At 43.8% G+C, this 144,179-nt stretch overlaps 1 pseudogene; it reads left to right on the top strand.

Annotated features, from left to right (window-relative positions):
- The first annotated feature begins 3,526 nt into the window (after positions 1-3,526).
- Positions 3,527-113,911, top strand: LOC120764971 (choline/ethanolaminephosphotransferase 1-like; annotated as a pseudogene).
- The last annotated feature ends 30,268 nt before the right edge of the window (positions 113,912-144,179 follow it).

Below are 144,179 nucleotides of genomic sequence, written 5' to 3' on the forward strand. Positions count from 1 at the left end.
TGTTGAAAAGCACCTTAACAGCTGTATTGCAGTAATGGGTGTACCTCAGAACATTAAAACAGATAATGGGTCAGCATGCTGTAGCCAGCGCATACAACAATACATGCAGTTTTGGAATATTAAGCACACACGGGGAATCCCGCATGTATCCACGGGCCAGGCCATAGTGGAGAGGGCTAACGGGACTTTGAAACGCTATTTGCTCAAATTCTCAGACATTACAGATCCAAAAGAGAAGTTATTGAGATGCTTATTTGTGTTAAACCATTTGTGTCTTTTTGGAGATAGGACAGTCCCTCCTGTTATTACCCACTTCCAGACAGCGTCCCCTCCCACATCGCCTATTTTTGTCCAGTATAGGGACCCAAAAACAGGAATATGGCAGGGCCCCGCACAAGTGCTTTACTGGGGCCGAGGATATGTTTGTGTTTCGTCCCCAACAGGTCCCGCCTGGATTCCTGCTAGATGGACGCGAGCCGCAATAAATGAACAGCCCCGAAGGGAGGAGGCTTCATCGCTTAAGAAAGACGCTCCAACCACTGCTGATACAGGCTGACAGCCTGCCGGGACTGACTGGGACTCAGTTCGTGATTAACTCTGGAAAGGACGTGCAGTTTGGACTTCTTCCAGCTTTAAATGCTTGTTTGCGCTGTTTGCCACGGTGCTGTTTGATGTAAAAATGTCGATGTTTGCCATAAAAGAAAACGGGGGAAGTGTTGAGAGCTTATCAGAGCAGTGGCTCGCAGAAAAGGGACATGACATGATTAAACTAGTAAGAATTTAGGCCTCAAGGATATGCTGTCCTTGAAGGAAGGCTTATGTGAAGAACAGGATGTAAGCCGGATGTGAAATTAGTCAAGTATGAGGAAAACTAAAGACATGATGTACTGACTTTAGCTGTTTTGCAATTATTGAGGTCGTCGCTAAGTAATGCTTGCGTTAATTAGTTATGTCCAATGATGAGCTTGGCTTTTGCAATATGTATGAGCTAATTATGAAAAGTATAAAAATGTAATGCAACCTTAATAAAGTGAGATCTGCTGACCATGACAGCATGAGGCATTTCTCCCGCGGCTCCAGTAACCCGACCCCGACAGTAGAAGCTCTCTCGAGCTCTCGGGCAACAGCTCGAACAGTATCAAAATTTCTACTCGAAGAGATCATTCCCCAATATGGGTTGATAAAATGCATAGACTCGGATCAAGGCACACACTTCACTTCAAAAATTATTAAGCAACTGGCTGATTCTCTAGGGATTCGATAGGAGTACCACACTCCATAGCATCCCCAGAGCTCCGGACAAGTTGAGATGATGAACCAAACATTAAAGGCTCAATTGGCAAAATTAATTTTAGAAACAAAGGTGTCCTGGCTAAGGTGTCTCCCTTTAGCCTTATTAAATATTCGGACCATGCCTCACTCTGAGACTGGGCTGTCACCTTTCAAAATGCTGTATGGGATGCCATATGAACATGGTATGCCAATAGGGCATCCAAGGATAGAAGATGGGCAAATACAACCATACCTCATATCCATAAGTAAAAATTTACAGGAATTGCAGAAACAGGGAATCCTGACACAAAATACCCCTTTAGGCTTTCCCATACACAGAATACAACCTGGAGACAAGGTGCTCATAAAAGCATGGAAAGAAGTCCCATTAACACCTCACTGGGAAGGCCCTTTTCTTGTCCTCTTAACCACAGATACAGCAATACGAACAGCAGAAAAGGGGTGGACCCACACATCCCGAGTAAAGAAGGTCGAGCCCCGGGAAGAGACAGCAGAGTGGAAAGTCACCTCTCCACCTGGGGACCTGAAACTAACTTTGCGTCGACCAAGTAAATGACTGAAGGGGATCCGATAAGGTGCACTAAGCCCGATTGTGAATGTTACCCATTTGTACACTTCAAATGTGAGTATTGTAATGAGGTTTGGGTTACACACTGTATAAGGGGATATTGGCCAAGGGGTTTCTGTGATAAGTGCCTAGAAGAAGAAAGGTGCCTGACTAGCCGTATTTTAGAGCTTGCCACAAGATTGGGGATAATCGAAGTAGATTCTGAAATTTAGTTTCGTATGTTCCAAACCGGGATAAGGGGAAAATTGAGATCAAAAGCTAACATTCTTGCTATTGAGTGCCAAAGGTTAAATAAAGTACCCTGCAGTGCGGACACAGTTAAGCTATCGAGGTGGGGCGTCTTTAAACTGAGGTACACATCTCGGTCCAGGTATGACACCACAGAAGACTATTCTTGCTGCCAAGAAGATGGTTTACCCTGCCACTGGTGGCACCCCAGTGGGCATAGGCGGAGGCAGAGGAATAATAATGTTAGGAAAATTAATCCACGAACACCAGAGGTTTATGTCCAAAAAGGAGACAGAGGAGTCCTTTTACTTTATTCAAATAAAGGGAGAGGCCATGGGGTGTGGCTGTGCCTTTCCGCGCTGGGCGGACGCGGGTCCCTGGCTGGCTCAGATCTGCACAGCGGCCAAAGCGTTTTCAGTCCGGGTATGCAAACAGGTTATCTTTACCTGCTGGACTCAGCTTCTCAGCAGCAGCTGGTCCAAATAGTGTTGTGACTGTGGCAGTAGATAAAGGATGGCTCTTGGCTAAGCAGGTTTAAAGATGGTTTATTGAAGCCAAGCTGCGGGAGATCCGCAGCTCGTCCAAACTGCCAGCCAGAAAGCGTTTGAATTTCCCTCTCTGAACTTATAAGCGGGGGAGGATTCAGGGGAGGTTACAACGGGATAGCAAATCAGGGAATTCAGGGGGCAACAGGGGGTGTCCACTTCTAAGCCTCTGACCACTGACACAAAGGGCAAAGGAATTCCCCCGGGGCTGACCTATCACTCGACGCCCTCCCTGGGAATTTCCCAATCCAGGGAGGGGTCCTAAAGTGATAGACAGGATGCCCCAGAGCAGGGGGGGAGAGGGGATTGACAATGATAGGTGGGGGGTAGGATGATTGACATAAAACACCTTGTTATACAGAAAACTCAAAAGGGGATGGACTGTTACAGAACTGGGGGCACAGTGAACTGAACCATAACATAAAACTTCTTATAAAAGCTTAATAAAACAATTCTTGCACCGCCACAATGGGGCATTTCCCCTGGGGTCTCTCAGTTTTTCGGAGGATGCAGCCTCCTTTTGATCCTAATTTCCCGGCTGCATTTCCCTCTCTCTTTCCCCATTGGCTGAGGTACTTGAGAGGTACAGACTTCCTGAAATGCCTAAGATTCCCCTTTTAATGTATAACCCTGCTGCTAATTTTTAATTTTTATGGGATTTATGGGTTTTCCCCATTGTTGCTTTCATCTTTCAATATTCAATTTCATTTACAAACAAACTTATGGTTAAGTATCTTCTTTTCCATTCATCAATCAGTAGAATCCTTCCCATTGTTTCTCTTATCTCTCAGTGCTAGTTTTATCTACTAGCAGACTCAGGGCTTCTTTGTAAAGACAAATCTCATTCCTCTCAATAATAATCGTGGGGATCCTGATCTACCTGAATCTAGTAATGTGCCTCAAGACCAGTACGCATTTGAATAACTCGCCCAGCACAGAGATGGAAGGCCCCGGCAACGAGTGCAGGGACTGCGTACAGACTGCCCAGAAAGAACACGGGGAATTGGAGGTTCCGATATCCTCAGTCCCAAAGAACTGCAGCAAGGGTAAGATAAAGGGGCACTGCCCCAGAGACAGCACTCAGAAGGGAAATTACAGGCTAAAAGAAAAAATAAGGTGGTATACACAAAGGGCAACCTCTAAGGACGGGCAGTCAAAGCACGAGATGCATAAAAGAAATGTTGAACAAGTATCTATCCCAATCTGTGATAAATGCAACAGACCCAGAATGTGCTAGGGAAAAACTAATCAGGTGTGAAAAACACCAATCACTTGTTTTTAAATTTTTGAAAGTTTAATAGTAAATAAGATGGCTATAAAAATAAAATTAAAGTAAAAAAAATTGAACAATTAGGGTTAGGACAATATGAGACAATAAAAACAAAGTTACAGACGTCTGGGTGCCTCCCTGAGCAAAAAAAGCTCTGAAGAAGGACCCCCGTTAACAAAGGATTATCTCTTAAAAGCAATAGCCTGTTGAATATTCATACATTTCATACATGATGCATAAATTCCATTCAAACAAAGAATTGTCTCTGGTTAGTGTCACTTTTTTCCTTTAATCTCTATGGCATCTTCAGGGCTGAGCAAGGCAGGAGAAGTTGGTCTCTTCTGATAAGGAAGTAGTAAATTCTTTTTCTCTGAAAGATTTACGTTTTCCTGTGGTGGTGTCCTAGGGTAACTCTATGATGCTTGTATCCCCAATCGTCTGTTCTGTTTGTGCTGTATATTGAGTCCTGTGCCTTTAAGACTGGTTCTAAGAGCAAGGAGAAGCGCGGAGTTTGTTTTGAGAAAACTGCCTGACTCCTCCACATTCTTCTGTGGACGGGGGTGTTCGGCGGAGGCTTGGAGAGACGCCAGGACAGAGATTTTTTTTGCTTTTAGTTAGTTTCAGCTAGCTAGGGCAAAGAAGTTCCCTGGACTGTTTTTTTTTTTTCCTTTTTCTTGGAACTGTTTAAACATGCCCTGGACTGAAAACCCAGGGGAGCACTGGGGGCTGCACCTGCGGCCCACCGGGGCCTGGACCTCGGCATTTTCCAGCAGTGCCAGAGGGACTGGGACTGAGGAGAAACTGAGAGAGAGCCGAGCTACGCCCACGGCAAGAACTTTCTCAATTTGCCATCTCACTTCAGGAGAGGTTTTATTGTTTCATATTATTCATTCTTTATACTTGTATGCACTTCATTTGTTTAGTAAAATAGTTTTTTCCACTTTTCTCCAAAGAGGTTTTTTTTTTACTGGACCGGTTGGAGGGAGGGGCCACTTGGGTCTGCTTCCTTAGAGGGATCCTATACAGGGGTTTTCTCCCAAATTTGTCCCAAACCAGGACAGGTGGATATATAAAAACTACATTTTAACTACAAAACTACATTTACCATACTATCAAAATATTAATACAACATTAACAATCAATACAACACAATCCATACAGTAAATATCTTGTGTAGAGCCATATAATATGCACTTTTAACAATCCTCCCTCTTTCTTTTTATAATTAATTTGGCTCGAGCAATATTCATTGTTTTCTAGCCTTCATTATTTGCTCATTTTTTTCACAAATCAATCTCGCTTCTTTGAAGGGGTCTTCTATATTATTTTGTTTCTTTAACACCATAATCCTTTGTGGTGTTGTTGTTGTAGGCAACTTTTGGTCCATGTTCACTAATTGCATGCCTTGTACCACACTGATGATGAGCCGAATGAAACAGGGGATCAAACAAGGAAGAAATAGTAGACCAGCTGTAGCACATAAAAGGAAGAAGCCTAACTTTTTCTACTATTCTACTCTTAACACATTATCCCACCAGCTAGTATTTAGCATTGATTTCCACTTTTGAACCGGTACGTGGGCGATTTTTCTGATATCATTGACTATGTCCAGGACGGCATCTCCATTGTCATCTATTTTTAAACAACAATCTGATGTATTGAACTTTCCACAAACACCCCCTTCTTCAGCTAATAGATAGTCTAAAGCCAACCTATTCTGATACACAGCCGCTCTTGTTTGGGTTTGTTGCCTTGATATTAATTCCATTGCCTGACCAGATTTGTTCGTTATTATCTCTACAGCGGCTTGAAGTCTTATAATATGATTTAGCATATAAATTGGGGTTCGATATCCCCAACTCCCATCTTGTGCCCAGGTGGCTGGCCCATATGTTTCCAGTATGCATTCAGGGGGCCATTCCTCATCTCCCCATTTTTTGAATCCTCCAATCAATTCTCTTTTGTTTCTCTTTAGATCCTCATAAACTGGTATCCCTAATTGATCCCCATCAGGTCCTGGTAAAAGAAAATATCCTGGCTGTATAATTCCCAGAGTACAGCTCCCTTTCCACTGAGAGGGGAGTTTTGGGTATGCTCTTTTTCCACATATCTAAAATAAGCCATCTGGAGCTTTCTAATAGTTAAATTTTTGTTGATCTATATTCTCCCATGTGGTGGTGCAGAACTGTTTTATTAGATTTTTGTAAGAAGTTTATGTTATGGTTCGTTTCACTGTATCCCCAATTCTGTATCCCTTTTGTGTTGTCTGTATATTAAGGTGTTTTGTGTCAATCATCCCATACCTCACATGACGTGTAACATCCCCTCTGCCCCAACCCCCCTCTCTGGGGCAGCTTGTCAATCACTCCCGGGGTCCCTCCCGGATTGTGAAACCTCCGTGAGAGAGCTTCAGGTGATAGGTAGCCTGGGGGAAATTCCTTTGGCTCTGGATTTTAGTGGTCTGAAGCTTGGGGGTGGGCACACCTTGTTACCCCCTGAAACCCCTGATATGTTGTCTTTTTGTATCCTCCCTGGGACCCTCCCCTGCTTATAGGGGGTGGGAGGGAGGAGCAAACTCTCTCAGCCACTGGGTTCTCAGCCGCTCGCCTCGGAGCTTGGAGATCTCTGCTAATAAACATCCTTTAACCTGCTAAGCTGAGAGCCAGCCTTTTCTCTTCTGCTGCTGTTGACTGTCACCTTTGGGTCCAGCTGCCAAGCCGAGAAGCCAAAACGAACTGGAAACTTTGTGTCTGTGTTGACCCGAGCTAGCTGGGGGTCAGCTCCCACCCGGAGCGGGGACACAACCGGATGCACTCCCAAAATTTGGAAATTTCTGGGATGCCATAGTAAGGATTTTTACCTGTATCATTACATTGAAAAAGTTTGATTTTGTTATCCTACTTACAATTTACTTTTTTTGCTTTTTCTTGGGTCCAGTACACGGTTGGTTCTTCTGGGACCCACTATACAGAAGTTCCATTACTAACCTTATATCTTTTACAGGGTGTTTTTCCTACTTCATGAAGGAACCTTTTCCTAGTGCGCTAAAGACATTCTTCCCCTATTACTGTTGAGCTTAAAATCTACCCTTCTGGTCTGTTTTCTCCACTTGTACTTGCTTGGTTCTATTTTAGAAGCTCAATTGGGCCTAAGCTGCTGCCTTTCCATGGCCATTCTTCTGACATCAAAGCCCCTCCACAGACTCAACAATTGGTTATGTTAAGTTCCTTACTTATTCTTTCCCCCAATTCTACAAACTGATTTTTACCCATCCTTGAGATATCTATTTCTTTTTCTAATTGCTGTTCAAGTTTGGTATACAAATCGTTGCTTGAAATTGGCACAGGCTTAGATGGTTGTACTGACTTAGCCTTTTTGCTTATCAATTGCTCTTTTACTAAATCTTGTGCTTTGTGCCTAATAATGTAGGTAAAACAAAGCCATCTCTCCTCTTTTGGGCACTGACTTCCCATCCTGCTACTACTTGTTCCTAAGTTCTCTGCAATCCAGTACTTTTTCCCTTTATGTATGCAATTGCCTAATTTGGATGGGTTATAACAGTGACTGTTGACATGAGTGTGAGAAATGAAAAAAAGAACCTCAGTGTCTTTCCATGTACAGCTTTTGGTAACACCTATAGGATGGCCTCGTCAATATCCCAAAAGGGAGAAGACAAAAATTGAGTGACAGAAAAAGGAGTAACAGAGGTCCAGTATGGCTTATACTCCCACCTCCCATGCCTATGGGGTTGCAACCCACAGCAGGTGTATTTGATCTTCTTGGTGACGAATACAGAGGCCAATCTGGTCTTGCCCTCTATTTCCTTGTCACTTCCTCTTAGCTAATTTCCAGACAAATCATTTTTGACACTCCTTAACTGTCGTTTCCCACTGTTCTTCAGGTATCTCCCATTTAACAGGCACTAATAATTCCCATCCACAAAACAAAGTTATTATTTCAGTTTCTTCGAATTCTACCTGGATAGGAGATAGATTTGGCCCTTGATGCTTCCTGCAACGAGAGCGTCGATTGTGTGAACTACAATATCAATTTTTCCCACAATCTAAACATTTACATTTAACCTAGCTAGCATGTCTGGTATTTGGGTGGATCAAACAGGGTATTTGGTCTGGCACTGATGGAAGTTGCAACTCCTCTTCTTCTTTTCATAAATCACTGGCTAAGGCGTGAATACAAGAGTTCTCTGTCCAAAACAGTCCTGATCCTCCTGTTTGGAGTGGAAGTATTCCTCCCCAAGGAGGGTATCGGAGGCATCTCAAAGCTTGTCTAGGCGGTACTTGAAACCACTGATATAAGCTTGGCCTTATCTCCCAATTAGGTGTGATCCTGTGTATGTTTCTTGGACCATTTTGGTCTTCCCAGTTCATTACCACCCAGTCCCCGTTTAAGAGTCAGTTTTGTATCACCCGGTTCAGATGTAATCGTCCACTCTTTAGGTTCTTCCACAGGTCCTTTGATTCTGCTGGCATGGATCCACCCTCATTCCTTGGTCCGGATCGCAGCCTTGGTCGTCAGCAATACCTGAAAAGGACCTTCCCATTGAGGAATTAAAGGTTGTTCTTTCCAGTTTTTTACTAGCAGCCATTCCCCTGGATGAACATTATGGATTTTAAAATCTAAAGGTGTGGTTTGAGGGATTATTCCTTTCAACCGTGATGTCTAAAGGTGTGGTTTGAGGGATTATTCCTTTCAACCGTAAGTTTTCAAGAGTTTTCGCAATGGTGTTAACGTATCTTTTAACACTCATTTCCCCTACCTCATAGGTAGCATTTTCATGTTGGGTGGTTAAAAAGGGTAACCCAAACATCATTTCTTAGGGTGACACTCCCAGGTCTGACTTGGGTTGTGTTCGGATTCTCAATAAGGCCAAAGGTAGGCATTGTACCCATGAAATTTGGGTTTCAACTATTAACTTGGTCAAAGTTCTCTTTAAAGTCTGGTTCATCCTTTCTACATGACCAGAACTCTGTGGATGCCATGGGGTATGCAGCTCCCATTTTATCCCTAAAGACTGAATTATTTGTTGCAACACTTTTGACATAAAATGCGTTCCTCTGTCCGAGTCTATTCTATTAACCATTCCATATCTGGGAATAATCTGTTCTAAAAGGGTTTTACTTACCATGTTGGCTGAGGCCTTGGTAGTGGGAACTGCTTCTACCCAATGAGTTAGATGGTCTGTCATTACGAATAAATACTTCCATCTTTGAACTTGAGGAAGTTCAGTAAAATCTACTTGGATACTTTGAAATGGTCGAAGAGCTAACTCGCGACCTCCTAATGTTGTTTTTCTCATCACCTTCTTGTTTATCCTTTGGCAAATTATACATTTTTCAGTTACTTGCTTTGCTACTCCAAAAATCCTAATGTACCTATAGTTCCTTTAAAAATGATCACACAAAGCCCGAGTACCCCAGTGGGTTTTCTGATGCATGTCTTCTAATATTTTTCTAGCCAGTATTTTATTAAGTAATTGTCTTCCATCAGGAAGTTTCCATTTCCCTGATTCAGCCTGTTCTCCTCCTATCTTGTTTAATTCTTTTTTTCTCTGCTTCACTAAACTTTGGGATTTCCAATTTTTCCTCATTTGGAGTTAATATTAACATAACTCTTTCAGCTCCATTTTCTGCTGCATCCTTAGCTTCCTGATCTGCTAAATTATTTCCTCTTATTTCTGGGGTCACTCCTTTTGGTGTCCCTTAATGTGTACTATAGCTATTTCTTCAGGTAGTTTTAATGTCTCTAAAATCTGTAAAATGAGTCCTTCATGTACTAATCCTTTTCCTCTTGAGTTAAGTAATCCTCTTTCTTCTTAAATTTTTCCAAAAGAATGTACTACACCAAAAGCATACCTCGAATCAGTATATATAGTTCCTTTCTTGTGTGCTAAATATTCCGGTGCCTTTTTTAGAGCATATAATTCACAAGTTTGAGCTGACCAGTTTGAAGGTAATTTTCCTTTTTCAATAGTTTGCATGGTTTTTTCCATCAACTACTGCATACCCTGATATTCTTTTTCCTTGTAGACATCTGGAGGAACCATCCACACAGATTATTTCCCCTTCTGAAAGGGCTTGTTCTTCAAGATCCCCTCAAACTTTTGTTTGGTATTGGATAATTTCTAAACAATTATGTATTAGGTTATCTGCTGGTTCTCCATATAAGAATTGAGCTGGATTTAAACTTCTGTTTACTTCTAATGTCAGATCATCACTATCTATCAAGATTGCTTCATATTTTAACATTCTAGAGTCGGTCAACTATTTTTCAGCTTTGTGATTTAACACATTTCGAACCGCATGAGGTGTGCACACAATTAGTTTACCTCCAAAAGTAAGTTTACGACTTTCTTCTACCAGAATTGCAGTGGCTGCTATAGCTTGAATACACACTGGCCAGCTGTGGCTCACTGGGTCCAACATCTTTGATAAATAAGCTACTGGTCTCTTTACTCCTCCCCACTCCTGGACCAGAACTCCATGAGCTACCCCCTTTTCTACATTCACATACAGATGAAAGGGTTTTTCTAGTGAAGGTAAGCTTAAAGCTGGTATTGAGGCCAGTTTTAACTTCAATTTTTCTAATTCATCATCATCTTCCTTGGTCCATTTTATATTATCTCCCTCTGTCAACTTTTCATACAAAAATTTTACTGCCTGTGTGTACCCCTCAATCCATAATCTACAATATCCCAATAATCTGAGTAGTTTTCTAATTTCCCTCTTTGAAGAGGGAGGTGGAAGGGATAAAACTCCTGCAATTCTCTCTGGATTGAGCCTTCGACTACCCTTACTTATCAAGTGTCCAAGATATTTTACCTCTGGTTCTACAAATTGCAGCTTCCCTTTTGATACTCTTAATCCTTTTTCTCCAAGAAAATTTAAAAGTGTTATTTTAGCTTCTCCAACTTCATCTTCCCCAGATAGTAGAAGATCATCCACATATTGGATAATTTGTATTCCAAGAGGAGTGGAGAAGGCTTGCAGAATTTTTTCTAAAGCTTGTCCAAATAAGTTTCGAGACTCTGTGAACCCCTGCGATAATTTAGTCCATCTTAATTGCTGCTTTCTTCCAGTTTTTGGATCCTCCCATTCAAAGGCAAAGATATCTCGGCTCTCCTTGGCTAGTGGACAGGCCCAAAAAGCATCTTTAAGATCCACTACACTAAACCACTGATGCTGGGGTGGAACTTTACTTAGAAGTGTACAGGGATTGGGTACCACTGGGTAATGAGACCGAGTTCTTTTGTTAACCTCCCTTAAATCTTGTACTAGTCTATAACTCCCATCAGGCTTCTTTACTGGGAGAATAGGGGTATTATGGGGAGACATACAAGGTTCTAATGTCCCGTCCTTTATTAGTCCTTCTATTACTGGCTTCAAACCTTCCCGTCCTTCTAAAGATATGGGGTATTGACGTACACGTATGGGACAATCTTCTCTCTCTATTGTAACACTTATAGGGTCAATATTTAATCCTCCCCTATTTCCTTCCCCAGCCCAAACTTCCTTGTTAATTTTTTCTTCATCCTCTTGGCCTAATTTTAAAACTTTAGCTGTCATTTTCCCATCTTCTGGTATAACCCCTATTCCTAATTTCACTTGTAAGTCTCTCCCCAGTTAGTTGCTACCTGCCTTTGGGACCAATAAGACATCTCCCATCCAAATTTTAGTTTCCCCTTCAATTACTACATCTTTAATGACTGGAACTGTAAAAGTTTCTCCTTTTGCCCCTGTTACTTTTGCAGTATCTTTACTCACACTATAACCTTTTGGTACATTTAGCAGGCAGGTTCTTTCTGCCCCTGTATCTACCACAAAGTCTAATTCTTCTCCTTGGGGACCCACTTTTAGAGTTATCACAGGCTCTAGATGGTATTTGTCCCCTAGAAACAGAGCCTTTGACCTCTCTATTCCTCCTCTGTGCTCATCTCTTTGAAGATTTTTAGATCCATTACCTGCTTAGGACAATTTTTCCTATAATGTCCTTCGCCCCCACAGTAAAAATAAACATTCCTGGAATGCTCCTGAGACTTGGCTTGAATTGGTGTTCTACTCTTTTCCTTTGTCCTGTCTCTACAACCTTCATATCTAGAAGTAGTGCCTGTGTGGTTTTGATTTTTTTGGATATTGTTTTCTCGCATGGTGACTGCCATAAGTTTTGCTTTCAGTTTAGCTTTTTCTTCATCTCTTCGGACATAAACTTTCTGAGCCTCCTTTAATAAGTCATCTAATGATTTATTATGCCAATCCTCAATTTTTTCTAATTTTTTTCTAATATCTGGCCCGGCATTAGTAGTGTTAGGAAAATTAATCCACGAACACCAGAGGTTTATGTCCAAAAAGGAGACAGAGGAGACCTTTTACTTTATTCGAATAAAGGGAGAGGCCATGGGGCATTTCCCCTGGGGTCTCTCAGTTTTTCGGAGGATGCAGCCTCCTTTTTATCCTAATTTCCCGGCTGCATTTCCCTCTTTCTTTCCCCATTGGCTGAGGTACTTGAGAGGTACAGACTTCCCGAAATGCCTAAGATTCCCCTTTTAATGTATAACCCTGCTGCTAATTTTTAATTTTTATGGGATTTATGGGTTTTCCCCATTGTTGCTTTCATCTTTCAATATTCAATTTCATTTACAAACAAACTTATGGTTAAGTATCTTCTTTTCCATTCATCAATCAGTAGAATCCTTCCCATTGTTTCTCTTATCTCTTAGTGCTAGTTTTATCTACTAGCAGACTCAGGGCTTCTTTGTAAAGACAAATCTCATTCCTCTCAATCCCTCCTCTTTTATTTTTAATAATTGTCTTGACAAACTTTAGTTATCATTGACTTAGTTTTTTGTTCTTGGGTCTTTTTTGGTTTTGCAATTATTTGCAGTGACATCAATTTCTGTCTTTTTGTAGCTATCTCTGGATCATTAGGCATTGCTACTACCTGCATCCCTTCGATCACATGTTGAATAAGTTGTACTAAGCAAGGGATCATGCATGGTAAAAATATAAGAGTTGCTACTACACATAAGAGGAAGAAAAGCATTTGTTTAACTCATAGTCCACTAGGTAACCACGAAAACATGTCTTATTCTCATCCTTTCCATGTTTGGACTGGCACATGAGCCAACTTTCTTAAAGTTAAAGGGTTTTGCTACTTCTTCTCTTAAGGTTAAAAAATTATTTTCCTACTTTTGACCTCAACTTAACTGACAATATAAAGGTAAGATTATTAAGAGAAATATTCTAATGGTGTAATCTAATCTTCTAACTTAATTTTCATTTTTACATTGTTTGTTTCTGCCCACTCAGGGATGGCAATTGTTTCTGCCCACATAGAGATGGCAGTTGTTGGGGGCTCCTTTTCAGGAGTTTAAATTCCCCGGCATTCAGGTGGTTTTAGGGTCCTGGCTCTCTGCAAAGCTCTGTGCCAAATGCAGGAAAAGACGGAGTCTTCAAGGTTACATGCTTCGTTTATTAGTTCTTATCTTACAATTTTCTCAGTGTCCAAAAGATGTTTGCCGCAGCTCGGACATCTGGTGACTCCTCCTGTCTCTGGGCTGTCCTTATCTTTTATACTAATTGCTACGTATTCTTTATTTACGATTTATTACCAATGCCTATCACTATTACTAAAAAGGTCATTTTTACTCTGACCCAATCCTCACTAACTACTTTGTGCCAACGTCACTGCAGAAATGGAGTGAGGGAACAAGAAGGAAGAAGAAAGGGACAACGCCCTAAATTCTCCATCTTGCCCTATTTACTTCAATGCCAAAAATCCCAAACCCACTGTTTTTTCACCCTGTGATATACTAAACTACTATTTTTCACACTCTTGTGGCTTGCAATGCTTCCTGCAGTGCAAGAAGCCTCTCCCATGGACTGAAATCAAATCCAGTGTCTCTCTGAGATCTGGGCCTGGGCTGGGGTCCCAGACCCCCCTGCCCAGGTCCCTGACCCTCCAGGGCAACTAAAGGAATGCCCTGGACTCCAACAGTTGTCCTCAACACTACCTGTGGCAAGCAAAGGCACAGAAACAGCTTAACATAAAGAAAACAATGACAGCGAGGATTGGCCCCCAGTGACTGGAGATCCGAGAGGAGGGATGCTCACACAAACCATTTCAGCAAGCAGTCTGTGGGTAGGCACACGAGGCTTCCTCCGATGTCGACGCACTGGCTATTGCTCCAGTCCACTCCTGCGGAGTGTCAGTCGTGGCTTCCCATCCTTTTCTTCCAGCTGAGATGTCCAAATCTCTGGGGCCTCAGAGACTTTGACCTGAGTGTGGTGGGCCCACGCATGTTCTGCTGTCTTGATGGCTGTTTCTGTGGTCAGCAACACTTGGAAAGGTCCACGCCACTTAGCCACTAGTGGTGCTTCTTTCCACTCCTTAACTAGGGCTTAATTTCCTGGTGGGATGTTGTGAACAGCAGAGTCCAAAGGCAGGGTCGGTGCCAGCTGAGCTTCCTGTCAAAGAGATTTCACAAGAGACAGTATCCTGGCCACATATTGTTTTAAATATACATCACTTATCTCTACCCCCCCACTAGGCTGGGAATTGTAAGGGTAAGGGATTCCAAGATTCCGCTCAAAGGGAGATAATTAAATAACTTCCTTGGGTCTAGCCTTTATCCTTGCTAAAGCTAGCGGCAAGAGCCATACCCATGGCATCTTAGTTTCTATTACTAGCTTCAAAAGGTGTTTCTTTATTTCCCTATTTATCCTCTCCACCCAGCCCGAACTCTGGGGATGCCAGGGGGTGTGGAGATTCCATCTTATCCTTAGAGCAGTCATAACTCCTTGAAGATTTTTTCTTGTAAAATGAGAACCCCTATCTGAGTCTATTGCTTCTACAATTCTCTATCTTGGAATTATTTGTTCCAAAAATACTTTAATAACTGATCTTGTAGTTGCTGAAATGGCAGGAAACGCTTCTGGCCACCCTGTTAATTGACATACTATTATCAGAAGGTATTTAAACCTTGTCACTTGTGGCATTTCGGTAAGATCTACCTGGCATCTCTGGAAGGGACATATAGCCCAAGACCTCCCTCCCCTGGCAAGTTTCTTTGTAACTCTGTTATTTGTTTTAGCACAAATCAAACAACCTTTAATAGCTCGCTTTGCCAGGGTAAAAAGACCCACAGCAGCATACATTTTGAGGAAAGCTTCTGCCAGTCCTTGAGAGCCCTAATGGCTCCCTTCATGGAGTTGTTTTAATAACTGTAAGGCCAGAGCTTTTGGTACCCACTGTTTACTATCCCTTGTAAACCAATTACACAGTTTTTCCTCCGCCCCACTCTTTTTAATTATCTCCAAGTTCTTCTGGTGAAAAAGACAGTTCCTCTGGCAGTGATGCAGTTACTGGGAGCAAGAGGAGGATCTTAGAGATTTCTGGTGACAATGCAGCTTTTCAAGCTTCTTCATCAGCTAGTTGGTCTCCTATTGCCTCTTCTGAGTACCCTGTTTGGTGCCCTTTAATGTGTATTATTGGTTAAGTTCACCACCTCTAACAGGCAGGAGAGTAAGTTCTCATGAACTAACTTCTTTCCCCTGCAGGTTAATAAACCTCTTTCTTCCCACAGTTTCCCAAATGCATGTATCACCCCACATGCATATTTAGAGTCAGTAAAAACATTCACTGTCTTATCCCGGTATAGTTCACAGGCTCTCACAAGCGCATACAGCTCTGCTGTCTGAGCTGACCAGGTGGATGGTAACCTCTCCCCTTCCTTTAGTTGCTTTCCATTCACGATAGAGTATCCTGTAAATTGTTTCCCTTTTATCACTCTTGAAGACCCATCAATAAACACTTTTTTTTTTTTTTCCCTCTTGTTTTTACTCAAAGGCAAAATACTATTTACTATCATTTGTAATCGGACACCTCCAGAAAGCATCCTTTAAGTCCAGTACTGGATAACACTGGTGTGAAGAAGGGATCTGATTCAGTGTAATAAATGGTCAAGCCCAATTTCGTAAATCAAAATATAGAATTTTATTTCGAGACTTGAATTCAGTCTCTAACAGCCACAATTAAAAGGAACAGCGTCGAACCCCAGGTTTCGGCACTGGGTGAATGCAGAAATGGACTCTATCGCTTTGAATCTACCCTGTTCACGAAGTGTGTCCTGAGATTCTGGCTTTTATACAGTGGAGAGCTACCATGTTACTCTTGTCCCGTTTTTGCTTCATCAGGTATTCATGTCCATGTCTCCAGTCAGTTGAATAGGTTCCTGAGGTAGAACAATGTTGTGATTGCTTACTCCAGAGTGGTGTTTAGAGATGTTAAACTCAGCTGGAGCAGATAAGATACCCATCTGGTGTTGATCGCTGTGTCATTAGCAGGTCCATCTCCAGGGGAGACACGTCTTATCTAATCATCTCTTTCATTCACTGAGTGAATGCCTGTTCTGATGGCTTCCCAGCAGAGACCCTCCCTGTTTCTCAACCCTCGTGTCCCCCTCTCGCATTTCGCTTTCAAACCCCAAGTATATTTTATATTTTACAGAGCTTAATTCAGACTGAACATGAATTAACTTTATATTACATATCACAAGACCGAACACAAATTAACTTCATATTACATATCACATTCTGGATTGTATAGGGATCCGAAACTGTGGGATGCCTTGATTTGACAATTTCATTTATTATTCTTAAATCCTGCACCATTCTGTAGGTTCCATCTGGTTTCTTAACTGGCATGATAGGGGTGTTATAGGGAGACATACATAGCTCCAAAAGACCTGCTTTGAGCAGGGACTCAATGACAGGCTGTAACCCCTTCTTTCCCTCCTTTGAAAGAGGGTATTGCTTTTTAGACACCACTTGTCCTGGTTGTTTCAAAGTAATTTGGAGAGGCTCTATGTTTAGTGTAATAAATACGATAGACCAAATTCAGTAAATCAAAATTTAGAATTTTATTTTGAGACAAAATAACAGTCTCCGATAGCCACAATTAAAAGGGACAGCATCGAACCCCGGGGTTTCGGCACTGGGTAAACACGGTAACACACTCTGTCAGTCTGTCACCCCCTCAGTTCACATTTTGGTCTGGGGCTGCCGATTTTTATACACTGGATCACTGAGAGAAAATCGGGACCCTAAGACTCCCCCTTCCGAGGCAGCTTCATTAGATATTCATGTTCGGGTTCTGGTGCGGTTGAATGGATTTGCGCTGGAGAACAATGTTGTGATTGCTGTGTCTGGGTACGGTGTAGAGATGTTAACGTCGGGCGGGGACGGATAAGATATCGATCTGATGTAATCATTCGGTCCTCCGGGTTCTCCATCTCCCTTTTCCAAAAGTCCTTTTGTGTTCTCCTCTAACGTTTCCCGGCAGAAGTTTTCTCGTGTCCCTTTTTGTGTAATTCCTGGCATAGCTTCCTTGTGTCCCTCCGTGCAATCTTCAACAGAGAATTCCCTGTGTCCCACCGTGCTGTTTTAGTCACAGTTAACCCGTTGTATACTCGATTAGAAATAAAACTTGCTCCTTATGGTTATCATTACATTTACAGAGAATGAATTACATATTATAACATTTAACACGAATTAACTTTAGGACATATATCACAATCCCTCCCCTTCTATCTTAACCTATTTAATTCGTGTTTCAGTTATAGTCTTTTTTTTCTTTTCATGATAAAAAAGCCTCTTAACCAACTGTTTTAACAACCTTGTACATTATTCCTGCTGCATTCCTTCCTCTGATTCACCCCAATAAGTTTTCTCCTCATTCCCTTCCTGTACTCGAGCTTCGAACCTTGCTAGTACTTCAGCGGCTCTGCTCTTTTTCTCATTTAACTTCATGATTTTTGGTACTGCATTATTTTTATTCAGACCCCCTGAAGTCAATTCAGGATCCATGGGTAGTGATGCGATTTGCATCCCTTGAACTACCGTGTGAATCAATCTGATAAAACAAGGTATCAAACATGGTAAGAAGATTAACCCAGCCACCGAGTATAAAATGAAAAATCCCACTTTCTTCCACCAATCCCCTGCCCCAAACAATTGGTCCCACCAGGAAGCCTGAAGTATTGAGTTCCATTTCTGAACTGGCACATGAGCCACTTTCTTAATTTCGGCTGCCAAACCTCTAATCGTTTCCCCATAGTCATTAATTTCTATGCAGCATTCAGATTCATTGAATTTTCCACACACACCTCCTTCCTCTGCTAACAGGTAGTCCAGGGCGATTCTATTCTGGTACACAAAAGCCCTCATCTGCGAATGCTGCTGAGCTAAGAGTTACAATGCATCTGAGGTGTGATTAGAGACTATTTCTACCACGGCCTGCAACCGGATCAGTCAGTTTAGTAAATAGACCGGAGTCCGGTAACCCCAACTCCCATCCTGGGCCCAGGTGGCGGGGCCATAGTATTCTATTATGCGTTCTGCAGGCCACTCCTCATCCCCCCATTTCTGGTTCCCTCCTGCCTGCGGGAGTTCCCTTTTTGTTTCCCGTCTCTTTCGGCTGAGGGTCTCATATAATGGAGCTCCTAACAGGTTACTGCCTGATCTGGGTAAAGTGAAAAAGGAGGGTCTAATCATCCCAAGGGTACAGGATCCTTTCTATTTCCGGGGTAATTCGCTATAAGCCTTTTTCCCGCAAATCCAGTAAATTCTACTCGGGGCTCTCCACTTAATGTCTGCATTTTCTGGTCTTTCCCAAAACTCCTTTAAGTCTGTTAAGGAATGGTAGGGATTAACACCAGTTAATTCATGCCAATAAAATTCAATTTCACTTACCCAGTTACACCCTTTTTCTTTTTCCTTGCTCCAGTACCCATTGGGTGGTTCAGGCTGCCACACCTTAGTTTTGTTATTTGAGTTTACTGTTAACGTGGATAGGCATGGGGTGTAGCCCACTAGCTCTGTGTATGTGTTTCCTTCTCTGCTAATGCAGGTTGTCCCTATTATTCTCTCATCCAAGGTCCACCCCTCGGGTTGGGACATTGTTTTTAGGATTTTGCTATCCCATTTCAGGAGTTGTTCTGGTGCTAAAATTTCCCCCTTCCAGGGCCATCGTTCAGCTGACTTCAGTCCCCCACAAATCCAACAGTTAGACAGTCCTAATTCGGTGGCAATCTCCTGCACCAGATCCACAAAGAGGTTTTTGCTAGAGGCAGGCAAGCTCCAATCACTAGATTGTTTCTCTAATTGTTCGTATTGCTCACTAAGTGACCTCATTCTCTCTTGCTCCATCTTGTTCCTTTTTGTCTCTAATTCCTGCCTCTTTAGTTCCTGGGCTACCTTTTGTATCTTGTTTTCTGGGTCCATTCCTTCCTCATCCTTAGAGAAACAGAAGATCTTGTCTAATTTTAAGCAGACCCTTTCATCGTTTTTGCTTAAGAGATCTAGGATGATGGGTCCGCTGTTCAAAGAAGCCGTTTGGAGTTTTTCATTCTGTCCTATCCAATATGTTTTCCCATTGAGGGTGCACATGTCTAATTTATTTTTATCGTAGCACAATTTGTTTACCCGTAAATATGCTACGAAGGTAGACTCTCTCTTACCCCCAACCCACACAGTTTTATTACAGTTTCTGCATATAGGGATTATGGATAGGTTACTTAGCTCTCTCCTTTTTCTAGACATTGCCATCGGGTTATGGTATATGGTTTTCTCTTTCTTTTTGTTTATTTGGAGCCCTCTATTGTTGTGTTTGCAATTTTCCCCCCTTTGCATCTTTGAACAGTCAAAATGTACCCTGAGCTCTCCATTTTGGCCCCAGGTAGGCTCTTGCTGAGTCTCCTGTGGGTCTGTTTCTTTCCCCATTTCTCCTTTAGGGTTGGGGAGGCCACTCGTGAGGTACATGGCTAGACTCAGGATCACCAGGATTGCCCATAGGTGTACCCCTCTGCCTTCGTCTCTGCCCACCGGGTTGCCACCGGCGGCGAGGTAAACCATCTTCTTGGCAGCAAGGATATTCTTCCAGGTCTCCATGGTTAGTCCTTCGAGCATACTGTCTTTTTTACTGTCCCCACCTGGCCAATTTTATTTGATCCACTATGCAAGGTACTTTCACTGTCCTTCTACACTCGATTACCAAGGGCTCGGCCCTTTTGTTTAGATGTCCCCTTAACCCATTTATAAACAAATGAAACCACTCTGGGGAGTCTAATTCTAATATACCTGCTTCCGTGGCAACGTATAGAAATCGGTCTGTGAGCTCCCTTTCTTCCCCTTTGCAAATCTCACACAGGCTCCAAGGCTTAGTTCCCCGGTAACAATGGGCTACCCAAGTTTGCTTACACTGCACGCACTTAAAATGAACAAAAGGATAGCAGGGACATCCTGCTTGGATACAACTTATCAAGTAGTCGCTTGTCATCAGGTCTGTCGGTGAATCTTCAGCTTCAAATCCCCCGGTGCAGAGGTGACTTTCCACTGCAGAGGATTGTCTCCTGATTCGATTCTTTTCACTCCGGAGGAGTGTGTCCAACCTTTTTCTGAGGTTCGCACTGCAGTGTCGGTGGTCAGGAGAATGAGGAAGGGTCCTTCCCAATGAGGAGTCAGTGGCGTTTCTTTCCACGTCTTGACTAGCACCTTATCACCAGGATGTATTTTGTGGATTGCAAATCCCAGGGGTGTGCTCTGTGACACTAAACCACGTCGTTGAAGCTCCTGTAAGTTTTTATTAATTGAAACAAGATAAGACTGAATTTGTCCATCCTCGACTCGAGGATGTCCCACGGGCATTCCGTGCTCATACGGCATTCCATACAGCATCTCAAAAGGAGATAATCCAGACCCTGAGTGTAGTTGGGTCCTAATGTTTAAAAGAGCCAAAGGAAGGCATTTCACCCAGGACATCCTGGTTTCTAACATAAGCTTTGATAGCTGTGCCTTCAATGTTTGATTCATCCGTTCCACCTGCCCTGAGCTTTGGGGGTGCCATGGTGTATGGTATTCCCATCGTATTCCCAGGGCATCTGCTAGGTGTTTGATGATTTTGGAAGTGAAATGTGTTCCCTGATCTGAATCTATGGAGTCAGGAATCCCATATCTGGGTATTATTTCCTCTAATAATCTTTTAGCTACTACCTGGGCAGTTGCCCGGGGACCGGGGAATGCCTCTACCCAGTGTGTTAATTGATCTACTAGTACTAACAGATACTTATGTCTCCCCACTTTAGGTAACTCAGTGAAATCCACCTGGACCCTCCCAAAGGGGCGGTAGGCTAAAGGACGTCCTCCCTGTGGGGCTTGCCTTATTCTAGATTTATTTACTCTTTGGCATATAATACATCCCTGGACCTCTTGTTTTGCTAGTTCATAAATACCTTTGCATCCAAAGAATTTTAAAAATTGCTCGGCCAGGGCCTGAGTTCCCCAGTGAGTCTGTAAGTGTAGCCTTCTTAATACCTTCCTGGCATAGGCCTTGGGTATTAGTTCTCGACCATCAGGTAGCTTCCACTTTCCCTCAACTAGTATCCCCCCTAATCTTCTTGAATTCCTCTATCTCCTTTTCAGTGGGACAAGGGGGGAACTCCTGGGGTTCACTTCTAGGATTTTCTGGGGTAGTCAGGGTAAGAAGTGCTGCCCTCCTTGCTTCCTGATCCGCTAAGTTATTTCCCCTGATCCTGAACTGTAACCCTACTTGATATCCTTTTACATATACTATAGCAATAGCTTTCGGTTCCCTTATAGCCTCTAGAATTTGTCGTATTAAATCTTCATGCACTAAATTTTTCCCTTGAGTATTGATTAATCCTCTTTCTTCCCAAATTTTCCAAAGGTGTGTACCACCCCAAAAGCATACTTTGAGTCAGTGTAAATGCTCCCAGTCCTTCCTTTTAGTCTTTTCAGAGCCCTTAGGACCGCATATAATTCACATGCTTGGGCTGACCAGGATGCACTTAGAGGGCCTGATTCAATTACTTCCCCTGTTTTCCCATCTATGATAGCGTATCCCGACTTCCTTTTCCCCTCTATTACTCGGGAAGATCCATCCACAAACCATTTCTCCCCCTCCTCCAGTTCTTAATTTTCTAGATCTGCTCTTACTTTTGTTTGGAGTTCTATCAAGTCAGAACAATTATGCATGGGCCCTTCCAATGCTTCTCCATATAGGAACTCAGCAGGATTCTTAGCTTTTGTGGTTCTTAGTTCTAATTCAGGTGCATGTATTAGTATGGCTTCGTATTTTAAAAGTCTTGCATCTGTAAGCCACTTATCTGCTTTTTGTTGCAAGATATTTCTCACATTATGGGGGGTATATACTATTAAAGGGGCCCCAAAGGTAATCTTTTTAGCTTCTTCTATGAGTAGGGCTACAGCCACAATTGCTTGTAAGCAAGTGGGCCATCCCCTGCTTACTGGATCTAGCAGTTTTGAGATATAATCCACAGGTTTTTTATCCCCAGCCCAATCTTGTGTTAAGACCCCATGAGTTGTATGGTTGCTTACGTCGATGAACAATTGAAACTTTTTGTTCACGTCAGGGAGACTCAGGACAGGAGCTGCTATTAGGGCTTCTTTTAATCGCTTCAGTTCCCTTTCATCCTGTTCAGTCCATTTTACCTTTTCTGTGGTTAGTTTTTCATATAGGAATTTTACCTTTTCACTATACCCCTCTACCCATTGCCTGTAATACCCTAGGAGCCCCAGTAGTTGTCTCACTTGTCTTTTATTTCTCGGGGGAGGTAATTCTATTATGCCGGCCACCCTTTCAGGGTCTAACTTCTTCTTTCCCTTGGTAATCCAATGTCCTAAGTATTTTACCTCGGGTTCTGTAAACTGTAGGTTTTGCTTTGATACTTTCAAACCTTTTTCTCCTAAAAAAGTTCAATAATTCAATGGTGCATTTTCTTACCTTTTCTTCTTTTTCTCCTGCAATTAGCAAATCATCTACATACTGCAGGATTTTTGTCCCTTCCCCAGGGGAAAATTGACTTAATAACTGTTCTAAGGCTTGCCCAAATAAATTCGGGGAATCCACAAATCCTTGGGGAAGGGAGGCCCATCTCAGCTGTTGCTTTCGATTAGTTTCTGGATCTTCCCATTGAAAAGCAAAAAAATCATGACTTTCTTCTGCTAGAGGGCAGGTCCAAAATGCATCCTTTAAATCTATTACACTATACCATACATCTTCCGGGGAGACTCTGTTTAAAAGAGTGTATGGATTTGCAACCACGGGGAACCGGGTTTTTGTTCTCTCATTCACTGCTCTCAAGTCTTGCACCAACCTATAGCTCCCGTCTGTCGTCCTTATAGCTAATATGGGGGTATTATGTCTGGACATACATGGTTCTAAAATTCCCTTTTTTATTAGGTCGCCTATTATAGGCTTCAATCCCCGTCTCCCTTCTAGGGAGGTAGGATACTGTTTTACCCTTATGGGGTCCTCTGGTCTCTCGATTTCAATTGAAATGGGATCCATGTCCAGCCTTCCCGCTTCCCTCCCCGTATGGCATACTTCTGGGTTAATTTCTTTCTCATCCTCCCGGGTTAGTTTATATATGCCAACCATTATCCGGGAATCTCTCACGATCAAACTAATACCCAATGCAACCATCAAATCCCTGCCCAACAAGTTATAATCAGCTTCTTCCACTAACAACATATCCCCTAAACAGATTTTATTTTCAGATTCAATCTCTACATTCTTTACTATGGGAACCCTAAAAGGTTCCCCCTTTGCCCCTATGACCACCATAAATTCTTTGCTCACTTGGCACCCTGGGGGCAACTGTTTAAAAGTACTTTTTTCGGCCCCAGAGTCCACTAAAAAATCCATCTCTGTCCCCTTGAGTCCTATCTTAAGGGTTATCACGGGCTCTTTTAATGTTAAGGACCCCAAAATAAAGAGCCCTTGACGTCCCTAATCTTCCTGAAATATCTTCTCATCCCTCATTCTTTTCTTGCAGTCCTTCTTCAGGTGTCCTCTTTTTTTACAATAAAAACATTCCGGTCCCTCTTCCTGGTTAACAGGGGTCCTTTTTTGCAGAAGGACTGGCCTTTTCGAGGGTCCCCTTTTCAATGTTTTCCCTAGGTCCTGGGGACGTTCCTGTTTTTGGGCTTCCCTCACAGCTGCCACCAATACCTTAGCTTGTATCCTCTGTTTTTCCTCATCTCTCCTCATATATACTTTCTGGGCTTCCCTTAGTAATTCCTGCAATCCTTTTTCCTGCCACCCCTCGATTTTCTCCAATTTCTTCCGTATGTCTTCCCATGATTTTGCCACAAATTGGGTTTTTAACAATACTTCTCCCACTGGAGAGTCAGGATCCGTCCCAGAGTATACTTGGAGACTTTTTCTTAATCTCTCTAACCACTCCGTAGGGGTTTCCTCCTTCCCCTGACATTCCCCAAATACCTTACTCAGGTTCTGTCCCCTGGGTACCGCCTCCCTAATGCCTTGGATTATTATGTTCCTCATATCAATCATATTCCTTCTACCTTCTTTGGTTTGGGCGTTCCACCGGGGATCCTGGCTTGGCCATTTCTGATCCCCAGGGGTGCTTTGGGGGTTCCGGCGCTCCCACTCCCTCATTCCCGCTTGCCTTATCATTTCCCTCTCCTCGGTGTTAAACAAAGACCTTAGAATTGCCGTGAGATCCTCATATGAGTAAATACTTGGTCCCAGGAACTCATCCAGCCTCTCAGACACTCCTAAGGGGTCGTCCATAAGCTTTCCCATTTCTTTCTTAAAGGCCCTTACATCACTTGTATTGATCGGTACATTTAAGTACCCGATAATTCCTGGGGCCGTGGGCACCTCCCTTAAAGGGAAGAGGTTAGCTTTTTCGCCCTCGCTCTCACTCTCCACTTCATTCAATCTTTTTAACTGTCGCCTGGTCCTCCTAGCGGGTGGAGTATGTCTAACCTCTAATGAAACCTGTGGAGCCAGGGCTGCGGGGCTGAGGAACGGAGCCAAATCCAGTTCGAGTGGCTGGGTATCGAGGAGCAGGGTCGGTGTTTGGGGAACCTGGGTCACCCCCCAAGATGGTCGGGGAGCCGGCGTGGGTTCTAGTGGGGGAGGGAGCCCAACCGGTGGGAACGGAGCCACTGCCTGTGAGGGCTGTGACTCCAAGGGAGGGGCTGATGGAAGCTGCGAGGGGGCGAGGGTCCCTTGCCCCGAGGGATACCCCAATCCTGAGGGTTCCTGTGGGTTTTCCTGGTTTGGAAGAGGAGGGGGTGAGGGCAAGAGGTAGGGTGGAGGAAGGTTATCTAAAGGTTCCTATTTATCACCCGAGGTATTCGTTGGACCCCTTAATTTTACTGGTAAAAGTCTAGCATCGATCAATTCTGTCTTGGTTTTGAAAAGACAGGTGTCTGCTAAGGAGAGGCAGGCCTCTCTAGGAAATGAGGAATTTGAATCCTTCCCTCCGTGTTATTATAATTTGGAAGATTAAAAATAAAACTTTTCAGTCAGAGCTATGGGGAAAAGGAATAACAGTCCTTTACTAGTAAATATAACAGGACAGACAAAAACCAACAGCAATTATAACAATAGTAGAACAGAACCAAGAACCCCGAGGGCAAACGGTGGAAGCTCCGGCGCTGATGGCTGGAAGCCGGGCGTGGTGGATTGTCCTCCGCAGGCAGGGGGTGTCCTCGGCAGGCAGAGGTGGCAGTGCCGGAGAAGCTGCAGCGGCGGGACCCGGGCTCACCCAAAATCCAGCAGGACAACGAAGAAACTCCGAATTCCTGGATACTACAACAGATGATAGAATTCCCAGGACCAGACTCCTTCGTTAACTGTGGACTCCAACAACTGTGGCCCGCTCGGTGCTCCCCCCCGGAAGAAGAGAGAAAAAAAAAACCGCGAGATCCCCCCACCCTCCGCTCTCTCCGGGAGCTTTTTTCCCTCCCCCAAAACTAAGTTATCAGTTCTTTTGTCCACGTTAAGCACTCAGCACTTAGTCTCCTAGCAACTTGGGAGGGGGAAAAAAATTCCACAGAGACTTAAACCCCAACACTTTCCCAGACCCGTGCATACTCATATTCTTCTTTGCTCCCCCCTTCCTTCACATAATTCACCAGAGCAGTGCAAATCCATCCCTCAAACGTCCCGAAGACGGGGCCATATTACGCGGTCCCGTACTTCCACTCCTCCCCACACCTCCATACAATAATGTATCATTTGTTTCTTTGACTTCCTTTTCCTTATAGGGCATTCTTCCCAATGCTCTAACATCCATCCCAAAGGACTTTCAATTGGGATTTCAGGGATACCTTTAACGGTTCCCTTTTTGGACTTTCTTGTGACTTTTTCCTTGGTTTTACTTTTCCCCTTGTCCCATAGTGTAGGTTCACCAGTTACTGGCCCTTTAAGGGTGATCGTTCCCTCTTGGGGTTTTTCTGGTGACTGTGAGCTCTCTTCCTCCTGTTTTCTCTCTCCCCTGGACCGTTCCTGGTCCTAGGCTGAAAGGTTTACCAGTCCCCGGAACTCTTTTAAGGACGTACCCTTCCCTTCCAGCCTTCCTGTGACCGATCCCCCTTCCGAAACTCCCCAAGTTTCTGGGCTTGACGTGTGAGGTGCGTTTTACCCCCGAAACTTTCACTTCCCCTGCAACCGACCACACCCCTTGCGGGGAAGTGGAACTGCGGTTTTGGGGTCCCCACTCGCTTCGTGATAAAATCATGTCTCACTCACACGCTCGGTCACTTCCACTCAACCACGCAATACTTACGATCCTTTTCCTGCGTGGATTCTTCATGCACGTAGATTTTTACGAGTTGTGTTCTCTTCGCCGTGGCTCCGGAGGTCCTGTACCCCAGACCTCCCCGAGTTCCCCAAGAGCTCTGACCTCGCCTAAACCCCTTTTAAGTGTGGCTTTTTGCTTAAGTTCATTGTGTGGCTGATCAGTTCCACAAGGTCTCCCGGCTCTGCCAGGCCGCTGAATTCAGCAGGGCGCCTCCTGGTCAGAGACAGGGGTCCGAGGGTCCCAATATCATACCATCACGTCGGGGTCACCAGATTGTAATAAATACGATAGACCAAATTCAGTAAATCAAAATTTAGAATTTTATTTTGAGACAAAATAACAGTCTCCGCTAGCTACAATTAAAAGGGGTTTCGGCACTGGGTGAACACAGTAACACACTCTGTCAGTCTGTCACCCCCTCAGTTCACATTTTGGTCTGGGGCTGCCAATTTTTATACACTGGTTCGCTGAGAGAAAATCGGGACCCTAAGACTCCCCCTTCTGAGGTAGCTTCATTAGATATTCATGTTCGGGTTCTGGCGCGGTTGAATGGATTTGCGCTGGAGAACAATGTCGGGATTGCTGTGTCTGGGTACAGTGTAGAGATGTTAATGTCGGGCGGGGACGGATAAGATATCGATCTGATGTAATCATTCGGTCCTCCGGGTTCTCCATCTCCCTTTTCCGTCCTTTTGTGTTCTCCTCTAACGTTTCCCGGCAGAAGTTTTCTCGTGTCCCTTTTTGTGTAATACCTGGCATAGCTTCCTTGTGTCCCTCCGTGCAATCTTCAACAGAGAATTCCCTGTGTCCCACCGTGCTGTTTTAGTCACAGTTAACCCGTTGTATACTCGATTAGAAATAAAACTTGCTCCTTATGGTTATCATTACATTTACAGAGAATGAATTACATATAATAACATTTAACACGAATTAACTTTAGGACATATATCACATTTCGTTCTCCATATTTTCCTGGGGCTGCCCACACTTCCAGATTTATTTTAGTATCTTGTTTAAAGCCTTACGAGAGTAAGGATCATAGGCTCTTCCTTGGCACTGGTATATCCCAGTCACATTATACCTTCGTGGTATTGTGTTGACTCCTGTTATGGTTAAGGTAATTACTACAATAGTTACAACTTTCCACATAATGTCCAAAATAACCCTTAGTCCATTTATTCGTTGTTCCGAGTGAGCTTCAGCTTCAGTTCATTATCGCCTGGTGTGGCCTTCCAAATTCCCTCTGGGGCTTTCTTCACTCGGGAGTGATGGATCCAGGCCTTCGGTTCTTTGATTTTGGGGTATTTTTAGGGTTAGTTCGGAGGCAAAGACTACACTGACGAGTTACTTGTATCACTGTGCCCTGCAATTTCCTGGCCATGATTCTTTCTTTCAAATGGTTATACAAGGCATCTATTCCCCAGTGTGTTTTCTCGTGTTCCCTCTGTACTAATGACCACAACAAATAGGAGGGTACTACAAGTTTCCCTTCTTCTGTTACAGCCCATCCCTCCTGGTTATAACTTGCCTTTTCTACTTTGGTAAGTTTCTTATCTTTCTTACTGTACATTGGCTTACCTTCAATAGAAACTTTTCCATCTGGAATCAATGCTGCCTCAACAGCCTTATCAGGTACCTCACCTTTTGCTGCTTCTTTTGCCTCTCTGTCCGCCAGCATATTCCCTTCTTCCAATTCAGAGCTCACTTTTTGGTGTGCCTTTATGTGCATTATGGCTACTCTCTCAGGTAGCTGTACGGCATCTAATAGCCTCAGTATCTCTTGTGCATGTTTGATACTCTTGCCTTGTGAATTCAGCAGTCCTCTTTCCTTCCAGATGGCTCCGTGAGCAAGAACCACTCCGAATGCATACCTTGAGTCCGTGTAGATGTTGATCTCTTTTCTTTTTGCCAGCTCTAGGGCTCGGATTAAGGCAATTATTTCAGCCTTCTGTGCAGATGTATTAGTTGGTAATGGCCCAGACTCTATTACCTCTCTGCTTGTGGTAACTGCATACCCAGCATGCCTTCTTCCACTGACGACATAGCTGCTTCCATCAGTAAACCAGGTCTCAGCATCCTCAAGCGGGGTGTCCTTCAGATCTGGGCGGCTCGAGTAGGTGGCTTCAATGGTCTCCAGGCAATCATGGATCACTGGTTCTCCCATACTCCCGCTGAGGAAGGAAGCTGGGTTCACAATGTTAGTTACCACAATTTCAACATCATCTTGTTCTACCAGTATGGCTTGGTACTTCAGAAAACTCTGTGGGGAGAGCTAATGTCCCCCTTTTGCCTCAAGGACTGCAGACATTGTGTGAGATACTAGCATGTTACTTTGGTTTTTCTGAGTTTCTTTATTAGCCTTTTGATTTTCATAAATGGAGTCAGATCTTTTAGTTACTGTAGAATATTAGAGCAGTTTTTCTACCTTTCCCACAGAAGTAATATAAACAAATCCTTTGTTTTTCATTCTTTGTCCTTTGTTTGCATATTTCTAACCTGAAAACAATTGTAACTGACAATTCGTCTGGCCACTGAGGCTGAGGGGTGGAAACCCCAAAAAGCCAATCTTCTGCTAGACCCACAAATGTATAAAAGTAAAAGAATAAACAAAGGGGTCTCTTCTCTCCGCCCTTTCAGCTGGAAGCTGGATCAGAAGAACCTCTGCAGAAATCTCTTGTCTTCGTGTGATTTCTTTGTGTTTCACGGTGACACTAGCACAGTCATCTTCTGGCCTAGGGTGAATTTGCGTGCCTCTTGGATGTTTATTGCTACTGCTGCAACTGCTCTGAGGCACCCTGGCCATCCTTTAGCTGCTGTGTCCAGTTGCTTGGAAAGATAGGCCACTGCCCTCCGGTACGGGCCTAAGTTCTGTGCTAATATTCCCAAGGCAATCCCCTGCTTTTCATGAGAAAACAGGAAAAATGGCTTACTCACGTTTGGAAGTCCCAGGGCTGGAGCTGACATAAGGGCTTTCTTTAGTTGGTCGAAGGCTCGGGTTGCATCTTTTGTCCACTGAAGATCTCCGCTCCCTTCCGCGACCAAGGCATACAGAGGTTTAACAAGCAACCCATAGTTATAAATCCACAGTCTGCACCACCCTGTTATGCCTAAAAGGTTCTTAGTTCTTTCACTGTCTGAGGTTTTGGGGTCTGGCATATTGCTTCCTTGCGAACCTACCCCAGAGTCCTTTGTCCAGCACTTACTTCGTAACCCAGGTAAATAACCGTTTGCCTCACCATTTGGGCTTTCTTCTGGGATACTCGATACCCTTGCAGGCCTAGAAAGTTTAGGAGGCTTACCGTCCAGTCCACGCGTGTCTCCTGGGTCCAGGTGGCTATTAAGAGATCATCCACATACTGGAGTAACTGTCCTTCTCCTGGTGGAGGTTCCCAGGACTCTAAATCCTTGGCAAGCTGTTCCCCAAATATAGTGGGGGAGTTCTTGTACCCCTGCAGTAACACACACCATGTGAGCTGAGTTTTTCTTCCAGTTTTAGGGCTTTCCCACTCAAATGCAAAAATTTTCTGGCTGGCTTCATGGAGAGGGAGGCAAAAGAAAGCATCCTTTAGATCTAGAACAGTAAACCAAGTTAGTTCAGGTGTTAAACGGGTTAACAAGGTGTAGGGATTGGCAACCACTGGATACAAGTCTTCAGTTACCTTGTTAACAGCCCTTAAATCTTGTACTCATCTGTATGACCCATCAGGTTTCTTTACTGGCAGAATAGGAGTATTAAAATCAGATTGACACTCTCTCAGTAGTCCTAGCTGCAGAAAGTTCTCAATAATTGGGCTAACCTCTTCTATATCTTCCTTCTTTAGGGGGTATTGTTTAACCCTTACTGGCTGTCGTCCTTCTTTAAGCCTGATTTGCACTGGGAGTGCATTCTTTGCTCTTCCTGGTATACTGGAGGCCCACACTCCTGGAAATACTTGATCCATTATTTTCCTAAAATTTTCCTTTTCACTTGCCACTTCAATTTCTTTGGTTATTAGCATTCAGCTTAACAGTTCTACATATTGTTGATCCTTTACCTCCAAACTAATTTCCCCATTTTTGAATATTATTCGTGCTTCCAGCTGCTCTAGCAAATCTCTGCCCAAAAGTGCAGATGGAGCATTAGGCATGTATAAAAATCGATGGATGCCCCACTGTTTTCCCAATTTATACTTCAATGGTTTGCAAAAATAAGCTCTTTCAGATTGGCCAGTTGCCCCCTTTACCATAACATAGTCACTGGTTACAGGTATTAGGGCCTTATTTAACACTGAAAATGTTGCCCCTGTGTCTATCAAAAATTTCACTTCTTTTTCTTTGTTCCCCAGTTTAACTATAACCAGAGGGTCCCCTAGGGTAGGGCCCTCCGGTCCCCTTCAGTCCTCTTTTACATGAGCAACTACCTTTTCCTTTTTCTGATCACCTTTTCTATGTTCATCACCCTTTCTTAATTCTGGGCACTGGTTTTTCCAGTGACCAAATTTCTTACAAAATGCACATTGATCTTTTCCTAGTCGGGGTGGTCCTTGTTTTGGTGGACCTTGCCCATGTTTTCCTTTTTCTCCTTCTTTTACTTACTGCTGCTAGTTTCTTCATCCCTTGTTTATATCCTTCTTCCCGGTTACTAAAAACTCTCTATGCCTCATCTAGTAAAGTTTCTAAATTCCGGCTGTTTGGACCCCGGATCTTCTGGAGTTTCCGCCTGATATCTCCTGTGGATTGTCCTAAAAATAAATTTATTAATTGCTGCGTTCCTTTATCAGATCCAGGATCCAGGGTGGTGTGTCGGTGCATTGCGTCTCGCAGGTGATCTAGAAATTCAGAAGGTGTTTGAGAGGGGCCCTGTTTGATAGCATATAAGGCTGACCAGTTTATGGTTTTGGGGATTGCTCTTTCTAGCCCTTTTACTATCAGTTCTTGGTATCTCTTTAACCGTCCTAACTCCTCATCATCATTAGGATCCCAACCTGGGTCTTGAAGGGGAAATACATCTTTAACATCCTCCTGTGTTGTCCTACAATCATCTTCAGCCAGATCCCCAGCTACTTTCAAAACTAATTGTTTCTCAGTTTCTGTTAAGGCATCAAGTAGCAGTTGCAGATCTGCTTAATCAGGTGAATGCTGCTTAATCATAAACTTCATTTTCTTAGCAACCCCTATAGGATCACTTCGATAGCCCTTAGCAATCCTTTCCCAAATTTCTAAATCAATTGAGGAAAAGGGAACCTTAATCAGTTTTGTTTCCCCATCAGAGGTTATTGCTTGTCTTAGAGGTGCTTGTATGACCTCTCTGGTTTGTTTTCGGGTCCTTGATGCTATAGGTCCTTGTGAGGGAATCTTAGGACCTGGTGGGAGGGGTTCAGGTTCATCCCACTCACTGTCACTGCTAGGCAGTGGTGGATAAAATTTGGGTGGTTCCTGGGGTTTAGGAGTGGGTGGAGAACCCCCTACCTCAATTGCTGTCCTCCCAAAGGAAGATGAAGCTAAAGATGAAGTGGGGGAGGTTGGAGTCAATGATGGTTCTGAATTTGTGTCCCCCACCACCCTCCTCCTTTCCTGCCTCCTAGGGGGTGGCTTAAGTATGTCTTCTGTCTCTTGTTCCAAAGCCTCTGCTTGTGTCCTAGGTTACAATGTAAAATGTGCCCAAAGTATGTATTCTATCACCATCTACATGAAATGTTGAAACTAAGTTGTGCACCACTGTTTCCCGTGCCCCCTCCCTCCAGACTATCTTCTGTTAATGGCCCATCAATGCCGTCCTGCATGACTCATAGATAACTCTCCCCAGGAGCTATTTCTGTTTAATAGGCAATCAAGGACCCATTACAAAACTGATAAAATGATATCAGTCCATTGTGAGATGCTCCGCCCAGGGGGAGGAGCCAAGCATTCCCACCTGGATATAATCTGGGCCTTGGGACAGCACAGGCAGCCTTACCCACTGGATTCCCAGAGGACAAGAGCTACCAGACCTTTCTGCAAGAACACTGCTTCAACAAGACCACTTCATCTGGACTGCTACCACCACGGTTTCAGGTTGTATTCTGACTCTGTCAGTGATCTTTTGTACCATTGCATGTGTTTTATTTTATTTTACTTTTTTTTCCTCTCCTATTAAATTGTTTTTTCTGACTTGGAGTCTCTCGCTGGTTTTGCCTTCAAGCCAGCACAGCTTGGTATACTTTTTCAGGATGTGTGCACCTCTGATTTATCGAGCAGGCATGACAACACCGTTTGGGCTTCCCTTTAGTAGCTTTATTATCCTTTTCAAGGGCTAATACTAAAGGATCAGATGGTGACCTCATTCCACAATACCTTTGCCACTCGGGATGATTCCTGAGAGTGAAAATCATATCAGCATAAGCTACTTCTTGCCACTTTTGTTCATGCCGAAGGAAAAGCATCAATTGTAATAATGTCTCATAGTCCAGTGTACCGTTTACTGGCCACTTCACACCTTCATCAAGTTTATATAATGGCCACCATTGTGTACAAAGCTCAGCAAGCTCCCTCTTAGTTTCGGTACCACCACAGCCCACCAGTTCTTTCCAGTGTGTTAAGATACACCCTAAAGGGCTTCCTCTGGGAATCTCTTTGCTCTCATTTGCCCCCATGTTTAGAATCCCTTTTGGTCCGAGATGTTACAAAACACAAAGTAGACTACTTCAATTGCGTATCTCAGCGCCAAAAATTTCTCGGCTATTTCTGCTAACTCTGGGCATAGGTTCTGGGCTCTCTGCTTTCTGCACACAATCAAAGCCTTTTCTTAGAGAGACCCAACTCCAAACACCAACCGTTTTAGGTTCGCAAAGAAAATAGCCAGGGGTCCCTCACGACCCCAAACACACTCCACTAGAAGTTTCAACAAGGTCTCGCCGAAAAATCCTACGGATTTCGGCCGGGACACCACACACAAATCCCTCCGTGAGAAGGAGGTGGGGGATAACCCTGATCCCACGCTGCCTCTCCACTCCTCTGTGGTTAGGGACTGCACCACCAGGACTTTAAAATATTACCACACACTCTAGCAACTGCAAGCCGCACAAACAAGCAAAAAAACTTTTTTTTTTTTTTTTTCCTTTAACTAAAACACTCACTCGCCAAAAGAACTTCTTAGGGTTTTACAGGGAGTTTAGAGACGCGGCCCGAGGCTGCAGAGCCTGGATTCCCCTGCGGTTACCAGGGAAACAAATCACCCCCCCCCACCCCCCCCCCCCCCCCGCCGCCCACGATTGCTGGGGCTGGCTCAGGTTTCAAACCTCCTTACGCCGCTTGTTCCTTTTAGTTCAAAAATAAACAATTTAAGCTTACACAAATGCTTTTTTTCACCTAACAAAACGTCAGCAAAACCTTGTTGCCAAAAGCACACGCTGTTCAAGCTCACACAGTCTAATTCCCCTACAGCACACAATCTGGATACAAAACTAACACTTTAAATCCTTCCGCTCTTGCAAACAGAGGGATCCCTCCGCTGATCAGGCGGGGAATTCAGAAGGCTTTTACAACTTCAAGCTTGCAAAACTCCTAAAAACATTTACACAGGTTACTAACACACTCCAAAATCACACAAATCAAAACACTTACACAAACTCTCACAGACTACGATACATACGGTGCACCACACCTGAAGACACAAACACACAAAACCACGAGACCACAAAACACGGATCTGTTCGCACCACACACACCCAGTGCACTCAGGGCCGCAATCAGGATTTTCCGCAACCCACAACGGGACCCTTCGCGTCCCAGAACGGGCTCGCCACTCGGATTATGGATTGTCAAGGTACCTTTAAACCACAAACTGTAACCGGAGCCACCACTGCTCCTAACACACAACAATAAAACCGGTTATTTCACTGCCGCCGCTGCCCCCTCACGGGACACGGATCACCAAGTCATCTTTAAACTGCAAGATGACACAGCAAAAAAAAAAAACGGTTGCCGCTGTCCCCACTACAGGACACGGACTACCAAACCACTGATACCAAGCTCCGCAGAGCTGTCACAACTTTTACAAACAAACCCAAGAGGCGTATGTTGTGCACGAGAAGTCTCTCAGTGTCTTACCAACCGCCTATACCAAGGTACCTATTTTCAAATATAAACATACCTTTTGTCCGTAGTTCCAGCAGGTTCTGGTCTTTCCCCGGGTGGTCAGCAGGACCGCAGGAGCCCTCTTCCCAGAAAATTCCAGGTGGGCACCCAGAGGGGTCCTGGACCCCGCTGGCCCCACGGCCAGAGAGAGCAGTCCTCCTGGCTGGCTCGCCAAAATGACTTATTAAAGAAATATGGGTATTGATCTAGTATCGATACCCAACTGTGACGGACAAAAACTCTCTAAGAGTTTAAAGTTAGAAAGTGTATGTTTATTACGGCCGGGCAGCACGCGGGATATTTCCCTAATTTGCACTGCGAAATTCACAGGTAATTACAAAGCCTTTTATTTACAAAAGTGTTGAATACCCAAAATACAAATGCATATTCATACCCTTGTCACCTCCCATTTCTCGCTTCGTATGCTAATTGGCAAAAAGGCTATTAAGCATGCATACTTTGTTTCTTAAAATGAGTCAGGGGTCTATTCTGGGGAGAGGTCACCCAAAATGAGGAAGTAAGATGAGTCTTCCTCATCCTGACCTTTCTACCTTTTCAATGCGTTCATGACAAATGAATCCTTGGTAGAACTTACAGCTTCCTGTGTTCAATGGGTCCTCTAAGCAGGAAATCTGCAGCTATCTTACGTCCTATTTACCACATTTTGTTTTTCATTACAAGCACAGCTACATAAACATAAACCTGACAAGAAATGAGTTACAAGATCCGGGGTAGCTTATCTAAGATCCAGCTTCTGTTAACTGCGAACAAAGATTACCTAATTATTTCAGCTATTTCAGCAACTTATTATCTTAACTTTCCTAAAAATCCTTAGATCCTCAAAATTAACGTCTCACCTAAGACCTAAGATTCCCCTTTTAATGTTTAACCCCCCTTAATTTTTAATTTTTATGGGATTTATGGGTTTTCCCCATTGTTGCTTTCATCTTTCAATATTCAATTTCATTTACAAACAAACCATAGGTTTGTTTGTAAAGGCAAGTATCTTCTTTTCCATTCATCAATCAATAGAATCCTTCCCATTGTTTCTCTTATCTCTCAGTGCTAGTTTTATCTACCAGCAGACCCAGGGCTTGTTTGTAAAGACAAATCTTGTCATTCCTCTTGTTATAAATACGATAGACCAAATTCAGTTAGTCAAAATTTAGAATTTTATTTTGAGACAAAATAACAGTCTCCGATAGCCACAATTAAAAGGACAGCATCGAACCCCGGAGCTTCAGCGCTGGGTGAACACGGTAACACACTCTGTCAGTATGTCACCCCCTAAGTTCACATTTCTGGCTTGAAGCTGCCCCTTTTTATACACAGGATCGCTGAGAAAAGTCGGGGCTCCGATGTTTTCCCCGTCTGCGGCAGCTTCATTAACTATTCATGTTTGGGTCTGGGTGTCCTGAATAGTTCTTCCTGGGTACACAATGACCTTAATCGTTGAGCCCAGGTGTGTTGTAGATAAGATAATGTCCGGAGGAGTCGGATGAGATATGGATCTGATGTGATCATTCGGTTCCTGAGCTGTTTATCTGCTTCTTCCGTGGTTTTTGTGTTCCTTTCAGAGTTTCCCGGCAGAGGCATTTCTATGGCATTCTTAGCATAGTTCTCGTGTCCCTTTTCTGGTACCGTGCTGCCATCAGAGACACCCTGCAACCCCTTTTGTGTGGCTTCTGTCTTGTTTTCTTACAAAACATTTGGGCAAATATAAAACTTATACTTTATATGGGTGTATTATAATACAGACATATTCAAACACGAATAAACTTTAGGGCATATATCACACTCTCAATCCCTCCTCTTTTATTTTTAATAACTGTCTTTACAAACTTTAGTTATCACTGACTTAATTTTTTTGTTCTTGGGTCTTTTTTTTGGTTTTGCAATTATTTGCAGTGACATCAGATTCTGTCCTTTTGTAGCCATCTCTGGATCAGTAGGCATGGCTACTACCTGCATCCCTTTGATCACGTGTTGAAAAAGTTGTACTAAGCAAGGGATCATGCATGGTAAAAAGATAAGAGTTGCTACCACACATAAGAGGAAGAAAAGCATTTGTTTAACTCATAGTCCACTAGGTAACTACGAAAACATCTCCTATTCCCATCCTTTCCATGTTTGGACCGGTACATGAGCTAACTTTCTTAAAGGGTTTTGCTACTTCTTCTCCCAAGGTTAAAAAATTATTTTCTCACTTTTGGCTTTTACTTAACTGACAATGTAAAGGTAAGATTATTAAGAGAAACATTCTAATGGTGTAATCTAATCTCCTAACTTAATTTTCACTTTCACATTGTCCTCTACACCACCTGTGGCGAGCAAAGGCACAGAAACAGGTTAACATAAAGAAAACAATGACAGCGAGGATTGGCCCCCAGTGACTGGAGATCTGAGAGGAGGGATGCCCACACAAACCATTTCAGCAAGCAGTCTGTGGGTAGGCACACGAGGCTTCCCCCGATGTTGACGCACTGGCTACTGCTTCAGTCCACTCCTGTGGAGTGTCAGTCGTGGCTTCCCCTCCTTCTCTTCCAGCTGAGATGTCCAAATCTCCGGGGCCTCAGAGACCTTGACCTGAGTGTGGTGGGTCCACCCGTGTTCTGCTGTCTTGATGGCTGTTTCTGTGGTCAGCAACACTTGGAAAGGTCCATGCCACTTAGCCACTAGTGGTGCTTCTTTCCACTCCTTAACTAGGGCTTAATTTCCTGGTGGGTTGTTGTGAACAGCAAAGTCCAAAGGCAGGGTCGGTGCCAGCTGAGCTTCCTGTCAAAGAGATTTCACAAGAGACAGTATCCTGGCCACATATTGTTTTAAATATACATCACTTATCTCTACCACCCCACTAGGCTGGGAATTGTAAGGGTAAGGAATTTTAGACATCAGTTCAAAGGGAGATAACTGAATATCTCCTCTGGGTCTAGCCCTTATCCTAGCTAAAGCTAGTGGCAAGAGCCATACCCATGGCATCTTGGTTTCTATTACTAGCTTCAAAAGGTGTTTCTTTATTTCTCTATTTATCCTCTCCACCCGGCCCGAACTCTGAGGATGCCAGGGGGTGTGGAGATTCCATCTTATCCTTAGAGCAGTCATAACTCCTTGAAGAATTTTTCCTGTAAAATGTGATCCCCTATCTGAGTCTATTGCTTCTACAGTCTTATATTCTGGAATTATTTGTTCCAAAAATGCTTTAATAACTGATCTTGTAGTTGCTGAAATGGCAGGAAATGCTTCTGGCCACCTTGTTAATTGACATACTATTATCAGAAGGTATTTAAACCTTGTCACTTGTGGCATTTCGGTAAGATCTACCTGGCATCTCTGGAAGGGACATATAGCCCAAGGCCTCCCTCCCCTGGCAAGTTTCTTTGTAACTCTGTTATTTGTTTTAGCACAAATCAAACAACCTTTAATAGCTCGCTTTGCTAGGGTAAAAAGACCCACAGCAGCATACATTTTGAGGAAAGCTTCTGCCAGTCCTTGAGAGCCCCAATGGCTCCCTTCATGGAGTTGTTTTAATAACTGTAAGGCCAGAGCTTTTGGTACCTGTTATAAATGAGAAGATCAAATTCGATAAATCAAAATTTGGAATTTTATTAAGAAACAAAATAACAGTCTCGGACAGCCACAATTAAAAAGGACAGCGTCGAGCCCGGGGTCGGCGCCGGGTGAACAACGATAACACACTCTGCCAGTCTGTTATCCCTAAGTTCACATCTGGGGTTTGCAGCAGCCTCTTTTTATACACTGGATCACGGAGAGAGGCCTGAGATGACGTAAGTCCTCCATCCGAGGCAGCTTCATTAAGTATGCAAGTTTCAGTTCTAAGAGTCTGAATGGATCAGCGGAGGAGGACAATGCTGTCGATGGTCGGTTCCAGGTGTGGTGTAGACATGCTAATTTTGGCCGGAGACCATCTAGATACGGATCTGAAACCATCATCGGGTTCTCCGGGCTATCATCTCTGTGTTCCGTTGCCCTTTGTTTCCTTTCAGCGATTCTTGGCAGTGACAGTCTTCTGTCCTCCTTTCTGGTAATTCCAATTAAGCTCTTTCCGTGTCTCTCCTAAACTTTTTCAGGCTAGGGACATTTTTGTATTCTATTAAATCCCCTTCTTCCCAAGTTAACCCACGAAATGCTAAAACAAAACCCTAACTTCTAACATGCTAGTTTATACAGGACTTATAATCATACATTCAGTATTACAATTTATATTCTATTAACATGAAGTAACTTCAGAGCAGATGTTACATTCCTTTTTAACGATTTGTAGCCAAAGCATGTTTGTGTCTCTCTCCTGGTAGCCAATGCATGTTTGTGTCTCCCTCTTGGTAATTCTTAATCATGTTATGTCTCGTGCTTCCCCCTCCCTTGTCCTTTCAAGCGAGAGAAATTCCTGCACCTTTTCTGAGCTGCTTTCCTCTGAGTTGACTCATAGTTTGTTGGATTAAAACAAAACTTACATTTATTGAGATGATATTACATTTTTATCTATCAACACGAATTAACTTTAGGACATATATCACAGTACCCACTGTTTACTATCCCTTGTAAACCAATTACACCGTTTTTCCTCTGCCCCACTCTTTTTAATTATCTCAAGTTCTTCTGGTGAAAAAGACAGTTTCTCTGGCAGTGATGCAGTTACTGGGAGCAAGGGGAGGATCTTAGAGATTTCTGGTGACAATGCAGCTTTTCGAGCTTCTTCATCAGCCAGTCGGTTTCCTATTGCCTCTTCTGAGTACCCTGTTTGGTGCCCTTTAATGTGTATTATTGCTACCTTTTTTGCTAAGTTCACCACCTGTAATAGGCGGGAGATTAAGTTCTCATGAACTAACTTCTTTCCCCTGCAGGTTAATAAACCTCTTTCTTCCCACAGTTTCCCGAATGCCTGTTTCACCCCATATGCATATTTAGAGTCAGTAAAAACATTCACTGTCTTATCCCAGTATAATTCACAGGCTCTCACAAACGCTTACAGCTCTGCTGTCTGAGCTGACCAGGTGGATGGTAACCTCCCCGCTTCCTTTAGTTGCTTTCCATTCACAATAGAGTATCTTGTAAATCGTTTCCCTTCTACCCCCTTTGAAGACCCATCAATAAACACATTTTCTCCCTCAGGCCATGGAGTATCTCGTAAATCTTTTCTAGCCCAGGTCTGGAGATCTAATACCTGAATGCAGTCATGGGTTTCTACCTCCCCCTCTTCTTCAGGGCCGTTCAAACAGGAGGCTGGGTTAAACCCTCCCCCACTTTTAAATTCTAAATCCTCCTGTTCCATTAAGCAAGATTCATACTGAAATAACCGAGCGCTGGTCATCCATTTCGAGGCTCTCTCAGTTAACAAAGCTTTAATCTGGTGTGAAACTTTAACAATCAGATAACCTCCCCTTGTCAGCTTTCGAGCCTCAGCCACCATCAGAGCTGTAGCTGCACAGTTTTGCAGACAATGGGGTCAACCCCCGGCCACCGGGTCTAAGAGTTTTGAAAAATAAGCAACAGGCCTCCGTGTCCCCCCATGCTTTTGCACTAAAACTCCTTTACAATGACCCTGTTTAACATCCACATATAGTTCAAATTCCTTTTCTGTGTCTGGAAGAGCTAAGACTGGGGCATTAACCAATTTTTCCTTTAATTTTTTAAAGCTTTGCTCTCCCTCTGGTGTCCATACCACGACATTAGGACTGTCTTGGGTTAAAAGGTCATATAAAGGTCTGGCCACAACAGAAAAATCTTCAATCCATACTCTACAGTACCCCACCAACCCTAAAAACTGCTGTAACTCCTTTTTTGTCTTCGGTAATAGTACTTGTAAAATCCCTTGTATTCTTTCCAGATCAATACACAGCAACCTCCCAATCAAAGTATGTCCTAAATATTTGACCTTTCTTTCTACCAACTGCGCCTTTTTTTCAGACACTCCAAGTCCTTTCTTAGCAAGAAAATAAAGCAGCTGTACAGTAGCGTCCTCAACAACCTTTTCCTGTTCCCCTGATAAAAGCAAGTCATTAACATATTGCAACAACCTAACTCCTGAGGGTGGAGTAAATTCTCTTAATATTTTCTGCGATGCTTGCCCAAACAGAACCGGCTACTCAGTGTAACCTTGAGGTAAAACTCTTCCATGTCAATTGTTGTTTTACCATTTTCCCTCCTTCTTCATGTTCCCACTCAAAGGCAAAATACTGTTTACTATCTTCTGTAATTGGCCACCCCCAGAAAGCATCCTTTAAGTCCAGTACTGAATAATACTGGTGTGAAGAAGGGATCTGATTCAGGATTGTATAGGGATCCGGAAGTGTGGGATGCCCTGCTTTGACAATTTCATTTATTATTCTTAAATCCTGCACCATTCTGTAGGTTCCATCTGGTTTCTTAACTGGCAGGATAGGGGTGTTATAGGGAGACATACACCGCTCCAAAAGACCTACTTTTAGTAGGGACTCAATGACAGGCTGTAACCCCTTCTTTCCCTCCTTTGAAAGAGGGTATTGCTTTTTAGACACCACTTGTCCTGGTTGTTTCAAAGTAATTTGGAGGGGCTCTATGTCTAGTTTTCCGTATTTTCCTGGGGCTGCCCACACTTCTGGATTTATTTCAGCATAAGCCTTCTCAGATATTTCACACGAAGATATCACAGTGTTGGACTCTGTGTAATTTTTTTTTTTTACAATACTAATTTGCATTCCCACTTTAGCCATCAAATCCCTTCCCAGTAAATTACAATCACAATTAGGAACAAACAGGAATTTGTGTATTTCAAACCTGTCCCCCACATCTATTAATAGCAGTTGAATAAAATACACTCGCTCATCTTTTCCACTCACTCCTTGAATGACTAATGATCTTTTGATAATAACCCCCCCCCAGGTATAAAATTTAAAGTGGATCGAGAGGCCCCTGTATCTACCAGAAAACACACCTCTTCTCGATCTGGACCCACCTTAAAAGTTATCAAGGGCTCCTGAGTGGTGGGTCCTTGATATAATGGGAGCCCCTGACACCCTTAACAATCCATTTCTATTATCCTCTGGACATCTTTCTCCAGAGGGTTCAGCTGTTTCTGCGGACACTCCCTTTTCCAATGCCCTTCTGCCTGGCACATAGCACACTGGTTCTTTCCCAACCGCTGTTTGGGTCGGCTCCCCCCTGCTGAGGAGGGAATGCCTCTGCCACTTCCCTGTGGCTGACCCCATCCCCTCTGTCCCAGGGGACCCCTTGGACCCTGTTGCTTATTTTTCCGTGGCTGCAAAAACTCTGCCATCATCTTTGCCTTAGCCTTTACCTTTTCCTCATCCCTCCTTACATATATCTGCTGTGTTTTTCTAACTAGTTCTTCTAGAGGCTTGTTCTGCTACTCTTCATCTTTCTGTACCCCTTTCCATGTCAGGCCAGGCCTTTGTAACAAAGTGTACCTTCAACAGTGTGTCAAAGGCTGGTCCCTCTCGATCCATCCCCCCGTGTTTCCACAAGGCCTCTCTAATCCTCTCTAACCAATGAGAGGGGCTTTCATGTTTCTCCTGTTCTAAGGACATAGCCTTAGCTATGTTGTTAGTTCTGGGAACTGCTGATTTAATTGCCCTAATCAAATAAACACAGTATTCGCGGAGGCGAGCCAAACTGGTCTCCTCATTTGGGTTCCACTGGGGGTCCACCTGGGGGATGGCATCATCTACTGTAGGTACATTAGGTCCAGCCCCCCCTGCTGCTTGTGGATGTTCATCCTCCCACAGCTGCTGAGCTTTCTGCTGAATCATTTGTTTCTCTGATGACCCAAATAAAATCCTCAGGAGAAAATCCCAAACCTTCTATGTATAATCCGCATTTTCCAAATACTCTTCTATCTTTTCCCCCACCCCTATGGCATCATCCAAATATGGGGGCAATTCTTTTTCAACCCCCTTATATCCTGGGTAGTAAGTGGTACAATTACAAACCTAAAGCCTCCCCCCTGACCCCTCAAAGGAACTTGGCAGAGTGGCATCTGTTGTACCCCTATCTCTTGGGTCCGGGGGGCTTCTGGTGTGCTCAATTGATTTCCTCTTCTAGTTCTACGTGGTGGTATGATAGGCTGCTCCCTTTCCCCTACACCATTATTATTCTCAGGTGGGGCCGTAGGAACAACATTCCCCTGATCCCTTTGCTCTGGGAGTTGAGGATACAGGGGACCTGCAGCTGGTCCTGGTTCAGCTGGCAACACTGGAGGACAAGACAGGGGAAGGTACTGAAAAACATCCCAATTCTCACCAGTTCCCCCTTCCTCCCTTTTTTCCTTTTCTCACTTTTTCTTTAACACATCGATTTCTTTTGTTGCTTGTCTAAACCATATCAATCCACATTCCCTTTCAATCCATCCTTTCTAATTCTCCTCTAAATACTTCAACAAAATTCTACACAAATGAATCCTATCTGTTCCATAAGGTGGCCACATAAGCCCCTTTGGCAACTTATACTCCGGCCACACAAAATAACAATATTTTACCATCATTTCCATAGTTACCTCTGGGTGAATGCATAGTCTGTCCCAAGACCTCAGCATTCTCCCCAAGGGACTCTCTGGGGGTATTATGGGATCGTCATCCCTTTTGCCGGGGCCCCTTCCCAGCTTTACCCTAGCAACCCTCCATGGGTGCTGTGTTTCACCTGTGCTGCCCTCCATGGGTGCCCTCCCAGGTTTGCTCCCCGAAGATCCCAGTTTACTCACCGGTGAGATTTTCAGTGGTCCTTCCCTGCGGACTCTTCACGGACCCCCCTGGTCTGCCACTCGTCTGTCTCCTGGACAGTCTCGGGAACCCAATCAATCCCCCAGTGCCGGCCGCCACCAAGGGGAGCTGATCACCGAAACTGGGTGAGGCACGCCTTCAGCTCTGCTCACTAACTGCCGCTCCAGACAGTGGAAATATCCCAGACAAGAGCCCCCAAATTGTTAGGAAAATTACTCCACGAACACCAGCGGTTTATGTCCAAAAAGGAGACAGAGGAGACCTTTTACTTTATTTGAATAAAGGGAGAGGCCAAGGGGCATTTACCCTGGGGTGTCTCAGTTTCTCAGAGGATGCAGCCTCCTTTTTATCCTAATTTCCCGGCCGCATTTCCCTCTCTCTTTCCCCATTGGCTGAGGTACTTGAGAGGTACAGACTTCCCGAAATGCCTAAGACTTAAGATTCCCCTTTTAATGTATACCCCTGCTGCTAATTTTTAATTTTTATGGGATTTATCGGTTTTCCCCATTGTTGTTTTCATCTTTCAATATTCAATTTCATTTACAAACTTATGGTTTGTTTGTAAAGGCAAGTATCTTGCTTTTCCATTCATCAATCAGTAGAATCCTTCCCATTGTTTCTCTTATCTCTTAGTGCTAGTTTTATCTACCAGCAGACTCAGGGCTTGTTTGTAAAGACAAATCTCATTCCTCTCAGTAACAAAGTTAATCCTTAACAAAGCTTTTCCCACATCAGTTTCAGGGTCTGTTCCGGAATATTGTTTCATATTTCTCCTAAGTCTGTCTAGCCATTCAGTTGGAGATTCTTCTTTTTCTTGCTGTGCCTCAAAAGGTGGGTTTTTTTTTTTTTTTAGCGTTTTGCCCTTGGGGTGCAGCCTCTTTTATTCCCTTGATTATTAAATTACAATATTCATTCATGTGTTTCCTCCCCTCATTATTTTGACCCCACTCAGGAGGCGCAGTTGGCATTTTGTCTTCTCCGGGGGGCCCCTGTGGGTTCTCTTTTTCCTAAACTTTTGTTCCAGCTGCTCTGATTAATTGCCTTTCTTCCTGAGAAAATATTATTTTCATTATAGACTGCATCTCTTCCCAAGTATAAATATTCGGACCTAAAAATTGGTCTAATTGTTCAGCTGTGCCTATGGAATCTTCTAAAATTCCTTTGATTTCTTTTTCAAAATTTCTGACCTCAGAAGAAGTCAAAGGGGCATTTACAAACCCTGTTCCACCCCCTCCCATTGGGACTACTCTTAGTGGAAATAGACTAATTTCTTTATCCCATTTTTGGTTTTTATCTTCTGTCGTCTTTTTCCCGTGTTTTGAGAAAGAATCTAGAGAGGGCTGTCTTTTAAGTGAACTTCTAGTGTTTCGATAAGGCATTTCTAGGGAGAAATCGTTTCTCTGAGCAGTAGCTGTGGTTACCGAGGGAACGGAGCTCAGGGCAGGAAGGGCGGTGAGGGGAGGGCATAGCGCTGAGTCTTGGTCCTCCAAGGGCGGAGCGTAGGCGGGGTTTGCTGCCGGGACCGGAGGATACCAGACGGGAGCGCGGACAGCCTGCATGGGGCTGAAGGCAGCTGAGTCAGCGGCTCCCGGCAGGGACAAAGCAACAGCGGCAGCGCCCATCACAGCCGGCACGGGCAGGGCAGCCGGGGATCGGGCAGTGGGGGAAGCGATCAGAGATAGGACGGCTGGGACCGACGGGACCCCCGACACGGTCGGGGCGGTGGTCTTAGACCACGCGTCAGGAGGGACCCCTGGCACAGCCCTTAGGGCGGCCACGGACCAGGCGGCCGGGGCAGACAAATTCACCGGCGGGGCCGGGGATAGGGTGTATTCGGGGACCGGCGCAGCTGCCGCGGGCTGCGAGCCGGCACTCGGGATGGGAACTGGGGAAGGTGGGGCTGCTGGGGGCTGCGAGCCCGCACTCGGGACGGGAACCAAGGAAGGCAGGGCTGAAGCGGGACCCGGGACAGGGGGCTCAGCCGCAAACGGCGGGAGCGCGAGCGGGAACGGAGGGGGCAAAACCTGCAAAGGATCCCACTCTTTTTCCTTTTTTTCTTCTTGTTCCCCTCCCTTTTCTTTCCCCTTTTTCTTTTCTTGTTTCATCTCGGGGGTTTCTGATACGTTAAAGATTTTTATACTCCTAAAATCTCCTGTCCAACATGTGGCATATTCTCTTTCTTCGGGATTAAACAGTTCTTTTGAATTTACAAATACATTTAGAGCCTGACAAATCTAATTCTCAAAAGAGCCGTATCTGGGCCAGTAAACGTGGTCAGATCTTATTTCCTTCTCTGCCCATTCTATCATGCAAATTTGTATCATCTTTATCTTTTCCTTTCTTCTTTTACAAGGGTTTTTATCCCAGTTAGCTAACATAACGCCGAGAAGGCTATCTTGAGGTATTTCCATTGGTAATTTTTTACACCCTTTTTTCTTCCCTGTATCCAACTTACTGTTTTTCTGTCCCATTTTTCAAGATTTTATCTATTCATCCCCCACCTCTGTTTTTCACTTTCTCTTACAACCTAAAGACCACTTACTTCTATCTATGCACACACACAAAAAATCCCCTCTTTCTCACACAACTATTCAATACAATACACCTCCCTCCAAGGAGATACAACAATCAACATTACATGTGCTTTCATCCATCTACTCTTACTTCATTTCCCCTTCACTTTTACACATTCTTTCACACCCTTAGGACATGAAGCCGATCCCTCTCGCCAGAGAATCGCGGCTCTGTGTGGGCCCCCTCGCCTTGGGTTTGGTCTCTGGGTTCCAGTATAGCTGGGCCTCTGAGGAGGGTCCAGAATCTGGTCGCCTCTGGTGCCTGTCCACCTATGAGGCTGATTTGCGTGTCATTTACACTTTTACCATGGCCCCCTCCACACGCCCGGAGGGAAAAGGGCTGATTTGTGTGTCACTTACAATTTCACCACGGCCCCCCCTCCATACGCCCGGAGGAGAAAGGGCCTGTTTGCAGGTCACACACACCTCTTGCAACAGTCCCACCCACCCGGGAAGCTGAGGCAGATTTTGTGTGTGACTCACTCTCACACAACAAAACAACAAGGTACCTTTTAATTTCAAATCACCTATTACAATTTTTAGGTGTTACTGGCCCGTCCCGGTGCTCTTGGATATCCCTTCAATCCAGCTGTGTTGTCCAACCCTAGATGCTCTTGGGCATTTTTATCCCTCAATCCAGCTGTGTTGTCCAACCCTAGATGCTCTTGGGTATAACCTCAATCCAGAAGAACCCTGGGTGCTCTTGGGATATTAATCCTTCAACCCAGCAGGTTTCAGTCCTGGATGCTCTTGGGCACTCAACCCTCAATCCAGCAGACTTTTTGCTTCCTAGGGGTCCCACCCCTTCTCTAAGACTCAGTCCCAGTTTCCCTGGGGGGGGATTCTCTCGCTCTTCTTATCATCCGCTTCATCTCTTTACTGGCCGTTTTTCTCGCAAAAGAACATAAACGCAGCATAGGAGACTCCGCACTCGCTTAGCAGGTCTGGGATAACCAGCTGCCTCTCATTCACACACATTCATCCCCCCCTTAACCGCCTTGTCCAAACCAGTACTTACCTATCCTTTGTCCTTGAGTCTTTGTCTTCGTGCACACTCTAGTCTTAGGGGCTAATTACCACGGTTTTAGGGAATCTTTTCCCTTTCCTTTGTTTTATTGCCTCCTCTTGTCCATTGATCGTAACCTGCATCTGTCGGTCACACAAGGAGACCACAGAGCGAGGCTGCCAACTGGGCAGGGCGCGCCATCCTCACCCTGATTCCACTGAGGCACCGGCAGTGAGGTGTTCTAACCATCCTCTGCTACCATAGTTGTGAAAAACGCCAATCACTTGTTTTAAATTTTTGAAAGTTTAATAGTAAATAAGATGGTTATAAAAATAGAATTAGAGTAAAAAAATTGAACAATTAGGGTTAGGACAATACGAGACAATAAAAACAAAGTTACAGACGTCTGGGTGCCTCCCCAAGCAAAAAAAGCTCCTAAGAAGGATCCCTGTTAACAAAGGATTATCTCTTAAAAGCAATAGCCTGTTGAATATTCATACATTTCATACATGATGCATAAATTCCATTCAAACAAAGAATTGTCTCTGGTTAGTGTCACTTTTTTCCTTTAATCTCTATGGCATCTTCAGGGCTAAGAAAGGCAGGAGAAGTTGGTCTCTTCTGATAAGGAAGTAGTAAATTCTTTTTTCTCTGAAAGATTTACGTTTTCCGGTGGTTGGTATATAAAAACTACATTTTAACTACAAAACTACATTTACCATACTATCAAAATATTAGTACAACATTAACAATCAATACAACATAATACATATAGTAAATATCTCGCGTAGCGCCAAATAATATGCACTTTTCAGATCAGGTATCAAAAATAATGAAACTGGGAGAGGAAAACGTACACCATTGAGAGGAATGAGATTTGTCTTCACAAACAAGCCCTGAGTCTGCTAGAAGATAAAACTAGCACTGATAGATAAGACAAACAATGGGAAGGATTCTATTGATTGGTGCATGGAAAAGAAGATACTTGCCTTTACAAACAAAGCATAAGTTTGTTTGTAAATGAAACTGAATATTGAAAGATGAAAGCAACAATGGGGAAAACCCATAAATCCCATAAAAACTAAATATTAAGGGGTGTTATACATTAAAAGGGGAATCTTAGGTATTTCGGTAACTATGGAAATGATGGTAAAATATTGTTATTTTGTGTGGCCGGAGTATAAGTTGCCAAAGGGGCTTATGTGGCCACCTTATGGAACAGATAGGATTCATTTGTGTAGAATTTTGTTGAAGTATTTAGAGGAGAATTAGAAAGGATGGATTGAAAGGGAATGTGGAGTGATATGGTTTAGACAAGCAACAAAAGAAATCGATGTGTTAAAGAAAAAGTGAGAAAAGGAAAAAAGGGAGGAAGGGGGAACTGGTGAGAATTGGGATGTTTTTCAGTACCTTCCCCTGTCTTGTCCTCCAGTGTTGCCAGCTGAACCAGGACCAGCTGCAGGTCCCCTGTATCCTCAACTCCCAGAGCAAAGGGATCAGGGGAATGTTGTTCCTACGGCCCCACCTGAGAATAATAATGGTGTAGGGGAAAGGGAGCAGCCTATCATACCACCACGTAGAACTAGAAGAGGAAATCAATTGAGCACACCAGAAGCCCCCCGGACCCAAGAGATAGGGGTACAACAGATGCCACTCTGCCAAGTTCCTTTGAGGGGTCAGGGGGGAGGCTTTAGGTTTGTAATTGTACCACTTACTACCCAGGATATAAGGGGGTTGAAAAAGAATTGCCCCCATATTTGGATGATGCCATAGGGGTGGGGGAAAAGATAGAAGAGTATTTGGAAAATGCGGATTATACATAGAAGGTTTGGGATTTTCTCCTGAGGATTTTATTTGGGTCATCAGAGAAACAAATGATTCAGCAGAAAGCTCAGCAGCTGTGGGAGGATGAACATCCACAAGCAGCAGGGGGGGCTGGACCTAATGTACCTACAGTAGATGATGCCATCCCCCAGGTGGACCCCCAGTGGAACCCAAATGAGGAGACCAGTTTGGCTCGCCTCCGCGAATACTGTGTTTATTTGATTAGGGCAATTAAATCAGCAGTTCCCAGAACTAACAACATAGCTAAGGCTATGTCCTTAGAACAGGAGAAACATGAAAGCCCCTCTCATTGGTTAGAGAGGATTAGAGAGGCCTTGTGGAAACACGGGGGGATGGATCGAGAGGGACCAGCCTTTGACACACTGTTGAAGGTACACTTTGTTACAAAGGCCTGGCCTGACATATGGAAAGGGGTACAGAAAGATGAAGAGTAGCAGAACAAGCCTCTAGAAGAACTAGTTAGAAAAACACAGCAGATATATGTAAGGAGGGATGAGGAAAAGGTAAAGGCTAAGGCAAAGATGATGGCAGAGTTTTTGCAGCCACGGAAAAATAAGCAACAGGGTCCAAGGGGTCCCCTGGGACAGAGGGGATGGGGTCAGCCACAGGGAAGTGGCAGAGGCATTCCCTCCTCAGCAGGGGGGAGCCGACCCAAACAGCGGTTGGGAAAGAACCAGTGTGCTATGTGCCAGGCAGAAGGGCATTGGAAAAGGGAGTGTCCGCAGAAACAGCTGGACCCTCTGGAGAAAGATGTCCAGAGGATAATAGAAATGGATTGTTAAGGGTGTCAGGGGCTCCCATTATATCAAGGACCCACCACTCAGGAGCCCTTGATAACTTTTAAGGTGGGTCCAGATCGAGAAGAGGTGTGTTTTCTGGTAGATACAGGGGCCTCTCGATCCACTTTAAATTTTATACCTGGGGGGGGGTTATTATCAAAAAGATCATTAGTCATTCAAGGAGTGAGTGGAAAAGATGAGCGAGTGTATTTTATTCAACCGCTATTAATAGATGTGGGGGACAGGTTTGAAATACACAAATTCCTGTTTGTTCCTAATTGTGATTGTAATTTACTGGGAAGGGATTTGATGGCTAAAGTGGGAATGCAAATTAGTATTGTAAAAAAAAAAAATTACACAGAGTCCAACACTGTGATATCTTCGTGTGAAATATCTGAGAAGGCTTATGCTGAAATAAATCCAGAAGTGTGGGCAGCCCCAGGAAAATACGGAAAACTAGACATAGAGCCCCTCCAAATTACTTTGAAACAACCAGGACAAGTGGTGTCTAAAAAGCAATACCCTCTTTCAAAGGAGGGAAAGAAGGGGTTACAGCCTGTCATTGAGTCCCTACTAAAAGTAGGTCTTTTGGAGCGGTGTATGTCTCCCTATAACACCCCTATCCTGCCAGTTAAGAAACCAGATGGAACCTACAGAATGGTGCAGGATTTAAGAATAATAAATGAAATTGTCAAAGCAGGGCATCCCACACTTCCGGATCCCTATACAATCCTGAATCAGATCCCTTCTTCACACCAGTATTATTCAGTACTGGACTTAAAGGATGCTTTCTGGGGGTGGCCAATTACAGAAGATAGTAAACAGTATTTTGCCTTTGAGTGGGAACATGAAGAAGGAGGGAAAATGGTAAAACAACAATTGACATGGAAGAGTTTTACCTCAAGGTTACACTGAGTAGCCGGTTCTGTTTGGGCAAGCATCGCAGAAAATATTAAGAGAATTTACTCCACCCTCAGGAGTTAGGTTGTTGCAATATGTTAATGACTTGCTTTTATCAGGGGAACAGGAAAAGGTTGTTGAGGACGCTACTGTACAGCTGCTTTATTTTCTTGCTAAGAAAGGACTTGGAGTGTCTGAAAAAAAGGCGCAGTTGGTAGAAAGAAAGGTCAAATATTTAGGACATACTTTGATTGGGAGGTTGCTGTGTATTGATCTGGAAAGAATACAAGGGATTTTACAAGTACTATTACCGAAGACAAAAAAGGAGTTACAGCAGTTTTAGGGTTGGTGGGGTACTGTAGAGTATGGATTGAAGATTTTTCTGTTGTGGCCAGACCTTTATATGACCTTTTAACCCAAGACAGTCCTAATGTCGTGGTATGGACACCAGAGGGAGAGCAAAGCTTTAAAAAATTAAAGGAAAAATTGGTTAATGCCCCAGTCTTAGCTCTTCCAGACACAGAAAAGGAATTTGAACTATATGTGGATGTTAAACAGGGTCATTGTAAAGGAGTTTTAGTGCAAAAGCATGGGGGGACACGGAGGCCTGTTGCTTATTTTTCAAAACTCTTAGACCCGGTGGCCGGGGGTTGACCCCATTGTCTGCAAAACTGTGCAGCTACAGCTCTGATGGTGGCTGAGGCTCGAAAGCTGACAAGGGGAGGTTATCTGATTGTTAAAGTTTCACACCAGATTAAAGCTTTGTTAACTGAGAGAGCCTCGAAATGGATGACCAGCGCTCGGTTATTTCAGTATGAATCTTGCTTAATGGAACAGGAGGATTTAGAATTTAAAAGTGGGGGAGGGTTTAACCCAGCCTCCTGTTTGAACGGCCCTGAAGAAGAGGGGGAGGTAGAAACCCATGACTGCATTCAGGTATTAGATCTCCAGACCTGGGCTAGAAAAGATTTACGAGATACTCCATGGCCTGAGGGAGAAAATGTGTTTATTGATGGGTCTTCAAAGGGGGTAGAAGGGAAACGATTTACAAGATACTCTATTGTGAATGGAAAGCAACTAAAGGAAGCGGGGAGGTTACCATCCACCTGGTCAGCTCAGACAGCAGAGCTGTAAGCGTTTGTGAGAGCCTGTGAATTATACTGGGATAAGACAGTGAATGTTTTTACTGACTCTAAATATGCATATGGGGTGAAACAGGCATTCGGGAAAACTGTGGGAAGAAAGAGGTTTATTAACCTGCAGGGGAAAGAAGTTAGTTCATGAGAACTTAATCTCCCGCCTATTACAGGTGGTGAACTTAGCAAAAAAGGTAGCAATAATACACATTAAAGGGCACCAAACAGGGTACTCAGAAGAGGCAATAGGAAACCGACTGGCTGATGAAGAAGCTCGAAAAGCTGCATTGTCACCAGAAATCTCTAAGATCCTCCCCTTGCTCCCAGTAACTGCATCACTGCCAGAGAAACTGTCTTTTTCACCAGAAGAACTTGAGATAATTAAAAAGAGTGGGGCAGAGGAAAAACGGTGTAATTGGTTTACAAGGGATAGTAAACAGTGGGTACTGTGATATATGTCCTAAAGTTAATTCGTGTTGATAGATAAAAATGTAATATCATCTCAATAAATGTAAGTTTTGTTTTAATCCAACAAACTATGAGTCAACTCAGAGGAAAGCAGCTCAGAAAAGGTGCAGGAATTTCTCTCGCTTGAAAGGACAAGGGAGGGGGAAGCACGAGACATAACATGATTAAGAATTACCAAGAGGGAGACACAAACATGCATTGGCTACCAGGAGAGAGACACAAACATGCTTTGGCTACAAATCGTTAAAAAGGAATGTAACATCTGCTCTGAAGTTACTTCATGTTAATAGAATATAAATTGTAATACTGAATGTATGATTATAAGTCCTGTATAAACTAGCATGTTAGAAGTTAGGGTTTTGTTTTAGCATTTCGTGGGTTAACTTGGGAAGAAGGGGATTTAATAGAATACAAAAATGTCCCTAGCCTGAAAAAGTTTAGGAGAGACACGGAAAGAGCTTAATTGGAATTACCAGAAAGGAGGACAGAAGACTGTCACTGCCAAGAATCGCTGAAAGGAAACAAAGGGCAACGGAACACAGAGATGATAGCCCGGAGAACCCGATGATGGTTTCAGATCCGTATCTAGATGGTCTCCGGCCAAAATTAGCATGTCTACACCACACCTGGAACCGACCATCGACAGCATTGTCCTCCTCCGCTGATCCATTCAGACTCTTAGAACTGAAACTTGCATACTTAATGAAGCTGCCTCGGATGGAGGACTTACGTCATCTCAGGCCTCTCTCCGTGATCCAGTGTATAAAAAGAGGCTGCTGCAAACCCCAGATGTGAACTTAGGGATAACAGACTGGCAGAGTGTGTTATCGTTGTTCACCCGGCGCCGACCCCGGGCTCGACGCTGTCCTTTTTAATTGTGGCTGTCCGAGACTGTTATTTTGTTTCTTAATAAAATTCCAAATTTTGATTTATCGAATTTGATCTTCTCATTTATAACAGGTACCAAAAGCTCTGGCCTTACAGTTATTAAAACAACTCCATGAAGGGAGCCATTGGGGCTCTCAAGGACTGGCAGAAGCTTTCCTCAAAATGTATGCTGCTGTGGGTCTTTTTACCCTAGCAAAGCGAGCTATTAAAGGTTGTTTGATTTGTGCTAAAACAAATAACAGAGTTACAAAGAAACTTGCCAGGGGAGGGAGGCCTTGGGCTATATGTCCCTTCCAGAGATGCCAGGTAGATCTTACCGAAATGCCACAAGTGACAAGGTTTAAATACCTTCTGATAATAGTATGTCAATTAACAAGGTGGCCAGAAGCATTTCCTGCCATTTCAGCAACTACAAGATCAGTTATTAAAGCATTTTTGGAACAAATAATTCCAGAATATAAGACTGTAGAAGCAATAGACTCAGATAGGGGATCACATTTTACAGGAAAAATTCTTCAAGGAGTTATGACTGCTCTAAGGATAAGATGGAATCTCCACACCCCCTGGCATCCTCAGAGTTCGGGCCGGGTGGAGAGGATAAATAGAGAAATAAAGAAACACCTTTTGAAGCTAGTAATAGAAACCAAGATGCCATGGGTATGGCTCTTGCCACTAGCTTTAGCTAGGATAAGGGCTAGACCCAGAGGAGATATTCAGTTATCTCCCTTTGAACTGATGTCTAAAATTCCTTACCCTTACAATTCCCAGCCTAGTGGGGTGGTAGAGATAAGTGATGTATATTTAAAACAATATGTGGCCAGGATACTGTCTCTTGTGAAATCTCTTTGACAGGAAGCTCAGCTGGCACCGACCCTGCCTTTGGACTTTGCTGTTCACAACAACCCACCAGGAAATTAAGCCCTAGTTAAGGAGTGGAAAGAAGCACCACTAGTGGCTAAGTGGCATGGACCTTTCCAAGTGTTGCTGACCACAGAAACAGCCATCAAGACAGCAGAACACGGGTGGACCCACCACACTCAGGTCAAGGTCTCTGAGGCCCCGGAGATTTGGACATCTCAGCTGGAAGAGAAGGAGGGGAAGCCACGACTGACACTCCACAGGAGTGGACTGAAGCAGTAGCCAGTGCGTCAACATCGGGGGAAGCCTCGTGTGCCTACCCACAGACTGCTTGCTGAAATGGTTTGTGTGGGCATCCCTCCTCTCAGATCTCCAGTCACTGGGGGCCAATCCTCGCTGTCATTGTTTTCTTTATGTTAACCTGTTTCTGTGCCTTTGCTCGCCACAGGTGGTGTAGAGGACAATGTGAAAGTGAAAATTAAGTTAGGAGATTAGATTACACCATTAGAATGTTTCTCTTAATAATCTTACCTTTACATTGTCAGTTAAGTAAAAGCCAAAAGTGAGAAAATAATTTTTTAACCTTGGGAGAAGAAGTAGCAAAACCCTTTAAGAAAGTTAGCTCATGTACCGGTCCAAACATGGAAAGGATGGGAATAGGAGATGTTTTCGTAGTTACCTAGTGGACTATGAGTTAAACAAATGCTTTTCTTCCTCTTATGTGTGGTAGCAACTCTTATCTTTTTACCATGCATGATCCCTTGCTTAGTACAACTTTTTCAACACGTGATCAAAGGGATGCAGGTAGTAGCCATGCCTACTGATCCAGAGATGGCTACAAAAGGACAGAATCTGATGTCACTGCAAATAATTGCAAAACCAAAAAAAAGACCCAAGAACAAAAAAATTAAGTCAGTGATAACTAAAGTTTGTAAAGACAGTTATTAAAAATAAAAGAGGAGGGATTGAGAGTGTGATATATGCCCTAAAGTTTATTCGTGTTTGAATATGTCTGTATTATAATACACCCATATAAAGTATAAGTTTTATATTTGCCCAAATGTTTTGTAAGAAAACAAGACAGAAGCCACACAAAAGGGGTTGCAGGGTGTCTCTGATGGCAGCACGGTACCAGAAAAGGGACACGAGAACTATGCTAAGAATGCCATAGAAATGCCTCTGCCGGGAAACTCTGAAAGGAACACAAAAACCACGGAAGAAGCAGATAAACAGCTCAGGAACCGAATGATCACATCAGATCCATATCTCATCCGACTCCTCCGGACATTATCTTATCTACAACACACCTGGGCTCAACGATTAAGGTCATTGTGTACCCAGGAAGAACTATTCAGGACACCCAGACCCAAACATGAATAGTTAATGAAGCTGCCGCAGACGGGGAAAACATCGGAGCCCCGACTTTTCTCAGCGATCCTGTGTATAAAAAGGGGCAGCTTCAAGCCAGAAATGTGAACTTAGGGGGTGACATACTGACAGAGTGTGTTACCGTGTTCACCCAGCGCTGAAGCTCCGGGGTTCGATGCTGTCCTTTTAATTGTGGCTATCGGAGACTGTTATTTTGTCTCAAAATAAAATTCTAAATTTTGACTAACTGAATTTGGTCTATCGTATTTATAACAAGAGGAAAGACAAGATTTGTCTTTACAAACAAGCCCTGGGTCTGCTGGTAGATAAAACTAGCACTGAGAGATAAGAGAAACAATGGGAAGGATTCTATTGATTGATGAATGGAAAAGAAGATACTTGCCTTTACAAACAAACCTATGGTTTGTTTGTAAATGAAATTGAATATTGAAAGATGAAAGCAACAATGGGGAAAACCCATAAATCCCATAAAAATTAAAAATTAAGGGGGGTTAAACATTAAAAGGGGAATCTTAGGTCTTAGGTGAGACGTTAATTTTGAGGATCTAAGGATTTTTAGGAAAGTTAAGATAATAAGTTGCTGAAATAGCTGAAATAATTAGGTAATCTTTGTTCGCAGTTAACAGAAGCTGGATCTTAGATAAGCTACCCCGGATCTTGTAACTCATTTCTTGTCAGGTTTATGTTTATGTAGCTGTGCTTGTAATGAAAAACAAAATGTGGTAAATAGGACGTAAGATAGCTGCAGATTTCCTGCTTAGAGGACCCATTGAACACAGGAAGCTGTAAGTTCTACCAAGGATTCATTTGTCATGAACGCATTGAAAAGGTAGAAAGGTCAGGATGAGGAAGACTCATCTTACTTCCTCATTTTGGGTGACCTCTCCCCAGAATAGACCCCTGACTCATTTTAAGAAACAAAGTATGCATGCTTAATAGCCTTTTTGCCAATTAGCATACGAAGCGAGAAATGGGAGGTGACAAGGGTATGAATATGCATTTGTATTTTGGGTATTCAACACTTTTGTAAATAAAAGGCTTTGTAATTACCTGTGAATTTCGCAGTGCAAATTAGGGAAATATCCCGCGTGCTGCCCGGCCGTAATAAACATACACTTTCTAACTTTAAACTCTTAGAGAGTTTTTGTCCGTCACAGTTGGGTATCGATACTAGATCAATACCCATATTTCTTTAATAAGTCATTTTGGCGAGCCAGCCAGGAGGACTGCTCTCTCTGGCCGTGGGGCCAGCGGGGTCCAGGACCCCTCTGGGTGCCCACCTGGAATTTTCTGGGAAGAGGGCTCCTGCGGTCCTGCTGACCACCCGGGGAAAGACCAGAACCTGCTGGAACTACGGACAAAAGGTATGTTTATATTTGAAAATAGGTACCTTGGTATAGGCGGTTGGTAAGACACTGAGAGACTTCTCGTGCACAACATACGCCTCTTGGGTTTGTTTGTAAAAGTTGTGACAGCTCTGCGGAGCTTGGTATCAGTGGTTTGGTAGTCCGTGTCCTGTAGTGGGGACAGCGGCAACCGTTTTTTTTTTTTGCTGTGTCATCTTGCAGTTTAAAGATGACTTGGTGATCCGTGTCCCGTGAGGGGGCAGCGGCGGCAGTGAAATAACCGGTTTTATTGTTGTGTGTTAGGAGCAGTGGTGGCTCCGGTTACAGTTTGTGGTTTAAAGGTACCTTGACAATCCATAATCCGAGTGGCGAGCCCGTTCTGGGACGCGAAGGGTCCCGTTGTGGGTTGCGGAAAATCCTGATTGCGGCCCTGAGTGCACTGGGTGTGTGTGGTGCGAACAGATCCGTGTTTTGTGGTCTCGTGGTTTTGTGTGTTTGTGTCTTCAGGTGTGGTGCACCGTATGTATCGTAGTCTGTGAGAGTTTGTGTAAGTGTTTTGATTTGTGTGATTTTGGAGTGTGTTAGTAACCTGTGTAAATGTTTTTAGGAGTTTTGCAAGCTTGAAGTTGTAAAAGCCTTCTGAATTCCCCGCCTGATCAGCGGAGGGATCCCTCTGTTTGCAAGAGCGGAAGGATTTAAAGTGTTAGTTTTGTATCCAGATTGTGTGCTGTAGGGGAATTAGACTGTGTGAGCTTGAACAGCGTGTGCTTTTGGCAACAAGGTTTTGCTGACGTTTTGTTAGGTGAAAAAAAGCATTTGTGTAAGCTTAAATTGTTTATTTTTGAACTAAAAGGAACAAGCGGCGTAAGGAGGTTTGAAACCTGAGCCAGCCCCAGCAATCGTGGGCGGCGGGGGGGGGGTGGGGTGGGGGGGGTGATTTGTTTCCCTGGTAACCGCAGGGGAATCCAGGCTCTGCAGCCTCGGGCCGCGTCTCTAAACTCCCTGTAAAACCCTAAGAAGTTCTTTTGGCGAGTGAGTGTTTTAGTTAAAGGGAAAAAAAAGTTTTTTGCTTGTTTGTGCGGCTTGCAGTTGCTAGAGTGTGTGGTAATATTTTAAAGTCCTGGTGGTGTAGTCCCTAACCACAGAGTGGACAGGCAGCGTGGGATCAGGGTTATCCCCCACCTCCTTCTCACGGAGGGATTTGTGTGTGGTGTCCCGGCCGAAATCCGTAGGATTTTTCGGCGAGACCTTGTTGAAACTTCTAGTGGAGTGTGTTTGGGGTCGTGAGGGACCCCTGGCTATTTTCTTTGCGAACCTAAAACGGTTGGTGTTTGGAGTTGGGTCTCTCTAAGAAAAGGCTTTGATTGTGTGCAGAAAGCAGAGAGCCCAGAACCTATGCCCAGAGTTAGCAGAAATAGCCGAGAAATTTTTGGCGCTGAGATACGCAATTGAAGTAGTCTACTTTGTGTTTTGTAACATCTCGGACCAAAAGGGATTCTAAACATGGGGGCAAATGAGAGCAAAGAGATTCCCAGAGGAAGCCCTTTAGGGTGTATCTTAACACACTGGAAAGAACTGGTGGGCTGTGGTGGTACCGAAACTAAGAGGGAGCTTGCTGAGCTTTGTACACAATGGTGGCCATTATATAAACTTGATGAAGGTGTGAAGTGGCCAGTAAACGGTACACTGGACTATGAGACATTATTACAATTGATGCTTTTCCTTCGGCATGAACAAAAGTGGCAAGAAGTAGCTTATGCTGATATGATTTTCACTCTCAGGAATCATCCCGAGTGGCAAAGGTATTGTGGAATGAGGTCACCATCTGATCCTTTAGTATTAGCCCTTGAAAAGGATAATAAAGCTACTAAAGGGAAGCCCAAACGGTGTTGTCATGCCTGCTCGATAAATCAGAGGTGCACACATCCTGAAAAAGTATACCAAGCTGTGCTGGCTTGAAGGCAAAACCAGCGAGAGACTCCAAGTCAGAAAAAACAATTTAATAGGAGAGGAAAAAAAAAGTAAAATAAAATAAAACACATGCAATGGTACAAAAGATCACTGACAGAGTCAGAATACAACCTGAAACCGTGGTGGTAGCAGTCCAGATGAAGTGGTCTTGTTGAAGCAGTGTTCTTGCAGAAAGGTCTGGTAGCTCTTGTCCTCTGGGAATCCAGTGGGTAAGGCTGCCTGTGCTGTCCCAAGGCCCAGATTATATCCAGGTGGGAATGCTTGGCTCCTCCCCCTGGGCGGAGCATCTCACAATGGACTGATATCATTTTATCAGTTTTGTAATGGGTCCTTGATTGCCTATTAAACAGAAATAGCTCCTGGGGAGAGTTATCTATGAGTCATGCAGGACGGCATTGATGGGCCATTAACAGAAGATAGTCTGGAGGGAGGGGGCACGGGAAACAGTGGTGCACAACTTAGTTTCAACATTTCATGTAGATGGTGATAGAATACATACTTTGGGCACATTTTACATTGTAACCTAGGACACAAGCAGAGGCTTTGGAACAAGAGACAGAAGACATACTTAAGCCACCCCCTAGGAGGCAGGAAAGGAGGAGGGTGGTGGGGGACACAAATTCAGAACCATCATTGACTCCAACCTCCCCCACTTCATCTTTAGCTTCATCTTCCTTTGGGAGGACAGCAATTGAGGTAGGGGGTTCTCCACCCACTCCTAAACCCCAGGAACCACCCAAATTTTATCCACCACTGCCTAGCAGTGACAGTGAGTGGGATGAACCTGAACCCCTCCCACCAGGTCCTAAGATTCCCTCACAAGGACCTATAGCATCAAGGACCCGAAAACAAACCAGAGAGGTCATACAAGCACCTCTAAGACAAGCAATAACCTCTGATGGGGAAACAAAACTGATTAAGGTTCCCTTTTCCTCAATTGATTTAGAAATTTGGGAAAGGATTGCTAAGGGCTATCGAAGTGATCCTATAGGGGTTGCTAAGAAAATGAAGTTTATGATTAAGCAGCATTCACCTGATTAAGCAGATCTGCAACTGCTACTTGATGCCTTAACAGAAACTGAGAAACAATTAGTTTTGAAAGTAGCTGGGGATCTGGCTGAAGATGATTGTAGGACAACACAGGAGGATGTTAAAGATGTATTTCCCCTTCAAGACCCAGGTTGGGATCCTAATGATGATGAGGAGTTAGGACGGTTAAAGAGATACCAAGAACTGATAGTAAAAGGGCTAGAAAGAGCAATCCCCAAAACCATAAACTGGTCAGCCTTATATGCTATCAAACAGGGCCCCTCTCAAACACCTTCTGAATTTCTAGATCACCTGCGAGACGCAATGCACCGACACACCACCCTGGATCCTGGATCTGATAAAGGAACGCAGCAATTAATAAATTTATTTTTAGGACAATCCACAGGAGATATCAGGCGGAAACTCCAGAAGATCCGGGGTCCAAACAGCCGGAATTTAGAAACTTTACTAGATGAGGCATAGAGAGTTTTTAGTAACCGGGAAGAAGGATATAAACAAGGGATGAAGAAACTAGCAGCAGTAGTAAAAGAAGGAGAAAAAGGAAAACATGGGCAAGGTCCACCAAAACAAGGACCACCCCGACTAGGAAAAGATCAATGTGCATTTTGTAAGAAATTTGGTCACTGGAAAAACCAGTGCCCAGAATTAAGAAAGGGTGATGAACATAGAAAAGGTGATCAGAAAAAGGAAAAGGTAGTTGCTCATGTAAAAGAGGACTGAAGGGGACCGGAGGGCCCTACCCTAGGGGACCCTCTGGTTATAGTTAAACTGGGGAACAAAGAAAAAGAAGTGAAATTTTTGATAGACACAGGGGCAACATTTTCAGTGTTAAATAAGGCCCTAATACCTGTAACCAGTGACTATGTTATGGTAAAGGGGGCAACTGGCCAATCTGAAAGAGCTTATTTTTGCAAACCATTGAAGTATAAATTGGGAAAACAGTGGGGCATCCATCGATTTTTATACATGCCTAATGCTCCATCTGCACTTTTGGGCAGAGATTTGCTAGAGCAGCTGGAAGCACGAATAATATTCAAAAATGGGGAAATTAGTTTGGAGGTAAAGGATCAACAATATGTAGAACTGTTAAGCTGAATGCTAATAACCAAAGAAATTGAAGTGGCAAGTGAAAAGGAAAATTTTAGGAAAATAATGGATCAAGTATTTCCAGGAGTGTGGGCCTCCAATATACCAGGAAGAGCAAAGAATGCACTCCCAGTGCAAATCAGGCTTAAAGAAGGACGACAGCCAGTAAGGGTTAAACAATACCCCCTAAAGAAGGAAGATATAGAAGAGGTTAGCCCAATTATTGAGAACTTTCTGCAGCTAGGACTACTGAGAGAGTGTCAATCTGATTTTAATACTCCTATTCTGCCAGTAAAGAAACCTGATGGGTCATACAGATGAGTACAAGATTTAAGGGCTGTTAACAAGGTAACTGAAGACTTGTATCCAGTGGTTGCCAATCCCTACACCTTGTTAACCCGTTTAACACCTGAACTAACTTGGTTTACTGTTCTAGATCTAAAGGATGCTTTCTTTTGCCTCCCTCTCCATGAAGCCAGCCAGAAAATTTTTGCATTTGAGTGGGAAAGCCCTAAAACTGGAAGAAAAAACTCAGCTCACATGGTGTGTGTTACTGCAGAGGTACAAGAACTCCCCCACTATATTTGGGGAACAGCTTGCCAAGGATTTAGAGTCCTGGGAACCTCCACCAGGAGAAGGACAGTTACTCCAGTATGTGGATGATCTCTTAATAGCCACCTGGACCCAGGAGACACGCGTGGACTGGACGGTAAGCCTCCTAAACTTTCTAGGCCTGCAAGGGTATCGAGTATCCCAGAAGAAAGCCCAAATGGTGAGGCAAACGGTTATTTACCTGGGTTACGAAGTAAGTGCTGGACAAAGGACTCTGGGGTAGGTTCGCAAGGAAGCAATATGCCAGACCCCAAAACCTCAGACAGTGAAAGAACTAAGAACCTTTTAGGCATAACAGGGTGGTGCAGACTGTGGATTTATAACTATGGGTTGCTTGTTAAACCTCTGTATGCCTTGGTCGCGGAAGGGAGCGGAGATCTTCAGTGGACAAAAGATGCAACCCGAGCCTTCGACCAACTAAAGAAAGCCCTTATGTCAGCTCCAGCCCTGGGACTTCCAAACGTGAGTAAGCCATTTTTCCTGTTTTCTCATGAAAAGCAGGGGATTGCCTTGGGAATATTAGCACAGAACTTAGGCCCGTACCGGAGGGCAGTGGCCTATCTTTCCAAGCAACTGGACACAGCAGCTAAAGGATGGCCAGGGTGCCTCAGAGCAGTTGCAGCAGTAGCAATAAACATCCAAGAGGCACGCAAATTCACCCTAGGCCAGAAGATGACTGTGCTAGTGTCACCGTGAAACACAAAGAAATCACACGAAGACAAGAGATTTCTGCAGAGGTTCTTCTGATCCAGCTTCCAGCTGAAAGGGCGGAGAGAAGAGACCCCTTTGTTTATTCTTTTACTTTTATACATTTGTGGGTCTAGCAGAAGATTGGCTTTTTGGGGTTTCCACCCCTCAGCCTCAGTGGCCAGACGAATTGTCAGTTACAATTGTTTTCAGGTTAGAAATATGCAAACAAAGGACAAAGAATGAAAAACAAAGGATTTGTTTATATTACTTCTGTGGGAAAGGTAGAAAAACTGCTCTAATATTCTACAGTAACTAAAAGATCTGACTCCATTTATGAAAATCAAAAGGCTAATAAAGAAACTCAGAAAAACCAAAGTAACATGCTAGTATCTCACACAATGTCTGCAGTCCTTGAGGCAAAAGGGGGACATTAGCTCTCCCCACAGAGGTTTCTGAAGTACCAAGCCATACTGGTAGAACAAGATGATGTTGAAATTGTGGTAACTAACATTGTGAACCCAGCTTCCTTCCTCAGCGGGAGTATGGGAGAACCAGTGATCCATGATTGCCTGGAGACCATTGAAGCCACCTACTCGAGCCGCCCAGATCTGAAGGACACCCCGCTTGAGGATGCTGAGACCTGGTTTGCTGATGGAAGCAGCTATGTCGTCAGTGGAAGAAGGCATGCTGGGTATGCAGTTACCACAAGCAGAGAGGTAATAGAGTCTGGGCCATTACCAACTAATACATCTGCACAGAAGGCTGAAATAATTGCCTTAATCCGAGCCCTAGAGCTGGCAAAAAGAAAAGAGATCAACATCTACACGGACTCAAGGTATGCATTCGGAGTGGTTCTTGCTCACGGAGCCATCTGGAAGGAAAGAGGACTGCTGAATTCACAAGGCAAGAGTATCAAACATGCACAAGAGATACTGAGGCTATTAGATGCCGTACAGCTACCTGAGAGAGTAGCCATAATGCACATAAAGGCACACCAAAAAGTGAGCTCTGAATTGGAAGAAGGGAATATGCTGGCGGACAGAGAGGCAAAAGAAGCAGCAAAAGGTGAGGTACCTGATAAGGCTGTTGAGGCAGCATTGATTCCAGATGGAAAAGTTTCTATTGAAGGTAAGCCAATGTACAGTAAGAAAGATAAGAAACTTACCAAAGTAGAAAAGGCAAGTTATAACCAGGAGGGATGGGCTGTAACAGAAGAAGGGAAACTTGTAGTACCCTCCTATTTGTTGTGGTCATTAGTACAGAGGGAACATGAGAAAACACACTGGGGAATAGATGCCTTTTATAACCATTTGAAAGAAAGAATCATGGCCAGGAAATTGCAGGGCACAGTGATACAAGTAACTCGTCAGTGTAGTCTTTGCCTCCGAACTAACCCTAAAAATACCCCAAAGCCTAAAGTGGGACAAATTGGGAAAGGTTGTGGACCTGGGCAACAATGGCAAATTGATTTTACAGAACTGCCCAGGAAGGGAGGGTATCGTTACCTATTGGTGTTAACTGATACCTTTTCAGGATGGCCAGAAGCCTTTCCTGCCAGGACAGCTAAGGCCCAAGAGGTGACCAAAGCGCTGTTGCAAGAAATAATACCACGGTTTGGAGTTCCAGCCACCATATCCTCAGATAGGGGACCACACTTTATTTCGAAAATTGTGCAGCAAATAAGTCACCACCTGGGAATAGACTGGGAATTGCACACCCCATACCACCCTCAATCTAGTGGCCAGGTGGAAAAGATGAACCATTTGATTAAACAACAAATTGTGAGATTGGGGCAAGAAGCAAATTTGCCCTGGCCTCAGGCTCTCCCATTGGCCTTGTTGCGAATTCGGACAAAACCAAGGGCAAAAGAGAAACTAAGCCCTTTTGAAATATTGTATGGAAGGCCATATGCAGTTCAAGGGGGCACAGCATCCATTCAAGTAGGGGAAGAAACCCTACATGGATATATGGTGGCCCTAAATAAACAGCTTAGAGAAATTGAGAAATATGTGGCTGGAACTCAAAACAGAGAACTAGATGGGCCAGTACATGATGTACAACCTGGGGATTAGGTGTATGTTAAGTCTTTTGCAGAAAAAACCTTAGAACCACAGTGGGAAGGACCATTCCAGGTGCTCCTCACTACCTTCACTGCAATCAAGATCAAAGAACCGAAGGCCTGGATCCATCACTCCCGAGTGAAGAAAGCCCCAGAGGGAATTTGGAAGGCCACACCAGGCGATAATGAACTGAAGCTGAAGCTCACTCGGAACAACGAATAAATGGACTAAGGGTTATTTTGGACATTATGTGGAAAGTTGTAACTATTGTAGTAATTACCTTAACCATAACAGGAGTCAACACAATACCACGAAGGTATAATGTGACTGGGATATACCAGTGCCAAGGAAGAGCCTATGATCCTTACTCTCGTAAGGCTTTAAACAAGATACTAAAAGTCACAAATGCAAGTTTGTGGAAGGGAAGAAATGTTTGGGGATGTAAGTATGCATTCATACAGGATGGGTTCCATGAGGCTTACCATCCACCCATGAAACTCATCAGGGTTAGTCCTGAATGCTGTGATAAATGCTTGAGTAAATGTCTGTAGTTTAGACTCAAAATAGAGGGGTGTGCAATAAGGAGGTATGACATTGACTTTAACATCACTCAGGTATGTACTGCGTACCATAAGAACGAGACCAAGATCATTCCACCAGTGCCAAGAAAGGCTGTGATCACCAATATGCCAGCTATTCCAGAAGTAGAGGAACAAATAACTCCTGTAGTTACCAAAATTGGGCCATATGCCATTAAAAAGGCAGGAGTTCAGAAGCTGATAGTTAACCCAAAGTGGTCTTTAAAACGAGTAGAAATGGGAGTACAAGTAAATGCTTCACACGTTCGGACAGAATGTGCCCCATTTCTCAGGAACTCCTTTATGGACTGGACTACTTGGCTTCAAAAAAGTATGCCTCCCAATTTTAGGAACAAGAGGGATCTCACTGGACTGCTAGGAACAGGACTGGGAGTGCTGAACACAATAGATTCAGACCAGAATGGGAAGACACAGAGGAGCAAGATCATGAAGTAATAATTAACGCACTAGGCACAGCTAGTGAAAACATCTCGTTAGCCCTAGGGTGTACTCAGGCACAACTGTGGATGCAATCAGTGGCTGCCGCAGTTATCAGGGAAGGTGGAGAAGGAATATTCCCTGCTGAAATTCGCAAAGTTGTCTGGGATAATGCCTCTGATATGGAGAGGGAACTTCAGTCCTGGTGAGTGTTAGTCAATTTCACCTATAACCCTGTGACTAGTGTAGTGACAGCCTTTGTTTTAACTATACACGATGCCTCAGTGGACTTAATACACCCAATAGTCCCCTTAGGATTAAACCACGAGGGAACTGTATTGAACCCTTCTGAACACAGAATGTGGGCACAAGAAATTAAAGGAAAGTGGCAAACTATTAATCTAGAGCCCTGTATTGTGAGGAGACAACTAGGATACATATGTGAAGGGACATTAGAGGGTGACAAAGACACTTGTTTAGACACAGACCAAAGTATTTGTCACTTTGAAACACATCCAGGCAAACAGACAACTTCACTTGTGTATATAGGACAAGGTTGTGTCTGTCTTAGGACAGCATGCCCCATCATAAGGATAGACAACCAAATCGTGAATGAGACTCAATTCAATTTGTGTGTTTGCAATTTTGTTAGAATTAAGGGATGTGATTTTTCCTCTCAAGTACCCGTAATATCACATCAATATATAAAGGCCAACCTAGCCACTGTGCAGAAGATATTGCCTGTGCCCATAGGAATGAATTTGACTTTAGTTGCTCAATTGTGGAAACATCACAAATTGAGAGAAATCTTAAAAGAAATTAGAGATGAAGGGAAAAAGACATTAATTACTATACACCATGACACAGAGACCATCAAAGGGGTTTTTAAAAGGCTTGAGGAACATTTGTCTCATCATTGGTGGGATGTGCCTTTTGGGTGGTCACCAACAGCAACCGAGATATTGAATACCTTAATCCACCCTATAGTTGTGTTGCTTATTTTGGTCAGCATTAGTTTAGTGTTATCCATTGTAATACTTGTTTGGAATTAGAGGATGCTACGACGAGTGGCAGCTTTAACATCACTGTCAAAGGCGTATGGCTTAGTCTTGAGAGACACTAGCTGTACAGCTTGGATAGATGAGGAAGACTCTGTCTACTGAGTAAAAGAATTTACTCATTTCAAAGAAGAAGTGGGGAATGAGACGTTAATTTTGAGGAACTAAGGATTTTTAGGAAAGTTAAGATAATAAGTTGCTGAAATAGCTGAAGTAATTAGGTAATCTTTGTTCGCAGTTAACAGAAGCTGAATCTTAGATAAGCTACCCCGGATCTTGTAACTCATTTCTTGTCAGCTTTATGTTTGTGTAACTGTGCTTGTAATGAAAAACAAAATGTGGTAAATAGAACATAAGATAGCTGCAGATTTCCTGCTTAGAGGACCCATTGAACACAGGAAGCTGTAAGTTCTACCAAGGATTCATTTGTCACGAACGCATTGAAAAGGTAGAAAGGTCAGGATGAGGAAGACTCATCTTACTTCCTCATTTTGGGTGACCTCTCCCCAGAATAGACCCCTGACTCATTTTAGGAAACAAAGTACGCATGCTTAATAGCCTTTTTGCCAATTAGCATACGAAGCGAGAAATGGGAGGTGACAAGGGTATGAATATGTATTTGTATTTTGGGTATTCAACACTTTTGTAAATAAAAGGCTTTGTAATTACCTGTGAATTTCACAGTACGAATTAGGGGAAATATCCCGCGTGCTGCTCGGCCGTAATAAACATACACTTTCTAACTTTAAACTGTTAGAGAGTTTTTGTCTGTCACAGTTGGGTATTGATACTAGATCAATACCCATATTTCTTTTATAAATCATGATAAATATCCGGAGATTGAGTTAACCAGGGCCATCAGAGAGATACATCTCAATGCCGGATTCTGGGAACACGATCACGGGTGCTCATCATTCTCCGGACATGCTTTGTTCAACTTGCCACAGAGAAAGAACTCCTCATGAATATGTGTAGTCCGAAACAGAAGAAAAGGGACTCAGCCTCGGGTGAAAAAAAACGTATAAAAAATCGCTCAGACAGGGCAGTCAGGGTGGAGCACAGGGGACCCTCTGCTGCAGCGGGCAAACCTGTGTCTCACCCAACGCCAACACCCGGGCTCGGCACTGACCTTTTTTTCTTTTTTGATAGTGGGTTTTTGTTGTTGTTGTTGAGAGGAATGAGATTTGTCTTTACAAACAAGCCCTGAGTCTGCTAGTAGATAAAATTAGCACTGAGAGATAAGAGAAACAATGGGAAGGATTCTACTGATTGATGAATGGAAAAGAAGATACTTAACCATAAGTTTGTTTGTAAATGAAATTGAATATTGAAAGATGAAAGCAACAATGGGGAAAAACCCATAAATCCCATAAAAATTAAAAATTAGGGGGGGCTTATACATTAAAAGGGGAATCTTAGGCATTTTGGGAAGTCTGTACCTCTCAAGTACCTCAGCCAATGGGGAAAGAGAGAGGGAAATGCGGCCGGGAAATTAGGATAAAAAGGAGGCTGCGTCCTCCCAAAAACTGAGAGACCCCAGGGGAAATGCCCCATGGCCTCTCCCTTTATTCAAATAAAGTAAAAGGACTCCTCTGTCTCCTTTTTGTACATAAACTTCTGGTGTTCGTGGATTAATTTTCCTAACATTGTTGCTCTCTAAAATTCTATTTGGACCTTTTTTTAATAAATTTCCTTCAATTAATAAATTGGAGTGTTTTTCATTTATAACAAGATGGTGAAACTGACTGAAAATTACAAGTTTTGTCTCTTTATGTTGTTTTGTAGGAAAGTTAACAGTTTGTAAGGGGAGGGAAGAGTGTTTTTGGAGTTTCATTCTGTTTGTTTTAGTTTTTTTCCCCAACTTTTTTTTTTCTATTCTTTTAGTGTGTGTTAATAAAACTATTTGTTCATTTTTAATGTTGAGCCTGCTTTGTTTTTCTCCTACAAAAAAAAAAGAGTGAGTACTAAGACCAGAATTTAGTGAACGTGAAACCACTACATTAATTGGTGTTTCCACCCAGTTTGTCAAAATTAAAACCATTACACAAGGCAAACAAAACAGCAACTACAGCATTAACAACAAAACAGAACCAGGAACCTCGAGGGGCTTTGCGGGTCAGTCTGATCTTGGCGCACTTGCAGGACTTCAAGCTGGAATGGTGGAAAATCCCGCACTGGTGGATGCGATACATCAGAAGCTCTGCAGTGGTAGCTGGAACGGCGGAATGTCCCAGCAGGGCAGGGGGGTGCGGGACTACAGCGTAGCAAAAAGACCTAGAGCAGGAAGAAGTGGTGGGGGTGGGACAGGGCCAGCCCAGCTCCAGCAGGGCAGGAGGAGGCGAGCTCAGAATTCCTGGGAACACGAGCAGATGGTGGTAGATTTCCTAGGACCAGACTTGGTGGTGGCAGTGAATTCTTGGCCGTCCTCCTTCCGAGCAAGAGAGGGCGTAGCTGCCCCCAAAACTCACTCTATCTTCCCCCTCCGAGGGAAACTCCCAGAGACAAAAGAAGTGTAGCCCAATGCTACACTCCTCTTCCGACTTTTGGCCACCTCTTTGTTTTGGTCAAGCACCCACAAGTACCCAGTAGTTAGTCTCTTAGCAACTTATGGGGGAAAAATTCTATAAGTAAAAAAGAAACAAATCTAACCCCCAACACAGTGATACCTGTCAGCAATTTTAAAGAATCAAGAAATGTGCTGGGAAAAATCCATAGGAGAAAGGGCACTATTGCACTATTGATGAAGATTTTATAATTATGTCATCACCTTAAATAAGGAGTTGATTTAATGAGCACAGTAGGTAATTACTGGGACCTGAGAACAATCATATCCTGTCTGTACAGACTTAGGTGTTGGGAAAAAATTGTTGAGCATCATGTTCAATTAAGAGTTGCCAAATGTCTTGTTGATGAAGTCAGAGAATCATAGAATATCCTGAGTTGGAAGGGACTCACAAGGATCATTGAGTCCAGCTCCTGGCCCTGCACAGGACAACTCCAGAGTGTAATTATTGATGCTGTGATCCACAGCCGTCTTTGCAAAGGTTTCTTGAAAAGGCTATTCAAGACTTCTATTACCAAAGTTGATGTTGGGAGTAGTTTCATCACATGGCTTCTGATGCCATGGAAATTATTACTGGATGCCTGTTTACTTGGCTGGATTTTTTTTTTTTTTTTGTGGTTTAATCCAGTCACCTGAGATCTTTGAGGCAAGTGCAGTGTTATAAATGAGAAGACAAAATTCGATAAATCAAAATTTGGAATTTTATTGAGAGACAAAATAACAGTCTCGGACAGCCACAATTAAAAGGACAGCTTCGAGCCCGGGGTCGGCGCCGGGTGAACAACGATAACACACTCTGCCAGTCTGTTATCCCCAAGTTCACATTTGTGGTTTGCAGCAGTCTCTTTTTATACACTGGATCGCGGAGAGAGGTTCGGGATGTCGAAAGTCCTCCCTCCGAGGCAGCTTCATTAAACATGCAGGTTTCAGTTCTAAAAGTCTGAATGGATCAGCGGAGGAGGACAATGCTGTTAATGGTCGGTTCCAGGTGTGGTGTAGACATGTTAATTCTAGCCGGAGACCATCTAGATACGGATCTGAAACTATCATCGGGTTCCCTGGGCTATCATCTCTGTGTTCCGTTGCCTTTTGTTTCTTTTCAGCGATTCCTGGCAGTGACAGTCTTCTGTCCTCCTTTCTGGTAATTCTAATCAAGCTCTCCTCGTGTCCCTCCCATGCCTTTTCAGGCTAGGGACATTCTTGTATTTTATTAAGTCCCCTTCCTCCTGAGTTAACTCACAAAATGCTATTTTAAAACAAAACTTAACTTCTAACATGCTAGTTTATACAGAACTTTTATTTATACAGTCGGTATTACATTTTATATTCTATTAACATGAAGTAACTTTAGAACAGATGTTATATTCCTTTTTAATGGTTCGTAGCTAAGGCATGTTTGTGTCTCTCTCTTGGTAATTCTAATCATGTTGTGTCTCGTGCCCTCCCCTTGTCTTTTCAGGCGAGAGAAATTCCTGTACTTTTACTGAGCTGCTTTCTTCTGAGTTAACTCATAGCATATTGGATTAAAACAAAACTTATACTTATAGGGATGATATTACACTTTGTATCTTTTTAACACGAATTAACTTTAGGACATATATCACATGCAGGATATTGTGGAATAGCCTTCTCTGTTTCATGGATGTGATTTCTCACTGGAACAGCTGGACACTTCTTGCAGTGGAAGGGAGACCCATAGGCTCAGGAGGAAAAGACTTTCATTGCCCTTGTGTAGTGTGATGTCAGAGCAGAGCAGTGAATGCTTTGAGGGCTGTCAGGTCCTCATTTAGACAAGCTCTGCTTACTCTGCCTTGTGTAAGGGATTGCAGCACAAGCACAACTCTAGTTGTCCTTGTGCCTAAGTCAGACACCCCATATGGTAAATTACTTCCCAGCATTAGAGACAAAGGGGTTGCTGCAACCTCTGAAGGCTCAGCTTGTCTCTGCTTCCTTCTGCCTGCTCAGAACTCAGGGCCAATAGTTTAAACTGGAAAAATAATGGAAAAGGGAAACTTATCAGTGAGTGTCTAAAAGAAAGATCACATTTTGTTAATCTGCACCAAGTTAACAAGCTACTTGAGCAGAGGAGAAGCAGTGAGCCCAGCTTTATTTTAAGTGACTCTAATGACTTTATCTAAGATAGTAGGGAAATGTGGTCTGACATAAATTTAAAAGTGAGGTGATAAAAACTGTTTGGAAAACCCTACTCAGAGTAATTATTAAAAAATCACACTGCAGGGATGTATTGAGAGGGATTCTCTGCAGTTCTTCTCTGATTTGAGATTACTTGGTATTTGCATTAACAACTTGGATGGCATATGCTGATTAAATAGTAGCGAGCACCAGACGAGCTAACTACTGACTGAGCAGAAGACAAATACAACTGAAAGTAAACTTGACAAATTCAAAAGAGATAGCATGTGATGCAGTATGTGAAAAACGAGGTTCACTTTCTTGGTAATTTTTTTTAAAAAGGGTTTAATAAATGTGATATATGTCCTAAAGTTAATTCGTGTTAAAAGATATAAGATGTAATTCACCCCCTATAAATATAAGTTTTATTTCTAATCAAGTATACTAAGGGTTAACTGAGACGAAAGCTGCACAGAGAGGGGTACAAGGAATTTCTTTTGCCAGAAATTACACAGGAGGGACACAAGAAACTATGCTAAGAATTACAGGAAAAGGGACACGAGGATACCTCTGCCAGGAATCGTTAAAGGGACAACAAAGACAACGGAAAAGGGAGATGGAGAACCCGGAGAACCAAATGATTACATCAGATCGATATCTCATCCGTCTCCTCCTGACATTAACATCTCCACACAGCACCTGGACACAACAATCAAAGACATTGTCTTCCCGGGAGAATCCATTCAAAACACCAGAACCCGAACATAAATATCTAATGAGGCTGCCTCGGAAGAGGGAACCTCGGAGTCCCGAGTTTCTCTCAGCGATCCAGTGTATAAAAAGAGACGGCTCCAAGCCAGAAATGTGAACTGGGGGGGTGACATACTGACTGAGTGTGTTACCGCGTTCACCCAGCGCCGATCCCGGGCTCGACGCTGTCCTTTTAATTGTGGCTTTCAGAGACTGTCATTTTGTCTCTCAATAAAATTCTAAAATTTTGATTTATAGAATTTGGTCAATCATATTTATTACAATAAAAAACTAAGACAAATAGGAAACAGAAATAAAGCAAAGGGTGCCTGGCATACCACCAGAAGCACACCTGACCATTTCAGAACATTTCTTTAAAAGGACTAACATGTTACATATTCAAAAGACCCTAATGCATTATTCAAACATTCCTCAGATGCTCTCCTAGTTTCAACCCCCCCAACCAGCCCCCTATTTCAACAATTCTATATTTTATTACTCCTTGCAGATAAATCTCTTTGCTGCGCCACTTGGACTTCCTATGTCCCACTCCCTGATAGCAGAGGATCAATAAATTCCTCCCCTGGAGCTCTGGTCACGCCATCTTCATCTGGATAAGATAATTCAGGAATGTGGGAGGGAGGGGTGTGTGTCTTCATTCTCCAGTTTAGATGTTATATGAACAAAAAGTAGTCTTTAATATCATGCTATAGCCTAAGTAATATATATATTTATGGATGATTGAGAGAGAAACAGGAAGACTGATTTGGTGATCAGAATTTGTTTTTACTGAGATTTCCAAATGCTTATATACTATTCTAGGAAGGCTAGTAATTTTTTACTACAGTGATTAGGTTAAATATCACACAGCCAAAACTCATACATTTTACAACATATATTGCTTGCAGAAGTTGATTCAATCATCTTTTCCCATCACCAGACTTAATCCAATCTTCATATAATCTTCTGTTTGTTCTTGCCAAGGCATCTTGGTTATCAAACTGGCTATGCTAATTAAATACACAGTACTGTCTGTCCCATGTGCACATTTCCCCCATTTCTATTATTTTTAATTAATTTTTACACACTGTAAAATATAAGGAATAGTTATAACAATACATAATATAATGCCTAAATTTCTAAACTACCCATTGAGTCCCCAACCTCTTAGGAGTTTATTCAGCCAATCAAATCCATCATCTGCTTGCAGTTTGCTTACACACTCTTTCAGGGCTGATGCTTCAGCTCTCATCACGATTCCTGCAACATAAGCTGATTCTGTTACTAGATTAAAAGTGTGAAAAGTGCATATTATATGGCTCTATGCAAGATATTTACTATATGGATTATGTTGTATTAATTGTTAATGTGGTATTAATAGTTTGATAGTATGGTAAATGTAGTTTTGTAGTTAAAATGTAGTTTTTATGTACCAACCACAGGAAAACGTAAATCTTTCAGAGAAAAAAGAATTTACTACTTCCTTATCAGAAGAGACCAACTCCTCCTGCCTCGCTCAGCCCTATGGACGCCATAGAGATTAAAAGAAAAAAAAGTGATACTAACCAGAGACAATTCTTTGTTTGAATGGAATTTATGCACCATGTATGAAATGCATGAATATTCAACAGGCTATTGCTTTTAAGAGATAGTCCTTTGTTAACAGGGGTCCTTCTTTGGAGCTTTTTTTGCTCGGGGAGGCACCCAGACGTCTGTAACTTTGTTTTTTATTGTCTTGTATTGTCCTAACTCTAATTGTTCAATTTTTTTACTCTAATTCTATTTTTATAACCATCTTATTTACTATTAAACTTTCAAAAATTTAAAAACAAGTAATTGGCATTTTTCACAATTACGGTAGCAGAGGATGGTTAAAACACCTCACTGCTGGTGCCTCAGTGGAATCAGGGTGAGGACGGCGCGCCCTGCCCAGTTGGCAGCCTCGCTCTGTGTTCCCCTGGTGTGACCGACAGATGCAGGTTACAATCAATGGACAAGAGGAGGCAATAAAACAAAGAAAAGGGAAAAGATTCCCTAAAACTGTGGTAATTAGCCCCTAAGAATAAAGTGTACACGAAGACAAAGACCCAAGGACAAAGGACAGGTAAGTACTGGTTTGGACGGGGCAGTTAAGGGGGGGATGAATGTGTGTGAATGAGAGGCAGCTGGTTACCCCAGACCTGCTAAGCGAGTGCGGAGTCTCCTATGCTGCATTTCCGTTCTTTCGCGAGAAAAATGGCCAGTAAAGAGATGAAGCAGGTGATAAGAAGAGTGAGAGAATCCCCCCCAGGGAAATTGGGACTGAGTTTTAGAGAAGGGGTGAGACCCCTTGGAAGCAAAAAGTCTGCTGGATTAAGGGGCAATTGCCCAAGAGCATCCAGGACTAAAACTTTTGCTGGGTTGAGGGATTGATGTCCCAAGAGCACCCAGGGTTAAGCAAAAAGTCTGCTGGATTGAGGGGTGAGTGCCCAAGAGCATCCAGGACTGAAACCTGCTGGGTTGAGGGATTAATATCCCAACGGCACCCAGGGTTCTGCCGGATTGAGGTTATGCCCAAGAGCATCTAGGGTTGGACAACACAGCTGGATTGAGGGATAAAATGCCCAAGAGCATCTAGGGTTGGACAACACAGCTGGATTGAGGGGATATCCAAGAGCACCGGGACGGGCCAGTAACACCTAAAATTGTAATAGGTGATTTGAAAGTAAAAGGTACCTTATTGTTGTTTTGTTGTGTGAGAGTGAGTCACACACAAAACCTGCCTCAGCTTCCTGGGCAGGTGGGGGCTATGGCAGAACGTGTGTGTGACCCACAAACAGGCCATTGTTCCCCCAGGCGGGTGGGGGCTATGGCAGTACGTGTGTGTGACCTGCAATTCAGCCCTTTTCCTCCAGGCGTGTGGAGGGGGGGGGGGTCGTAGTAAAAGTGTAAGTGACATGCAAATCAGCCTCATAGGTGGACGGGCACCAGAGGCGACCGGACCCTCCTCAGAGGCCCAGCTATACTGGAACCCAGAGACCAAACCCAAGGCGAGGGGAGCCACACAGAGCCACGATTCTCTGGCAACAGGGATTGGCTTCATGTCCTAAGGGTGTGAAAGAGTGTGTAAAAGTGAAGGAGAAATGAAGTAAGAGTAGATGGATGAAAGCACATGTAATGTTGATTGTTATATCTCCTTGGAGGGAGGTGTATTGTATTGAATAGTTGTGTGGGATAGAAGGGATTTTTTGTGTGTGTGCATAGATAGAAGCAAGTGGTCTTTAGGTTGTAAGAGAAAGTGAAAAACAGAGGTGGGGGACGAATAAATAAAATCTTGAAAAATGGGACAGAAAAACAGTAAGTTGGATACAAGGAAAAAAAAAGGGTGTAAAAAATTACCAACGAAAATACCTCAAGATAGCCCTCTCAGCGTTATGTTAGCTAACTGGGATAAAAACCCTTGTAAAAGAAGAAAGGAAAAGATAAAGATGATACAAATTTGCATGACAGAATGGGCAGAGAAGGAAATAAGATCTGACCACGTTTACTGGCCCAGATACGGCTCTTTTGAGAACTGGATTTGTCAGGCTCTAAATGTATTTGTAAATTCAAAAGAACTGTTTAATCCCGAAGAAAGAGAATATGCCACATGTTGGACAGGAGATTTTAGGAGTATAAAAATCTTTAACGTATCAGAAACCCCCGAGATGAAACAAGAAAAGAAAAAGGGGAAAGAAAAGGGAGGGGAACAAGAAGAAAAGAAGGAAAAAGAGTGGGATCCATTGCAGGCTTTGCCCCCCTCCGTTCCCGCTCGCGCTCCCGCCGTTTGCGGCTGAGCCCCCTGTCCCGGGTCCCGCTTCAGCCCTGCCTTCCCCGGTTCCCATCCCGAGTGCGGGCTCGCAGCCCGCAGCAGCCCCACCTGCCCCAGTTCCCGTCCCGAGTGCCGGCTCGCAGCCTGCGGCAGCTGCGCCAGTCCCCACATACACCCTATCCCCGGCCCCGCCGGTGAATTTGTCTGCCCCGGCCGCCTGGTCCGCGGCTGCCCTAAGGGCCGTGAAGGGGGTCCCCCCTGACGCGTGGTCTAAGACCACAGTCCCGACCGTGCCGGGGGTCCCGTCGGTCCCAGACGTCCCATCTCCAATCGCTTCCCCCACTGCCCGATCCCCGGCTGCCCTGCCCGTGCCGGCTGCGCTGGGCGCTGCCGCCGCTGCTTTGTCTCTGCTGGGAGCCGCTGACTCAGCCGCCATTAGCCCCGTGCAGGCTGCCCACACTCCCGTCTGGTATCCCCCAGAACTGCCCCCTCCTCTGCCGGTCCTGGCAGCAAACCCCGCCTACGCTCCGCCCTTGGAGGACCAAGCCTCGGCGCTATGCCCTCCCCTCACCGCCCTTCCTGCCCTGAGCTCCGTTCCCTCGGTAACCACAGCTACGGCTCAGAGAAACGACTTCTCCCTAGAAATGCCTTATCGAAACACTAGAAGTTCACTTAAAAGACAGCCCTCTACTGATTATTCCTCAAAAAATGAAAAAAAGACTATAGAGGATAAAAACCAAAAATGGAATAAAGAAGTTAGCCTATTCCTACTAAGAGAAGACCCAGTGGGAGGGGGTGGAACAGGGTTTGTAAATGCCCCTTTGACTTCTTCTGAGGTCAGAAATTTTGAAAAAGAAATCAAAGGAATTTTAGAGGATCCCATAGGCACAGCTGAACAATTAGACCAATTTTAAGGTCCGAATATTTATACTTGGGAAGAGATGCAGTCTATAATGAAAATAATATTTTCTCAGGAAGAAAGGCAATTAATCAGAGCAGCTGGAATTAAAGATTGGGAAAAAGAGAACCCACAGGGGCCCCCTGGAGAAGACAAAATGCCAACTGCGCCTCCTGATTGGGGTCAAAATAATGAGGAAGGGAGGAAGATTTTACTGAACTTCCTCAAGTTCAAAGATGGAAGTATTTATTCGTAATGACAGACCATCTAACTCATTGGGTAGAAGCAGTTCCCACTACCAAGGCCTCAGCCAACATAGTAAGTAAAACCCTTTTAGAACAGATTATTCCCAGATACGGAATGGTTAATAGAATAGACTCGGACAGAGGAACGCATTTTACGTCAAAAGTGTTACAACAAATAATTCAGTCTTTAGGGATAAAATGGGAGCTGCATACCCCATAGCATCCACAGAGTTCTGGTCTTGTAGAAAGGATGAACCAGACTTTAAAGAGAACTTTGACCAAGTTAATAGTTGAAACCCAAATTTCATGGGTACAATGCCTACCTTTGGCCTTATTGAGAATCCGAACACAACCCAAGTCAGACCTGGGAGTGTCACCCTAAGAAATGATGTTTGGGTTACCCTTTTTAACCACCCAACATGAAAATGCTACCTATGAGGTAGGGGAAATGAGTGTTAAAAGATACGTTAACACCATTGCGAAAACTCTTGAAAACTTACGGTTGAAAGGAATAATCCCTCAAACCACACCTTTAGACTTTAAAATCCATAATGTTCATCCAGGGGAATGGGTGCTAGTAAAAAACCTGGAAAGAACAACCTTTAACTCCTCAATGGGACGACCGAGGCTGCAATCCAGACCAAGGAACGAGGGTGGATCCATGCCAGCAGAATCAAAGGACCTGTGGAAGAACCTAAAGAGTGGACGATTACATCTGAACCGGGTGATACAAAACTGACTCTTAAACGGGGACTGGGTGGTAATGAACTGGGAAGACCAAAATGGTCCAAGAAACATACACAGGATCACACCTAATTGGGAGATAAGGCCAAGCTTATATCAGTGGTTTCAAGTACCGCCTAGACAAGCTTTGAGATGCCTCCGATACCCTCCTTGGGGAGGAATACTTCCACTCCAAACAAGAGGATCAGGACTGTTTTGGACAGAGAACTCTTGTATTCACGCCTTAGCCTGTGATTTATGCAAAGAGGAAGAGGAGTTGCAACTTCCATCAGTGCCAGACCAAATACCCTGTTTGATCCACCCAAATACCAGACATGCTAGCTAGGTTAAATGTAAATATTTAGATTGTGGGAAGAATTGGTATTGTAGTTCACACAATCGACGCTCTCGTTGCAAGAAGTGTCAAGGGCCAAATCGATCTACTATCCAAGTAGAATTTGAAGAAACTGAAATATTAACTTTGTTTTGTGGATGGGAATTATTAGTGCCTGTTAAATGGGAGGTACCTGAAGAACAGTGGGAAACGACAGTTAAGGAGTGTCAAAAACAATTTGTCTGGAAGTTAGCTAAGAGGAAGTGACAAGGAAGTAGAGGGCAAGACCAGATTGGCCTCTGTATTCGCCACCAAGAAGATCAAATACACCTGCTGTGGGTTGCAACCCCATAGGCATGGGAGGTGGGAGTATAAGCCATACTGGACCTCTGTTACTCCTTTTTCTGTCACTCAATTTTTGTCTTTTCCCTTTTGGGATATCGACAAGGCCATGCTACAGATGTTACCAAAAGCTGTACATGGAAAGACACCGAGGTTCTTTTTTCATTTCTCACACTCATGTCAACAGTCACTGTTATAACCCATCCAAATTAGGCAATTGCATACATAAAGAGAAAAAGTACTGGATTGCAGGGAACTTAGGAACAAGTAGTAGCAGGATGGGAAGTCAATGCCCAAAAGAGGAGAGATGGCTTTGTTTTACCTACATTATTAGGCACAAAGCACAAGATTTAGTAAAAGAGCAATTGATAAGCAAAAAGGCTAAGTCAGTACAACCACCTAAACCTGTGCCAATTTCAAGCAACGATTTGTATACCAAACTTGAACAGCAATTAGAAAAAGAAATAGATATCTCAAGGATGGGTAAAAATCAGTTTGTAGAATTGGGGGAAAGAATAAGTAAGGAACTTAACATAACCAATTGTTGGGTCTGTGGAGGGGCTTTGATGTCAGAAGAATGGCCATGGAAAGGCAGCAGCTTAGGCCCAATTGAGCTTCTAAAATGGAACCAAGCAAGTACAAGTGGAGAAAACAGACCAGAAGGGTGGATTTTAAGCTCAACAGTGATAGGGGAAGAATGTCTCTGGCGCACTGGGAAAAGCTTCCTCTATGAAGTAGGAAAAACACCCTGTAAAAGATATAAGGTTAGTAATGGAACTTCTGTATGGTGGGTCCCAGAAGAACCAACCATGTATTGGACCCAAGAAAAAGCAAAAAAAGTGAATTGTAAGTATTATAACAAAATCAAACTTTTTCAGTGTAATGATACAGGTAAAAATCCTTACTATGGCATCCCAGAAGTTTCCAAATTTTGGGAGAATATAGATCAACAAAAATTTAACTATTGGAAAGCTCCAGACGGCTTATTTTGGATATGTGGAAAAAGAGCATACCCAAAACTCCCCTCCCAGTGGAAAGGGAGCTGTACTCTAGGAATTATACAGCCAGGATATTTTCTTTTACCAGGACCTGATGGGGATCAATTAGGGATACCAGTTTATGAGGATCTAAAGAGAAACAAAAGAGAATTGATTGGAGGATTCAAAAAATGGGGAGATGAGGAATGGCCCCCTGAATGCATACTGGAAACATATGGGCCAGCCACCTGGGCACAAGATGGGAGTTGGGGATATCGAACCCCAATTTATATGCTAAATCATATTATAAGACTTCAAGCCACTGTAGAGATAATAACGAACAAATCTGGTTAGGCAATGGAATTAATATCAAGGCAACAAACCCAAACAAGAGCGGCTGTGTATCAGAATAGGTTGGCTTTAGACTATCTAGTAGCTGAAGAAGGGGGTGTTTGTGGAAAGTTCAATACATCAGATTGTTGTTTAAAAATAGATGACAATGGATATGCCGTCATAGACATAGTCAATGATATCAGAAAAATCGCCCACGTACCAGTTCAAAAGTGGGAATCAATGCTAAATACTCGCTGGTGGGATAATGTGTTGGGAGTAGAATGGTGGAAAAAGTTAGGCTTCTTCCTTTTATGTGCTACAGCTGGTTTAATATTTCTTCCTTGTTTGATCCCCTGTTTCATTCGGCTCATCACCAGTGTGGTACAAGCCATGAAATTAGTGAACATGGACCAAAAGTTGCCTACAACAACAACACCACAAAGGATTATGGTGTTAAAGAAACAAAATAATATAGAAGACCCCTTCAAAGAAGCGAGATTGATTTGTGAAAAAAGTGAGCAAATAATGAAGGCTAGAAAACAATGAATATTGCTTGAGCCAAATTAATTATAAAAAGAAAGAGGGAGGATTGTTAAAAGTGCATATTATATGGCTCTACACAAGATATTTACTATAGTGATTATGTTGTATTAATTGTTAATGTTGTATTAATAGTTAGATAGTATGGTAAATGTAGTTTTGTAGTTAAAATGTAGTTTTTATGTACCAACCACAGGAAAACGTAAATCTTTCAAAGAAGAAAGAATTTTCTACTTTCTTATCAGAAGAGACCAACTCCTCCTGCCTCGCTCAGGCCTATGGACGCCATAGAGATTAAAAGAAAAAAAAGTGATACTAACCAGAGACAATTCTTAGTTAGAATAGAATTTATGCATCACGTATGAAATGTATAAATATTCAACAGGCTATAGCTTTTAAGAGATAATCCTTTGTTAACAGAGGTCCTTCTCTGGAGCTTTTTGCTCTGGGAGGCACCCAGACGTCTGTAACTTTGTTTTTTATTGTCTCGTATTGTCCTAACCCTAATTGTTCAATTTTTTTACTCTAATTCTATTTTTATAACCATCTTATTTACTATTAAACTTTCAAAAATTTAAAAACAAGTGATTGGTGTTTTTCACAAAAGGAACAGAAAAATTTTGAAAAGCTCTGACGACAGTAATAAGTTCAACAATTTTGGGGGATCCTTCAACTGTGGGTACTGAGACATTAAATTTGAAGAATTAGGGATTTTAGGAAAGTTAAGATAATAAGTTGCTGAATTAACTGAAGTAGATACGTAAGCTTTGTTCACAGTTAACAGAAGCCAGATCTTAGATAAGCTATCCCAGATTTAGTAACTCATTGCTTGTCAGCTTTATGTTTATGTAGCTGTGCTTGTAATGAAAAACAAAATGTGGAAAATAGGACATAAGATAGCTGCAGACTTCCTGCTTAAAGAACCCATTGAACACAAGAAACTACAAGTTCTACCAAGGATTCATTTGTCACGAATGCATTGAAAAGGCAGAAAGGTCAGGATGAGGAAGACTCATCTTACTTCCTCATTTAATAGCCTTTTTGCCAATTAGCATACGAAGCGGGGAATAGGAGGTGACAGGGGTATGAATATGTATTTGTATTTTGGGTATTTAACACTTTTGTAAATAAAAGGCTTTGTAATTACCTGTGAATTTCGCAGTGCGAATTAGGGAAATATCCCGCCTTGCTGCCCAGCCATAATAAACATACGCTTTCTAACTTTAAACTGTTAGAGAGTTTTTGTCCGTCACAGCTGGGTATTGATAGTAGATCAATACCCATATTTCTTAAATAAGTCAGTACATCTGATCTTTAGGCACTAGAAAAGGAGTCTCTCCATATTGTTACTTACTAATTTATGAGTGATCAGAACCATCTGTGAATAATGTTAAGGGTTGAAGTGGAACCTCACTTCTCTTTGATATTTCTATTAATTGAAATAAAAGGGTTAAAAGCTTATGTTTTGGAGGTTGTATTGAGATTTGTACGCTGAATTCAACAAAGGCCATTTGAAAAGCCTCAGATTCCTGAAATACCCAATTCAAATAAAAGGTGATAAGAGGCAGGAAAACAATGGAAAATTCCACTCCTGCAAGAGAAGTCTCTGTCGGGATTTAACAACCAGTAGGGCTATCATTCCATGTCAGGTACTGTTAGGAAAATTAATCCACAAACACCAGAGGTTTATGTACAAAAACGGAGACAGAGGAGTCCTTTTACGTTATTTCTATAAAGGGAGAGGCCATGGGGCATTTCCCCTGGGGTCTCTCAGTTTTTCGGAGGATGCAGCTTCCTTTTTATCCTAATTTCCCGGCTGCATTTCCCTCTCTCTTTCCCCTTTGGCTGAGGTACTTGAGAGATACAGACTTCCCGAAATGCCTAAGACTTAAGATTCCCCTTTTAATGTATAACCCCCTTAATTTTTAATTTTTATGGGATTTATGGGTTTTTCCCCATTGTTGCTTTCATCTTTCAATATTCAATTTCATTTACAAACAAACTGTGGGTTTGTTTGTAAAGGCAAGTATCTTTTTTACCATTCATCAATCAGTAGAATCCTTCCCATTGTTTCTCTTATCTCTCAGTGCTAGTTTTATCTACTAGCAGACCCAGGGCTTGTTTGTAAAGACAAATCTTGTCATTCCTCTCAATCCCTCCTCTTTTATTTTTAATAATTGTCTTTACAAACTTTAGTTATCATTGACTTAATTTTTTGTTCTTGGGTCTTTTTAGGTTTTGCAATTATTTGCAGTGACATCAGTTTCTGTCATTTTGTAGCCATCTCTGGATCAGTAAGCATGGCTACTACCTGCATCCCTTTGATCACGTGTTGAATAAGTTGTACTAAGCAAGGGATCATGCATGGTAAAAAGATAAGAGTTGCTACCACACATAAGAGGAAAGAAAAGCATTTGTTTAACTCATAGTCCACTAGGTAACTATGAAAACATGTCCCATTCAATCTCTTTTATGTTTGGACTGGCACATGAGGTAACTTTTTTTATTCCTTTTGTTATTTGTTTTACTAGTTTTCTATTGTCGTCCATTTGCAAACAGCAGTTTGAGTCATTTAATTTGCCACACACTCCTCTTTCTTCTGCTAATAGACAATCTAATACTATCTGATGTTGGAATATTGCATTTCTAAGCTCTCACATGAGGTTTCTACTTGCAGTTACATCCCAGATCTGTTTTGTTGGATCCGAACCAGAACCTATTAAAAAGGGTCTGAGTTCTATTCCAGTGTCGCTATTTCTACTGGTAGTCACAGACAACATGTGTCCTACTTGTGGAATTATCTTGGGGGTAGCTTAAAAATAAAGGATCAAAAAAAACTTATCCTTCCCCACTGCTTTATAGCCTTCAAAATATTTTTGGTAATTATGGAAGGAACACCTTACCCAGCTACTATTAGTGAGCTTAACATGTGTTTGATTCTATCTGCCTTGATATTTGGAACAACCATAAGGAGGGCAGTTGCGGGGCTAACAATCTAAACTTAAAGTCCAGTCACAAACACTTTTCCCCACATATATGCTTCCTTTTTTATTTAGACAATAAATGCCTCTTTCAGAAGAATGAAGCCGCCATGGACTTCCTTCTTCATCTTAAAATCCTGTTCTATTATGAACCTCATTTAGGTTGCTAACCCACTATTGGGGTTCAACTGGGCTGGCCACCCATGGCCAGTCTTTAGACCCCCCTGACCCTCTGCAGACTTAACAATTGCTAAGGTTAAAGGTTTTTGCTACTTTTTCCTCTAAGGTTAAAAAAATTATTTTCCCACTTTTGGCCTTAACTGACAATATAAAAGTAGGATTATTAAGAGAAATATTCTAATGGTGTAATCTAATCTCCTAACCTAATTTTCACTTTCACATTGTCCTCCACACCACCTGTGGTGAGTGAAGGCACAGAAACAGGTTAACATAAAGAAAACAATGACAGCGAGGATTGGCCCCCAGAGACTGGAGATCCGAGAGGAGGGATGCTCACACAAACCATTTCAGCAAGCAGTCTGTGGGTAGGCACACGAGGCTTCCCCCGATGTCGACGCACTGGCTATTGCTCCAGTCCACTCCTGCGGAGTGTCAGTCGTGGCTTCCCGTCCTTCTCTTCCAGCTGAGATGTCCAAATCTCCGGGGCCTCAGAGACCTTGACCTGAGTGTGGTGGGTCCACCCGTGTTCTGCTGTCTTGATGGCTGTTTCTGTGGTCAGCAACACTTGGAAAGGTCACTTAGCCACTAGTGGTGCTTCTTTCCACTCCTTAACTAGGGCTTAATTTCTTGGTGGGTTGTTGTGAACAGCAAAGTCCAAAGGCAGGGTCGGTGCCAGCTGAGCTTCCTGTCAAAGAGATCTCACAAGAGACAGTATCCTGGCCACATATTGTTTTAAATATACATCACTTATCTCTACCCCCCCACTAGGCTGGGAATTGTAAGGGTAAGGAATTTTAGACATCAGTTCAAAGGGGGATAATTGAATATCTCCTCTGGGTCTAGACTTTATCCTTGCTAAAGCTAGTGGCAAGAGCCGTACCCATGGCATCTTAGTTTCTATTACTAGCTTCAAAAGGTGTTTCTTTATTTCTCTATTTATCCTCTCCACCCGGCCCGAACTCTGAGGATGCCAGGGGGTGTGGAGATTCCATCTTATCCCTAGAGCAGTCATAACTCCTTGAAGAATTTTTCTTGCAAAATGAGATCCCCTATATGAGTCTATTGCTTCTACAGTCTAATATTCTGGAATTATTTGTTCCAAAAATACTTAAATTGATTCTGTAGTTGCTGAAACAGCTGGAAATGCCTCTGGCCACCTTGTTAACTGACATACTATTACTAGAAGGTATTTAAACCTTGTCACTCGTGGCATATTAGTAAAATCTACTTGGCATCTCTGGAAGGGACATATAGGCCAAGGCCTCTGGCCCCTGGCAAGTTTCTTTGTAACTGTTACTGGGTTTAGCACAAATTAAACAACCTTTGACAGCTTGCTTTGTTAGAGTAAAAAGACTCACAGCAGCATACATTTTGAGGAAAGCTTCTGCCAGTCCTTGAGAGCCCCAATGGCTCCCTTCATGGAGTTGTTTTAATAACTGTAAGGCCAGAGCTTTTGGTACCCACTGTTTACTATCCCTTGTAAACCAATTACCCTGTTTTTCCTCTGCCCTACTCTTTTTAATTATCTCCAAGTTCTTCTGGTGAAAAAGACAGTTCCTGTGGCAGTGATGTAGTTACTGGGAGCAAGGGGAGGGTCTTAGAGATTTTTGGCAACAATGCAGCTTTTCGAGCTTCTTCATCAGCCAGTCAGTTTCCTATTGCCTCTTCTGAGTACCCTGTTTGGTGCCCTTTAATGTGTATTATTGCTACCTTTTTTGCTAAGTTCACCACCTCTAATAGGCCAGAGATTAAGTTCTCATGAACTAACTTCTTTCCCCTGCAGATTAATAAACCTCTTTCTTCCCACAGTTTCCCGAATGCCTGTATCACCCCATATGCATATTTAGAGTCAGTAAAAACATTCACTGTCTTATCCCGGTATAATTCACAGGCTCTCACAAGCGCATACAGCTCTGCTGTCTGAGCTGACCAGGTGGGCGGTAACCTCCCCCCTTCATTTAATTGCTTTCCATTCACGATAGAGTATCCTGTAAATCATTTCCCTTCTGTTACTCTTGAAGACTCATCAATAAACACATTTTTTCCTTTTGTTCTTACTCAAAGGCAAAATACTGTTTACTATCTTCTGTAATTGGACACCCCCAGAAAGCATCCTTTAAGCCCAGTACTGAATAACACTGGTGTGAAGAAGGGATCTGATTCAGGATTGTATAGGGATCCGGAACTGTGGGATGCCCTGCTTTGACAATTTCATTTATTATTCTTAAATCCTGCACCATTTTGTAGGTTCCATCTGGTTTCGTAAGTGGCAGGTTAGGGGTGTTATCGGGAGACATACACGGCTCCAAAAGACCTTCCTTTAACAGGGGCTCAATGACAGGCTGTAACCCCTGCTTTCCTTTCCTTGAAAGAGGGTATTGCTTTTTAGACACCACGTGTTCTGGTTGTTTTAATGTAATTTGGAGGGGCTCTATGTCTAGTTTTCCGTATTTTCCTGGGGCTGCCCACACTTCTGGATTTATTTCAGCATAAGCCTTCTCAGATATTTCACACGAAGATATCACAGTGTTGGACTCTGTGTCATTTTTTTTTTTTTACAATACTAATTTGCATTCCCACTTTAGCCATCAAATCCCTTCCCAGTAAATTACAATCACAATTAGGAACAAACAGGAATTTGTGTATTTCAAACCTGTCCCCCACATCTATTAATAGCGGTTGAATAAAATACACTCGCTCATCTTTTCCACTCACTCCTTGAATGACTAATGATCTTTTTGATAATAACCCCCCCCCAGGTATAAAATTTAAAGTGGATCGAGAGGCCCCTGTATCTACCAGAAAACACACCTCTTCTCGATCTGGACCCACCTTAAAAGTTATCAAGGGCTCCTGAGTGGTGGGTCCTTGATATAATGGGAGCCCCTGACACCCTTAACAATCCATTTCCATTATCCTCTGGACTTCCTCCGCCTGAGGGTCCAGCTGTTTCTGCGGACACTCCCTTTTCCAATGCCCTTCTGCCCGGCACATAGCACACTGGTTCCTTCCTAACTGCTGTTTGGGTCAGCTCCCCCCTGCTGAGGAGGGAATGCCTCTGCCACTTCCCTGTGGCTGACCCCATCCCCTCTGTCCCAGGGGACCCCTTGGACCCTGTTGTTTATTTTTCCGTGGCTGCAAAACCTCTGCCATCATATTTGCCTTAGCGTTTATCTTTTCCTCATCCCTCCTTACATATATTTGCTGTGTTTTTCTAACTAGTTCCTCTAGAGGCTTGTTCTGCTACTCTTCATCTTTCTGTACCCCTTTCTGTATGTCAGGCCAGGCCTTTGTAACAAATTATACTTTCAACAGTGTGTCAAAGGCTGGTCCCTCTGGATCCATCCCCCCGTATTTCCGCAAGGCCTCTCTAATCCTCTCTAACCAATGAGAGGGGCTTTCATGTTTCTCCTGTTCTAAGGACATAGCCTTAGCTATGTTGTTAGTTCTGGGAACTGCTGATTTAATTGCCCTAATCAAATAAGTACAGAAATCGTGGAGGCGAGCCAAACCGGTCTCCTCATTTGGGTTCCACTGGGGGTCCACCTGGGGGATGGCATCATCCACTGTAGGTACATTAGGTCCAGCCCCCCCTGCTGCTTGTGGATGTTCATCCTCCCACAGGTGCTGAGCTTTCTGCTGAATCATTTGTTTCTCTGATGACCCAAATAAAATCCTCAGGAGAAAATCCCAAACCTTCTATGTATAATCCGCATTTTCCAAATACTCTTCTATCTTTTCCCCCACCCCTATGGCAACATCTAAATATGGGGGTAATTCTTTGTTCAACCCCCTTATATCCTGGGTAGTAAGTGGTACAATTACAAACCTAAAGCCTCCCCCCTGACCCCTCAAAGGAACTTGGCAGAGTGGCATCTGTTGTACCCCTATCTCTTGGGTCCGGGGGGCTTCTGGTGTGCTCAATTGATTTCCTCTTCTAGTTCTACGTGGTGATATGATAGGCTGCTCCCTTTCCCCTACACCATTATTATTCTCAGGTGGGGCCGTAGGAACAACATTCCCCTGATCCCTTTGCTCTGGGAGTTGAGGATACGGGGGACCTGCAGCTGGTCCTGGTTCAGCTGGCAACACTGGAGGACAAGACAGGGGAAGGTGCTGAAGAACATCCCAATTCTCACCAGTTCCCCCTTCCTCCCTTTCTTCCTCTTCTCCCTTTTTCTTTAACACATCGATTTCTTTTGTTGCTTGTCTAAACCATATCACTCCACATTCCCTTTCAATCCATCCTTTCTAATTCTCCTCTAAATACTTCAACAAAATTCTACACAAACGAATCCTATCTGTTCCATAAGGTGGCCACATAAGCCCCTTTGGCAACTTATACTCCGGCTACACAAAATAACAATATTTTACTATCATTTCCAAACTTACCTCTGGGTGATTGCATAGTCTGTCCCAAGACCTCAGCATTCTCCCCAAGGGTCTCTCCGGGGGTATTATGGGATCGTCATCCCTTTTGCCGGGGCCCCTTCCCAGCTTTACCCTAGCAACCCTCCATGGGTGCTGTGTTTCACCTGTGCTGCCCTCCATGGGTGCCCTCTCAGGTTTACCTGTGCTGCCCTCCATGGGCACCCTCCCAGGTTTGCTCCCCGAAGATCCCATTTTACTCACCGGTGAGATTTTCAGTGGTCCTTCCCTGCGGACTCTTCACGGACCCCCTGGTCTGCCACTCGTCTGTCTCCTGGACAGTCTTGGGAACCCAATCGATCCCCCGGTGCCGGCCGCCACCAAGGGGAGCTGATCACCGAAACTGGGTTAGGTACGCCTTCAGCTCCGCTCGCTGCCCGCCGCCCCGGATGGTGGAAATATCCCGGACGAGAGCCCTCAAATTGTCAGGAAAATTAATCCACGAACACCAGAGGTTTATGTCCAAAAAGGTCCTTTTACTTTATTCGAATAAAGGGAGAGGCCATGGGGCATTTCCCCAGGGATCTCTCAGTTTTTTGGAGGATGCAGCCTCCTTTTTATCCTAATTTCCCGGCTGCATTTCCCTCTCTCTTTTCCCATTGGCTAAGGTACTTGAGAGGTACAGACTTCCTGAAATGCCTAAGATTCCCCTTTTAATGTATAACCCCCCTTAATTTTTAATTCTTATCGGATTTATGGGTTTTTCCCCATTGTTGCTTTCATCTTTCAATATTCAATTTCATTTACAAACAAACCTATGGTTTGTTTGTAAAGGCAAGTGTGAAAAGTGCCTATTTTATGGCTCTATGCAAGATATTTACTATATTTATCATGTTGTATTAATTGTTAATTGCAATAAATGGTCAAGCCCAATTTCGTAAATCAAAATATAGAATTTTATTTTGAGACTTGAATTCAGTCTCTAACAGCCACAATTAAAAGGAACAGCATTGAACCCTGGATTTCGGCACTGGGTGAACGCAGAAACGGACTCTGATGGCTCCGAATCTACCCTGTTCACAAAGTGTGTCCTGAGCTTCTGGCTTTTATACAGTCTTTTGCTGAGAGTGGAGAGCTACCATGTTACTCTTGTCCCTTTTTTGCTTCATCAGGTATTCATGTCCATGTCTCCGGTCAGTTGAATAGGTTCCTGAGGTAGAACAATGTCACGATTGCTTACTCCAGAGTGGTGTTTAAAGATGTTAAACTCGGCTGGAGCAGATAAGATACCTATCTGGTGTTGATCCTTCATTGTTAACAGGTCCATCTCCAGGGGAGACACGTCTTATCTAATCATCTCTTTCATTCACTGAGTGAATGAGTGTTCTGATGGCTTTCCGGCAGAGACCCTCCCTGTTTCTCAACCCTCGTGTCCCCCTCTCACATTCCGCTTTCAAACCCCAAGTACATTTTATATTATACAAAGCTTATTTCAGACCGAACACAAATTAACTTTATATTACATATCACAATCCCTCCCCTTCTATATAAACACATTTAATTCGTGTTCCTCTTATTGCCTTTTTTTTCTTTGACAAAAAAGCCTGTTAACATGAATTTTACTGAACAAAAAACCTCACATATTTCTTAAAAATCATCTTTATAGTCATCCCACGCTTTTTATGATGCATCCCAATATTTCTTACACTCCTCTTCTTCCTTTACTCGGGCTTCGAATTTTGCCAAAACTTCTGCAGCCCTGCTTCTTTCCTTATTTAATTTCATGATTTTTGATATTTTACTGTTCTTGCCAAGGCCCCCTGAGGCTAATTCTGGATCTGTGGGTAATGCTGCAATTTGCATACCTTGTGCTACCATGTGTATGAGTTGAATGAAACACGGTATTAGGCATGGTAGAAAGATGACTCCTGCCACTGAACATAAAATGAAGAACACCACTTTCTTCCACCAGGCCCCAGTCCCAAACAATTGGTCCCACCAGGAGGCTTGGAGGATCGAATCCCATTTTTGAACTGGTACATGTGACACCTTCTTTATTTCAGCTGCTAGGCCTCTGATAGTTTCTCCATAATCATTTATCTCTATGCAACATTCTGATTAGTTGAATTTCCCACAGACCCCTCCTTCCTCTGCTAACAAATACTCTAGGGCAATCCTATTCTGATAAACAAAAGCTCTCATCTGTGAGTGCTGCTGGGCCAGTAGCTCTAATGCATCCGAAGTGTGATTTGAGACTATTTCTACCACGGCTTGCAATCTGATTAACCTATTCAGTAAATAGACTGGGGTTCTGTAACCCCAACTTCCATCCTGGGCCCAAGTTGCAGGGCCATAGTATTCTATTATTCATTCAGCAGGCCATTCCTCGCTTCCCCATTTTTGGTTTCCTCCTGCATTCGGGAGTTCTCTTTTTATCTCCCTTTTCTGTCTGTTTAGGGTCTCATATAGCAGAGCACCTAGTAGGTTGCTTTATGATCAGGGTAGCGTGAAAAAGGAAGGTCTGATCATGCCTAAAGTGCAAGACCCCTTCCATCTGAGGGGTTGCTCGCTATAGGCCTTCTTCCCACATATCCAATAAATTCCACTTGGGGCTTTCCACTTAATCTCTGTGCTTTCGGGCATTTCCCAAAAATCTTTTAGGTTCCCCAAGGATTGGTAGGGGTTGGCTCCAGCAAGTTTATTCCAGCATAACTCAATTTCGTTAATCCAATCACATTCTTTTCCCTTCTTTTTACTCCAATATCCTGCATATGGTTCAGGTTGCCAGATCTTAGTTTTGTTATTAGAATTGACAGCCAGGGTGGATATGCAAAGGGGTATATCCCACTATTTCGGTATACCTATTTCCCTCTCTACTGATGCATATTGTCCCTATTATTCTTTGGTCTAAGATCCACCCTTCAGGCCGTGACATAGTTTTTATCATTTGATTGTCTCATTTTAGAAACTGTTCTGGAGCCAAACTCTCACCTTTCAAGGGCCATTATTCTGCTGATTTTAGTCCCCCGCAAATCCAACAGTTTGACAATCCTAATTCGGTGGCAATTTCCTGCATTAGCTCTCTAAAAAGATTTTTACTAGAGGCTGGCAAACCCCAATCACTCTACTGTTTCTCTAATTGTTCGTATTGTTCACTCAGTGTCCTTATTCTCTCTTGTTCCATCCTCTTTCTTTTTGCCTCTGACTCCCGTCTTTTCAATTCCTGAGCCACTTTCTGTATTTTGTTTTCTGGGTCCATCCCTTTCTCATTCTTGGAGAAGCAGAAAGTTCCTTCTAGCTTCAAGCAAATCCTTTCATCATTTTCATTTAGCAGATCTAATATGATGGGCCCGTTGTTTAGGGAAACTGTATTAAGTTTCACATTATTCCCTACCCAATAGGTTTTTCCGTTCATCATACACATTCCTAATTTACTCTGATCATAACATAGTTTGTTCACTTGGAAGTACGCCACAAAGGTGGATTCTTTCTTGTCCCCAACCCACACTGTTTTATTACACTTATCACACATAGGGACTATGGGCATTCTGTTTATATCCCGCTTTTTCCGGGCCTTCTTTTCCCTTGATGCTTTTATTGAGCTCTCATTCCTAGATATTGCTACTGGTCATGGTATATGGTTCCTTCCTTTAACCTACATATTTTGAACCAACTCCCATTGTGGTTACAAAGCCCCATTTGCCGAATCCCTGGGCAATCAAAATGTACCCGAAAAGTTACGTTCTGGCTCAAGGTAGGCTCTCTCTGAGTCTCTTTCAGGCACTGTCTTTCCTGCCCCGTTTGTCCCTCAGGGCTGGGGAGGCCATTCATGCAGCATGCGACTAGGCTCAGGATCATTAGGAATACCCATAGGTGTACCCCTCTGCCTTTGCCTCTGCCCACCGGGTTGCCACCAGCGGCGAGGCAATCCATCTTCTTGGCAGCAAGGGTATTCTTCCGGGCCTCCATAGTCTGATCTGTTGGCATACCGTCTTTTATAAATGGCCCACCTGGCCAATTTTATTTGTTCTGCTATACAGAGTACTTTGACCGCCCTCCTACACTCGATTGCTAAAGGCTCGGCTTTAGTATTTAGTCTGCCCCTTAACCCGTCTCTGAATATTAGGAACCAGTCTGGAGAATCTAATTCCAATATACCTCTCTCGGTGGCAAGGGCTAGGAAAGAGCTCGTTAGCTGCCTCTCCTCCTCTAAACAGTTTTCACACAGGCCCCAAGGTCTGAACCCTCTGGAACAATGTGCTACCCAAATCTCATTACAATAACCACACTTAAAATGAATAAAAGGATAACAGGTACACCCGACTTGAAGACAACTTATCGTATGCCCGTCAGTCATTGAGTCTGTCTGTGGATTCTCAACTTCAGGTCTCCTGGCAACGAGGTTACTCTCCACTCCGGAGTGTTGTCTCGTTGTTTGACCTTTTTCACCCGGGAAGCGTGTGTCCAGCCTTTTTCCGTGGTCCTAACAGCAGTGTCTGTGGTCAGGAGGACGAGGAAAGGCCCTTCCCAATGAGGAGTTAATGGCCTTTCTCTCCACGTCCTGATTAACACCTTGTCTCCTGGCTGGATTTTATGGATGGCAAATCCTAAGGGTGTACTCTGTGATATCAGCCCACGCTTTCGAAGCTCCTGTAAATTTTTATTAATTGATACAAGATAAGATTGTATCTGACAATCCTCAACCCGAGGATGTCCCACTGGCATTCCATGTTCATATGGCATTCCATAAAGCATCTCAAAGGGAGATAACCCTGTTTCTGAGTGGGGTTGAGTCCTGATGTTTAAAAGTGCAAGGGGGAGGCACTTCACCCATGACATTTTGGTCTCAAGCATAAGTTTTGATAATTGAGCTTTTAATGTTTGATTCATTCTTTCTACCTGTCCCGAGCTCTGGGAGTGCCAGGGCGTATGATATTCCCACCGGATTCCTAGGGCATTTGACAAATGTTTTATAATTTTGGAGGTGAAGTGCGTCCCCTGATCTGAATCAATGTAGTCTGCGATCCTGGATCTTGGTATTATTTCTTCCAGTAGTTTCTTAGCAACCACTTGGGCGGTGGCCCAAGGACTAGGGAACGCTTCTACCCAGTGGGTTAGTTGATCTACCATTACCAATAAATATCGATGCCTCCCAATTTTTGGTAATTCGGTAAAATCTACCTGGATTCTTCCGAATGGGCGGTATGCTAAAGGGCGTCCCCCTGAGGATACCTGCCAGGTCCTAGATCTATTTATCTTTTGACATGTCATACATCCCTGGATCTCCTGTTTTGCTATTTCATAGATTCCCTTGCACCCAAAGAACTTCAAAAATTGTTCAGCCAGAGCTTGTGCTCCCCAATGGGTCTGCCCATCCCAGGGACACCAGTTGTCGCGGGCTCCTTTTCCCTGGAGATTAAATTCCCCGGCATTCAGGTGGTTTTAGAGTTCTGGCCCTCTGCAAAGCTCTGTGCCAAACGCAGGAAAAGACGGAGTCTTCAAGGTTACATGCTTTGTTTATTAGTTCTTATCTTACAATTTTCTCAGTGTCCAAAAGATGTTTGCCGCGGCTCGGACATCTGGTGACTCCCCCTGTCTCTGGGCTGTCCTTATCTTTTATACTAATTGCTACGTATTTCTTATTTACTATTTCTTACCAATGTCTATCACTATTACTAAAAAGGTCATCTTTACTCTGACCCAATCCTCACTAACTACTTTGTGCCAACGTCACTGCAGAAATGGAGTGAGGGAACAAGAAGGAAGAAGAAGGAGACAACGCCCTAGATTCTCCATCTTGCCCCATTCACTCCAATGCCAAAAATCCCAAACCCACTGTTTTTTCACCCTGTGATATACTAAACTACTATTTTTTACATTCTTGTGGCCTGCAATGCTTCCTGCAGTGCAAGAAGCCTCTCCCATGGACTGAAATCAAATCCAGTGTCTCTCTGAGCCCTGGGCTCTGGGCTGGGGTCCCAGACCCCCCTGCCCAGGTCCCTGACCCTCCAGGGCAACCAAAGGAATGCCCTGGACTCCAACACCTCCTCAAGATTTTTCTAGCATATTCCTTTGGTATTAATTCTCTACCATCTGGTAATTTCCACTTCCCATCTTCTAGTATCCCTCCTATCTTTTTGTATTCCTCAACCTCCTTGTCGGAGAGACAGGGACGGAATTCCTGGGTTTCACCTTCTCTGGTGTCTGGAATATTTAGGGTTAGGAGTGCTGCCCTCTTTGCCTCCTGATCTGCTAGATTGTTTCCTCTCATTCTGAATTGCATCCCCATCTGATGCCCTTTTACATATACTACTGAGATAGCCTTGGGTTCCCTTATAGCCTCCAAAATTTGTTTTATTAAACCCTCATGCACTAGACCTTTCCCTCGGGTGTTTATTAGTCCCCTTTCTTCCCAAATTTTCCCAAATGTGTGAACCACTCCAAAGGCATATTTTGAATCCGTGTAAATGGTCCCTACCTTTCCTTTTAGCCCCTTTAGAGCCTGCAAGACTGCATATAGTTCACATGCTTGTGCTGACCAGGATGCGCTTAAAGGGCCAGATTCCACTACTTTTCCTGTTTTTCCATCTATGACAGCATAACCTGACTTCCTTTTCCCTTCTAAAACTTGGGCTGATCCATCCACAAACCATTTTTCCCCTTCCTCCAGTTCCTCTTCCTCTAAATCTGCCCTAATCTTTGTTTGGAGTTCTATCATTTCAGAGCAGTTGTGGGTGGGCCCTTCTGATGCTTCTCCAAAGAGGAACTCGGCTGAGTTTTTGGCTGTGGTTGTTCTTAGTTCTAATTCAGGTGCGTGGATGAGTATGGCCTCGTATTTTAAAAGTCTAGCATCTGTGAGCCATTTATCTGCTTTTTGCTGTAGGATGGTCCTCATGCTGTGTGGGGTATATACTATTAACAGAGCCCCAAAGGTTATTTTCTTAGCTTCTTCCACTAGCAGGGCTACTGCCACAATTGCCTGTAGGCATGTGGGCCATCCGCTGCTCACCGGGTCTAGTAACTTGGAAACATAACCTATGGGTTCCTTGTCCCCTGCCCAATCTTGTGTTAATACTCCATGTGCTGTGTGGTTGCTAACATCTATAAACAACTGGAATTGCCTTTTTACATCAGGGAGACTCAATACAGGAGCTGCCATCAAGGTTTCTTTTAAGTATCTAAACTCCCGTTCGTCTTGCTCGGTCCATTTCAACTTATCTGTGGTTAGTTTTTCATACAAAAACTTTACCTTTTCACTGTAACCCTCTATCCACTGTCGGCAATATCCGAGGAGCCCCAGCAGCTGTCTCACTTGTCTTTTGTTTTGTGGGGGAGGTAATCCTATTATGCCAGCCACCCTCTCTGGGTCCAATCTCTTTTTCCCTTTTGTAATCCAATGCCCCAAATATTTTACCTCAGGTTCTGCAAACTGCAGTTTAGACTTTGAGACTTTCAGTCCCTTATCTCCTAGGAAGTTTAGCAAAGATATGGTGCAGGCTTTCACATCCTTCTCCTCCTGTCCCGCAATTAGCAGGTCGTCTACGTATTGCAAGATCTTAGTCCCCTCCTTTGGGGAAAATTGGCTCAATAATTGTTCTAGTGCCTGACCAAACAGGTTAGGTGAGTCGACAAACCCCTGGGGAAGGGATGCCCATCTTAGCTGCTGCTTCCTATTCGTGTCTGGGTCTTCCCACTGAAAGGCAAAATAGTCTCGGCTCCCTTCTGCCAATAGACAAGTCCAGAAAGCATCTTTTAGGTCTATTACACTATACCATATATCCTCGGGGGAAACCCGGTTCAAGAGGGTGTATGGGTTTGCTACCACAGGGAACCGTGTCTTGATTCTTTCATTTACAGCCCTTAAATCCTGAACTAACCGGTAACTCCCATCTGCTTTCCGTACAGCCGGGATAGGTGTGTTATGTCAGGACATGCATGGTTCCAGGATCCCCTTTGCTATTAAATCCTCTATTATGGGCTTCAATCCTTGCCTCCCCTCCAGGGAGATAGGGTATTGTTTCACCCTTATAGGGTCTTCTGATCTCTCAATTTCGATCGAGATGGGTTCCATCTCCAGCCTCCCTGCTTCCCCTTGAGTGTACCAAACCTTGGGGTTAATCTCTTTCTCATCCTCGAGGGTCAATTTATATAAACTCACTACCAATTTAGAATCTTTCACTATCAAATTAATTCCTAACGCAACCATCAGATCTCGGCCTAATAAGTTATAGTCGGCCTCTTCAACTAATAGCATATCTCCCAAGCAAATCTTATTCTCAGATTCAATTTCCACATCCTTGACTACAGGTACTTTAAAGGGTTCCCCTTTGGCCCCTATGACCATCATAGAATCTTTACTTATTGTACACCCTGGGGGCAATTGTTTAAATGTACTTTTCTCGGCCCCTGAATCCATGAGGAAATCCAACTCCTTCTTTTTGGGTCCTATTTTAACTTTTACCACAGGCTCTTTAGATGTTATGGACCCTCAAATAAAGAGCCCTTGACACCCCTAGTCTTCTTGGAACATTTTCTCATCCTTCACCCTCTTTTTGCAATCCCTCTTCAGATGTCCCTTCTTTTTGCAATAAAAACATTCAGGACTCTCCCCTTGGTTGTTAGGGGTTCTCCTTGGAAGGGGTGCTGGCTTTTTCTGTGGGGCCCTTTTCATGGTTTTTCCTAAGTCATAAGGATGGTCCTGTTTCTGGGCTTCCCTAACTGCTGCCACCAACACCTTTGCCTGCATTTTCTGTTTCTCCTCATCTCTCCTCATGTATACTTTCTGAGCCTCCCTCAGCAATTCCTGCAAACTCTTTTCCTGCCAACACTCAATTTTCTCTAGTTTCCTCCGTATATCCTCCCACGATTTTGCCACGAATTGGGTTTTTAACAACACCTCCCCCACAGGGGAATCGAGATCTGTCCCGGAGTATACCTGGAGGCTTCTCCTCAGCCTTTCCAACCATTCAGTAGGGGTTTCATCCTTTCCCTGACATTCTCCAAACACTTTGCTCATGTTCTGCCCCCTTGGCACCACTTCCCTGATACCTTGGATTTTTATGTTCCTCATATCAATCATATTTCTCCTGCTCTCTTCCGTCTGAGCATTCCACCGGGGTTCCTGACTTGGCCATTTTTGGTCTCCCGGGGTGCTCTGGGGGTTTCAGCATTCCCACTCCCTTATTCCTGCTTGTCTTATCATTTCCCTTTCCTCGGTGTTAAACAGCAACCTTAATATTGCGGTAAGATCCTTGTATGAGTAGATGCTAGTGCCTAAAAACTCATCCAATCTCTCTGAGACCCCTAAAGGATCGTCCATGAGTTTACCCATTTCCTTTTTGAAAGCCCTCACATCACCTGTATTAATTGGTAGGTTTACGTATCCAATAATTCCTGGACCAGTGGGCACCTCCCGTAAAGGGAAAAGGTTATTTCTTTCCCCCTCATTTTCATTTTCCATCTCATTTATCTTTTTCAGCTGCCGCCTAGTTCTCCTGGCGGGCGGGGTATACCCTGCTTCTTGTGGGTTCTGAGGTACCTGTGGAGCGGGGCTGAAGAAGGATGCCAATTCCAGTTCAGGTGATGAGGGATTGAGAAGCGGGGCTTGGGGTGTGGGAAGCTGGGCGCCTTGCCAGAAGGGCTAGGGAACTGGAGTGGGTTCCAGTGGGGGAGGGAGCCCAGAAGGCAGGGATTGAGCCCCTGTTTGTGGGAGCTGCAGTCCCAGTGGAGGCGCTGAAGCCGTCGGAGGTGGTGCTGGAACCCCTTGCAAAGGTGGGAGCCCGGGCCCTGGGGGTTCTGGAGGGGCGACCGGGTTCTGTGCAGGTTGGGGAGGCTGCATTAGGTACGGCGGGGGAAGATTGTCTAAAGGTTCCCATTTGTTACTCAGGGTTCCAGCGGGATTTTTAATTTTCACTGGAAAAAGTTTAGTGTCTGCTCTTTCCCAAATCCTAGCATACTCGTACTCCTCCTTATTCTTTTTTCCTTCTACATAGCTGACCAAAGCATCACAAATCCATCTCTCAAATGTTCCGAAGACGGGCCATATCACATGGTCCCGTACTTCAATTCCTCCCCAAATTTCCACACAATAGTGTATCATTTTTTCCTTAGATTTTTTTCTCTGTGCAGGGCATTCCTCCCAATGTTCTAATATCCACCCCAGCGGATTCTCAAGCAGGATTTCTGGAATCTCCTTCTCTGATCCTTTTGCGGATTTCTCTGCGGATTTTTCCTGGGCTTTACTCTTCCTTTGTCCCATTTTATAGTATCACTGGCTACTAACCCTAAGGGTGATCGGCCCCCCGGTTTTTCCCCTAGTGCTGAGCTCTCCCCTTTATCTTTTTCTCCCAGACCCTCTCCTGGTCCTAGGCTGAAAGGTTTACTGTTGGAGTCCAGGGCATTCCTTTGGTTGCCCTGGAGGGTCAGGGACCTGGGCAGGGGGGTCTGGAACCCCAGCCCAGAGCTCAGAGAGACACTGGCTTTGATCTCAGTCCATGGGAAAAACTTCCTACACTGAGAGAAGGTTTACAGGCCACAAGAGTGTGAAAAATAGTAGTTTAGCTTATCACAGGGTGGAAAAATAGTAATTTTAGATTCCTAGCATTGAAGTGAATGGGGACAAGATGGAGAATCTGGGGCGTTGTCTCCTTCTTCTTCTCCTCCTTCCCTCACTTCATTTCTGCATTGACGTGGCACAAAGTAGTTAGTGAGGATTGGGTCAAAGTAAAGATGACCTTTTTAGTAATAGTGATAGACATTGGTGAGAAATAGTAAATAAGAAATACGTAGCAATTAGTATAAAAGACAGGGACAACCCAGCTCGAGGGGAGACATGAGGAGTCCATGCAGCTGCGAACACCTTGTCAGACTCTGAGAAAATTGTAAGATAAGAAACAATAAACGAAGTATGCAACCTTGAAAAATCTAAACCTGAAAACTCCTTCTCTTCCTTCAGCCTGGCTCAGAGCTGTGCAGGGGGCAAAGGACCCTGGAACCACCTGAAAAACGGGGAAAGCCCCCAACAGTTTACCAGTCCCGGAACTCCTGAGGATGTCCCTTCCCTTTCAGCCTTTCTGTGACCGACCCCCGAACTCCCTGAGTTTTGCGTTTTACGTGTGAGGTGCATCTTTTACCCACATAACTCTCGCTTCCCCTGCGACCGACCACACCCCTCGCGGGGAAGTGGAACTGCGATCTTGGGGTCTGCACTCTCTTCGTGATAAAATCACGTCTCACTCACACGCTCGGTCACCCCCACTCAACCACGCAATACTTACGATCCTTTTCTCGCGTGGATTCTTCGTGCACGTAGAGTTTTACAAGTTGTGTCTTCGCTGCAGCTGTGGAGGCCCTTTACCCTGGACCTCCCCGAGTTCCCCGAGAGCTCTGATCTCGCCTATCCTTTTAATTGTGGCTTTTTTGGCTTAAGTTCGATTTGTGGTTTGATCGGTTCCACAGGGTCTCCCAGCTCTGCCAGACTGCTAAAATCAGCAGGGCGCCTCCTGGCCAGAGACGGGGGTCCGAGGGTCCCGAAATCAGACCATCATGTCGGGGTCACCAGAATTGTAATACATGGTCAAGCCCAATTTCATGAATCAAAATATAGAGTTTTATTTCGAGACTTAAACTCAGTCTCTAACAGCCACAATTAAAAAGGAACAGCGTCGAACCCGGGTTTCGGCACTGGGTGAACACAGAAACGGACTCTACCGCTCCGAATCTCCCCTGTTCACGAAGTGTGTCCCGAGCTGCTGATTTTTATACAGTTTTTTGCTAAGGATGAGGAGTTGCTTCACTCCTTGTGTCCCTTCTGCTTCATCAGATATTCATGTCCATGTCTCCGGTCAGTTGAATAGATTTCCTGGGGTGGAACAATGTCTTGATTGCTTTCTCCGGAGTGGGGTTTAGAGATGTAGAACTCGGCTGGAGCAGATAAGATACCCATCTGGTGTTGATCGCTGTGTCGTTAGCAGGTTCATCTCCGGGGGGGATACGTCTTATCTGGTTACTCCTTCTATTCACTGAGTAAACGAGTGTTCTGACGGTTTCCTGGCAGAAACTCCTCGTTTCTCAATCCTTTGTGTCCCCCTCACATTCCGTTTCTTAAATCCCAAGTACATTTTATATTTTACAAAGTTTAATTCAAACCAAACGCGAATTAACTTTATATTACATATCACATATAGTAAAAATGCAATCGTAAAAAGCAACAAGTAAAAATCAGTTCGGTACTGTGCCAGGCAAACAGTACCGGGTGAGACAGGGGAGGGCTCTCTGGCATCACTCCACCGTGTTTCATGAAATGTGAATATCACAGTTACTTTTATATGCTCTTAGGCCTTTTTTGAGGGGTCCCTTCTTTTTGGTGGTCTTGTCTTCTCTTACATGTTGGGACATGTCTCTCTCTTTATCGTAAAGTCTCTTTGGAATGCAATCCTTCTAGACAAATATTTATGCTGGTTCCGGTAAAGATCCCCTGAAATACACATCTATCTCCTAGACAAATATTCATGCTGGTTTCAACCCCCTTGAAATACACATCTCCCAGACAAATATTCATGCTGGTTCTGGTAAAAATCCCCTGAAATACACATCTCCCAGATGAATATTTATGCTGGTTTTGATGTAATCTTGCTGGATGAAAATCTTGTGGAATATGCATCTCCCAGACGAGTATTTATGCTGGTTTCCTTTTTTCAGATGAGATTACTTTAGTTTTAGCACTAATTTATTTATATCATGTATTACAACAGGGTCTCACTCTCTCTGCTAAGGGAAAGGTTCTCGGCCGCCTCCTGGCTTTTGGGACCCTGAGGAAACTCCTTCTAACTTCGAGCTAGCCAGAGTGAGAACGGAGCCGGAGAGCTCCGTGAGAGAGACGAGCCACAATGATATTCAGGAAATCATAATTTATCCTTATTCTCAGTAGCAGTAAGCCATGGCTCTGGAGTAATTTCTATTTGTTCAGGTAGACTAAACTTATACCCACACATTAATTGTTGAAATTGTGCATTATTTCTGCTGTGTCCTGATGGATCACATTGACAGCAAATACCTCGTCTTTTATGAAATGCATAGTACCACAGTATCTCACATTCAACACATTTGCATTCAACCCAGGATTGATGACCAACTAAACAAGAGGAGAGAAGCAGTCCTGCATTAAGTTCTCACTCAAAGGCTGTAACTATTTGTTTAGGGTTGTGAAAAACGAAGTTCGTTTTCTTAGTAAAATTTATAAGTTTAATAAAAGTAAAAAAAAAAAAAAAAAAAAAAGAGAGAGACAATTAGGAGACAGACAAGCAAAAATAGTTAACGGCCGGGTGCCTGGCATGCAGCTGGAAAGCACACCCTAACTCAGAAAACACTTCTTTAAATGTACCAGGTTGTTACATATTCAAAAGACCCTAATGCATTATTCAAACATTTCTCTTGAGTTTGAATTTCTCTGTTCAGTTTCAACTCCCCCCAACCATTTTATCTTGTAGATCCATCTTGGAGTAGCTCCATTCTGTCTGGTAGCATAGGTTCAATAAATTGCTTTCCTGGAGCTCTGGTCTTCATCTGGATAAGATACTGATAACAGAGGTTCAATAAAGTCTTCCATTGGAGCTTTGGGATCTGCCCTTGTTATCTTCATCCAGATAATCCAAGAATGTGGGGAATTTCCTGATTACCTTTCTTATTCTTCTGGGTTAGTAACAAAAAGCATCTTACATCACATAGTTTCTATTTTAATATTGTGCTACAACCTAAAAAAATATATACATTCATCACATCACTAAGCTCTGTTAATAGCAGAAAATAAAAGAAGCTATATTAATACAGCAAAACCTTCCCACATTATACATATAGCATTCATTTTAATATTTGCGAAAAGCCAATTTTATAATATGTATCTATAACAGGGTCCATCAAAGAACAATTCAAAAAATTGAAAACATAAAAGGGCTTTCTGCAGTCTTCTCAGCAGGGGTGTCATCACCGGTTGCCCCTTTCCTATTAAGAACTTAAGAGACATGGATCCACCAAACTGGTTTCTCTGCTTTCTAGGTTAGTTTTAAAGTCGCACCCTTTAATGACCCCTATGCAAAATTTGACTGAGTTCTAAAACCCCCACTGTGTCAAGAGATCCCACCCCCACAAAACCAGAGGGACAGACAGCACAAAAGGCTTGACTGTAGTAATTTGCACTAAGTGTTGGCTCTGGAGGCTTTGACTATTCCCACCCTTGCCCAAGAGTACCTGAGGCACAGTTGTTAACTGGCTGATCACTAGGCCATCTGTTTTTTGAGATAACAATCAAGTCTGTACCAGTATCAATGAGACCTGTTAAAATTAGGTCTCTACCTATCAACGTCACTTTGCATTGCATGTGGGACTCTGAGATATAATACGTTGTGTCCAGAAAATCTGTGGGACCCCTGTGAGGCCCCAAACCCACCTCCTCTCTGTTTAGCTACCGGGGGTGTAGATAGGGGGGCTACCGGGAAAGGTATGAGTTGGGCGATATTGTTCCCGGCCCGGACCACACAGGGTGGCTGGGGGGAGGGGGGGGTCCAAGCCATGATCTTTATCTCCCACACGGTGTCAGTCAATGACCCCTGGCAAAACAAAGTCCTGTTACCGATAAGCAAGGCATGGTAACCAAGGAGCAAAGGTCCGTAAATTCCTGTGGGAAGACAAAAAACTGAGCAATCTGTCAACATTACTGTGTTATTGGTTAAAATGTCCAATTCTACACTTCCTGGGGTGGCTGCACATAGGTCCGTGACAGTCTGGTGGGTGGGGGCTGGGCCGGTTGGAAGCTGAAAATTGCTCCTGGTTGCTGTGTCAGCTACTGTGTTGGCTGTAGGATTTGTGCCTGCACTCGTTGCTGTCCTGCGCTGAGATGCTTCCCTGTAAAGGCTGGCCATTTCAGTGAAACTTGAATAGGTATTGCTTAGCAAAATAAAGGCAAAGTCTCTGTCCTTAAGGGCTTTTTTTTTTTATCCGTAACCAATTGTTATGCATATCCAAAGGGAATAATTCTGGATCTGTTTTGGGCAGGGTCAAAAGGCTCCCGTTCAGTGCTAGAGTCAGTGTACACATAAGCGATCAGCGTTCCGCGGCTCTGAGGTCATTGGTGGGATACCGGTAGGGCTGTAGGTTGCGACCAGGCTCTATCCCTGGCACTCGGAGAGTGCGTGCAGATGGGGAGCAGGACCTGGGCAGATTTTGGTTCATCACTGTGAAAAGTGCATATTATATGGCTCTACACAAGATATTTACTATATGTATTATGTTGTATTGATTAGTAATGTTGTATTAATATATTGATAATATGGTAAATGTAGTTTTGTAGTTAAAATGTAGTTTTTATATACCAGCCACAGGAAAACGTAAATCTTTCAGAGAAAAAGAATTTATGACTTCCTTATCAGAAGAGACCAACTTCTCCTCCCTTGCTCAGCCCCGAAGATGCCATAGAGATTAAGGGAAAAAAAGTGACACTAACCAGAGAGAATTCTTTGTTTGCATGGAATTTATGCATCATGTATGAAATGTATGACCATTCAACACGCTATTGCTTTTAAGAGATAATCCCTTGTTAACGGGGTCCTTCTTCGGTGCCTTTTGCTCGGGAAGGCACCCAGACGTCTGTTACTTTGTTTTTATTGTCTCGCATTGTCCTAACCCTAATTGTTCAATTTTTTATTACTCTAATTCTATTTTTATAACCATTTTTATTACTATTTGTAGCAGGATTTTTGGAGACAGACACAGAGAGGCCTGACAATGCTGGGAAAGTTCTGTTGTTTTAGCACTGTCAAGGACGATGAGCCTGAGAACCAGGACACTGAGCCTGAGAACCAGCTTTTTCCCTCAACAAAGTGTAAACAGGTAACTGCAAAGGAATGCTTATGCAGATAACACTAGCCAATAGCGAGTAGTAAAATGCCGTGTGAACAGCTTGTGCACAAGAATGATATATGTATAAAAGAACCCTGTGTACCCTCAATAAACTGAGCATTCACCACTACTTCTGTGAAGAAGGTGTTTGACTCTGGCTGTTCCCCGTGTTTTTGTTTTCATTTTGTTTTTCTTTCTTTACAAAAATCACCTTCAATTGGCCCCCGAACTTCGGACCTTGGGGTGACGACCTGTAGGAGAAAATTTGCGGTGGGACGCTGAACTCGCTGACAGATGCAGCTGCATTGAGGTGAGACCCTCCGGAAAATAGCAGTCAGACGCTGATCTGCCAAGAGATGCATCAGCATTGAGGCAGAAGCTCGCCGTCCTTGTGATTTATTAAAGAAATATGGGTATTGATCTAGTATCGATACCCAACTGTGACGGACAAAAACTCTCTAACAGTTTAAAGTTAGAAAGTGTATGTTTATTACGGCCGGGCAGCACGCGGGATATTTCCCTAATTCGCACTGCGAAATTCACAGGTAATTACAAAGTCTTTTATTTACAAAAGTGTTGAATATCCAAAATACAAATGCATATTCATACCCCTGTCACCTCCCATTCCTCGCTTCATATGCTAATTGACAAAAAGGCTATTAAGCATGCGTACTTTGTTTCTTAAAATGAGTCGGGGGTCTCTTCTGGGGAGGGGTCACCCAAAATGAGGAAGTAAGATGAGTCTTCCTCGTCCTGACCTTTCTACCTCTTCAATGCATTCATGACAAATGATTCCTTGGTAGAACTTACAGTTTCCTGTGTTCAATGGGTCCTTTAAGCAGGAAATCTGCAGCTATCTTATGTCCTATTTACCACATTTTGTTTTTCATTACAAGGACAACTACATAAACATAAACCTGACAAGAAATGAGTTACAAGATCCGGGGTAGCTTATCTAAGATCCGGCTTCTGTTAACTGCGAACAAAGATTACCTATCTACTTCAGCTAATTCAGCAACTTATTATCTTAACTTTCCTAAAAAAATCCTTAGTTCCTCAAAATTAACGTCTCATTCCCCACTTCTTCTTTAAAATGAGTAAATTCTTTTACTCAGTAGACAGAGTCTTCCTCATCTATCCAAGCTGTACAGCTAGTGTCTCTCAAGACCAAGCCATACGCCTTTGACAGTGATGTTAAAGCTGCCACTCGTCGTAGCATCCTCCAATTCCAAACAAGTATTACAATGGATAACACTAAACTTATGCTGACCAAAATAAGCAACACAACTATAGGGTGGATTAAGGTATTCAATATTCCGGTTGCTGTTGGTGACCGCCCAAAAAGCACATCCCACCAATGATGAGACAAATGTTCCTCAAGCCTTTTAAAAACCCCTTTGATGGTCTCTGTATCATGGTGTATGGTAACTAATGTCTTTTTCCCTTCATCTCTAATTTCTTTTCAGCAATTGAGCAACTAAAGTCAAATTCATTCCTATGGGCACAGGCAGTATCTTCTGCACAGTGGCTAGGTTGGCCTTTATATATTGATGTGATATTACGGGTACTCGATAGGAAAAATCACATCCCTTAATTCTAACAAAATTGCAAACACACAAATTGAATTGAGTCTCATTCACGATTTGGTTGTCTATCCTTATGATGGGGCATGCTGTCCTAAGACAGACACAACCTTGTCCTATATACACAAGTGAAGTTGTCTGTTTGCCTGGATGTGTTTCAAAGTGACAAATACTTTGGTCTGTGTCTAAACAAGTGTCCTTGTCACCCTCTAATGTCCCTTCACATATGTATCCTAATTGTCTCCTCACAGTACAGGGCTTGTCCTGGTTTGGGACAAATTTGGGAGAAAACCCCTGTATAGGATCCCTCCAAGGAAGCAAACCCACGTGGCCCCTCCCTCCAACCGGTCCGGAAAAAAAAAAAACCCAAAACCCTCTTTGGAGAAAAGTGGAAAAAACTATTTTACTAAACAAATGAAGTGCATACAAGTATAAAGAATGAATAATATGAAACAATAAAACCTCTCCTTCTGAAGTGAGATGGCAAATTGAGAAAGTCCTTGCCGTGGGTGGAGCTCAGCTCTCTCTCAGCGTCTCCTCAGTCCCAGTCTCTCCGGCGCTGCTGGAAAATGCCGAGGTCCAGGCCCCGGTGGGCCGCAGGTGCAGCCCCCAGTGCTCCCCTGGGTTTTCAGTCCAGGGCATGTTTAAACAGTTCCAAGAAAAAGGAAAAAAAAAAAACAGTCCAGGGAACTTCTCTGCCCTAGCTAGCTGAAACTAACTAAAAGCAAAAAAAATCTCTGTCCTGGCGTCTCTCCAAGCCTCCGCCGAACACGCTGTCCGCAGAAGAATGTGGAGGAGTCGGGCAGTTTTCTCAAAACAAACTCCGCGCTTCTCCTTGCTCTTAGAACCAGTCTTAAAGGCACAGGACTCAATATACAGCACAAACAGAACAGACGATTGGGGATACAGGCATCATAAAGTTACCCTAGGACAGGGCTCTAGATTAATAGTTTGCCACTTTCCTTTAATTTCTCGTGCCCACATTCTGTGTTCAGAAGGGTACAATACAGTTCCCTCATGGTTTAATCCTAAGGGGACTATTGGGTGTATTAAGTCCACTGAGGCATCGTGTATAGTTTTCTTCCCTCCCACTAGCTTGCATTTGTGACTTTTAGTATCTTGTTTAAAGCCTTACGAGAGTAAGGATCATAGGCTCTTCCTTGGCACTGGTATATCCCAGTCACATTATACCTTTGTGGTATTGCATTGACTCCTGTTATGGTTAAGGTAATTACTACAATAGTTACAACTTTCCACATAATGTCCAAAATAACTCTTAGTCCATTTATTCGTTGTACCGAGTGAGGTTCAGCTTCAGTTCGTTATCGCCTGGTGTGGCTTTCCAAATTCCTTCTGGGGCTTTCTTCACTCGGGAGTGATGGATCCAGGCCTTCTGTTCTTTGATCTTGATTGCAGTGAAGGTAGTGAGGAGCACCTGGAATGGTCCTTCCCACTGTGGTTCTAAGATTTTTTCTGCAAAAGACTTAACACACATAATCTCCAGGTTGTACATCATGTACTGGCCCATCTAATTCTCTGTTTTAAGTTCCAGCCTCATATTTCTCAATTTCTCTAAGTTGTTTATTTAGGGCCACCATATATCCATGTAGGGTTTCTTCCCCTACTTGAATGGATGCTGTTCCCTCTTGAACTGCATGTGGCCTTCCATACAATATTTCAAAAGGGCTTAGTTTCTCTTTTGCTCTTGGTTTTGTCCAAATTCGCAACAAGGCCAATGGGAGAGCCTGAGGCCAGGGCAAATTTGCTTCTTGCCCCAATCTCACAATTTGTTGTTTAATCAAATGGTTCATCTTTTCCACCTGGCCACTAGATTGAGGGTGGTATGGGGTGTGCAATTCCCAGTCTATTCCCAGGTGGTGACTTATTTGCTGCACAATTTTCTAAATAAAGTGTGGTCCCCTATCTGAGGATATGGTGGCTGGAACTCCAAATCGTGGTATTAGTTCTTGCAACAGCGCTTTGGTCACCTCTTGGGCCTTAGCTGTCCTGGCAGGAAAGGCTTCTGGCCATCCTGAAAAGGTATCAGTTAACACCAATAGGTAACGATACCCTCCCTTCCTGGGCAGTTCTGTAAAATCAATTTGCCATTGTTGCCCAGGTCCACAACCTTTCCCAATTTGTCCCACTTTAGGCTTTGGGGTATTTTTAGGGTTAGTTCGGAGGCAAAGACTACACTGACGAGTTACTTGTATCACTGTGCCCTGCAATTTCCTGGCCATGATTCTTTCTTTCAAATGGTTATAAAAGGCATCTATTCCCCAGTGTGTTTTCTCATGTTCCCTCTGTACTAATGACCACAACAAATAGGAGGGTACTACAAGTTTCCCTTCTTCTGTTACAGCCCATCCCTCCTGATTATAACTTGCCTTTTCTACCTTGATAAGTTTCTTATCTTTCTTATTGTACACTGGCTTACCTTCAATAGAAACTTTTCCATCTGGAATCAATACTGCCTCAACAGCCTTATCGGGTACCTCACCTTTTGCTGCTTCTTTTGCTACTGCTGCTAGTTTCTTCATCCCTTGTTTATACCCTTCTTCCCGGTTACTAAAAACTCTCCAGGCCTCATCTAATAAAGTTTCTAAATTCCGGCTGTTTGGGCCCCGGATCTTCTGGAGTTTCCGCCTGATATCTCCTGTGGATTGTCCTAAAAATAAATTTATTAATTGCTGCGTTCCTTCATCAGATCCAGGATCCAGGGTGGTGTGTCGGTGCATTGCGTCTCGCAGGTGATCTAGAAATTCAGAAGGTGTTTGAGAGGGGCCCTGTTTGATAGCATATAAGGCTGACCAGTTTATGGTTTTGGGGATTGCTCTTTCTAGCCCTTTTACTATCAGTTCTTGGTATCTCTTTAACCGTCCTAACTCCTCATCATCATTAGGATCCCAGCCTGGGTCTTGAAGGGGAAATACATCTTTAACATCCTCCTGTGTTGTCCTACAATCATCTTCAGCCAGATCCCCAGCTACTTTCAAAACTAATTGTTTCTCAGTTTCTGTTAAGGCATCAAGTAGCAGTTGCAGATCTGCCCAATCAGGTGAATGCTGCTTAACCATAAACTTCATTTTCTTAGCGACCCCTATAGGATCACTTCGATAGCCCTTAGCAATCCTTTCCCAAATTTCTAAATCAATTGAGGAAAAGGGAACCTTAATCAGTTTTGTTTCCCCATCAGAGGTTATTGCTTGTCTTAGAGGTGCTTGTACGACAACTCTGGTTTGTTTTCGGGTCCTTGATGCTATAGGTCCTTGTGAGGGAATCTTAGGACCTGGTGGGAGGGGTTCAGGTTCATCCCACTCACTGTCACTACTGGGCAGTGGTGGATCCCGGGGTTTAGGAGTGGGTGGAGAACCCCCTACCTCAATTGCTGTCCTCCCAAAGGAAGATGAAGCTAAAGATGAAGTGAGGGGGGTTGGAGTCAATGATGGTTCTGAATTTGCGTCCCCCACCACCCTCCTCCTTTCCTGCCTCCTAGGGGCTGGCTTAAGTATGTCTTCTGTCTCTTGTTCCAAAGCCTCTGCTTGGTATACTTTGTCAGGATGGGTGCACCTCTGATTTATTGAGCAGGTACTACAACACTGTTTGGGCTTCCCTTTAGTAGCTTTATTATCCTTTTCAAGGGCTAATACTAAAGGATCAGATGGTGACCTCATTCCACAATCCCTTTGCCACTCGGGATGATTCCTGAGAGTGAAAATCATATCAGCATAAGCTACTTCTTGCCACTTTTGTTCATGCCGAAGGAAAAGCATCAATTGTAATAATGTCTCATAGTCCAGTGTACCGTTTATTGGCCACTTCACACCTTCATCAAGTTTATATAATGGCCACCATTGTGTACAAAGCACAGCAAGCTCTCTCTTAGTTTTGGTACCACCACAGCCCACCAGTTCTTTCCAGTGTGTTAAGATACACCCTAAAGGGCTTCCTCTGGGAATCTCTTTGCGCTCATTTGCCCCCATGTTTAGAATCCCTTTTGGTCCGAGATGTTACAAAACACAAAGTAGACTACTTCAATTGCGCTTCTCAGCACCAAAAATTTCTCGGCTATTTCTGCTAACTCTGGGCATAAGTTCTGGGCTGTGATATATGTGCTAAAGTTAATTCGTGTTATCAAATTATAAAGGGTAAATGTTCACTGTATAAATATGAGTGTTAAAGATTTGTTCAAACTAATATGGGTAAAAGTAAAATGGAAAAACCAAAATAAAAGAATTTCCTCAACTCGGGAAGCACGGGAGGGACACGAGGAAAGTAGGATTGGAATTACCAGAAAGGGGGCCTAGAAACTATCGCTGCCGGGAATCCCTGAAAGGATACAAAAGACAACGGAAAACGGAGATACAAGTCCGGAGACCGAGATAATCACTTCAGATGGATATCTCTACTCGTCTCCGTTGAAAATTAACATATCCACGACACACCCGGGCCCAACCATCAGCTGCATTGTTCCACCCTACCGGTCCATTCAAACTCCCGATACCGGGACTTGCATGATTAATGAAGACGCCTCGGAGGGAAGACCGTCAGAATCCCGGACTTCACTCCACGATCCAGTGTATAAAAAGGGGCGGCTGGAGACCGAAGTTGTGAACTTGGGGGGGGTAACAGACTGGCAGAGTCTGTTATCCGTGTTCACCCAGCGGCGATCCCGGGCTCGACGCTGTCCTTTTAATTGTGGCTTTCTGAGACTGATATTTTGTCTCACAATAAAATTCTAAATTTCTGATAAATCGAATCTGGTCGATTTTATTTATAACATGGGCTCTCTGCTTTCTGCACACAATCAAAGCCTTTTCTTAGAGAGATCCAACTCCAAACACCAACCGTTTTAGGTTCACAAAGAAAATAGCCAGGGGTCCCTCACGACCCCAAACACACTCCACTAGAAGTTTCAACAAGGTCCCGCCGAAAAATCCTACGGATTTCGGCCGGGACACCACACACAAATCCCTCCGTGAGAAGGAGGTGGGGGGGTAACCCTGATCCCACGCTGCCTCTCCACTCTGTGGTTAAGGACTACGCCACCAGGACTTTAGAATATTGCCACACACTCTAGCAACTGCAAGCCTCACAAACAAGCAAAACCTTTTTCCCTTTAACTAAAACACTCACTCGCCAAAAGAACTTCTTAGGGTTTTACAGGGAGTTTAGAGACGCGGCCCGAGGCTGCAGAGCCTGGATTCCCCCGCAGTTACCAGGGAAACAAATCACCCCCTCCCAATTCCTGGGGCTGGCTCAGGTTTCAAACCTCCTTACGCCGCTTGCTCCTTTTAGTTCAAAAACAAACAATTTAAACTTACACAAATGCTTTTTTCACCTAACAAAACGTAAGCAAAATTTTGTTGCCAAAAGCACACACTGTTCAAGCTCACACACAGTCTAATTCCCCTACAGCACACAATCTGGATACAATACAAACACTTTAAATCCTTCCGCTCTTGGAAACAGAGGGATCCCTCCACTGATCAGGCAGGGAATTCAAAAGGTTTTTACAACTTCAAGCTTGCAAAACTCCTAAAACCATTTACACAGGTTACTAACACACCCCAAAATCACACAAATCAAAACGCTTACACAAACTCCCACAGACCACGATACATACGGTGCACCAATAATTCTTCCACACCTGAAGACACAAACACACAAAACCACGAGACCACAGAACACGGATCCGTTCACACCACACACACTCCGTGCACTCGGGGCCGCAATCGGGATTTTCCGCGACCCACAACGGGACCTTTCGCGTCCCAGCACGGGCTCGCCACACGGATTACGGATTGTCAAGGTACCTTTGAACCACAAACTGTAACCGGAGCCACCGCTGCTCCTAATACACAACAACAACACCGGTTATTTCACTGCCGCCGCTGCCCCATCACTGGACACGGACTACCAAGTCATCTTTAAACTGCAAGATGACACAACAAAGACAGGTTGCCGCTGTCCCCACTACGGGACACGGACTACCAAACCACTGATACCAAGCTCCGCAGAGCTGTCACAACTTTTACAAACAAACCCAAGAGGCGTATGTTGTGCACGAGACGTCTCTCAGTGTCTTACCAACCGCCTATACCAAGGTACCTATTTTCAAATATAAACATACCTTTTGTCCGTAGTTCCAGCAGGTTCTGGTCTTTCCCCGGGTGGTCAGTGGGACCGCAGGAGCCCTCTTCCCAGAAAATTCCGGGTGGGCGCCCAGAGGGGTCCTGGACCCCGCTGGCCCCACGGCCAGAGAGAGCAGTCTCCTGGCTGGCTCGCCAAAATGATTTATTAAAGAAATATGGGTATTGATCTAGTATCGATACCCAACTGTGACGGACAAAAACTCTCTAACAGTTTAAAGTTAGAAAGTGTATGTTTATTACGGCCGGGCAGCACGCGGGATATTTCCCTAATTCGCACTGCGAAATTCACAGGTAATTACAAAGTCTTTTATTTACAAAAGTGTTGAATATCCAAAATACAAATGCATATTCATACCCCTGTCACCTCCCATTCCTCGCTTCATATGCTAATTGACAAAAAGGCTATTAAGCATGCGTACTTTGTTTCTTAAAATGAGTCGGGGGTCTCTTCTGGGGAGGGGTCACCCAAAATGAGGAAGTAAGATGAGCCTTCCTCGTCCTGACCTTTCTACCTCTTCAATGCATTCATGACAAATGATTCCTTGGTAGAACTTACAGTTTCCTGTGTTCAATGGGTCCTTTAAGCAGGAAATCTGCAGCTATCTTATGTCCTATTTACCACATTTTGTTTTTCATTACAAGGACAACTACATAAACATAAACCTGACAAGAAATGAGTTACAAGATCCGGGGTAGCTTATCTAAGATCCGGCTTCTGTTAACTGCGAACAAAGATTACCTATCTACTTCAGCTAATTCAGCAACTTATTATCTTAACTTTCCTAAAAAATTCCTTAGTTCCTCAAAATTAATGTCTTACTTGCAAATAGAGTGCGAGGCTGAGCTGGTAAGGGGAACAGGGGGCAGTTTTCTTGAAAAAAGGTGGAAGGCTCTGAGTACTCACTTCCCTGCCCCGTTGACAACGGCAAGCATGGAATGCGAATTCGCTGCCGCATTGAAATTATTTATTATTATACTCTCTGAGAGAGGATAAACAGTAGCAGAAAAAGTACTGCAAAAGCTGATTAACATTTAACAACCCCCCAACGCTGTGAAGTCGGGGAGACGCCATGGGGCCCCTGCCATGCCCTCCTGCCGCCTCCAGTGCTCCGGCACCGTCGCTGGCTGACTCCCGGCTCGCCGCTCCCGGCCCGCGGACTGTCCCTGTCGCCTGAGTGCCGCCACTCCTGCCACCCCGCAGCAACAGGCAGGACGAGGAGGAAGTGGCCCCCGGGAGTCTGCACTGCACCACCGCGCCGCCGCCACCATGGGTCGGGGCCACTCCGCCGCCGCTCCCAGCGCCGCCGCTCCCACAATGCATGCGCCTAGTGCTCCCCTCTTTCTCGGCTGTGCCCGAAGAGACACCGGTCGACCAAGAGAGGGGAATCGGTGACCCCTGCTGTCGACCACCTTTCCCCGACAATGTTCCATTGTGGGACAAATTAGAGGAGGACCCCGATAATGGAGTGGTGCTTCCTCCAGCAGAACCCCCGGCAGAACCCACGATTGGTTTAAAAGAACTGACTGATCAAATTCAGGCAGTGATGCAGCGCCTGAATGAGCGAGCGCAAGCAACAGCTAAGCTGCTGCTGGAAAAAGCCCAAGAACTATCTACAATAAATGCTAAAAATCAGGAGGAGCCAACATCGTTTAGCTCCCAGTTAACTCCAATGCAACAATTGCTAGAACAAACTGCAGAAAGCAGTCCCCAGGCAACACCTTCGCCTGCCCCCCCTGTGACTCGGTGGTCCAGAATTACACGTGATGCTATACTAGAAGGACAGTGGGAACCCGCAGGACACATGGCATGTCCTGTAGCGTGTCCTGTTGTGTTCAGAGATGGCAATCCTGTGTATGAGCAGCATGAATGGAAAATTTTGCAGCCGGCAAAAAAAAAAAAATACAGTAAAGGAGCATGGCTTGAAATTTGAAAAGTGCTCAAACAATATTAGATTGGATTCATGCTGCAGATATCAGTTCTCCAGCCTGGATTGCCCCCAGTCTGACCACCATCGTTGAACTGTTAAATATATTTACAGCTCTCTTACTAGTATGTTACTGCTCAACAGCTTCAGAGCAGGCACCTTCCTGGACATTCATTGCTTGTACCTGTGGCTTTTCATCTATCAGTCCCTGAATGCTACAGATGGGAAACAAGCAAGAAGGACAAATAGCAGCACTCTGTTAAGAGAGCTTTTTAATCATGGCTGTGATTCATTGTCCACAGTCTTTGTGGTTTTAGAAATTTGTATTGCTGTGCAGCTGGACACCAACCCTGATTGGATGTTCTTCTGTTGTTTTGCTGTGACATTCATGTTTTACTGCATGCACTGACAGACATACATCTCAAGAACGCTGCTCTTCTGCATGATTGATGTGACTGAAATACAAATCTTCATAATAATAATGAATTTACTTGCAGTGATTGGAGGACCACCTTTTTAGCAATCTCTGATTCCAAGACTGAACATTCAGGTGAAAATACTTCCAGCCCTTTGTACTGTGGCAGGAACCATAGTCTCCTGTGCAAACTACTTTGGTATGATCTTCATGAGTGGAGTTGGCAAAAATGGATCCACTTTAGCAGGAACAAGTGTCCTCTCACCTTTTCTTCATATTGGCTCCGTGATTGCCTTGGCTGCAATGATCTACAAGAAATCTGCTGTGCAGCTCACTGAGAGGCATCTCTGCCTCTACATCCTGACTTTTGGCTTTGTGTGTGCCAAGATCACAAATCAACTGGTGGTTGCCCACATGACCAAAAGTGAGATGTATTTATATGACACAGCATTCATAGGCCCAGCATTGCTGTTCCTTGACCAGTGTTTTAACAGCTTTATTGATAAGTATATTGTCCTCTGGATTGCCCTGATCCTGTCCCTGTTTAACCTGCTCCGATACTGTGTCAGCGTGTGCAGCCAGAATTGCTGCCCACCTGCACATCCACATGTTTCACATCAAGGGCTGCCCCATGCCCTCAAACCATCACTAGGGATGGGAGCTGCCACAGGGGAATGGAAAAAGAAGTTAGGTTTCTACAGGAATGGATGAAGACTTGTAAGAGACAAATGCTAAAAGCAGATGAGAACAAAGTAATTTATAATAATCTATGTTGTATAACTTTTCTTCTTTGTTATCAGTAACACTTCATAACTAGTCTCCTGCCTGAGAGAGTGAATTCTGAGTTCACCCTAGTCAACTTTCCATGTAGTCAACTCTGTTGATTCCAAGCCTGGAAAAGCATGCAGGAGACAAATGCTCTGTCTTTGTAATTACCTTAATTTTAAATTACTCTCTATATAGTGAATAGAACCCCATGAACTGGAGTTTCTAATGTAGTATAATTACAGCTGCAATCTGACTTGCTTTTAATTTTAACATTTCATCATGTCTTAGTGAAATACTTGTTTAGTGTCCACTTGGAATTTATTTACTAAAGACTTAAGCTGGTGAAAACCCAAAGATATCTTACTAAGTTGTGTGGCTGCAGCAGCTGCCAAGTAAGAGCCAAGCTGGGGTGGTTTTTACTTGTGCATTGCTGCCAAAGCAGTTTCATGCTGAACAGGGTCACAGTAAGCCTTCTGCACTCAGTGAACACCACAAGCCCTCTGAAGATAAAAAGCCAGATGGTCAGCTCCAGAGAAGATAAGAGGAACACTTCTGGCCAGAGCAGCTGATCTCAAATTCGTCCCAGACTGACAGACCTCCAAGGGCCCTGGAATCTGTCACTCTGAAACCTGCTGGTCATCAATCAGGACACCTCTGAGGCAAATTCGACAACAGCTGCACCCAAGCCTTTGAGCTTTGCATCTGGGCCACAATGGATACCGAGTAAATGGACTCGACCAGCAAGGAAGGAAAAGAAGGAAGAAGAACACGGATCATCAAGTCCTTGCTGAGACAGGTGGTGACTGAGGCCGCTGGTGAACAACGCCCTCCCGACCCAGACTGGGTTGTAGCATGCATTTTTGATCGCCAAGGCCCCTTGGGATTGTTGGAACTTTCCCAGGACTTGCATGAGTGGCAAGAAAAAGAGTGTCCTCTGTGTCAGGAAGTAATAGTTATACAAGTGAGCTGTGGAGTTTGTGGTGCACAATTTGAGAGAGAGACACCAAAGCTTTGGCGTGAGGGTGGTTTGTGTGACCATTGCTACAGTGGTACCCTTGGTGCTTTTTATCAAGCAGCACAGGTAGTGTTGAGAATACCTAACCCTGTTCCTGACGATTTTGGTGGAGTAGCAGATTGGAGATTTGCGCAGACAGTGTGGGCCATTAAGAGAGAGATATGTCAGGTCCGCATGGTAAGACATTCTTGCGTGTTGCATGCCTTTTGCTCATGGTGTCAACAAGTGTTGCAAGATCTTCTCAATTAGCTCATCAATTTTCTAAGAAAACTATTGTATGGGTGACATTTGCCAAAATGACTGGACAGGATTCTATTTACCTTAGCCTGGCCAATCCCCAAGACCCATTCAGAACTTGTTTAATAGGAACACCCCTTTGGAGCCCTCACGAATTTAAAAGTTATGTGAAAAATAAGATATTGCTGAATTTTACTGTGGTGTGGACATCAGATTTCACAGTCACCCAGGCTGATGGAGGCTGGCAGTGTAAAAATTATAGAGCAACTTGATGATACGCTTACTTCACCACCTGAAGAATTAGACCTCCTTGAATGTATGAATGCCAGCTCTATGAATAGAAGTGAGGGAGGTTGGGTGTCCTTTGAGCCCCCCACAGAGCAGAGTCTAAATATACATAGCCAGAAATGGGCTGCAATAAATTCAGCTTGACTATCTAGAAGCAGTGTACACAAACAACTCTATTCCAAATGTAGTTTGACTGGCAAACCAGCGCGACACCTTCCACCAGGAACATTTTGATATGTGGGGACCACACATGGAATGGAGTCCCAGCCAGCCCACATGGGAGCCTGTTGTGTTCCTCTGAGGAATGGTTTTTCCCCTCAGAGTCCCCCTGAAGCCTGTGCCATGTAGTTTAACCCGTCTTCCCTATCTTACTACTCCTGACCCTATTGGCTCAGGGCCAATATCTTTCCTTGGCCCAAAAACTAGATAAACCCCCGTCTCTTCCTGTTCGCTCTCTCTCTCCTCGCTCTCCTGGAACATCACTTTGAGAATAAAGCTTGGACTGAAGCTGGGGTGAGAGCCACTCTTTTGAAATCTTTATTCTGTCTCTATGAAATATATTTCCCTAAAATCCCCGAACAACTGAGCTAGCTAGAGCCAGAGGGGTGGCTAGAGGGAGCGTATTTCAGTTGGCCCCTGTAATAAAGACGATAAGCCAATTCAGTGAATCAAAATTTAGAATTTTATTTTGAGACTCAAACACGGTCTCCGGTAGCCACAGTTAAAAGGGACAGCGTCGAATCCCGGGATTTCGGCACTGGATGAACACGGTAACTGACTATGCCAGCCTGTTACCCTCTCAGTTCACAAATTGGGTCTCCATACTGCGGATTTTTATACAGTCTTTCGCTGAGGGCCGACTGAAACCGTGAGGCTCGTGCCTCACGGTAGCTTCATTAGATATTCATGTCCGTGTCCGGGGTCCGGGGTCCGTTGAATAGCCGAACAATGTCTTGATTGCTGCCTCCAGAGAAGTTTTGGAAATGGTAACATCGGGCCAGAACAGATAAGATAGTTGTGATAAACATTAACTATTTTTTGTTCACTGGAGATCAAATAACTCAAGATAACAGGAAGTTACTATGTCACTATCTAAGCTTATAGGCAAACAGACCCTTGCCCATTCCTTCTCTACTTGCTTAATCAGCTTTAAGTTTCAGGAATTCCAGCTTACAACTACAGCCTTCATCTCTGCGACCACCGAGGGACAGAAAGAGACCCTCCTAGCAACACGTCACACATACATCATCGGAGGAAAGAAGCAAGATAAAAGCAAGACTGAAAAACCTGCCAAGGCACGGCAGTTGGTGGAGCGAGACTCCCCTGCCGTCCAGCGCTGTATTTGCCTTTGCTTTGCCTGCTGTAATGTAATAAATTCCTATTGGAACTTTTCTTCGTGTTCATAGTCTATTACAATTTGGTGCCGTGACTCGGATCCACCTGCAAGATAGGATTTTTGGTTCTGCCTGGGGGGCGCCCCGCCAATCAGTCGGCGGCCCTGGTAGACCTGATTCCTGTCTCGGTTGGACCGACAAACCTAAATTCAAAGCATTAGGCAAAGGAAGCCGGCAGACCCTATAAACTTTGTGCACAAAGGTCCGGATGAAGACGCAAGACGCGTGAGTATCTGTGTGGAAGATTCCGTTCGGTCTGGGTCAGGTATCCTGGAGTGCTGCGAGTGTGTGTGTGTGTGAGAGGAAAACCGGCAGCTCGGATTTTCCAAGCGATTGTGGACCCTCAGTAGTGCGGTTCTCATTGTCCGAGAGGGTGTGAGTCACGAACAAGGGGAAGCGAGTGATTTCTGCACCACACTTGTGTGAGGGCACTCCAGAAGATGGGACAGGGGAAGAGCAGGCCCTCTACTCCCATAAAACAGATAGCCCACTGGGGTTCATATTAGACAATTGGAAACATTACCCTAACACAGGGGGTAAAGATAAAGCTAAAATGATCCATTATTGTGTGGTAGTATGGGGTGGAAAGGAGATTTCCTGGAATATTTTTTAGCCTATTTTTGGATCATCAGAAGATTGGGTGAGGCAAAAACTCAACTTGTGGGTAAACACTAAAATTCCTGTTAGTCAGGAAGAAAGTGAATATGCTAATGTATGGGTTACAAGACCTGGGGGTGAAGTGCTCCTGTTTCCCCTCAAAGAGGGAGGACGAAAGAAAGACAGGAGTAAAGAGGAAGAAGCCTTACTAATCCCACCTCCTTACATACCCCCTCAGAACCCCCAGATTCCGGATGCACCTCCAATAGAGCCTCAGGAAGCAGGGAGTAATCCCGAGCCCCCTGAGGAAGTGCAGGGACCCATAACCCGAGGTCGGGCTAGACAGCATAACCTATATCCCCTAAGAGAAATGCCTGTGGGGGGGGGGGGCAGGGACCTCACCCAGTGATAGGGTTTGTTTCAGTACCTTTGAGTTCTGGGGATGTTCGGGAATTTAAGAGGGAGATGGGGAGCCTCCTGGAAGATCCTTTGGGGGTGGCTGAGAGACTGGACCAATTTTTGGGACCCAGTAGTTATACTTGGGGCGAGTTGCAAGCCATATTGAATATTCTCTTCACGGCCGAGGAAAGAAATATGATTAGACGAGCGAGGATGCAGATATGAGATTCACAACATGCACAAGGACCTTTAGCAGACACCAAGTGGCCTTTGCAGGATCCCAATTGGAATCATCAGCAGCAGGATCACAGAATCAATATGCAGGATCTGAGGGGGATAATAGTACAGGGGATCTGGGAAGCGGTGCCTAGGGGGCAGAACATCAACAAAGCATTTAATGAGAGACAGAAAAAGGAGGAGACACCTATGGATTAGCTAGAACGCTTGAAAAAAAAAAAAAAAAAAAAAAAAACAAACCTGTAGATGTACTCGGGCTTAGATCCTGAGACACCGTTAGAGCAAGCACTACTAAAAACACAATTTGTGGCTAAATCGTGGGAAGATATCAGAAAGAAGTTAGAAAAATTAGATAATTGGCAAGATAGAGACCTGGATGAGCTATTGAGGGAAGCACAGAAGGTATGTGTGAGAAGAGATGAAGAGAGTCACAAGAGACAAGTAAGAATGATGGTGGCAGCAGTAAGGGAGACTAGGAGAATTGATGCCCCTCCCAAAACAAGTCAAGTGGCCCAGAGAAATGGGGGAGGGGTTCTCCGGGTAGAGAAAAAGGATGGAGGCATATGTTTCTACTGTGGGAATGAAGGACACTTTCGGAGAAACTGCAGGAAGCAGCTGAGGGATGAGAGAGTCTTCAAAGAGGACTGAAGGAGTCAGGGGCTTCATTTGCTGGGGACACGGAAACATCAGGAGCCCTTGATAAAATTAAAAATAGGTCCTCAGCAGCAGGAATTTGAGTTTTTAGTAGATACTGGAGCTGAGCGATCGACAGTCCAGGTACTACCGGAGGGATGTAAGATATCAAAGGAAACTGCTCAAGTGGTAGGGGCGAAGGGGGAGCCCTTTGAAGTCCCTGTTATTAAGAATGTACTGGTGGAATCAAGGTCCAAAATGGGAATAGGGAACCTTCTACTAGTACCAGAAGCAGATTATAATTTGTTAGGGAGAGACTTAATTATAGAAATGGGTATTAATATAGAAGTAATAAATGAGGAAATCAAAATAAAACTCTGTCCCTTGAGGGTAGAGGATGAGGAAAAAATTAACTCAGAAGTATGGTACACTCCTGATAGTGTAGGAAGGTTGAATATACCCCCCTTCTCGGTAATCATTAAAGATCCAGAGACACCGATAAGGGTTAAACAGTACCCCATCTCCCCAGAGGGGGGTAGGTTGTTTGTAGATGGCTCATCGCGAGTAAATAATGGAAAAAAGGTCTCTGGCTATGCAATAGTTGGGGGAGAAGGACTTGCAGTTATCGAATCAGGCCCTCTAAGTGGATCTTGGTCGGCGCAGGCCTGTGAACTTTATGCTGTACTGCGGGCATTGCAGTTGTTGAAGGATAAATCAGGTACCATCTATACTGACTCAAAATATGCCTATGGGATTATACACACTTTTGGGAAAATATGGGAAGAACGGGGGTTGATAAACTCCCAGGGAAAAAACCTGGTTCACCAGGATCTAATCAGGAAACTGCTGAAGGCCTTGAGGGGACCTAGGAAAATTGCTGTTGTTCACCTGAAAGGGCATCAAAAGGGATTGAATTTTAAAAGCAGGGGAAATAATGCAGCAGATCAGGAAGCAAGAAGGGCTGCTTTGCAGACGTCACAATCTACCCCCCAGAAAGATCCGAAGGCTGAAAGAAAAGAGCGTGAGACTAGCAGAGGGAATTTGCAAAAGATATATAGTTTTACTATGCAGGAAGAAGAAAAGATGAAAGGAATGGGGTTGAGAGAAGACCCAGAAGGGGAATGGCGACTTCCAGAGGATAATAGAACTGTACTGCCTAAATCCATAGCTATGGATATTATGAGGAGAATACATAGCAAAACACATTGGGGGGCACAAGCATTAGTAGATCAATTCGCCACCAAACATATGTGTATTGGGGCAGATGACTTGGCAAAGCAGGTAGTGAGGGGGTGCGTTACCTGCCTAAAGGTAAATAGGGCCAATTTAAGAAAAACCTTAATGGGGGGACGACCTACAGCATACCGGCCATTTGCTAACATCCAACTAGACTTTACTGAGTTACCAAAGACTGGGAGGTATAAATATCTATTGGTAATAGTGGATCACCTAACCCATTATGTAGAGGCATTCCCTACGGCAAGAGCAACGGCACAAACAGTGATCAAGACCCTATTAGAGCAGATTATTCCCAGATATGGGGTCACGGAAACCATTGACTCGGACAGAGGCCCCCACTTTACATCCAAAATAATTAAGGAAACCATGGCAATAATGGGAATACAATGGGATTATCACACCCCCTGGCACCCCCAAAGTTCGGGAAGAGTAGAAAGAATGAATGGAGAAATTAAAAAACAATTGACCAAACTCGTGATTGAGACCAAACTGTCATAGGTAAAATGCCTACCATTAGCATTGCTAATATCCAGACACAACCTAGATCGGATATGGGAATATCTCCATTTGAAATGTTGTATGGAATGCCCTACAATATAGAGGAACCGCAAGATCATCCAAAGTTGAGGGATCAAAATATGAATGTATACATTACCAGCCTAATGAAATATAGGGAAAATCTATAGAATAAGGGAAGGTTAGCTCAGAGACCCCCACTAGATTTGAAACTGCACCAGGTGCAACCAGGAGATTGAGTAATGATAAAGTCCTGGAAAGAAGCAACCTTGGCCCCACAATGGGAGGGCCCTTACCTTGTATTGCTTACTACAGATACTGCAGTCAGAACAGCAGAAAAGGGAGGGACCCATGCTAGCAGAATTAAAGGGCCAGTGAGCAAACCGACTCCTGAGTGGCAGGTAACAAGCAATCCTGGAGACCTGAAGTTACGGATCCAGAGGAGAGATCATCAATGAATGGACACCGTGTAGAATATGCACCAGAACCACACTACACGGAGGAAAGATTAATTTGTAACTCTGATGTTAAGATAAGGTGTAGAGACCCAGAGTGCAATTGTTATCCTTTTGTTTGTTATATTTGTAAAATCTGCAGGGACAGGTGGTGGAGTCATTGTAGGCGAGGAACCCCTCCTAGAGGAATTTGCAGCCCCTGTTGGGTACTGCAGCGGAACATAACTGATTGGATTCTAGAATATAAAGTTAAATATGAGGGATTAGTAGAAGAATCAGAAGAGTGGTGGAGGATTTTTGCATTAGGGATTGAACCAAAATATTATTGTTATCACCCTAATGAACCCATCCCGTTCATAGCTGAAATTGTTGACTGCACCTGCCGCACACGCCTAAAGGGAATCCGGTGTGATACACCCCCAGTTAAGTATCAGAACTGGGATTCCTATGTCAAGAGGCAACAGAGTCGCCCCCGGGGACCTCCTGAAGAATATCCCTGCTGCCGAGAAGATGGTACCCCCCGTGGCTCGAGGCAACCGAGTTGACGGGAAAGGCAGAGGGGTAAAAAGCTGTGGAGGAAAGAAACCCCAGGGTGGGACAACAAAACAATATTTGAGGAATTGCCTCAGGAATGGGAATAAGAGCAAGGACCCTGGGCAGAGAGACAGGTTGCAGTCTATGAAATGGAACAATCCTCAGATATACTCCCATTCCTATGCCCCCAATGATGCTCACCACGTGACCCAGCCGATTACTTTTCTTTTGCTGATGTTATACTTGAGAGGGATTAATGCCTTAGACAATCTACCACACCAACCCTTTAAATGGTCACTATGGCGATGGGATGACAATGAGATTTTGCAAACTGTAACTACTGTAGGAGCACCCAGTTTCAGAGTAGGATTGTGTGATCTGACCAACATAGATCATTGTGGAAAAGTACTGAACCTAACGGGATTTTACATGTGCCCAAGCTCAAATCACAGTAAAGGATATTGTAATTATCCTGGGGAATATTTTTGTGGATATTAGGGCTGTAAAACAATCGCCTCTGACTGGACACCCAGGGGAGGGCATGATAAATATTTGCAAGCAGACTTTAGACCATGTATATTTAATAAACTGATTACTATAGTGAAAAGCCGGCTGGAAGCGGCACATCTTATGCTTCTTAGGACTAAGTATGATCAGATACCTGAAGAAGAAAATTTAGAAACTTTAGAGTTAGCTAGACAAGAACTGCAAAGATACAGTGAACAAAAATAAGTAAGAACAAGAGAAATGGGGGAATTGTGATAAACATTAACTATTTTTTGTTCACTGGAGATCAAATAACTCAAGATAACAGGAAGTTACTATGTCACTATCTAAGCTTATAGGCAAACAGACCCTTGCCCATTCCTTCTCTACTTGCTTAATCAGCTTTAAGTTTCAGGAATTCCAGCTTACAACTACAGCCTTCATCTCTGCGACCACCGAGGGACAGAAAGAGACCCTCCTAGCAACACGTCACACATACATCATCGGAGGAAAGAAGCAAGATAAAAGCAAGACTGAAAAACCTGACAAGGCACGGCAGTTGGTGGAGCGAGACTCCCCTGCCGTCCAGTGCTGTATTTGCCTTTGCTTTGCCTGCTGTAATGTAATAAATTCCTATTGGAACTTTTCTTCGTGTTCATAGTCTATTACAATAGTGATCTGATACAATCAGGAGATCGTCAGGGCCCATATCTCCCTTTTCTGTTCCTTTATGCTGTCTTTGCAACGATTCCCGATTCCCAGCAGAGATCCCCGTGCACCACTGTGCAGCTTTCGTCTCAGTTAACCCTGTATGCACTTTTTAGTTTATTGCTTTTAAACCCAATTTAAAGTTGATTAATGCTATATGATACATTATTACATTCTGCTGCGAATGAAATACATATTCTATTGCTTAACACGAATTAACTTTAGGACATATATCACAGCCCCCAACGTGGGTTTGTTATAAAATATTAATAAGCCCACGCAGGAAGCGTGACTTCCTATTCGGGGGTTAAAAAAGCTGTTTGGGAGGTGCAACTACCTTGTCACATGCTTTTGCACATCTGGGAGTGTTAGGAAGGGTCGGGAGCTCGCTTTCATGCCAAAAGTGAGTCGACCTGGGACAGAAAACCCTGACGCAGCAGCACGGGGCCCCAGGGTCCGCTAGAAAAGATAAGATCCCTTTAGTTTACCTGGGTACAGTGAGAGGGCACTAGGACCCAGGGACGACGCGTGTTGCGTAACGCGGTTAGTTTTTGGGGTTTTTTTTCCTTTTTTTTCTCTGTGGAACGGCTGGCCTTCCGAACTGGGGGAGACCGCGTTTTTGGGGTGGGCTAGGTACGGGAAGGTCCCGGGACAGAGGATCCAGCTCTGGGACGCCCCCACCCGTGCCCCCGCAGTCGGGAAAAGGGAGAGGGCCACCCCAGGCCACGTGCAGCCCGCCCTCCCTCTTATCTCGGGACGGAGCGGAACGCGGTGTCTTTAGGTTTTTTTTCACGTCAGGGGTTAGGTTTTTTGAACAGTTTGCCTTTTAAAACATCAGAAACATGGGCATACATCTATCGATTAATCAAAAGAGTGCTTTGGAACAACTTAGAAACATTTTAACAGATGTAAGAATCTCTAATAAGCTGTTAACAAAATTTATCTGCTGGCTGTCAGCTGAGGTCCCAGATTCTGCTTTACAAGATATAAATTCTGTTTCATTTTGGGATAATGTGGGAAAATTAATAACTTTAAAGGTTGAAAATGGTGAAAACAAAATTTCTTTATTTATTCCAATATTCTTACAAGTATGCAAGAAGCTGTTAGAAGCAGAAAATAGCAGACAGTCATGCAAAACCTCTCAGCAGATCCCTGAATTCCCTGTTCCCGAGAAGCAGGGATTCCCTGATTCCACACTAAATTCTGCTCCTCAAACCCACCCATTTTCCTTATATCCTCCTCTCCCACCTGTTTTTTTCTCAGCAATACCATTCTAACAGCTCCAAAGATGCTTCCTCTCAGGACTCATCACTGTTATAAACGCCAATCACTTGTTTTAAAATTTTAAAAGTTTAATAGTAAATAAGATGGTTATAAAAATAGAATTAGAGTAAAAAAATTGAACAGTTTTAGAGTTAGGACAATACAAGACAATAAAAACAAAGTTACAGACGTCTGGGTGCCTCTCCCGAGCCACAAGCTCTGAAGAAGGACCCCTGCTAACAAAGGACTATCTCTTAAAAGCAATAGCCTGTTGAATATTCATATATTTTATACATGATGCATAAACTTGATTTAAACAAAGAACTGTCTCTGGTTAGTATCACTTTTTCCTTTAATCTCTGTGGCATTCTCAAGGCTGAGCGAGGCAGAAGGAGTTGGTTTCTTCTGATAAGGAAGTAGGAAAATCTTTTTCTCTGAAAGATTTACGACTTCCTGTGGTTGGTGTGATAAAAACTACATTTTAACTACAAAACTACATTTACCATACTATCAAAATATTAATACCACATTAACAATTAGCACAACATAACACATATAGTAAATATCTTGCATAGAGCCATATAATATGCACTTTTCACAATCCTCCCTCTTTCTTTTTATAATTAATTTGGCTCAAGCAATATTCATTGTTTTCTAGCTTTCATTATTCGCTCATTTTTTTCACAAATCAATCTCGCTTCTTTGAAGGGGTCTTCTATATTATTTTGTTTCTTTAACACCATAATCCTTTGTGGTGGTGTTGTTGTAGGCAACTTTTGGTCCATGTTCACCAATTGCATGCCTTGTACTACACTGGTGATGAGCCGAATGAAACAGGGAATCAAACAAGGAAGAAATATTAAACCAGCTGTAGCGCATAAAAGGAAGACGCCTAACTTTTTCTACCATTCTGCTCCCAACACATTATCCCACTAGCTAGTATTGATTCCCACTTTTGAACTGGTACGTGGGCAATTTTTCTGATATCATTGACTATGTCCAGGACGGCATCTCCATTGTCATCTATTTTTAAACAACAATCTGATGTATTGAACTTTCCACAAACACCCCCTTCTTCAGCTAACAAATAGTCTAAAGCTAACCTATTCTGATACACAGCCGCTCTTGTTTGGGTTTGTTGCCTTGATATTAATTCCATTGCCTAACCAGATTTGTTCGTTATTATCTCTACAGCGGCCTGAAGTCTTATAATACGATTTAGCATATAAATTGGGGTTCGATATCCCCAACTCCCATCTTGTGCCCAGGTGGCTGGCCCATATGTTTCTAGTATGCGTTCAGGGGGCCATTCCTCATCTCCCCATTTTTTGAATCCTCCAATCAATTCTCTTTTGTTTCTCTTTAGATCCTCATAAACTGGTATCCCTAATTGATCCCCATCAGGTCCTGGTAAAAGAAAATATCCTGGCTGTATAATTCCCAGAGTGCAGCTCCCTTTCCACTGAGAGGGGAGTTTTGGGTATGCTCTTTTTCCACATATCCAAAATAAGCCGTCTGGAGCTTTCCAATAGTTAAATTTTTGTTGATCTACATTCTCCCAAAATTTGGAAACTTCTGGGATGCCATAGTAAGGATTTTTACCTGTATCATTACATTGAAAAAGGTTTGTTTTGTTGTCATACTTACAATTCACTTTCTTTGCTTTTTCTTGGGTCCAATACACGGTTGGTGCTTCTGGGACCCACTATACAGAAGTTCCATTACTAACCTTATATCTTTTACAGGGTGTTTTTCCTACTTCATAGAGGAAGCTTTTCCCAGTGCGCCAGAGACATTCTTCCCCTATCACTGTTGAGCTTAAAATCCACCCTTCTGGTCTGTTTTCTCCACTTATACTTGCTTGGTTCCATTTTAGAAGCTCAATTGGGCTTAAGCTGCTGCCTTTCCATGGCCATTCTTCTGACATCAAAGCCCCTCCACAGACCCAACAATTGGTTATGTTAAGTTCCTTGCTTATTCTTTCTCCTAATTCTACAAACTGATTTTTACCCATCCTTGAGATATCTATTTCTTTCTCTAATTGCTGTTCAAGTTTTGTATACAAATCGTCAATTGAGATTGGCACAGGCTTAGGTGGTTGTACTGACTTAGCCTTTTTGCTTATCAATTGCTCTTTTACTAAATCTTGTGCTTTGTGCCTAATAATGTAGGTAAAACAAAGCCATCTCTCCTCTTTTGGGTATTGACTTCCCATCCTGCTACCACTTGTTCCTAAGTTCTCTGCAATCCAGTACTTTTTCTCTTTAGGCATGCAATTGCCTAATTTGGATGGGTTGTAACAGTGGCTGTTGACATGAGTGTGAGAAATGAAAAAAGAACCTCAGTGTCTTTCCATGTACAGCTTTTGGTAACACCTATAGGATGGCCTTGTCAATATCCCAAAAGGGAGAAGACAAAAATTGAGTGACAGAAAAAGGAGTAACAGAGGTCCAGTATGGCTTATACTCCCACCTCCCATGCCTATGGGGTTGCAACCCACAGCAGGTGTATTTGATCTTCTTGGTGGCGAATACAGAGGCCAATCTGGTCTTGCCCTCTATTTCCTTGTCACTTCCTCTTAGCTAATTTCCAGACAAATCGTTTTTGACACTCTTTAACTGTCGTTTCCCACTGTTCTTCAGGTATCTCCCATTCAACAGGCACTAATAATTCCCATCCACAAAACAAAGTTATTATTTCAGTTTCTTCAAATTCTACTTGGATAATAGATCAATTTAGCCCTTGACACTTCTTGCAATGAGAGCGTCGATTGTGTGAACTACAATACCAATTCTTCCCACAATCTAAATATTTACATTTAACCTAGCTAGCATGTCTGGTATTTGGGTGGATCAAACAGGGTATTTGGTCTGGCACTGATGGAAGTTGCAACTCCTCTTCCTCTTTGCATAAATCACAGGCTAAGGCGTGAATACAAGAGTTCTCTGTCCAAAACAGTCCTGATCCTCTTGTTTGGAGTGGAAGTATTCCTCCCCAAGGAGGGTATCGGAGGCATCTCAAAGCTTGTCTAGGCGGTACTTGAAACCACTGATATAAGCTTGGCCTTATCTCCCAATTAGGTGTGATCCTGTGTATGTTTCTTGGATCATTTGGGTGTTCCCAGTTCATTACCACCCAGTCCCCATTTAAGAGTCAGTTTTGTATCACCCGGTTCAGATGTAATCGTCCACTCTTTAGGTTCTTCCACAGGTCCTTTGATTCTGCTGGCATGGATCCACCCTCGTTCCTTGGTCCGGATTGCAGCCTCGGTCGCCAGCAATACCTGAAAAGGACCTTCCCATTGAGGAATTAAAGGTTGTTCTTTCCAGGTTTTTACTAGCACCCATTCCCTTGGATGAACATTATGGATTTTAAAGTCTAAAGGTGTTGTTTGAGGGATTATTCCTTTCAACCGTAAGTTTTCAAGAGTTTTCGCAATGGTGTTAACATATCTTTTAACAGTCATTTCCCCTACCTCATAGGTAGCATTTTCATGTTGGGTGGTTAAAAAGGGTAACCCAAACATCATTTCTTAGGGTGACACTCCCAGGTCTGACCTGGGTTGTGTTCAGATCCTCAATAAGGCTAAAGGTAGGCATTGTACCCATGAAATTTGGGTTTCAACTATTAACTTGGTCAAAGTTCTCTTTAAAGTCTGGTTCATCCTTTCTACAAGACCAGAACTCTGTGGATGCCATGGGGTATGCAGCTCCCATTTTATCCCTAAAGACTGAATTATTTGTTGTAACACTTTTGACATAAAATGCATTCCTCTGTCCGAGTCTATTCTATTAACCATTCCATATCTGGGAATAATCTGTTCTAAAAGGGTTTTACTTACCATGTTGGCTGAGGCCTTGGTAGTGGGAACTGCTTCTACCCAATGAGTTAGATGGTCTGTCATTACGAATAAATACTTCCATCTTTGAACTTGAGGAAGTTCAGTAAAATCTACTTGGATACTTTGAAATGGTCGAAGAGCTAACTCACGACCTCCTAATGTTGTTTTTCTCATTACCTTCTTGTTTATCCTTTGGCAAGTTATACATTTTTCAGTTACTTTCTTTGCTACTCCAAAAATCCTAATGTACCTATAGTTCCTTAAAAAATGTTCACACAAAGCCTGAGTACCCCAGTGGGTTTTCTGATGCATGTCTTCTAATATTTTTTTAGTAAGTATTTTATTAAGTAATTGTCTTCCATCAGGAAGTTTCCATTTCCCTGATTCAGCCTGTTCTCCTCCTATCTTGTTTAATTCTTTTTTTCTCTGCTTCACTAAACTTTGGGATTTCCAATTTTTCCTCATTTGGAGTTAGTATTAACATAACTCTTTCAGCTCCATTTTCTGCTGCATCCTTAGCTTCCTGATCTGCTAAATTATTTCCTCTTATTTCTGGGGTCACTCCTTTTGGTGTCCCTTAATGTGTACTATAGCTATTTCTTCAGGTAGTTTTAATGTCTCTAAAATCTGTAAAATGAGTCCTTCATGTACTAATCCTTTTCCTCTTGAGTTAAGTAATCCTCTTTCTTCTTAAATTTTTCCAAAAGTATGTACTACACCAAAAGCATACCTCGAATCAGTATATATAGTTCCTTTCTTGTGTGCTAAATATTCCGGTGCCTTTTTTAGAGCATATAGTTCACAAGTTTGAGCTGACCAGTTTGAAGGTAATTTTCCTTTTTCAATAGTTTGCATGGTTTTTTCCATCAACTACTGCATACCCTGATATTCTTTTTCCTTGTAGACATCTGGAGGAACCATCTACATAGATTATTTCCCCTTCTGAAAGGGCTTGTTCTTCAAGATCCCCTCAAACTTTTGTTTGGTATTGGATAATTTCTAAACAATTATGTATTAGGTTATCTGCTGGTTCTCCATATAAGAATTGAGCTGGATTTAAACTTCTGTTTACTTCTAATGTCAGATCATCACTATCTATCAAGATTGCTTCATATTTTAACATTCTAAAGTCTGACAACCATTTTACAGCTTTCTGATTTAACACATTTCGAACCGCATGAGGTGTGCACACAATTCGTTTACCTCCAAAAGTAAGTTTACGACTTTCTTCTACCAGAATTGCAGTGGCTGCTATAGCTTGAATACACACTGGCCAGCTGTGGCTCACTGGGTCCAACATCTTTGATAAATAAGCTACTGGTCTCTTTACTCCTCCCCACTCCTGGACCAGAACTCCATGAGCTACCCCCTTTTCTACATTCACATACAGATGAAAGGGTTTTTCTAGTGAAGGTAAGCTTAAAGCTGGTATTGAGGCCAGTTTTAACTTCAATTTTTCTAATTCATCATCATCTTCCTTGGTCCATTTTATATTATCTCCCTCTGTCAACTTTTCATACAAAAATTTTACTGCCTGTGTGTACCCCTCAATCCATAATCTACAATATCCCAATAATCTGAGTAGTTTTCTAATTTCTCTCTTTGAAGAGGGAGGTGGAAGGGATAAAACTCCTGCAATTCTCTCTGGATTGAGCCTTCGACTACCCTTACTTATCAAGTGTCCAAGATATTTTACCTCTGGTTCTACAAATTGCAGCTTCCCTTTTGATACTCTTAATCCTTTTTCTCCAAGAAAATTTAAAAGTTTTATTGTAGCTTCTCCAACTTCATCTTCCCCAGATAGTAGAAGATCATCCACATATTGGATAATTTGTATTCCAAGAGGAGTGGAGAAGGCTTGCAGAATTTTTTCTAAAGCTTGCCCAAATAAGTTTCGAGACTCTGTGAACCCCTGCGATAATTTAGTCCATCTTAATTGCTGCTTTCTTCCAGTTTTTGGATCCTCCCATTCAAAGGCAAAGATATCTCAGCTCTCCTTGGCTAGTGGATAGGCCCAAAAAGCATCTTTAAGATCCACTACACTAAACCACTGATGCTGGGGTGGAACTTTACTTAGAAGTGTACAGGGATTGGGTACCACTGGGTAATGAGATCGAGTTCTTTTGTTAACCTCCCTTAAATCTCGTACTAGTCTATAACTCCCATCAGGCTTCTTTACTGGGAGAATAAGGGTATTATGGGGAGACATACAAGATTCTAATGTCCCATCCTTTATTAGTCCTTCTATTACTGGCTTCAAACCTTCCCGTCCTTCTAAAGATATGGGGTATTGACGTACACGTATGGGACAATCTTCTCTCTCTATTGTAACACTTATAGGGTCAATATTTAATCCTCCCCTATTTCCTTCCCCAGCCCAAACTTCCTTGTTAATTTTTTCTTCATCCTCTTGGCCTAATTTTAAAACTTTAGCTGTCATTTTCCCATCTTCTGGTATAACCCCTATTCCTAATTTCACTTGTAAGTCTCTCCCCAGTAAGTTGCTACCTGCCTTTGGGACCAATAAGACATCTCCCATCCAAATTTTAGTTTTCTCTTCAATTACTACATCTTTAATGACTGGAACTGTAAAAGTTTCTCCTGTTGCCCCTGATACTTTTGCAGTATCTTTACTCACACTATAACCTTTTGGTACATTTAGCAGGCAGGTTCTTTCTGCCCCTGTATCTACCACAAATTCTAACTCTTCTCCTTGGGGACCCACTTTTAGAGTTATCACAGGCTCTAGATGGTATTTGTCCCCTAAAAAATAGAGCCTTTGACCTCCCTATTCCTCCTCTGTGCTCATCTCTTTGAAGATTTTCAGATCTATTACTTGCTTAGGACAATTTCTCCTATAATGTCCCTCACCCCCACAGTAAAAGCAGTCATTCCTGGAATGCTGCTGTCTTGGTTTGTATTGGGATTCTATTCTTTTCCTTTCCCCTGTCTCTACTAATTTTATATCTAGAAGTAGTGCCTGTATGTTTTTGATTTTTTTTGGAAATTGTTTTCTCGCATGGTGACTGCCATAAATTTTGCTTTCAGTTTAGCTTTTTCTTCATCTCTTCGGACATAAACTTTCTGAGCCTCCTTTAATAAGTCATCTAATGATTTATTATGCCAATCCTCATTTTTTTCTATTTTTTTTCTATTATCTGGCCAGACATTAGTAACAAAGTTAATCCTTAACAAAGCTTTTCCCACATCAGTTTCAGGGTCTATTCCGGAATATTGTTTCATATTTCTCCTAAGTCTGTCCAACCATTCAGTTGGAGATTCTTCTTTTTCTTGCTGTGCCTCAAAAGCTTTTTTAGCGTTTTGCCCTCTGGGTGCTGCCTCTTTTATTCCCTTGATTATTAAATTACGATATTCATTCATGTGTTTCCTCCCCTCCTCATTATTTTGACCCCACTCAGGAGGCGCAGTTGGCATTTTGTCTTCTCCGGGGGGCCCCTGTGGATTCTCTTTTTCCCAAACTTTTGTTCCAGCTCCTCTGATTAATTGCCTTTCTTCCTGAGAAAATATTATTTTCATTATAGACTGCATCTCTTCCCAAGTATAAATATTCGGACCTAAAAATTGGTCTAATTGTTCAGCTGTGCCTATGGGATCTTCTAAAATTCCTTTGATTTCTTTTTTTGAATTTCTGACCTCAGAAGAAGTCAAAGGGGCATTTACAAACCCTGTTCCACCCCCTCCCATTGGGACTTCTCTTAGTGTAAATAGACTAATTTCTTCATCCCATTTTTGGCTTTTATCCTCTGTCGTCTTTTTCCCGTGTTTTGAGAAAGAATCCAGAGAGGGCTGTCTTTTAAGTGAACTTCTAGTGTTTCGATAAGGCATTTCTAGGGAGAAGTCGTTTCTCTGAGCCGTAGCTGTGGTTACCGAGGGAACGGAGCTCAGGGCAGGAAGGGCGGTGAGGGGAGGGCATAGCGCCGAGGCTTGGTCCTCCAAGGGCGGAGCGTAGGCGGGGTTTGCTGCCGGGACCGGCAGAGGAGGGGGCAGTTCTGGGGGATACCAGACAGGAGCGTGGACAGCCTGCACGGGGCTAATGGCGGCTGAGTCAGCAGCTTCCGGCAGAGACAAAGCAACAGCGGCAGCGCCCAGCGCAGCCGGCACGGGCAGGGCAGCCGGTGATAGGGTAGTGGGGGAAGCGATTGGAGATAGGACGGCTGGGACCGACGGGACCCCCGGCACGGTCGGGACTGTGGTCTTAGACCACGCGTCAGGGGGGACCCCCTTCACGGCCCTTAGGGCAGCCGCGGACCAGGCGGCCGGGGCAGACAAATTCACCGGCGGGGCCGGGGTTGGGGTGTATGCGGGGACCGGCACAGCTGCCGCGGGCTGCGAGCTGGCACTTGGGATGGGAACTGGGGCAGGTGGGGCTGCTGCGGGCTGCGAGCCCGCACTCGGGACGGGAACCAGCGAAGGCAGGGCTGAAGCGGGACCCGGGACAGGGGGCTCGGCCGCAAACGGCGGGAGCGCGAGTGGGAACGGAGGGGGCAAAGCCTGCAAAGGATCCCACTCTTTTTCCTTTTTTTCTTCTTGTTCCCCCCCCTTTTCTTTACCCTTTTTCTTTTCTTGTTTCATCTCGGGGGTTTCTGATACGTGAAAAATTTTTATTCTCCTAAAATCTCCTGTCCAACATGTGGTATATTCTCTTTCTTCGGGATTAAATGGTTCCTTTGAATTTACAAATACATTTAGAGCCTGACAAATCCAGTTCTCAAAAGAGCCGTATCTGGGCCAGTAAACGTGGTCAGATCTTATTTCCTTCTCTGCCCATTCTGTCATGCAAAATTGTATCATCTTTACCTTTTCCTTTCTTCTTGTACAGGGGTTTTTATCCCAGTAAGCTAACACAACGCCGAGAGGGCTATCTTGAGGTGTTTCCATTGGTAATTTTTTACACCCTTTTTTCTTCCCTGTATCCAACTTACTGTTTTTCTGTCCCATTTTTCAAGATTTTATCTATTCGTCCCCCACCTCTGTTTTTCACTTTCTCTTACAACCTAAAGACCACTTACTTCTATCTATGCACACACACAAAAAATCCCCTCTTTCTCACACAACTATTCAATACAGTACACCTCCCTCCAAGGCGATATAGTGAATTTTAAAATTACCAATCAACATTTCATGTGCTTTCATCCATCTACTCTTACTTCATTTCCCCTTCACTTTTACACATTCTTTCAGACCCTTAGGACATGAAGCCAATCCCTGTCTCCAGAGAATCGCGGCTCTGTGTGGCCCCCCTCGCCTTGGGTTTGGTCTCTGGGTTCCAGTATAGCTGGGCCTCTGAGGAGGGCCCAGAATCTGGTCGCCTCTGGTGCCGGTCCACCTATGAGGCTGATTTGTGTGTCACTTACACTTTTACCACGGCCCCCCCTCACACGCCCGGAGGGAAAAGGGCTGATTTGTGTGTCACTTACACTTTTACCACGGCCCCCCCCTGCACACACCCGGAGGGAAAAAGGCTGATTTGCGTGTCACTTACACTTTTACTATGGCCCCCCCTCTACACACCCGGAGGGAAAAGGGCCTGTTTGCAGGTCACACACACCCCCCACCCGCCTGGGGGAACAATGGCCTGTTTGCGGGTCACTTACACCTCTTGCCACAGTCCCACCCACCCAGGAAGCTGAGGCAGATTTTGTGTGTGACTCACTCTCACACAACAAAACAACAATAAGGTACCTTTTACTTTCAAATCACCTATTACAATTTTAGGTGTTACTGGCCAGTCCCGGTGCTCTTGGATATCCCCTCAATCCAGCTGTGTTGTCCAACCCTAGATGCTCTTGGGCATTTTTATCCCTCAATCCAGCTGTGTTGTCCAACCCTAGATGCTCTTGGGCATAACCTCAATCCGGCAGAACCCTGGGTGCCGTTGGGATATTAATCCCTCAACCCAGCAGGTTTCAGTCCTGGATGCTCTTGGGCACTCAACCCTCAATCCAGCAGACTTTTTGCTTAATCCTGGGTGCTCTTGGGATATTAATCCCTCAACCCAGCAAAAGTTTTGTCCTGGATGCTCTTGGGCACTCACTCCTCAATCCAGCAGACTTTTTGCTTAACCCTGGGTGCTCTTGGGACATCAATCCCTCAACCCAGCAAAAGTTTTAGTCCTGGATCCTCGTGGGCAATTGCCCCCTAATCCAGCAGACTTTTTGCTTCCTAGGGGTCCCACCCCTTCTCTAAGACTCAGTCCCAGTTTCCCTGGGGGGGGATTCTCTCGCTCTTATCACCCGCTTCATCTCTTTACTGGCCGTTTTTCTCACGAAAGAACGGAAACGCAGCGTAGGAGACTCTGCACTCGCTTAGCAGGTCTGGGGTAACCAGCTGCCTCTCATTCACACACATTCATCCCCCCCTTAACCGCCCCGTCCAAACCAGTACTTACCTGTCCTTTGTCCTTGGGTCTTTGTCTTCGTGTACACTTTAGTCTTAGGGGCTAATTACCGAGTTTTTAGGGAATCTTTTCCCTTTTCTTTGTTTTATTGCCTCCTCTTGTCCATTGATCATAACCTGCATCTGTCGGTCACACCAGGGGAACACAGAGCGAAGCTGCCAACTGGGCAGGGCGCGCCGTCCTCACCCTGATTCCACTGAGGCACCGGCAGTGAGGTGTTTTAACCATCCTCTGCTACCATAATTGTGAAAAATGCCAATCACTTGTTTTTAAAATTTTGAAAGTTTAATAATAAATAAGATGGTTATAAAAATAGAATTAAAGTAAAAAATTTGAACAATTAGGGTTAGGACAATACAAGACAATAAAAACAAAGTTACAGACATCTGGGTGCCTCCCCAAGCAAAAAAAGCTCTGAAGAAGGACCCCCGTTAACAAAGGATTATCTCTTAAAAGCCATAGCCTGTTGAATATTCATACATTTCTTACATGATGCATAAATTCCATTCAAACAAAGAATTGTCTCTGGTTAGTATCACTTTTTTCCTTTAATCTCTATGGCGTCTTCAGGGCTGAGCAAGGCAGGAGAAGTTGGTCTCTTCTGATAAGGAAGTAGTAAATTCTTTTTTTCTCTGAAAGATTTACATTTTCTTGTGGTTGGTATATAAAAACTACATTTTAACTACAAAACTACATTTACCATACTATCAAAATATTAATACAACATTAGCAATCAATACAACATAATCCATATAGTAAATATCTTGTGTAGAGCCATATAATATGCACTTTTCACACCTGGGAACAGCTTTCTGCAGTTTATTCCAGCAATTGTTGCAGTGGTGTTAACTGGGAGCTGAATGATATTGGCTCCTCCTGATTTTTAGCATTTATTGTAGATAGTTCTTGGGCTTTTCCCAGCAGCAGCTTCGTTGCTGCATGAGCTCGCTCATCCAGGCGTTGCATCACTGCCTGAATTTGATCAGTCAGTTCTTTTAAACCAGTCGTGGGTTCTGCCGTGGGTTCTGCTTCATCACTGGGGTCCTCCTCTAATTCGTCTGGCAGCGGAACATTGTCGGGGGAAGGTGGTCGACAGCAGGGGTCACGGGTTCCCCTCTCTTGGTTGACCTGTGTCTCTTCGGGCACAGCCGGGAAAGGGGGGGCACTCTGCGCATGCATTGTGGGAGCAGCAGCGTTGGGAGCAGCGGCGGCCCTGGCCCCGGCCCATGGTGGCGGCGCCGGCGGGGGGGCGGTGCGGACTCCCGGGGGCCGCTTCCTCCTCGTCCTGCCTGTTGCTTCAGAGCGGCGGAAGCAATGGGCACGATGGAGCCGCTGCCACGGAGGGACAGGGGTGGTCCGCAGGCCGGGAGCGGCGAGCCGGGCATTGGCCAGCGACGGTGCCGGGGCGCCGGAGGCGGCCAGAGGGCATGGCAGGGGCCCCGCGGCACTTCCCCGAATTCGCAGTGCCGTGGAGTTGTTAAATGTCCATTTCCCCGCGCCCAGTTAATCAGCTTTTGCAGTACTTTTTCTGCTACTGTTTTTCCTCTCTCAGAGAGTATAATAATAATAAACTTCAATGCAGCAGCAAATTTGCATTCCATGCTTGCCTTGTCAATGGGGCAGGGAAGTGAGTACTCAGCGCCTTCCACCTTTTTTCAAGAAACTGCCCCCTGTTCCCCTTACCAGCTCAGCCTCGCACTCTTTGCAAGGACGGAGAGCTTCTGCCTCAATGCTGATGCATCTCTTGGCAGATCAGCGTCTGACTGCTATTTTCCGGAGGGTCTCACCTCAATGCAGCTGCATCTGTCAGCGAGTTCAGCTTCCAACCGCTCGGCATCCCACCGCTAATTTTCTCCTCCAGGTCGTCACCCCAAGGTCCGAAGTTCGGGGGCCAATTGAAGGTGATTTTTGTAAAGAAAGAAAAACAAAATGAAAACAAAAACACGGGGAACAGCCAGAGTCAAACACCTTCTTCACAGAAGTAGTGGTGAATGCTCAGTTTATTGAGGGTACACAGGGTTCTTTTATACATATATCATTCTTGTGCACAAGCTGTTCACACGGCATTTTACTACTCGCTATTGGCTAGTGTTATCTGCATAAGCATTCCTTTGCAGTTACCTGTTTACACTTTGTTGAGGGAAAAAGCTGGTTCTCAGGCTCAGTGTCCTGGTTCTCAGGCTCATCGTCCTTGACAGTGCTAAAACAACAGAACTTTCCCAGCATTGTCTGTGTCTGTCTCCATAAATCCTGCTACACAGTATTGTATGGTAGAATGGACCCAAGAAATTATTAGGAAGGACAATTTGTATTGGCCCATGTTTAGGTCTTTTGAAGCTTGGATATGTCAAGCCTTAAATCTTTATGTTAATAAGAAGGAATCATTTAATGAAGAAGAGAGTGACTATGAGGCCTTTTGGGTGGGCTTGGGCCCACAGCACATATATAAATAAAAAACAAAGGGGAAGAAGAAGAAGAAGGGGGCATGGGACCCTGTTGAAAATCTACCCCCCTATATTTAGCTCAGTCTGCGGCACCAACCCCAGCCCCACAGCCACAGCCTCCTGCTCTGCCTGTGACATCACCCCCACCCCTGCAGTCACAGCCTCCAGCAAACCTACCTGGGCCTACTGCACCCCTATTGGCACCTGATTCCCTGCCAGCCCATAGAACTAGATGGAAGGAGAAGGGAAAAAATAGGAGATGGGAAGATAGTGAGGAAGAGGATGAAGAAAGGGGAGGGTTAGACCCCTTACGAGAAGCGGCATTGGCAGGAAATACCAAAGGTGGCCTGGCAATAGGGTTTGTATCAGTGCCACTACAAACCAGAGATGTAAGAGTGTACTGGCTTGAAAGCAAAACCAGAGAGAGACTCAAGTCAGAAAAACAATTTATTAGGAGAGAGAAAAAAAAGATAAAATAAAACAAATGCAATAGTACAAAAGATCACTGACAGAGTCAGAATACAACCTGATACCCTGTGGTGGTGGTAGCAGTCCAGATGAAGTGGTCTTGTTGAAGCAGTGATCCTCTAGAAAGGTCTGGTAGCTCTTGTCCTCTGGGAATCCAGTGGGTAAGGCTGCCTGTGCTGTCCCGAATCTCAGTTTATATCCAGGTGGAAATTCTTGGCTCCTCCCCCTGGGTGGAGCATCTCACAATGGGCTGATATCAATCAATGAGTCATGGAATGGGTCCTTGATTGCCCATTAAACTGAGATAGTTCCCAGAGGGAGTTACCTATTAGTCATGCAGCAAGGCATTGATGGCACATTAACAGAAGATAGTCTGGAGGGAGGGGGCGAGGGAAACACTGCCCAACCTAGTTTCAACAGCTCATGTAGATGGTGATAGAATACATACTTTGGGCACATCCTACATTGTAACCTAAGAAATAATTAAAAGCTGGAAAGAGGTCACTTTAAGCCCAAAATGGGAAGGTCTGTATTTAACTCTCTTAATAACAGAAACATCAGTGAGAACAACGGAGAAAGGGTGGACTCACACATCAAGAGTCAAAGGACCCATATAATCACAGACACGGCAGTGGAAAATCACCTCACAGCCTGGGGATCTACGAATAACATTGGAGAAGAAGAGCAAGTGAATATCAAGGAGACACCGTAGAAAGAATCGCCTAGGACCAAGGGAAATGTAATGCGCTACCCCATATAGTGACTGTAACCCTTGGGGCTATTTTAGATGCATAGAATGTAAAGGGTTTTGGTATGTCCACTTATCAGAAGCCAGGGTTCCGAGAGGTCATTGTTTAAATTGCATAAGTAGGATCCAGAAGGAAACAAATTTGGCCTTGAAAATATTAGTGACAACAGGTCAAATACTCCTGGATAGCAGGGTGTCCTGGTTTGGGACAAATTTGGGAGAAAACCCCTGTATAGGATCCCTCTAAGGAAGCAAACCCAAGTGGCCCCTCCCTCCAACCGGTCCGGTAAAAAAAACCTCTTTGGAGAAAAGTGGAAAAAACTATTTTACTAAACAAATGAAGTGCATACAAGTATAAAGAATGAATAATATGAAACAATAAAACCTCTCCTTCTGAAGTGAGATGGCAAATTGAGAAAGTCCTTGCCATGGGTGTAGCTCGGCTCTCTCTCGGACTCTCCTCAGTCCCAGTCCCTCTGGCGCTGCTGGAAAATGCCGAGGTCCAGGCCCCGGTGGGCTGCAGGTGCAGCCCCCAGTGCTCCCCTGGGTTTTCAGTCCAGAGCAGGTTTAAACAGTTCCAAGAAAAAGGAAAAAAAAAAAAAACAGTCCAGGGAACTTCTCTGCCCTAGCTAGCTGAAACTAACTAAAAGCAAAAAAAATCTCTGTCCTGCAGTCTCTCCAAGCCTCTGCTGAACACCCCGTCCGCAGAAGAATGTGGAGGAGTCAGGCAGTTTTCTCAAAACAAACTCCGCACTTCTCCTTGCTCTTAGAACCAGTCTTAAAGGCACAGGACTCAATATACAGCACAAACAGAACAGACGATTGGGGATACAAGCATCATAAAGTTACCCTAGGACACAGGGAATGGTGGGAGGTATGGGTGAACAGGACTGGAAACAATTTGCAGGCAAAAGCAGATCTTGAAGGAGTGGAGTGTGACCTTGACAACTGGGAAACCTACCAGGTAATGGCAAAGAATTGTGAGTCAACAGTCAGTGGGCGAGGAAAAACAGAAAGCAACAGTAGGGGGCAAGACTGTAGTATTTCCCCATGAGACTAGACGGCCGCGGATGGCAAAAGTAAAAGAGTCCGCTCTCTCTCACCGGGTGGGATATTACAGCTTTTATTCTCAAGTCCTGCCCTGCTTGGTTGGAGCCCGTCCTGATCGCTCGCTGGTGCCAGAGAGACCCCAGCCCCACCCATCCGGGGGCTTTTTCCCCAGGGGGCAGGGCCCAGAGGCAGGGACAAGACATCACCCAATCAGGGAGAAGTGGCAGTGGAAGAGTTAGGTTACAGATGAGTAAGGAAAAACTACATGATACAGATTACAAATCCGATAAAACACAATATAAACCAAATTAATGCATTATAACACAAGACCAGATTAACCTCTGCCCTTGACGTGAAGAAGATGCACACCCCAACAGTTGGTGGCAACCCAGTAGGTTGGTGGAACAGAAGGGTACATTATACTGGACCCCTACTCATAATTATCGCCTTAAGCCTAAACTCAGCCTGGGCAGGGCCATGCACCCAGTGTTACCAAACCGTCTGATATGGACAAGGAGTTACATCTGCCATGGTAGCACACACTCATGTAAATGCAAAATGTTATGACCAGAAGAAGTTGCAAAGTTGTACTGATGATGGACAGGAATTTTGGATGGGCCAAAACAAGGGAAAAGGAGGATCAATACATAGCTATGTATGTCCCAAGGGTGAGGAATATATACGTTTCACCAAATCAGGTATGTGGGGATATACTGATGGTGGGGGAGTGCATGATCAGTATAAAGAAAATTTAGTTCAAAAGCCAATAGAAACTGTAAAGAAAACAACACTGCCATGTCTCTCTCTCTCTCTCAGAGCCCCGGCTCCATTTTTGCCTCAGCTAGCTTGAGAGAGAAACCACAGCTGGAAGGATTTTTTCCTTGGGGCTTTAAAGATCCCAGAGAGGCTGCAAACCTTTTCCTTAAGAGAGAGCAGGTCCCCATCGATGGCAAAAGGAAAGAGTCTGCCCTTGGTCCAGGGGGAAATCACAGCTTTATTCAGTCTGTGGTCCTGCCCCCACAGGGTCAGGAGCCCAGTCCAGTCCCTGTCCCAAGAGCCAAGAGGTTTTGTCCACGTGGTCTCCTGGCTTTTATCCAGGGGGAAGGGGCTAGAGGCAGGGACAAGCCCCTACCCAATCAGGGATGAGGTGGGAGTGGAACAGAGTTGGATTACATTCCAGTGTGGGAGAATAGGCGGGGAAAAGGAACAGGGACGAACTTAGGGATGATACATTTTCCAGGGGAACAGGGGGTACAGAAGAAACCATTACAAAACCCAATATAAAAATGAAATACAATATAAACCCAAATAATGCACAAACCCACAACACAACCTGAAAAACTGGGTTCTGACTTGTATGAGAACCTGAAGAAGAAGATGCCCGAGTTAAATTTGCCTACCTTAGGTCATCATTTATTTCTAGACTTAATGTAGCAAATAGCGACAGAATTAAATGTTTCTGGTTGCTGGATTTGTGGAAGTTCCCATATGACAAAACAGTGGCCATGGAGGGGTGAAGGGCTAAAAGTTGAGCAAATTCTAAAATGGAATCAAAGTGAAATTACCAAACCAGAGGACCATCCTGAAGGATGGGTACTAACAGATTCAATAGTAGGGAATTAATGTCTGTCCCAAAGAGGAAGGGAAACTGTTGGAGTCCAGGGATTCCTGGAAATCCTAAGCCAGGGATTGTGGATTCGAGTCCCATTTGGGGTGCCTGGGATACAAGTAACCCTCGGGTCAGAAGGGGCTGCATCAGGGCGAAATGCACAGCAATTGACTCCACTTTATAGACATATTCTTACAGGTTCATCTAGTGCAACAGACTGAGCAGATATTAGGAAGAAAGCATTAAAGGAGAAAGATTTTGATATAGCAGATACAGAAAGTTTCTCATTGCCAGTAGCTTATAGCCTACAGAATGTACACCCGAGATGGGAACGTTTAGACCATGAAGTGATCAAAGACCTCACGAAAGCAGTGAAAGACAATGGTTTAGGATCTCTATATTTTAAACAGCTTTTGAAAGGCACATTTAATACTTATGATTTAACACCATATGACTGCAAAGACAACTCTTCAGTGATTCTTACAGATTCACAACTCCTTATATGGGAGGCAAAGTGGAGAAGAGCTCTTGAAGAACTAAGGAACAGATATCAAGGAGGGCCACATGCAGCTTTCACCATACCTCAGTTGGCAGGAGACCCACCCTGCGACAGACCTGAAGATAAAGCTGAACATCTGCCTAGAGATGTGCTTGCAGATATCAAAGAAGCAGCATGAGAAGCAATTTTGCAAATTCCACCAGCTGGAACTCCTGAAGGCATTTATACAGAGATTAATCAAGGTCTTTCTGAACCTTTTACTTCATTCCTCGATCGTCTCACACAAGCAGTGGACAGGCAAGTGAGTGACAAAGCAGCAAAGCCACATCTGCTTTGGAGCCTTGCATTTGCAAACGCCAATGTGGAAGGCAAACGCATCATCAGTGCCATGCCTGGTCAACCCACTGTGACTGAGATGGTATAGACATGCAGTAAGGTGGGCACACCTCAGCATGTTGCAACAATTCAAGCAAGTATTTGGGGAGAACAACTGGAAAAAATCCTCAAAGCCCAGGATGAAAAATTTTCAAAAACTCGCAGCGCTGCAATCAGCACTCCAACAAATCAATTCTACAGAAGTAATGGCGACAAAATCTGTAGGAGGATCATGCTAGAAATGTGGTAAACATGGGCATGTTGGGAAAAACTGTCCAGAACTTGAAAAAAACCATGAAATCACCGGGCCTTTGTCCAAGACGTCGAAGAGGAAAACATCATGCAAATCAATGTTATTCCAAAAGGGATGTGAATGGAAGACCTCCACCTCTTCTGGGAAACTCGAACAAGAGCGCGAATCGTCAATGCGGGACGACACAAATTATGGTGATGACTCAAACCCAGATTCCACAGGGGGCACAATCATTGGGGAGCATCAATCAGACTCCCTCAGCAGGACCATCTGCAGAATCCCCAGCGATCCAGAATTATTGCCACCAGGAGCACCATGTGACTTGGCAACTTCAAAAATAATATGCTTCATGGATGAGAATCATGCAGTGATACCCACAGGGGTCAATGGAGCATCATGGAAAAGGCAAGATTTTTTAATTATAGGCAAAGACAGAAGCAGTATTTTAGGGCTCATTATTTATCCATCAATCATTTCAGCAGATTGCAATGAAGAACTAACAGTTTTAGCTCAACTTCTACATCCTCCATTGACCACTCCTGAAAATACTTTAATAGCCAAAGCCATTGCTTTGCCATCTCATGCAAAGGAACAAGTTATGCCAGTGTTGGATCAGCAGATTTCTCCTTGTAGTGAACATGTTGAAATTCATGCCACATGGGTGAAACAAATAGGTTGGGATTGACCCATTATTGTCTGTGACTTGAGTTGTGGTGAGATTATCTCAATCAGAGGTATTGGGGGAAATTCCCCATGTCTGCAGAGTGAGAACACAATTATGGCCTCAGAGCCAGGAGGAAAGATAGCAGTCATTTGTCCTTTCATTGTGCAGAAGCCCATCACAGTGTGGGGAAGAGACATTCTATCACAATGGGGAATGAAAGTAGAAGCGTGTAATAGATATTTTGAGATAAATTTGTGTTCTATATGTTATAAACTATAAACTGTATTACAAGCAGAGGGTTTCCACCAAGCTGTGGAAACCCTCCTGTTTGCCAAGACTGATTTGCAACTGTAGAGACTCCAGACAATAGCAGGGCAAAGCCCAGATTAGCAACCAAAAGGAATGGCCAAGCAGGAGATGTCCCATCCATCAAGGAAGAGCCACCTGCCTTCTCCGGTGATTAACACATGATACCAATCTAGAAGAGGAAGACCCAGAAATGTCACCATCAGCATCCCAATACCGATTTCTCGGAACCTCATTCAGGCGTCCAACTCTGCCAGGAAGGAGCATTCAGGACCAAGTGGCCAGAGAAAGAAAACACATGAATATGTATTTCAGATACGAACTAACAATAAAACTGCCTCAGGGGAGAAAAGCTGTATAAAACCTGACCACTGGATCGAGGCAATCGTGAACGGGGGCAGAACTGGTTCATTTGTGACCATCTCTACATTCACCCAACTTCGATAACCTGGGATCGAGGTTGTCTCTTTTATTGTGGCTATTTCAGATTGTTATTATTTTTAAAATGGCAAAATAAAATTACTTTATATTAAATTGGCTACTGATTTGTCCATAACAAGTGGATTTTTAATTGGAGTCATTTACTATATTTGGGTCTGAGTTATGTTTTAGTGTTCAGTTGATATCAAGAGTAATTTCTGTGTGGTTTATTTTAAGTCTAGGTCTGTTAAGTACAAGTTAAATCTAAGATTAAGATTTATAAAGTTTAAGTGTGTTAGGGGTTAGGTTTGTTCCTTTTTGTCCTAAAGAATTTTTCCCCATAAGTTGCTAAGAGACAAAGTACTAGTGCTTAGAGAGTGCTTGACTGACACATAGGAGGCAGAAGATCACAGGAATTTTGGGGCAGGAAAAGGACAGGATTGGGGGAGCTGGGGGGTCTGCTTGCTCTGGGCATTGGAGATGACGGCCAGGCTGCAGTTTGCTGTGGGAGAAGTCCACTGTCAACAGAAAGCCCAGTCCTGAGAGATCTACCATCATCTGCTCGCGTGCCCCGGAATTCTGAGCTCCTTTGCCTGCCCTGCTGGAGCTGGGCCAGCCCTGCCTGGGAGTTGTGGCTTCTTCAGCACTGCTCCCTTTTTGCTACGCTGTAGCCCCGCACCCCCCTGCCTACCGGGGACATCCTGCCATTCCAGCCACCAGCCCGGGACATTCCACCATTCCAGCTTAGTGCTCTCAAAGTCCCAAGAGATCAGACCGCCCCAGGCTTTGTGAAACAAAGCCCCTCAAGGTTCCTGGTTCAGTTTATTATTAATGCTGTAGTTGTTGCTGTTTGTTTGCCTTGTTATACTTACTAGTAAAGACCTGTTATTCCTTTCCCCATACCTCTGCCTGAAAAGCCTCTTTAATTTTCTAAATTATAATAACTTAGAGGGAGGGGATTGGAATTCCCCATTCCTAGAGAGGCCCCACCCCTCCCTAGCAGATACCTGTCTTCCAAACCTAGACAGAATTTGGTGCCCAGTAGTGGGGCACGAG

The sequence above is a fragment of the Hirundo rustica genome, chromosome W, assembly GCF_015227805.2.
Source record: "Hirundo rustica isolate bHirRus1 chromosome W, bHirRus1.pri.v3, whole genome shotgun sequence".
NCBI classification, from domain to species: Eukaryota; Metazoa; Chordata; class Aves; order Passeriformes; family Hirundinidae; genus Hirundo; species Hirundo rustica.